At 39.3% G+C, this 143,831-nt stretch overlaps 7 protein-coding genes across 12 annotated transcripts; 2 read left to right on the top strand and 5 right to left on the bottom strand.

Moving 5' to 3' along the window:
* Positions 1-47,097: 47,097 nt before the first annotated feature.
* On the bottom strand, positions 47,098-70,441 carry trip10a (thyroid hormone receptor interactor 10a). 4 transcript variants are annotated; one of them, XM_041817311.1, is made up of 16 exons: positions 70,115-70,441; positions 61,405-61,520; positions 60,834-60,890; positions 60,371-60,518; positions 57,619-57,681; positions 57,216-57,320; positions 56,960-57,088; positions 56,100-56,246; positions 55,815-56,003; positions 52,864-53,028; positions 52,538-52,582; positions 51,866-51,975; positions 51,519-51,651; positions 49,166-49,254; positions 48,944-49,077; positions 47,098-48,596 (listed from the first exon to the last, which is right to left on the bottom strand). In XM_041817311.1, the coding sequence occupies exons 1-16, from the start codon at positions 70,136-70,138 to the stop codon at positions 48,445-48,447; spliced, it is 1,806 nt and encodes a 601-aa protein (XP_041673245.1). In that variant the 5' UTR covers positions 70,139-70,441; the 3' UTR covers positions 47,098-48,444. The 4 variants fall into 4 exon arrangements, with proteins under 4 accessions (XP_041673245.1, XP_041673247.1, XP_041673248.1 ...); XM_041817313.1 differs by lacking the exon at positions 52,538-52,582 and having other exon boundaries at positions 70,115-70,440; XM_041817314.1 differs by lacking the exon at positions 52,864-53,028 and having other exon boundaries at positions 70,115-70,440.
* A 963-nt stretch (positions 70,442-71,404) lies between these two features.
* Positions 71,405-75,964, bottom strand: icam5 (intercellular adhesion molecule 5). Its single transcript, XM_041816938.1, has 8 exons — positions 75,727-75,964; positions 74,761-75,027; positions 74,094-74,411; positions 73,593-73,994; positions 73,254-73,508; positions 72,841-73,167; positions 72,422-72,685; positions 71,405-72,316 (listed from the first exon to the last, which is right to left on the bottom strand). The coding sequence occupies exons 1-8, from the start codon at positions 75,776-75,778 to the stop codon at positions 72,138-72,140; spliced, it is 2,064 nt and encodes a 687-aa protein (XP_041672872.1). The 5' UTR covers positions 75,779-75,964; the 3' UTR covers positions 71,405-72,137.
* A 245-nt stretch (positions 75,965-76,209) lies between these two features.
* angptl6 (angiopoietin-like 6) lies at positions 76,210-81,829 on the bottom strand. The gene is made up of 7 exons (XM_041778034.1): positions 81,551-81,829; positions 80,565-81,061; positions 80,340-80,477; positions 80,053-80,263; positions 78,055-78,248; positions 77,012-77,282; positions 76,210-76,919 (listed from the first exon to the last, which is right to left on the bottom strand). Exons 2-7 carry the CDS (start codon positions 81,033-81,035, stop codon positions 76,735-76,737), a joined length of 1,470 nt encoding a protein of 489 aa, XP_041633968.1. The 5' UTR covers positions 81,036-81,061; positions 81,551-81,829; the 3' UTR covers positions 76,210-76,734.
* A 3,143-nt stretch (positions 81,830-84,972) lies between these two features.
* On the top strand, positions 84,973-93,657 carry ppan (peter pan homolog). The gene is made up of 14 exons (XM_041817545.1): positions 84,973-85,154; positions 85,441-85,611; positions 85,841-85,942; positions 86,051-86,101; positions 86,279-86,449; positions 86,654-86,730; positions 86,995-87,102; positions 87,215-87,338; positions 87,425-87,503; positions 87,695-87,824; positions 87,908-88,062; positions 88,163-88,591; positions 92,222-92,253; positions 92,513-93,657. The coding sequence occupies exons 1-14, from the start codon at positions 85,140-85,142 to the stop codon at positions 93,470-93,472; spliced, it is 2,604 nt and encodes an 867-aa protein (XP_041673479.1). The 5' UTR covers positions 84,973-85,139; the 3' UTR covers positions 93,473-93,657.
* A 946-nt stretch (positions 93,658-94,603) lies between these two features.
* Positions 94,604-97,414, top strand: eif3g (eukaryotic translation initiation factor 3, subunit G). 2 transcript variants are annotated; one of them, XM_041817382.1, is made up of 10 exons: positions 94,604-94,747; positions 94,836-94,882; positions 95,483-95,571; positions 95,941-96,000; positions 96,087-96,191; positions 96,274-96,469; positions 96,592-96,708; positions 96,812-96,948; positions 97,117-97,223; positions 97,307-97,414. In XM_041817382.1, exons 1-10 carry the CDS (start codon positions 94,725-94,727, stop codon positions 97,320-97,322), a joined length of 897 nt encoding a protein of 298 aa, XP_041673316.1. In that variant the 5' UTR covers positions 94,604-94,724; the 3' UTR covers positions 97,323-97,414. The 2 variants fall into 2 exon arrangements, with proteins under 2 accessions (XP_041673316.1, XP_041673317.1); XM_041817383.1 differs by having other exon boundaries at positions 94,605-94,747; positions 96,592-96,702.
* A 998-nt stretch (positions 97,415-98,412) lies between these two features.
* On the bottom strand, positions 98,413-113,063 carry dnmt1 (DNA (cytosine-5-)-methyltransferase 1). Of its 2 annotated transcripts, none has more exons than XM_041817380.1 (34): positions 112,877-113,063; positions 112,385-112,421; positions 111,902-112,009; positions 111,566-111,806; positions 111,417-111,480; positions 111,250-111,334; positions 110,340-110,380; positions 110,204-110,258; positions 109,849-109,932; positions 109,522-109,631; positions 109,328-109,446; positions 109,151-109,243; positions 108,915-109,066; positions 108,283-108,470; positions 106,684-106,867; positions 106,494-106,591; positions 106,199-106,346; positions 105,989-106,104; positions 105,714-105,915; positions 105,494-105,627; positions 104,167-104,346; positions 103,856-104,083; positions 103,566-103,758; positions 103,292-103,382; positions 103,061-103,201; positions 102,670-102,952; positions 102,432-102,573; positions 100,681-100,847; positions 100,416-100,593; positions 100,120-100,315; positions 99,868-100,031; positions 99,495-99,611; positions 98,817-98,910; positions 98,413-98,732 (listed from the first exon to the last, which is right to left on the bottom strand). In XM_041817380.1, exons 1-34 carry the CDS (start codon positions 112,921-112,923, stop codon positions 98,701-98,703), a joined length of 4,512 nt encoding a protein of 1,503 aa, XP_041673314.1. In that variant the 5' UTR covers positions 112,924-113,063; the 3' UTR covers positions 98,413-98,700. The 2 variants fall into 2 exon arrangements, with proteins under 2 accessions (XP_041673314.1, XP_041673315.1); XM_041817381.1 differs by having other exon boundaries at positions 103,856-104,080.
* Positions 113,064-118,995: 5,932 nt separating this feature from the next.
* s1pr2 (sphingosine-1-phosphate receptor 2) lies at positions 118,996-135,212 on the bottom strand. Its single transcript, XM_041778371.1, has 3 exons — positions 135,051-135,212; positions 134,568-134,832; positions 118,996-122,171 (listed from the first exon to the last, which is right to left on the bottom strand). The coding sequence occupies exon 3, from the start codon at positions 122,037-122,039 to the stop codon at positions 120,918-120,920; it is 1,122 nt and encodes a 373-aa protein (XP_041634305.1). The 5' UTR covers positions 122,040-122,171; positions 134,568-134,832; positions 135,051-135,212; the 3' UTR covers positions 118,996-120,917.
* Positions 135,213-143,831: the final 8,619 nt, after the last annotated feature.

Below are 143,831 nucleotides of genomic sequence, written 5' to 3'. Positions count from 1 at the left end.
AACCAACAAAAGGAAAGTTTCAGCTAGTTATTGTTTTAACATCATAATCCTCAGAATGAACACACTAGATGACTGGGCCAGATAAATCACACCCCGGTCACTGTTAGTAACGATTTCACAGTGATTCCGATGACACGATATCTCACAGGTATAAGGTTTGTCTGGTTTTTATTTTTTGGGATGCCAACAATTTTTGCCTAACTTTAACAAAACTACAACAGTTTTGTTCACATTTTATACACAAGTAAGAAAATAGTCTTACATAATACCGTACATAATAAGATCAGGCCTGAAATCAGGGTTAAAATCATCTAGTGTGTAGCCAGCGTTGTGTACTGTGCCTCATTTCAGACATAAAATCCAACCATATGTGGATATCAGAGAATAAAGAGCATCCTTCTTCTCCTAGCACTGAGTGAAAAACTGTAGGATATACAGTACCTTTAAGAAAGTATTCAGACCCCCTTCACTTTTTGCCATTTTCTTTGCAGCCTGATGCTTTTTTCCCCCTCAATCTAAACTCAATACCCCATAAGGACGAAGTGAAAACCTGAAATATCACATTGACATAGATATTTAGTCCCTCTGCAACACCTGAAATTTGCACAGGTTACTCACATTTCTCTCAATCTTTGCTGGGATGTTTCTATACCTTGACTGGACTCCAACTGTGGTAAATTGAACTGATTGGACATCTTTGGAAAGGCACTCACCTCCCAAAAAAAAAGCCATGGGGTCAAAGGAACTGCATGCAGAGCTGCAGGATCCCAAGATCACAGTGGCCTCCATAATTCTCAAATGGAAGAAGTCTGGCACAACCAGGACTCTTCCAAGAGCTGGTTACCTGGCCAAACTATATAATAGCAACTGGAAGAGAGGTGACCAAGAACCCAACAGTAATAGAGACGGGACAGCATTCAAGAAGGACACCCAACACTTCAGCCCTCCACCAATCTGGGCTGGATAGCAGAGTGGCTAGATGGAAGCCTCTCCTCAGTGCATAAAAATGTAAAGGCCGCTTGGATTTTGAAATAAACTCTGCATGAAAGTCAAGCAGGCTTTTTGTATCTCTCCCCTGATCTGTCTGTCAACAATCCTGTCTGTGAGCTCCTTTGACTGCATGGCTAGGTTTTTGCTCTGATAAGCATTGTCAGCTGTGATGCCTTCTATAGAGAGGTTTGTGCCTTTCTAAATCATGTCCAATCAACTGAATCTACCACAGGTGTAGAAACATCTCAGCAACGATCAGGAGAAATGGGAGCAACCTGCGCTAAATTTCAAGTGTTGTTGCTAAAGGTCTTATGTCAGTGTGATATGTCAGGGTTTTTTTTCTTTCTTTTCATAAATCGGTAAAAAAAATCACTTTGTCATCATGGTGTACTGAGTGTAGATCAATGAGAAAACTTCCTGGGTCTGAAAACTTTCTGAATGGACTGTATTTTGCAGTTAGCAGAGCAAAGACTTATTATTATTAGCTTTCAAGGAATACTGTTAGAATTAAAAACACAATCTCTTTTCTAAATTGGGCTCTCTAATTTGTATAATCCTGGGTTTCCATACTCTCCCTGAAACATTTCATGCCAACATCATCTGTGATATCAACAAAGAAAAGTGAGATTAGCAAAAAAAATAAATGTTTGGCAGCTCATGTTGACGTGTAATTTCAAAACTTCTGTTCAATCTCACCTTAATATTTATTGTGTGTGCTTCAAAAGCATCAACAAGATGATTTGGCAGGCACATGCTGTTTGTTGTCGAGCGACTGAGGCTCATTTGAATTTCAATTTGGTGTGAGGGAGGCAATAATATGGAAAGAGGGAGGGAGAAATGTAAGGTAGTGAAGGGCGAGGCAGCAATGAGTCCAATCACTCATAGATGAGAGTCATTTGTCTCAGTCTGAGGGGCACTCATTCAATTATTCTTTAACTGTTTGCTTTGATGCTGAGCAAGTATTGATTTGTTTCTCAGTATACCATATTAAGAGAGCAGACTAGGACAACAAATAAAATGTTCCCTCAAAAGCCTTTAAAGAAAACAAAAACTATCTTTAAGAAGAGGAACATAAAGATTAATGTTGGAGCATTTTTATGCTCTCTGTCACTCTGCTAAATCTTTTGGTGAAAATAAAGCAAACTTACAACATACTGGTGGTAGTTTCACACAAAATTAAGCACCGAAGGAAGACATACTGCTGGGATTCTATCAAATCCCAAATGTAGCTCAGATTGTGTCAGAAAAAAAAATAAAAACCATTTAAGATTTTACAGAGAAGCAGTTAGTTTGATCCTGAAATATCAGCTTGTGTCCTCTCAGTCTGTAGTGAGAATAATGTGAGCAAGTATCAGGTAAACACAGGATGAAAAGCAACAAAAAGGATTTTGGCTCCCTGGAGCTGGCAGAATTGGGCTGCTACAAGGTTTGTCCTCGAGAAGGTGGAGGAAAGGAGGGTGTTTATTCATTTCTCTGCTCAAAGTAAAGCACGCCATTACAGTTGCTAGAGACAAAAGGAGAAACGGTAAATATCTGACTTATGATGTTGTGAGGGTGTGACATGTAAGTTATACATGTGAAACAGACATTTCTGAATGAGTCATGGGAGTATGCAAAAAAATCTGTTCATATATGTGCAGAAAGGAGGAGATAGAGAGTCGGTCAGAGGAGGGGGAGAAAGTGAGAGCCAGCAGAAAAGAGGTGCTGTAAATTGTTAACAGCGAGAGCCAGCTGAATGCTGACTCATGTACGCCACGCTATTACATCCAAAAAATGCCTGGCATGGCCATCGTGATTGAGCTGGGGCTGTTTCGCTGAATTTATTCTTTAATATCTTCAAGGTGTTTTTTTAAAGCCACAAGAGACCCAAATCAATGAGAAAATGTATTGCATCTAAAACTAAAATATATATATTTCCAATTCCTTTTTAAAATTGTTATGTAAGTTTATTTAAACTTAAAACTTAAACTTAAAAAAGATTAAATTGCTATTCAGCCTGCTGCAATTCTCAAATCACAGATGGTGCAATATTTCATGAACCTTCAGTGTGTGTCAAATACCAGTTCTAATACATTTTTTTGCAGCAGAGATGGCATTAACACATGCAAACAATCAAGGGTCTTTTTTAGAATAGTTCACAGAAAATCCTGCTTTTCTTGTTTTTGTACGTGTTTGTCTTTATCACATTAAGAAAAACACAAAAATGACCATTCTCTTCAATACCATTCATATCAAATATGCAAAATGAGTTAAAATAACCACCTTTAGACCTAGTTTGATCAAATATTGTGCTGGATATTATATAGAATGATTTATTGCTCATGTTTTTTCGAAAAATACACAAGCCTAGTTTGAACAGAGGTGGAAAGGAGCAAGTTGCATTTATCTTCTTTGTGCAACTTTGTGTAGTTCAAAAACAAGTTATTTTCTTGCACTTCAGAACATTTTGGTGAAGAGCTGTACACAGGGTCACCCCGGGCAAAGTAAGGCCCTTAGCAGGCTCTGGTATGAGCCCCATCCCTCCAACTACCAGAGCTCCAAACATACTAACCTCCCTCTTCTTATCAAATTATCTTAAAATAACTAAAAATATATTATAACAATAATAGTAAATACAATGTAAAGAAAACAATTAGCAGTGTGTCATTTAGCCTGAGAGAGTTGCATGTTGAATACACAGTTCAAGTTACAATTAAGTTATTATCAAGGATAACATACCAAAAACTACCACAGACCTGTGTCTTTAGGCAAAACTAACTTTTATCTGAAAAAGTCATTGCTTTCAATAATAATATTCCTTAATACGATAACAAAGATAATATCTTTAATTTTTATCCCTCTCTTACTAATATAAATTGGTCATCACTGTGGGTTCATAATCTAATAAATGTCATAAACCCATTTTATTAGCTTTCTGCTATATTTGTGTCTTGACCTCAAATTAAAACAAACATAAACCAGTTGATCTTGACGAGTGAGATCATGAAGGACCAAGCTCAGATCCAGGATTGTAACTTTTTTCGGCACCATAAAGGTTTAACCCTTCCCCTTCCCCTTCTTATGGACACATTAATTCAAGACTTTTAAAAAAATAAAATGCTGGAGATATTCACAACATTTAGCCCATAGCAGGGTCAGTCTTTCATTTATTAACTGGCACTAAAGCATGCAGTTCTAACAGCCCAATCCAAAAATATGACTGTGTTCATTTTCTGCTATCTTGAGACCCATAATCAATCATCACAAGATTGTTCTTTAACTTAAATGTGGGAGAATTCTCAACTTTTGATGATAAATGGGAATTATTGTTTGTTTATTATTCATGGAAAGAGAGGGAGAGGGGGAGAGAGAATTTGCATAGTGCACTTCATTATAAAAAAAATGATTACCAATTAAAAATAGAAACTAAATGGCACTAAAAGTAGGTCTAACCTTTCTATGAACTATATAAAACTGTAAGGTGTTTGGCTAATGCTACCACAGGACAGTCAGGGTGCACATGATGAAAGAATAATTCCACATTACACTGAAAATTTGCTGTTTTATTGTACATTATAATAAAGGTGCACCTTTGTTATTCTGTTTTTGGAAAGATCAGATTTCATTTTCCAGCCCTCTGGCCTTGGCTATCACTGGTGCAGAGGCATGAAATCATGTTTTCTACAGTTGCTCAGATTAATTTCACTCAAAATGTTTGAATTCCTAATAAAATGCTCATCTGACAAATCCAGGAACACAGGGACAAGAATCCAGCCCTGTGAAGTCTAACTTCAAACATTTCAACTCAAGTGCCTGGTTTTCCATTTTAAAAATACTTTCTAACTTTGTGCACTTTCCTGAGTATCAAGTTCCACAAAGACTTCTGCACTTTAAATAAAAAAGGGCATTAATATATAGACCTAATTCAAACCAGGACCAATCTATACACAAAACCTTGAGGGAGTAGACAATCTTCAGGTTTTGTTTCTGAGATGGTACAATAACTGCCAGGGAACAGAAAGTGTGCATGCATGGAAATAAACATAACAATTCTGCCAATGTTTTAAAGAGAAAGTGGCACTTTAAAAAAATCTAATTTAGAAACAGCTTTAAGCAAGACATAAGAGGCTTTGGAAGAGAACAGGAAGTAAAAATAGTGGGATTAAGTGTTGGCAGAATAATAGATTGAGCTGAGGTGTAGCACTGCTGTTTCAAAGTTCAGGGCTGACTGGATGAAAATATAGATTTAATATGGAAGCACTTTTGTCCTGGTGATTTAAACACAACAAACCCCAGCACAAACTCTGAGTACGAGTACAGTGCCAGCACAACAACAATGCATTACAAGTCGGGCTGTAAAATTGGGTGACAGTCTCCACATATTGTCAGAGCGGCTGATAACCAGGCTGAGAGCAGTCACCTAAGATGGAGAGGAATGTAATCTGTTGAATGAGACAAATCTTAAAATAAAACTCATTTCTTCCCTCTTGGCATTGTGCTTTGTCTGCAAAAATGAGGATTTGCGGCTACTTCTCTGACACTCAGGGCCACTGGTGAGCGAATGGAGTTATTATGCACATCACAATGGCCCATACACACATCCACACAGATACACACACTTCCTAGCTCAGAGGCCGCTCTGCTGCACTCTCTCATCCATTGCTATTCAGTGTCCTCTCCCGTCTGGTCCTTTATGAGTCCCTGAACAGCGCTTGGGCTGTGTGGCTAACAGAGGTACAAGTCTGCTTAACAGCCCCTACATATTCAGAAGACCCATAATAAAAAGCAATAGCAGTCAGACAGCGGGTGGGAAAATCTGACATCAACACCTTCATTCGACTCAGTGACTCAAGACAAAGAGCTGGAGGAAGGAAAAACCAACAAAAACAAGATCCAGAAGAAAGAGGTCTGTAATGTTCAGGGTTTCCATTCAGCTAGTCAGATAATAAAGTATAAAGGATTAATACTGTTTTTATATTTTGTTTATCTGCATCAGAAAATAACTGCTGGACACTCAACTTCTAATTTTTCATAAACCTCACATTCAAATATACTGCAAAGATCTGAAAGTTGCCGTAGATCACTCATACAGCAAACGACAGCCATGACTTCAAGTCAGGGGGAGTTCATGGAAATAAAAAATAACTATCATTCAGTTTCATCATTTTTTTTGTTGCAATTGTAAACCAAACACACAGTGATATCATTTCATTTTTGCTAGTGTTATATCAACGTTAAATTTTCTTATCTCCTAAAAACTCCAGTGCTTTACGACACTAGCTCACAGAAGCCTTCAGCTAAAAAGAGGCCAGTTAGCCAGTATTTAATGTTTTATGGTTTATTTTGGGGATTTTATGCCTTTATTAGACAGAATAGTGCATAGAGCTGGAATTTGGAGATTGATTAGGGAATGACATAGATATGGGTGGTGATATGGTAATAAAGTATCCTAGGGTAATCAACATAACCAAGGTGTTGCTCTAATTACCGCTGTGAAGACAGTGCTGAGTAATGAGCAAACATTTTAAATAAATGCCTGAAGAATGTGGGTCTGTTTCTGGCAGCAGCAGCACTGTCTGTGTGTGAAGATGCTATAAAACTGATGACAGAACTCCTGTTAACGTTGTCTGGCTTATTTGTCAAACAAGTCTCCAGAAAAAAAGGACTCACTCATGTATACTGGCATACCACTGCATGGTCTGTGCTACTGCATAGTGCTCTGGTCTTTTTATAAGTCAGACTGTTCAGCACCCACTGCTGGTTGTAATGTGATCCACAACAATGTAGGCTTTAAAACACATCAATTTCTCTTTCTTTGAAATTATCTTGATTTTATCGTTAATAATTTCATGTGAAGTGTGCTGGAACGATTCGAACACCTCTGAAACATTTAAACATACACTCCCCTCAAAAAGTATTGGAACGGTGGGGCCACTGTGAGACAAGACATCCACATTTCAGCTTTTATTTTCAGGTGTTTACATCTGGATCTGATACACAATTCAGAAGAAGAGAAGAAGCTTTGATTTTCCAGGGAGTGCATGGCTAGAAACCCCCACATGGATTGATACATTAATGACAGTGCAATACAATTAAATTTGTTGAAAAGCAATTAAACCACAGTAACATAAATCTCATTATGGTGGCAACAAGTTTTATGCCATAAAGGAGGAGGCTGGGTTGGAGGAGATAAAGCTTTGCCAGCAGCAGCAGCGAGGTGCATCAGCATTAATACAAGCAGTGTTAATTGAGGAGGACGTCATATTAAATACGCTGCTGTGTTGAGAAAAAGAGCTGTGATTGGCTGTGGGAGCTGGGAGGCGATAATTGGAATCAGCTGGATGTCAGCTGATCATGGCTGGCTGTATGTCCTTCATGAACTAACGCTGAGCTTCACTGAGTTGGCAGGAAATTTTTCCAATAGAAATTTCATTTTGTTCAACCAAAAATAGTTTTTCTAACTATTTAAGTTTCACAAGAAAATGTTGGCACATTTAAGATCTTTATGTTCACTTGGTAAATTACGGCACATAATTTAAGAAACTCAATACAGTGTAACTACGGTATAATAAAACTAGTTCAGTTATCAAAAGTGCACCCAGTACTTTATAATTTATTCACTCAACATTAATCAAGTTAGATTTTTTTACAGTGCAGTTACAGGGAAAAAAGTTTCTGTATTTAATGGAAGAAACAATCTATTTTAACAGAAAGAGCAAAGGCCAGCATTTCACTACAGTACTGTTTTTAATGTTTAAAATGTCTAATTACTAAAAGATAGGGGCCCTGATTATCTTTAAATTAGGAACATGATATTTTAAGCACTAAACACTTTTATTTCCTTATTACCTCAGTTTAAAAACTGTCTACAGGTGTGCCAGGGGATTTCAAAATAAAAGCATTGCTTAAACTGACTGACTGACTGTGTAGATCAGTGTTACTCAACCCTGCTCAACCAAAGAGCCAAACTGTTGGAAAATGCCTTTGCAACACCACAATCTGAGTGGTGAAAAATGGCAAAAATGGGTGGCATGTGGCAATGAAAAATAAGTTAAAGTAGTAAAAAAGGTCAAAAAGCATTAAAAAAAAAGGGTGAGAAGTGACAAAAAATGAGTGGAAAGTGACAAAAATGGGCAAAAAGAACCAAAAGTTGAGGAAAGTGGGCAAAAATGAGGAAAAAGTGGCATTTACTGGCAAAAGGCACCATAAATGGGTAAAAGTGGCAAAAATGGCAAAAAAGGGGAAAAACACAAATCGCAAAAGTAGAATAAAAGTTGTAAAAACTGGTTAAAAAAAAAGGGCAAAAACTGCATAAAAGTAGCAAAAAGGGGCAGAAATTTGCAAAATTGATTAAAGTAGCAAAAAATGGAAAAAAAAGGGGCAAAAACTGCAAATAAGGGTAATAGAAATATACCAGCAAAAAAATAAATGTTGACAATAAAAGCCTACTGTACAAGTATGGGAAACAAACTGATTAATGTGACTTGCAATGGATAAGGTTTTTTGGGGAATAACCTTTCAAATTAAGACACTTAAAGAGCCACAAATCATCACAAATGAGCCACGCATTTAGTATCACTGGTGTAGAAAGATATTTTCACTTTCTGTCAATCTAATTGGATGATTGGTTTGTAACTTCTGATAGCAGTCATCATTCATAGTCCTGTTACTGACACTAGTCTGACAGCAGGAGTTTTTGTCCAGCTATTACAGTGATTTATTCAACAATTTCAAAGGTTTTTGGAATTCTACAAACCAAAAATCTAAGGTAATGGAAAGAAGTGCCCAAACAATTGAAAATTTGGACGGATCAGGCATGGTGAAAAACACCAAAAAAAGCCAAAACACATATCAAACATTTGCAGGAGGAAAGACGCCTGAAACCATGGTGTCACAGACATCTGCAGAAATCCAGGAGGATTCATGGTCTAATGACGAGAACAAGTCATTTGTTTTAAATGTCAACAGTCCAGAGCCAAAGAAAAAAAGAAGAAGAACAACCATGGGGAGGAGGACGACGACCCCTTGGCTCAGATCCAGTGCAGCATCGGGTATCCTGCAGGTCTTGAAGATGAAGTCGATTGTTAAGACTTAAAAGACGCTGGATTCAAGTTTACAAGAAGACGTACAGTAATGCTGCAGCTCAGGGAATCTAGTCCCACTCAGCATTTTACCAAAGAAGAGCCCAGAGACAGACCATCAACTGAAGAGACTCCTGCAGAGATTCAGTCTGTGGCTGCAGACGACAGGTTTCAGGAGACCGACCAGACCCCAGTTCAACTTCCTGAGCATGAGCAGCAGCCAGAGGGTCAGGCAACCAAAGTCTCCTCAGACACGCTTCTGCTCCCCGCTGAGGTCCCAAAAACACAGGCCAAAGCATGGGCAAAAGTGGTGAAAGAGGGGACCGAAGACTGCCTTGCCAAGCTCAGAAAAGAGAACCTTAGACTGAAGGGTGGACTGTCCCGGGCTAACATGGCCCTGCAGAGCCAAAGGCAGAGGTGCGAACGTAATAAGACCAGACTGGTGGGAAAAATAGAAGGATTGAAAGCTGCACAACACCAGGCAAATGTCCAGCATGAGGACCTGAAGAAACAGTGGGCAGAGGAAAAGTCTCGCCTTCTGGCTGAGTCCTCTGTGTCTCCACCAAAACAGGACAGCCAAGGGAAGAACACAAACTTGGAAAATGAAAAATTGCCCAACGAGAACTGTGCACTGAAGATTGAACTAAAGCAGACACGTGAAGACCTGTTGAAAATGAAAAGAGAATTTGAGGAGGAGAGGTCCCATCGGATGGAGAAATCTGCAGAAAACTCACAACTGAAGGTGGAACTCAGCCAGGCCAGAGAAGACCTGGTACAAAAAGAAAAATTGCATCTCCTGGCAGGGATCAACACGGCTGCTCCAAAAGAACACCTGAGGGAGGAGGAGGTCTCCAGAGAAATTAACACCCTTAAGGCAGCCCTCAGCCAGGCCAAAGAAGACCTGGCGAAGAAGAGCCACCAACGGGAGGAGGAGACCTCCAAGATTAAGGCCTCCATGGAGCAGGCAAAGGCAGACCAGAAAAAGCAAAGACAGGTGTGGAAAGAAGAAAGATCCCACCTCATCACAAGCCACCAGGAAGCAACCTGCAGGTTAGAGAGGGAACTCAAAGATGCCCAAAATGAGCTCAACAACAGCAACAGCTCATGGGAGAAAGAGCGTCTTCAGTTCCTTGTGTCTCAGATGGATGAAAGGGCCAAAACCAAAGTAGCCACCTGAGAGTACCATCAAGCAGGACCAGCCCATAAGGAGAGATAAAGGGGAGAGCTCTCTGGGGCCCTGCAAAATGGGGGTCCCATGGAGGTAATCAAAATCATGATCCATTATTAAGCAAGCTGTGATAACTGTTTTTCATTTAACTTAAATAATAATCACTCAGAGCAACAACATTAAAATCTATTAATGCTGTAGTACAATGAAGCCATTTTCAAAAAGTAAACCCTTTTACTTAAAACACAATGAGCTTTTTTATTTAATGACAATAATATTGACAGGCACATTGAACTAAACCATTTGGGAAATAATGTGTCAGGATGCCAAAAACAAAGTGAAAGAAATTGTAAAAATTGGTTTAGAATTGCAAAAATCGGCACTACTTTATGTACAATGGCAGAAAGTGGTGAAAATACAGTATCTTAATCATTTGTATGGGATATGTAGATTAAATTAGAAGTAGGATTGTTCCGTCTCTGTTACCACTAGAGGAAATACATCCGATACTGCATAAAATGCAGGTATTGGTGTCAGCAAGTACACAAGTTTATGCACCAATCTGATACCATTTGGTTTAGCCATGCTAAATGTTAGCGCTATAAAATGGAAATCGTTCCTCTTCGCTGCCGGAAAGCACGTCATGCACTGGCTACCGTTTTTAGAGCGGCATAGAAGAACTAGAGGACACACTGCAGCAGAAAAGATTAGTGTCTGTGTGACAGTTTTTTTTAATGTGATCGTTAAAACACCTTCCAGACCGGCGCTGTCATACACGACAAAACAACTGACACAGTTTATCAAAAGTTAAATTACTTTTGAACTATAAATTGTTGCCTCTTACTTGTTTATCATCCTAAAGTTAACAGTTGTGTCGTCCCATTGAATGCTATTGATGCCTTTGAATTTTCTGCAAGCCTGGAACTTGTGTGACTTTTGGAGGACTTTAATGATTAAATCCACACCAGTAAACCCAATATTGAACGTCTTTTTATCCATTTCAATCGAATTATGATCATTTATTACCACTAGCCCAAAAGCTAACCGCCATATTCGTTTGGGTCTGTTAGCCAGTTGTAGGCTGTTCCGAAATCACGTCATGCGACCTGAGTAGAGGGAGAGAGAGCAAGAGAGAGAGAGAGAGAGACTGTGATGCAGCCCCCTGTATCATTATTTTAATATTAAGGACTAAAGCTCAATAACCAGCAGAAAAACAACTTTAGGGTCATGATGCTGTACATTATGAATCGATTTGTTGAGCCATGTTCTGAGTCAAATCTAGGTCTAAAATGATTTTGCTAGTCTGCAGAGTTAGTCCAGAAAGATCATGGTGGTATCGGATCGGTACTTGGTATCGGCCGATACCCAGCACCTTGGTGTCGGTATTGTATCGGGAAGGAAAAAATGGTATCAGAACATCCCTAGTTAAAAGTCACTTGTATGTTATTTTGGCCACTAAAATAGTAGTAAGTGTTACTTTCTGTATTTATTGAACATACTGGATATATGGACTGAATGAAGCACGAGTAGAGGAATACGCTCTAATCACTGGTTGTGCGTGCAGGCCAACTAGTGCTTGTTAGACCTCCATAATAGGGATGGACCGATTTTCGGCCGGGCCAATTATCGGCACCGATATTCAGCATTTTTGCGCATATTGGCATCTGCCTTTTTCCTAATCCGACGGCCGATAAGAGATCAATTTAAAACTGGGTTATTTTGGCTCTGATGCAGCCGCGCCTCTCTGTCTGCAGTCACTACTCTCTCTCCAGCACAGTCTGTGCTGCAGCATTGTCCCACCCACAGCACCATCTGATTGGTTACACGCAGCGCCATGGCACGGGTAACAGCCAATCAGCAGTGAAAGCTGTGCGCATGCACACGGCAGAGATAAGGGGAGGAGAAAAAGTTTTCCCGAGCAGAGATGCTCCGGAGAGCAGTTAGTATATGTTTGGTAAGTTAAGGCAGCAGACACTCCTGAAATTGTAATAAACATCCCAGTCCTCTACAACTCACAACTACTAATAACTTTACTGTGAGCCCAATAACGTTATATAAACATAAGCAGCAGCTCTGCTCACTCATAATCCCTCCAGATGTGTCTGTTAATCACTGGAAACAAGGGTGCTGATAATATCGATATGGAAATAGTCCGTGATAGTAGAAGTATGTCTGTGTGTGTGTGTGTGTGTGTGCGTGTGTGAGTGTGAGAGAGAGAGAGAGAGAGAGAGAGAGAGAGAGAGAGAAAGAGAGAGAGAGTAAAAACCTAATGAACTCAATTCAGTCCAGTTTTATTGCAGGAAAGGACATTCAGGTGAAGGCTAATTAGCTTTTAGCGTGACGTTAGCCCACCGGTCCGCTTTCTCCTCCTCTGGCTCTAGACGCTCAGCAGACCGTAGCAATGGGGAGAATGTCTGTTATGGTAGAGAATAGTGTGTGTTTATGTGGAAGCCACATGAGAAACTCTACAACTCACGACTACTAACGTTACTGTGAGGCCCAATACGTTAGCAGCAGCTGTCTGTTCCTTCTTCTGCGGTTGGCATCCATCACTCTGGTGCATTACCGCCCCCTGTCTGTTCCTATGATAAACACTGATTATTAAAGTGAAGATGCTGTTGGCTATTTAGTGTTTTTAACGGTTTAATCACCTGAAACAAGGTTTCTGATAATATTGATAGGGAAATAATCAGTGATAATAGTAAGAAGTGTGTTTGTGTGAGAGGGCAATAATGGCTGTTTAACTACCAAGCTATTTTACTTTACATTTTTCTGTGTTGATTGAGAGATCCCAAGCAGCAGAAAATGACATATTTTTAGATGAAGTGTGTCCTGAAGCTGTCTTTGATAGTTTCTTGTAGAGAGGAGCACGATATTTCTGTTCAGGACTTAAGACATAATGTAACTGCATCATAAAGCCTACATGAACTGCATGGTGTTCAGGAATGAATAGTCTCTTCTATTGCTATTGGACTATTTTTCAGCTATAGTAACATTAACTGATAGTAATGTAGCAGCCTAGTTTTGACGAAGTTAGGTTTTTGAGTTTGTATTCAAAGTTTTGACGCCAATATTTCCATTTTTACTGCAAATGAATATCGGCTCCAAATATCGGTTATCGGCCTCCTTGACAACTAATAATCGGCATCGATATCAGCCCTGAAAAAACCATATCGGTCTATCTCTACTCCATAATGTGGGTTTTTGGCATTAATACGTATGCTTTTCGGTACAACAAAAATATAAGTAAACGTGTTAATGACGTGTGATTATTCTGACAGTGTTTTAGATTGCTGGTAAATGTATGACTTGTCATAGCCTTTCAGATAGTTGGCGGCTGTTTGCTCTAGCATACAATCTCATACAGTCTCTCTGAAACTACCGCAAAAATGGAAATTTTGCAACATACTTGTGGTACATTTTAGAAAAAGGGGGAGGCATTTTGCAGGCAGGTCAAGTATCACAGAGATTTCAATAGGAATCAATGGACTTACAGTCTGGACCAAAACAGCCCTGACCTGAAAAATAAGGGGCGGGGAGACAATCAATACTAGACAGACCGTTTCAATGATATGGTTTTTTGCTGTATGCTCGTTGCACTTTTTGATTGTAAAGCCTGTCAGTTTGTGTCTTACTGAATTCTAAAACCGACACTAACAGAGTATGACAAGGGCATATACATTTAATCAATTTCTAATAACATTCCTGTTACTTTTCTTTAATAATTCATAGATTTAATATGCCTGTAATAAACTGGTCCTTAAAGAAAAACTGCAGTAGAAGAGATTTGTATCAGCATCTGATACAGTCCAGCTGAATCATTGAAAAATAAAGTAGAGAAGGACGACTGGCTTTCTAAACCAACTGTAAAAGCAGTTAAGAAGCTGAAGGCATGAAGAGATAAATTTGCATATGGGTTTATGGATTAATTTATGTGATAATCAGGAGTTACACCCAGCAGAAGGTTGTTTAATTAATGTCAAGAGGTTTTCATTTGAACTGCAATAATTCACATAATTTCAGTTGCACCATTAAGAAGGCAGTCTTGGCGCCAAGGGCTTCAGCATCATCCCCCCACCCTCTCAACCCCCACTCACTCCTCACTACACTCAGCATTCATTTCTATAGGTTTTTGCATGAGCAGAGACTGTGGCATCACCACAGAGACCAGCAGGGAGGTGAAGGTATTACCATGGGAACAGGAAACAAAAAAAAACAGCAACTGACTAAACATACAAGGAATAGGCATAAAAGCATGACAGTGTTTTGTTGTTTTCTGCTGCTCATTTACCTGCCATGAGATCTGTGAGTCACAATAAACAGTGTGGGGAAATGATTTAAATGCTCAGGAAGGCAAAGATTAATTGCAGCATAGAAGGCAGCAGAATGTGTGTATGTGAGGTCAAGAGCATGGGAGAGACAAGCCCCCTCCCCTTGGTTTGAAATAATATGATGGACCTCATAGGAAACACAAACAGACAGGCGTATTTAATTTCCTCGCAATAACTAAAGATTGAATATAGCAGATAAATACTGACAGGGCTTTTCATCAACAGTTAGTGCTGATGATGAACCATCAGAATCAGCAAAACCATAAACCCATACTGCACGCATACGGCAGAGAAAAAACGTATCTAAATATACAGTCTAATTTTCAGATCATGCAAAAAGCTGACACAACTTTTCTAAATCACCCAGAGATGTCAAGAATTGATTTTAAAGTACACATTTGCAAAGTATCCAGCTTAAAACATTGGCAGAAAAATTATTAATTAATTAATAATTTTGTCACAGAAGGGAGCACATCCTAACAACAAGCTGTTACAGAACTGGTTAAACAAGTCTGCAGGGGTTTACAGGAGTCCCAGATTGAGAGCAATTCATTTCTACTGTAGTAGTTTTATCTTAAAATCATAAAGATAAACTTTATTCATGGTTTTATTTACTTTCTGCATTCGTAGTAGTGAAAATGATTCTAGCATGGAGGTCTGTGGTATAATATGTCAGTTTAGGGTTTATCAAAATAAACTTGTACTAAGGCTGGGTACTGCAACTGGTTGCCTGATCGATTCTAATTCACAAAATCCTGGGCTCTCATTTGTAAATTGTTGCATGTGTACAAAACAGGGAATGAAGTTAGCTTGTGCCACTTTCCATGCAAAGAATGTGATCTTTAAAAAACAGATCTGATGGTGTAATGTGCTCACCTGTAAGTCAATTCTGACCCATGAGTGTGAACATTTTGGAGGGAGATTGGCGACATAGACACTGCAGTGGTGAGTTGGAGCCAGTTGGCATATTTATTCCACTATCTGCATCATCATTAGCAAACAGTTTCATTATTAAGCACACCTAGGGAGACATATTTTTCTTTCCAATGTGAAAATCTTTTATAAGGGCTGTAAAGGGCTGAACAGGAGGCTGACCTACGTGTGCACATTTCTAGGTGGACTGTGATTTACAAAGAGAGAATTGCATGAAGATGTGCATAGGTACAGTTTTATCAATCTGAATAATTTTGGACACACGTAATTTCCGAGGTTTTGGCTCACATACACTTTTAGTCTGGATTTAACTTACTGTTTTGAGTCCCCTGACCTGATTCAGTTCAGTATTGATTCATTTAGGGATATTTTAGTTACAACCCCTATTTTGTTTCAATGTTGAAGAGATTTTCAGAGAACAAACCTGGAACTGCTATAAAGAATATTCCGATCTAGTACATTATTAAAATATCACAGTTTGTATTCTAAATCAACCCCGACAGATAGTATTTTCAAAATATTTAACCTCCATATGGCAAATGTTGCTTATAGCCTTACTTCTGTACAGTTCACCTCTGTCCTCAAATTTTCACTCCAAATTGCTGCCTGATTTCCTCTTACGTTTGGCTGCGTCTTCATTGGAGCCGAACTGCCAGGCATAAATCCCTTATTGCAAAAGTCCTTTTGCCTTTATTAGATTATGGTTAATATCCGATAAAGGCGAAGGACAGGCAAAGAGTGACAGGAAATATGGGGAGAGAGAGTAGGAGAAGGCCTGCACCAAACATGTGCCAAGACCGGGACTCGATCCCGCTTCCTGATCCCATGACTACCAGGACTACAGCCTCAGCATATGGATGTCTGCTCTACCAAATGAGCAAATCCACACCCCAGACACTATTTGACGTAGTGTTTGGTGAAAAAACAAATTACATGGAAGAAGAATAAAAAGAGTAAAAGGCTTTAGAAACAGCAGTACTTCTGCTGACAGGGAACTTAAATAGATTAATACAGAAAAATACAACAGCAATATAAAATACGGTAAAAGGAAACAAAAGAGCAAAGATCCATAAAAAACTAAACAAAATCAGATTGCTTATGATGTATTTTTTACTCCGAAAGAATTTATTATTCTAAAAATAATCTGTATTATTTAGTTGAAATTCTTCTGTGTGGGACACTATGATCACAAAAATATAATCCCTGTCTCTTTCAGAAAATTAAAACAAATTATTCTAATAACGCTTCTTTATTACATTAGAGAATGCATAAATAAACAAATAAAGGAATAAGAAAGTCATTTAACATCTTATTCCAGACTGATCAGTCTCTTAAGACATCAAAATAATGACCTTCCAAAAATTTAACAAATCAAGAAGACTGACAGAGCAGCTACACAGAAGCTTTATAATAATTGTCTTAATTATTTTGGACTCATAATACTTTTTATGGGTCTTATTCTCATTCTTTTATTGGAAAAAAATTACTACAAAAAAAAAATCAAAGAATTTTTTTCTTGTGGAGAACTTTTCTTTTTTTATCCAAAAGATCATCTATCATTAGCAACACTGGCAAAGTCATCATGGTTAAACAAATTAAGATAATGGCCAATTTGGACAAAACTAAGACTGAATTTTTAAGTCGTTATTAGCATTGTCACTCAGATTGAGAGGTTCATGGCCATGAACACCAGTCTATCCATATTTGCGAGGTGTAAGGCTATTTCTGCAGCAAAGAATCAACCCATGCAGCAGTTTCTGGGCTATGTCAGCAACTTTAGCTAACACTTCAGTGAAGCAGCTAGATGTCTCCTTGCATCTCATTATGTCTGAGGTCCCTCTGGCCTTGACCTGTGCTTTGTTTTAGGACAGATCAAGTCTATGTTGAACCTTTGGTCCAGACAATGTCACATGTCATGGGATCTGAGTGGCTTCATCTTGTAAACTGTCATTTCATTGAAGAAACTTACACAGTCTTCTCTTGAATGTGCTTACACAAATCCGGCAGTGATTTGCAAAAGGATTCTAGGATCTAAATATTAAGAGGTTAAGATCGGATTCTTTATCTTCTTGTCCTCAAACAGAATCTGAGGTGCACTCGTATCCTGCCATCTTTCTCAAACCTGAACTTGTTTGGTATTTAGATACAATGGAGAGTGATGGAAGTTTCTTTGTTTTCATAAGAGCACCTGATGCTTTCAAGCTGTGAGAGAAATGACACTTTCATCCCTTTTCACTATATGTTCTATGGAAATTATAAATAAAAACAACATTACAGACATTTAAAATCTGACCAACACAGAGCTTGTGAGGCTTACTTTTTGCAGCTGATTTAATACAAGGTTGTTAAGGCTAAACAAACTGCTTTTGCATGCTTCATTAAATGGTAACTCATTCATCTCATTTTTTACGTATATATTTCATATTTTAGCTAGTGATATTAAGGAGTTTTTGCTGTTCTTAAGAGTAGTTAACTACATAGTAATTGTTCATAATTAGCATTTGTTTATGTGTTTAGGAATTAGTCCTCAGATTAACAACCTCACTGTCTCCTCTAGCCTTTCCTGGCTATTTCTTTACAATATCTCAGTCATTTTGAAGTGAGTCTGTAACAACACATTGCATTTACAACAGACTTAAGAAATGATGAAGCATAAGAAACCAGTTGATGTGTTCATCAAGATAAACAAAAAAGCTATGTATACAGTGCTGTGAAAAGGTATTAACCCCCTTTCTGAATTCTGATGTTTTTTGCATATTTATCATGCTCAAATGTTTTGGATCATCTAAATAATTTTTAATATCTTACAAAGACAACCCAAGTAAACACAAAATGCAGTGTCTGAATGATTATTTAATTTTATTTATTTTTTTTTTTTTGGGGGGGGGGGGGTAAAAGCCTTTCTCGCCCTGTGTGAAAAAGTAAATGCCACCCTTGTTAAATCATGAGTTAACTGTGATTAACCTCAGTTTTTTTGTGCCCATAAGCTCAAGCGCTCTTTGGTTATGCAGCAGGACAACCACTCGAAATATACCAGTAAGTCCACCTCTGAATGGCATAAATGGCTCAAGAAAAACAAGTCCTGAGACCCTGACTGGAGTGGCCCAGTCAGGGTCTAACCTGACACGCCATCTGGGAAAGCTTCAATAGAAAACGTTTGAGAAAAGGCAGAGGCTTTGAAAAAAACTCAGAGTGTGATTGGATGAACGTTCTGTCACATCTCTACAGGCCAATAAGAGCAACAAAACACGTAGCAGCTATCAAGCTGCACATGCACAGCTACGGGGAATAACATGAAACATGGTGACTATAGACATGTTAGTACAAGACTTTTGTCGTTTTTGAAAAGAAAACAACTCACTGCTGTTCTTTGTTCTTCTTTAACAAAGAATTGTTTTCAAGCTCTGATAAAACTTATGCTTTGGCAGCATCCACACTAAGCTCTTCCACCATAATTGTACCCCCTCCTGCTGCTGCTTGTCTACATCACGACTCTGCTGTGCCTTAAAGTACTGCCCCTAGCTGATTGGTCCTGTGACTTTCTAACCGAGCCCAAACGGTTCAGATGGGAGCTTTGCAAGATGGATTTGCCAATGAAAAACAAGGAAATGGGCATATCTATCTGCTTTGCAAGGTTAGTCAGGGTCCAGATTTAAATCCAATTGAGATGCTGTGGTGTGACCCTAAACAGGCAGTTCATGCTGGAAAACCCTCCAATGTGGCTGAGTTAAAACAATTCTTCAAAGATGATCGGGCCAAAATTCCTCCACGGCGTTAAGCACATTACCAGTTATCACAAACACTTGATTTCAGTTACTGCTGCCAAGGGCGGGACAACCAGTTATTAGGTTTAGCGGGCAATTACTTTTTCACACAGGGACAGATGGGTTTGTATTTTTTACCCCCTTAAAAAATTAAATAATTATCCTGATACTGCATTTTGTATTTACTTGGGTTGTCTTTGTGAGATATTAAAATTGGTTTAATGATCCAAAACATTTGAGCATGATAAATATGCAAAAACATCAGGAATCAGAAAGGGGACTGTAGACAGTAGTAACAAAATGTGTGTCCAAAGCACTGCAGCTAAGAGCAGCTGCCATCTCTGTATCATCTACTGATATACAAACCCTGTCTCTCATCTAAACCCTGACTAGTCAGTACTCATTGCACCCCTGCTGCAGTGTTTTCACTACAATGATCCTCTGGGAGAAACACATTAACAAACATCAACCGTTAAGTTGCAAGTCCTTATTTATTAAGTTGGCGGTCAGACTAATTTAGGGCTCTGTTGTTCTGCTTGACCCAATTCCATTGTAGCAGCAAAATACTGCACTTGAGACAGCTCTCAAAAGACTTTTGCTTTGCATTTTTAAGGAATATAAAACACAACATGAATTAACTTTAGACTGTTTAATATTACAATGACAATACAAAGTTTCATTAAAAACACACAAGAGTGCTTAGTGACTAATACTCACAATTTCTATCTGAATTTCTAGAGGTGTTAGAGGTGTAACAGTATTTATGTTTATCCAGAACATCACAGTTCTGTGTATGTACATCACAGTTCTGTGTATGTACTCCAATGGCAAATATGTCTGAAGGCTTTCTCCAGTCTATGGTCTGAATGGAGAAAAATGACAATAGTAGATGGCAGCATTCCCCACCAATGGAGATGGCAGTAATGCTCTTACGTGTTAGCTAACCACTTTCAAACAACCAACGAAGAAGAGGGCAAAGCAGGCAACACAAACCATTGGAAGAAACAAAGTCACCTATAGGTGCAGGAGTGCAGAAGAGTGTCGAGATCCACCAGCTTTTTCCTCGTCTTGCCAAATTCTCTGCGCTGTTTTTTTTTTTTTCAAACAAGATTTAAAGGAGTAAGGTGTGTTCATTGACGATGCTCATATTGAAATAATAAAATTGTGCCCTCTAAGGACTCTAAGAGCATCTTGAGAGGAACAGATCTTTGACATTATTTTATATTGCCTTGGTGTCTGTAAAGTTTCTAAACCCCTCCACTGTAGCTGAACAAGGTGTAAAGTTATGGTAAAGTGTGGCCTGCTGCAGCTGATTTGACTTACGCTAGCACAATAGCTTATAGTCAGAGGGAATGGTCAACTCTGAAAAGATAATAAATCATTGCATGGAGTTGACAGATATAAATGTCTTTATTGCAAAATAAGTTTGAGTACAAAGGGTTTGTGGAACTTTTTCCAGGGGTTAGAGAAGGCTTTCAGATTGAGGTTACATCATTGTGCCCACAAAATGAAAAATAACTTTTTTGATCCATTTTGCATACATCCCTGCACAGCCCTCTCTTTTAATTAACAGTAGACTGTGTTTAACTATGCTACAAATAATAACTACAGCAGAGATGAGCCTATTAAAGTTAATCCTTCAGCCAACACTGTTATGCTGTTCACGACCTGAGAGTGATCTATTTTTTGAAACTGAAAATGTAGATAGATGAAAGTGTTTCAGCTCTTGATGCAGAACACTGAGGAAGATGAATATTTATACAGAGGCACACATGGGAGCACTTCACCACGCAGCCGAAAGCCAAAAAATGCAACCAACCCATTCTCCTCCCTTCTTCTGTCAAACCCAAACAGCCACTCGATCAATTCACAACTAAAACCCAAACACATCACCCCTTCTCTCTCTGCTGTGTGCACATCGTGCGTCCTTGCTCACGCATCAGAAGTAAGAAATCCACTCATATTCACTCTGCCTTGAAAACATTCTTTGAAGAGGCCAAAAAGCCCAATCCATCCATGAGTGTGTGAGTAAAAGCGAGTCCATGTGATCCGTGGAAATTCACAGCTTGCCGTTTATCCTCAGACAAAAGCGCTGGGCAGAATGAAAGGGAAATTGGAGTGCTTACTGAAGCTGCTGAGAGGGCCCCTAGCCGAGCCACAAATTGCTTCCCTCCTCTTCACTACACAGCCCTAACATGGCTGAAGCCATACATCAATTACCAGCCACCTCAATGGAACATCTCTGCCCCTGCAGTACCTACTCTGGTTTGCTGCCAAATGAGCGCTGCGTGCACTTCACATCATCGAAAGTCAAGCAGGCAGCACAGAGAAGGCAGGTGTATTATAAATCTGCTGCCCATCCAGAGGAACTCGGTAGCTGTTGACAGGTGCCGGTGGCATCTCAAGTAGTGAGAGAGCTGACAAAAGTCAGTGAAGCAGAGTGAGCCACAGCGCACTGATTTCACATTGTGCCTTCAGATGGTAATGATCAGATTTTCAGCATTTTCACTGCATTTCTAGTATTGCTCCATGTGTTCATTAGGGAGGAAAAGCCTGCTTTTACTCCAGACCCCCCTGCGTTCCCAGTAACATCTTAGTTCTGGGCAGTCATCCATCAGAGTCTGAGCAGAGAGAGAGAGCCAGTGCAGCCATTTAGTCCAGCTTGCTACATCCAAAGCACTCATCTCTTATCTGGTTGACTGCCAGGCAAACCAGCAATCCCAAGGCACATGCTGGTCTGTCCTCTTCAGCTATTAAAAAAGTCTGATGAGTACGCCCCATTTCTGTTTCAGTGCAACTGTAGGCTACATCTGCATTAGGAAGTGTTCTCAGTGCCGACCCCTTTGATTGAGCCCAAGCTGAGCAAAAGAAAGAGGTTTAGGATATTAAAAAGCTGTTATACGAGGCAGCTGGGAGTGTGTTGGGAGGTAAATGATTGATGGCTCAGTGCTCACACATTTATGCTAAGTTGGTTTCAAAGTTTTTGTGATAGGGAAGTCATGGTTCTTTGAGCCTCGGGGTGACTGCACATCTTGTGCTCTCTGTATGTATCATGCGTCGCTCGCTGCACACCCATGGATGAGCATGATAATGGAAAAGCAGCATGTCTGGGGGTCTGACCAGAGGTGGGAGAGCGCAGTATATATGAACAGAGAAGCCAATTAGTGAATTCAGCAGTTGCTTGTTGAACCAGCACGGTGCAGAGGTCTCTGTTAAATTAAAATACAAATGTGAACTTGCCAGAAGGGGGCCAGAGTGCTTGTAAATCACATCACAGACACTTTAAGCTATCAGACAGGAGACAAGGCACACAGAAATATTACAAAAAGTTTGATAAAAGGAGGAGAGAGACTAAGTTTTCCTCAAGAGGCACCTACTATGCTAGCCTGGGGTTATAAAAACATGGCACGATTAGGTTCTCACGTAGTGGGATTTGTTCTGATTCCTTCACCAGAGACTTTTGTTTAATTGCCGTTCACATGGGAAATCATTCAGCTCTTGGGTGGATGAGCAGGAACAGTGCTCCTAAATTCTGCAGACACACACACAAGTACAGGGATTCACCCACATGTCTCCATACTGGTGAGCTCACTGGCGCTCACTTAACTTTTTGATTTGCTTCAAACATAACCCTGGAGGGAGTCAACCCCTGTAATTTCAAACAGTGTTTAATTTAATTAAACCGTTATTTTTAGACATCCCACCACTGTGCCGCAGATCCTACTAGTCTGAAGACATGCTTCAGATATTATTTAAACAACCTTTTGCATAAACTAGGCTCACCCTGCATCCATCCATCTATTTCCAACATTTGGTGGACATCACTACTTATTAAAGCCTGGTCTACACTGTGTGATTCTGGGCTGTCCCAGATAAAAGATGGCAATATCTTTGGTTATGGCTCTAAAATGGGGGTCCTACACGCAAGTATGCAGGTTGTGTAAACAAAGCCTGAAATACCATAAAATCTAAAGCAGACAAACACCTGCGCAAAAAAAGAATAACTTAAATTGAAAACATGTAGCTAGAAAACAAAGACTTCATAAGTGCCTTCTAAAATTCAAGAAGTCTCACAGGTAAAATTAAGACCTTTTAAGACGTTGATGGCCTTAAATTTCCAGAGCCCAATTTAAGACTTTTTAAGGATCTGCAGCAAACCCTGACGCTGCAGTTGTGTCAATAATGCCAAAAATGTACTGCAGATCACTACCTGGTAGAAGATTCTTGGTTTAGCAAATTCTGGACAATCAATTCCTCTGTCAGCGTGTCCTAACAGCACGATGTAAGCAAGCACCAGCGACAAGATCAGCTTAATTTGATTGTTTCTCATGATAGTGTCCTAACAACATGCAAGCCAAAGCCCAAAGAAGCACAATGAAACACACATGTGAACATATCATTTTTACCCTTTTCTTTCATTTATCTCACTCAGAAGAGCTTGGTTTATAGTTATACAAAGTGGAGGCAGTGGTGTATTAATAGTTTCTATAATTGTATTAAAATATACTCTGACTTCTGTTAACACTCAAGCAAAAATATTCAGCTCACAGTTGTCAAAAGCTTGTCGATAAGACCACACTTCAGTTTCTCCACATTAAAAATAGTAGTGCTAGATGTCTTACTGTTTAAGGACATAACCAACATTTATAGATAGGTTTAAATATTCAGTGTATGCAGTGTCGACAATTAGCTTCCAATAATGCAAGATGTGAAGCAAAATCTGATGCTTGCATGGGGTTAGGACACTGTGTAAGAGTGACTTGAGCATAAAGTTGCATTTAATAGCAGAGGGCAATGATCTGATCAGCTGTTTTCGAGGGTATGGCTTTGCTTTGAACCTGGCTGACAGACAGACTGTGCATTTGAGCACGGTGTTTAGATGACTTTTGTATAGATGAAGTCAAATGCAGAGCCCTGGCCTTCTGAACACATCTGAGAGAAATTACAACACCTGAAAATGAGGTGTGTACCTTCATGCCTGATTTGCTCCTCTGTCACTCAGCCTGTGTGTTATGCATTTTCTCACATGCATAAAGATTATGTGCTGAGTATGAAGCTTAAACCAATTTATCTAACCTGCTCTCATACAAACAGATTCACTGTAGCTCCGGTGAGGGTGAATCTGCTCCAGGCTTGACATTTAATCCATGCCAATTTATCACTACTGCAGCCCACCCCAGTGGATACTACAGGGTGGTAAATTGCCTCAGAGTGGACCTCTGGCACAGACAAAGAGCAAATGACAGGTGTTTTTCCTTTTATTTCTTTTTTCCTGCATTGTCGTGCATGTGTTGCAAAGAGGTGTGAGATGAGCTAACTCATATCTGAATAAAAAATAGAGTGTGGTCATAAAGAAAGCCATTGTTCGCACCTTTTATGGCTGCATGGAGTATGGCCAAGTTTGCAGTTGTGCAGAGATATAGTCATGAATCTCTTCAACAGCCTAGGGAGGAGAAAAGAACATTACAAAGTTTCTTGAGAGATTCATTACCATATTTGCTGCATTGAGAGAATAGTTGATGATCACTTTTGCATAGGGCAATGTGGAGTATTCATTACTTGTATATGGAAAAAAGTTCATGTCAAAAATCTAAGCCTAATAGGAACTGTCTGTGTTCACAGGGCTAAACCTGTCAGACAGGATATTTCCCCGAAATCATCGCCAGCCCTCAGGAGCGACTCCCGCATCCTCTGTGATAATAAAAACACAGATTATATTATTTTCTGTCAGTTTCTCCACGCTCCATGTGCATCATTGTGATTGATTTTCAGTTAATTCACTGCGGGAGGAGGATCAAATATTTGTCCCAGAAAGGTGGCACACCAACAGATTACAAGAGCCGCAGTCTGTCTCCCAAACAAAACCTTGTTTGGTGTGATGTTGACATTCAAGCTGTCATCCACACAGAAATTGAACGTTGACTTTATTCACAGACCAGAAGAGAATGCAAAACACTAAGTGGGGCGGGGAAAGAAAACGAACCAGCATTAAAGCAGTTTTTACAACAATATGTTGACACAATGTTTGATTCTGTCATTTGACAGGTCTAATACTGTAAGCAATATCTTTAAAATGTATTTGTACTGAGTTTTGCCTCCCAGAAATCCCTTTGTCTACATCTGCATCCACTACTCTCCATCAATCAACTTTATAAATGGTAAATGTTAGCACCATGTTAGAGGTTATGTTCAGCAAAGCCTTGTAAAGAGAGAATATTTATAGCTTTGGAAAAAGTTTTTCCATAAAGACTTAACTTTAAAAAATTAACTTAACTGAGAACAACACACAAGCTATTTCTGGCATGTGCAGCTACTGTATGTGGAGCAAATCATAAACAAGCTCACAGTCACACAGCTCACTGTGAAGAGAGTAGAAAGTAGTTTATTTTCTACTTTTTCCAGATAAAAATAAACATACATTTTGCCTTCCCTCGCAAACTCCCACCTCTGTTTCTGCGTTCACATCTTCTCTCCCTGAGCAGTTTCCTTACTCCCTGCTCTGGGCCCTCGGAGGTCCATGACCCATCAGTTCTGCTAAGACCTCTAAGGAGCCATCCATCACCTGGGCCGCGCTGTAACCTGGGGATAGATTTCTTCTCCCCTTGCCCACTCATCAATCACCAGCGGCCACCGTGCATACCCAAGCAGGCTGCAGAAGGTGGGAAAGGCCGAGCAATGTCACTCACTAAGCCAAGCAGCCGTTGCAGAATTGCAAAAGAGCATGTCTACTTTAAACAAGTTGGTGAAGTTGTGATACAGCTTTTGTATCAGCAACCTAGTTAAGAACTCTACTATGAATGAACAAAAAGGCTTTAAACATCTAAATACTAGAGGTGTAAAGGTACGTGTATTCCGGTACGGGCCTCTTGGTACGGTACAGACGTGTACCGAACAAATACATGTGGAGCCAAGCTCACATACAGACAGAAAAGCAGAGCACAACTCACACTGTCCTGGCAACCACACAACCACAGCAAACGATAGCAACAGCCTGAATGTTCCCAGATAAAAGTGTCCTGTTTAGGAGCACTTCATTTCCCAGTAAAATACAGCAGTGGACAAAGACAACAACAATAGTGCTGACATTATTCCGCAGCCGTGGTGCTAAAAGCACGTCATCCAGCGGACCAATCAGAGCATTTGAAAAAGCTCCACTCAAACAAGAACATCACTGTAAAGAGGAGGAACAGCAAAGTCTTACCAGCCGGTTATAAATTTCTTATTCTTTAAAATCGTTTTTTAATAATAAAAATGGTGCTCTGGCTCTGTGAACCAAAAAAATTTTACCTTCATATGTCAGCCTCGAAGGAGGGAGAGATGGACTCTGCAGCTGCGTCCTAGGTAGAGATATCCTCAGATTTCACACAGCTCTAACCTCTTTATCCGCCAAGATGGGCTGTGAAAAGTTCTCCCAAACTTTGTAGTAGGTCTCATGGACTAAAAAAGTAATCCAGTGCTGAAGTCCGACTTGAAATCAGCAGGAAAGATGCTAATTAGTATACTTAACAAACTAGCAGGTAGTATGATGACGGGTTCAAGCTGGCTGGGAAATTTTTGTGTTTCAAGAATGGATATAAATATGTCAATATATCAATGAAAATAACCTAGTAACTCAAAAATGTATTTAAAAATATATTTATTTAATAATATTTTTAATCATTGAAGAACTTTTGGAAGGAGGTTACAGCATTATTAATAATATAAATGTAATGTATTTTGCCTATTTATTTTAATACAATTTAATTTAAAAATTAAAATTACATTTTATTTATTTGTTTCAATTACTGTCCCAAAAATGTACAAAACCATGACTTCAAAACCAAGGTATGTACCGAACCAAAATTTTTCTGTACCGTTACACCCCTACTAAATACACAAGATAAGAATCAGAAAAACAGTTAAATTGATTAAGGAATGGGCCTTTATACTGTTTTCCAAGACTGCTAAGTAACAAATCATTGTTAATGACTGCATAGTTGTAAATAACCTTATTTGTTTCAGTAATGATGAGCAAAGCAGCAAGAGCTCATTCATGAATCAAAGAAGATAGGGTTATGAGGAGACACACTTTGGATAAGGTAAAGAAAAAGTTGTGTGTTGTAGAGCACTGTCATTGAAGTCATCTGTAACAGTTCACCAGAAAACTATTCATGAACATCAACAGTGTGTGAATCAGCAGTCTTTTACTGAGTGATATTGTCAAAGGAGAGACCAAAAAAAAATCCCTGATAAATAGCGTGAATGGAAGTGCCCTGAGTGGGGCCCTAAGTGACGCAAAACAATGTAATAAACAGAATGAGGGACCCAGGAGAGATGGGGAAATAAAGAGAGTTAATCATCTGCGCTATAGAGAGAAGAATAGTGATGCAACAAAGTAGAAAGAACAAAGACGGGATGAAAAGCAAAGTAATTGTTTGAAAGATGGAGCAGGCACCTGCAGCAATGTCAGTGACACAAACACAAATAGGTTGCAGCGACAGTTTAGACTTTTGTCGTGTCAATGTAGTGAAGGCTGAGCACAGTTGTGGGGGGCATTGAGTCAGCCATGCCAGGTGTCCTTTTGACACGGACGCCACTCCCCTTAATGACTGGTGGAGACAAGTGAGAGAGCGGCAGTGGCAGACATCTTTCCAATTAAAACCCCTAATTAATGAGAGCTATTTAAAGAAGCTCATTCATCCCCCATGGCGGGAAACACGCAGGCGAGAGAAACGATAAACCACACATCTCTGCTCTGATTTACCTTTTCTCTGAACTGCCTAGTGGCTTACTGCTCTCTCTCTCCAGCTACGCAGATGTCACAGCCAGAAAACGAGGAATCACTGCCTCTCATCTTTCTATCATAGTTTACTTTAAAATGGAAAGCACCATTGTGGATTATGGTTTTATACATTGAAAGATGAATGTCATTTGGGAGAAGGATTAAAGAAAGACTGGTCAAATTAGAAAGACCCCTCCCTTCTGTGATTTTTCAACAGCTCCACCTCCCAAATGTATTAATGCTCACGCTCATTTATACTGCACTAAACACAGAGCAGCTAGCAGATATATTGCTGTCCATAAAAAGGATCATTATGAGGAAACTATCTATCAACTAACAAGTTTAAGCTCTATTCCAGGACCTGGAAGGTAGACAGAAGCTGTCACAACATGACATGTGCAGATTTTGAATATTATACAGCCAATGCTTCTAATAAAGTTTAAAATAACAACTTAGCTTAGCTTACTTAGCTTAGTTAGCAGTTCTTTTGGTGTAAGACTCCTATGTTAGCATTTTTTTCAATCATGAAAACTAGGGATGTAACGAGATCTTGAGATAAAAACGTCATGAGATTTCTTGTCAAGGTGAAAACTGTCTTGTGAGATCAATATTGCACAGACACCAGGAGCAGCAGCCATCATGATAGAAAACAAGAGGAAACTGGAAATTAGAAAGATCATAAAGGTGCTCCTGACACTTTGAAATCACTGGCGTGGCAGCTAGCGAAGAAACGGTGCTGATCTGTAACCCGTTCTGATCCCCATCCCCTTCTCCTCCTCCTCCATACGCACTACTTGAAGCCACACGTGGTCCGCAAATGCATACTAAGTTCATCATAATATTGTGTTCAGTGTATTTAGTGTTGTCTATGCATGCAGAATCGCTCATAATGTTGTGCTTTGACACTTTTTAACTCTGATTTAATCGCTGCTTCGTCCTGTCTCTTACTCGTCCCACCGTGTCCCAGTAACTTATCGTTCCATTTAACTTGGAAATTTAGAGTTGGCGTCATAAAAAATGCACCCTGAACCTGTAATTCAGACACAGAAAGTCAGAGCAACCCCCATACCCCCACAAGCTCATAGCAAATGGAATGTATTCAACTCTGGTTTGACATCATTCATGAAACGCACCATCTATCAACTATTGGCTGCATGTAAGCCAGTAACTTAACGTGGATGGTGCAATGGGTTGATGTATACTCCAGCGGTAAACTTCACAAAACAAACTGTGTGACCGCTGTAGAGCGCATTGTTCAAAGCCTTTAAAGAACACACCCTTTTTTTGATGTCTGGCATATTTCCACTCAAGGATTTTGTTCCAAAATTCTAAAAATAGTATAATGTCTTGTCCTGTCTTGTCTTGTTGTGGACACATATCTCATCTCATCTTATGAGATAAGAATCTCGTCACAACCCTTGTGAAAACAGATCAGAATTTTGTCCAACAGGTCACTTTTCTGCCCTCTTAAGAATTTCTTACTTAGTTCAACAGCTAGCTTTGAGATGCAAGATCCTGCTTGTAGAAGTCTGATTGATTCATCAGGCAGCAAATACATGGTATTAAGTCCCTTTATCATCTCATTAAAATGTACACATCAGCATTAGTGTCTGTTACAGACAGACAGATTGGAATGGATTTTTGATTGGAATGGAGTTGTGTGGCCCTGACACACTAACGTGTCCATCATAAAGCCAGGGTTCTATAATATTTCGCAACTGCCAACAGAAGATTTGTAGAATTAAGAAGCAAAATTAATGGAAATGACAGGTTGTTGCAGGGGAAAAGGAAAATTAAACAAACATGATTTTGTAAACACATTATTTTCTGTAATTATTGGGATAAAAAGTTTTTTTTCCTTAAATTCAGAATTGAAAATAAAAAACAAGATTGCATCCAAAAATTGAAAACATTTTTTTTTCCAACAGGTCCAGCCAATTGGTGCTAGTAGTCTCACAATCAGAGACATGGGGACACCAGCTACCATTACAACATGAAGACTAAAAAACAGTACTCTTTTGACCCCTGTTGAAGTAGGTCAGTCACTCTACAGGAAGTGAATATTTATGCAGTTAAATAATTTACCTTACATATTTTTGTTAAGTTGATATTAGTTTTTTAGAAATCTGTTCTTGCTTTGAAAATAATTAGGTTTTATGTTTTTGAGGGGTCAAAAAAGCTAAATTATATTGACCATGACTGATTTATAAAATCAACAAATCCATATATCCATATGTAGAACTAGCTGTTGTCATCCAAAACACTGACTCAACATTAGTATTTCTTAGAGTTTAAATGGGCATTTAATCAAAGCACAGACTTTATACAGAGGACAGGATACACATATATCTTAGCAGTCGGCATTTAAATTCTGTGAAAACAGCTCATTAGCTCCTCTTGTCTCCAACAGAGTTTCCCAGACAGCACCTCCCTACACACTGAATATAAATCCCATGTCCTTCAGCAGGATTGGGACAACCCAACCCAAAACAGGGCCACAACCCTGACAATTTCAACCCTTAATCCAAATAACCATTAATTAGCTTAGCATTTGGGTGGCACTGAACTGCACTGCAAGGCCTGGAGTCATTATATCTGAGTAGGTCAAATCAGGACACAAAAAAATTAAATGACTTCCTCTATCTTAGGCAACAAAGCCAGTTATCACCAGAACATATTCCAGTGGGTACATGTACAAAGTTTGTACAATATCCAACGGGTCGGATATTGTATAAGGTTTATATAATATCCCACGGGTCGGATATTCCTGCTGCTCCAGACTTGTATTGAGTCTGCTAACAAACTCAAATAGAGGCAAAGAAACATTGAGAAAGTTTTTTAGGTGTGTCCCACTATTGAGACTGTTACTGCTTTTTGGGTTGTGAGCATTACATTTGCATTCCTCTTGGGATATTTAACCGATCAATGCTAAAAGAAATCTCAAGTCAAACTTTAGAACACAATCCATTCCCGTGTTGAAATGAAAAAGGAAAACAGCAAAAAATGGCCTAAATAATTCTTGAAAGCATGCCTTTCCCCTTCACTTAACTGCTTCTGATCTATTTTACTAATAAATAAGAACAACTGTTTCAGCTTCTGTTCAGACCATGGCAGCCAAATTGCCTCCCTCAGTTAATCACTCCTATTTGCCTGTTAAATCTGAACTTTGCGCACAATTATCCATTAAGAACTGTGCAATTTCACAAAGGAGCAATAAAAACCAAATCCCCTCTATTACTCAAATATGTGAAAGAAATGATCCCTTTGTTAGTCTTCTGACTCAATAAGCCTGGGTCGTACAGCTCAAAAGCTTTTGACTAAAGACAATGAACTCCATTTTTTAGCTAAATATCAATGACATAAATTTGTTTTTAATATGTTGAGCACAAAAGGACTTTAAAAACTAAGTAGAGACCAAAGAAGTCCTATAGGCAGCCTGTTATTAATGATGTGATTGTTTTGATATTGTATAGAAAGAAGTTGTTATGCTTAGGGTGGTGTTCAGGAGCGACGAACGGGTTATACAAATAAGTGCCTTTGAACTGGCAGACAAAGTGTTGACATCAATTTGAACCAAAAAAGTTTTACTTTGTCACATTTTCTAATTTAACAAGTTTATTATGTAACATATATGTTCTGGTAAAAATGCACCATATTCAAGCCAAGATTTTGGCAAGATATGTTCATTTTAAACTACAGAGTTACTAACAGCTTCAATGTTAAGTTCTGCTCAACTCAAACTTCTTTTTAAGTGATGTAACATCCCAGTAAATGTACAGAACTTTAGTAATATATGTCAATGAGACAAAATGGTCTTTAGTTGGGAGGCTGAGAAACAAAATGAGAACAGTACCATTTAAAACATTTCATACCGGCACTGACAAATACCAGAAACAAACTTAGACAGGACATGACATAGTTCCTGCCTTGTCGTATCTTTTATTTTATATCTTTTCTGCCAGGACCAGTTCGCTACTACAGAGCACTCCCTCATCTAAAGGCATCGCTCACTGATGATCTTTCCCTCCCTCCCTCCTCAAGGAATATAAAAAAATATTAATCCATCCAGAGTATCAAAAAGAGGGATTTCTCTGAAACAGAATTGAAAAAAAAAAACGCCACCATAAATACTGGGGTTGTTCAGATTCCGATACCAGTATCTGAAATACGTCTGATACTGCTTAAAATGCAAGTATTGGTATCGGCAAGTACACGAGTTTAGGCACCAATCCGATACCGCTTGGTTTTGCTTTATATTTTTAGCCAGGCTAAATGTTAGCACTATAAACTGGAAATCAATTCTTCTTTGTTGCAACTTACTTGTTTTTCTTCTGGAAGCTAGCCGTTGTACCTTCCAATTGATGCTACTGATGACTTTGAATCTCTTGTGACAGCATTTTCAGCGAACCTAGAACTTGTGACTTTTGGGGACTTAAATGATTAAATCCACACCAGTAAACCTGATATTGAATGTCTTTTTATCCATTTCAATCAAATTATGATCATTTATTACTGCCCCCTGTATTACTATTATTTTAATATTTAGGAGTTAAACGCAGTAATCAGCAGGAAAACAACTTTACAGTCAAGAGATGCTGTACATTATGAATCTATTTGTTGAGACATGTTTTGAGTCAAATATAGGTCTAAAATAATTGGCTAGTCTGCACAGTCAGTCCAGAAAGTTCAAACTGGTATCGGGTCAGTACTCAGTATCTGTCACAATCCGTCCTGACTTCACTGGTAGGCTGCACTCCTGCCTGCAATCGTTTCTCTGATGAAGCACACCTGATGCACATCTTCAATCAAGAAGTTACTTAGGCTGAGGGCTGGCAGCATGCTGCTGCCAGAACGTCTTTGTTCTCCTGGAGTTCACAGCCAGTGAATTGTTTGAGAATTGCAGACAGATTTAGGGTTTTATGTAGCCCTCTAAGTTTTCAGTTTGATTAGATATCAAGAGAGTGATTTTTGTTTGGTTCTGTTTTGAACATCTTCAGTAAAGTTTTTCAACCCTACTCCTGTGTTTGAGTCTGCTTCTGGGTCCTCCACTACAGCGTGTCAGTATCAGCCGATACCCAACACCTTGGTATTGGAATCGTATCGGGAAGAAAAAAAATGGTATCAGAACATCCGAAATAAATACTGTTTCTGCACTATGACCCCCAATTTCCATATACAGCGGTGAATCGTACTGCGGAGCACTTCACATCCTCTCTAGTCTATCAGAGCATTTCTATAGACGGTGCTCCAGACCGGCAGCAGCCGTGTCTGGACCAACACTTCACTCTGCTTCGTTTCAGATACGCTTCAGGTCTATTTTCAGCGCCGGCCGCTGCCAAATCTTGTTAATTCACTGTCGTTCAGAAAACACACTAACCATGGAAGTCACAAACGTAGAATACCCGGGTCTTTCAAAATAAAACACAATGCCCGGACTCCCGATCATAAATCTTCACTATATCAACATTACGTCTCATCCTGCAGCAGCGCAAAGAATTACCGAGAGGTCAGTGGGTCACAGAGCTACAACAGTGCCATTGACGAGGAGAAGTTAACTTTTGGGGATATTTAGCCAAAGAATTTTGCATAAAACCACAGATCCTCTAAGCAAACATTAACCTTTTAACTTCCTAACTACTCACTCAATGGCGTAAGCAATAATATCACGGACTTATACCGGAAAGGATGATAAATGAACCCCAAAAGGTAAAATAGTCCGCTGTTGACATACTATTCCTGAATGAACTAACAGTTCTCCTGTGATCTCTTCCTGCTGATCAGGACTGCGCGCCGCAGCGCTGCGCTCTAGACTCGCTTCCAGTGGGCGAGGTTGCTCTCCTTTGGTCAGAGCAAACCCACAGCATGCACGCTGTATAAGGAAATCGGATGAGAGCAGTATGCTGCAGCTCGCTCACGTAAATCAATTAAAACACTAAAGTCAGCGAGTGAATAAAAGCTGGCTCTGTACCATTATCCTAAATAATTTCAACAAAAATCCTTAAGCGATGTCATTTGGGCACTGGATGAGAAAACTAAAAAGATGTGACTTCTCACAGCAAAGACTTCCCCAATATTCCTCCACTGGCGCTGCGTCTGAGACAACTTATAAGGTAAATAAAGATTCACACAAGGAGAGACATACCCATTAAAATTAATAAAAGCTGTTCTTACTCTGCTGAACTTAAATGAATGTAGGCCTATATGAGTTACATTAGGTCCAAGGCATTTTGTACCTTTCATTTGGACTGGCGAATGATTGCGTTGAAGTTGTACAGCACCAAAATGCGGCACCAAAATCTTTGTTTCGATTTGGTTTGGTAGGTATCAGATGTTTTTTTCCACCAGTGCTGTTTTGTTGCCTCTTGTTTCATACTCATACCTAAATGACTCAAAACTTGATATGCAATTTCAAAGAAAAATAAATCACATAAAATTACTCAAGGAATCATTTCAGCCCTAAAAAGACTGATCATTATTTCATATACAATGCAGTGTAAAAGTATTTGGCCCCCTTCTGATTCCTGAATTTTTTTTGCATATTCATCACACTTAAATGCTTCAGATCATCAAACCAAATTTTTATATTTCACAAAGACAACCCAAGTAAATAGAAAAGGTGTCTGAATGATTATTTAATATTCTAAGGGGGGGGAGGTCCAAACCTATCTGGCCCTGTGTGAAAAAGTAATTGCCCCCCCTTGTTAAATCATTAACTGTGATTAACCACTTGTTTTTGGAAAGCTGAGTTCAATTTCACTGGCCACACCCAGGCCTGATTACTACCAGATTTGCTGAATCAGGAAATCATTTAAATAGAAGGTGTCAGAAAAAGTGAAGTAAGCTACAAAATAACACAGCATTGGATAAAAAGAACATCATGCCAACAGTCAACCATGGTGGTGGCAGTATGATGGTCTGGGGCTGCTTTGTTGCTTCAGGACCTGGACCACTTGCTTTGATTGATGGAACCATGAATTCTGCTGTCTACCTGAAAATCTTGAAGGCAAATGCCTGGTCATCAGTTCATGTCCTCACGATCAAGCGCTCTTGGGTTATGCAGCAGAACAACGACCCGAAACATACCGGCAAGTCCACCTCTGAATGGCTCAAGAAAACAACAAAATTAGGGTTTGGAGTGGCCAAGTCAAAGTCCAGACTTAAATCCAACTGAGATGCCGTGGTGTGACCTTAAACAGGCAGTTCATGCTTGAAAACACTTGTTAAATCAATTCTGGGAAGAAGAGTGGGCCAAAATTCCTCCACAGCGATGCGAAAGACTCATCAACAGTTATCACAAACACTTGATTTCAGCTAGTGCTGCCAAGGGCGGCACAACCAGTTATTAGGTTCAGAGGGGCAATTACTTTTTCACACAGGGCCAGATAGGTTTGGATGTTTTCCCTTTAAATCAATAAAATCATCATCCAAACACTGCATTTTCTATTTACTTGGGTTGTCTTTGTGATATATAAAACTTGGTTTGAGGATCTGAAACATTTAAGTGTGATGAATATGCAAAAAACTAAGGAATCAGAAAGGTGGCAAATACTTTTTCACTGCACTGTATTATTTAGATTAATCATTTCTAAATGATCTGATTAACTACTGGGTCTGTTTCTCCTCTATGAATAGTTTGACAGTGATATTAAAATACTTTCCTAGATGGAGGTTAATGCAGGTTCTTGACATTCATACAACAGAGACCCAGTGATGCTGCAGGAGCAGGCGAAATGCTGAGATGTGTGAAAATAGTAAACATACTGAAAATAAGCCTCAAGCTGTGCCGCAGGAACGAACATGAGGCAGTGATTAATCTGAGGGGTTTGTATTTATAAACCTACAATAAAGTTACATGAAAGCAGTTGCAGGAGTTGATTGTTTATTAATGAATTTCATCACACGTTTCACAGCAGGCACTTCATAGTCTCTGTATCTTAATATCAATTATTCAGAAATCACCCTACTGATCTGGTTAATACTATGGAGAGATCAGGTGCTATAGAAACTTTCGGAACAGCTGAAAGACTGTAAAGGGTTTCCTCAATCTCTGCCTTTTTTCCTTGCAGCAACTGCTGGAGGATCAAGATCTTAAATCTTTAATCACCTGTGGTGCAGTAGGCACTGAAAGAATTGCTCCTTTTGTAACAGCAGCACCTCCCATAATAAATGGGGCATTACACATTGCTTAGAGATACAGACACTGAATCCTTGCCAGGAGATGACTCCATTTGAGTCCAGATAAGAATACTGGCTGAAAGGTTTGTTTATGATCAACATGTTGATGCTCTTAAATATCTCAGCCACAGCGAAGACTTGAAGAGCCTTGAAATTGGGTCAGTAAAGTATTAAATGGTAAGTGGACTGTACCTACTTAGCCCTTTTGTAGTCTTATGCCCACTCAAAGCCCTTTTCCTCTGCATGTCACTTTTATCTATTCACAACACATTCATCCACTGATGGCCAAGGATCCTATGAAACATTCCCAGCATTAACTGATATGATTCATACCCATTTGCATGCCAGTGGAAGCACTTTGGTCCTCAGTGTCTTGCCCAAGGACACATCAATATGTAGAATAAAGAAGCTCATATCAAATTGCCAGCCCTCCATTTGAAAGACAACTAAAACTGCCCTGGCCCACAACCGCCCAGTGGAGGTGAATACAACAAGCTCCCATCAAATTTAATGCAGTCTTTTTTTGCTATTATGTAATTGCAGTAACCTTGCAAAGCCAGTGGATTTGCCAGACTCCCTTTCTGTCATTAGGCAAATTCACCTCAAAAAGGTCTAATCCACAATGTTTGTGCTGCACCTACACCGTTTGGACTAATTAGCATAATTTGAGGAGAACGAGGCGGTAGCTAAGGGCAGGGTTTAGTTACACTAACCAATTGCAATGGCTACTGCAGTTTGTGAGAGTTACATGGGAACGGGTTAGTTGTTATGTGAGTGGTTGTGTACAATAGTTGCTAGTGGAGTGATTACCTCAGACTTAGCAACAGCTGCAGTTTTGTCAGAGCTGGACAACATTTCTTTATTACAACAAGGGCAGAGAGCAACACTGCAAGCTTTTCATTATGGAAAAGATGTTTTCACTCTTCTTCCAGTCTGCTTTGGCATGGCTTTGCGATCGTTACAGGTGAGGTTCGACAGTGCATCCAAAGGCTGCTGCCGTGGTAGATGTTGGCTTGGATGTAGCTCTAGGAAATCAGCCTATTAACCTAAATTGGACCACATTTCTTTTTAAAACAAGCAAAGAGTGACACCGTAGGCTTGTTTAGGCATAGAAGGCATTTTTGCATTTCTCCCAACTGGCCTTGGCATCAATTTTATTCACCAAGAAGCTCCACAATTAACAATCTACAGCAGCTATAACCTGTTAGCTCAAGAGTAGTGCATGCACAATTAGGCCTGGGATGATAATCAATAAATCAATTAATCGCCTGATAAATGAAAATGTTCTCGATAATTCTGCAGGCCTCGATATAATGCCATGTGCATGTGTGATTGTTTACCTCGTCTCTCGCCTCTAAACAGGCTGGGTGACAAGAGGGTTCACTCTGTGGATCGGTCTCAGCACCAGGGTGCGTTTGTTCCATAGCAAAATGAACGGAGGGAACCCTCTTGTCAGTCATCCAGTCTCTTTGGGCGCTTTCACATTAGGCCCAGTTGTTTCGAACCGCGGCGCGGCGCAATATATTTAGGATATGCAAAGGTTCTTGAAATTCCAATTTTAATGGTAAAAAAATACTCATGAGAAATCAAAGTTTATTGCATTTGAAAGGGTGACCTCGCATTATTATGATATAATGTCATTACATTAGTGGTTCATTTGGTCTCAAAATAATGTTGACAATAATATCGTTTATCAGCAATAATTTGTTATCATCACAGGCCTATGCATAATTTCTGTAATTTATTCTAAAATCCACAATCTCCATTCAGCCTCCTCTAGTGCCCTTAAAAATATTTGGGAGATAGATGTGGGAGAGACCATTTCAGATGCTATGGGGGAGAAATTTTAAAAAGGGTGCACAGATCATCAATCTGTGCTAAAATGGTTTTACTCAATGCAGGATTTTACATTGAGCTCACTACACCAAAGCTTGTCTGGCAAAAATATTTGATACAGTGTCCTCTTTATGTGATCGAGGCCAACATGCTACAGCAAATTATGCGCATATGTTTTGGGGTTGCCTGTCTTTAAATAAATACTGGTTCAAAATCTTTTATACTTTATAGAAGGTAACAGGAAAGAAAATTGTTTATAATGTTTTTACTGTTATGTTTGGTGTGGTGCCTTTTCCACTTAATGTTGCTTCTGTTAATAAGGACTTGATAGCATTTACATTTTTACTGGCTGTAAGGCTAATATTGTTAAAGTTGAAATCCTCATCTCCACCAACCTTTTCAAAGTGGATCAAGGAGGTGCTTCCTCAAACTGGAAAAAAAATCAACCAACTTAGGCTGAAGCCTCTAACACATTTGAAAAGACCTGGACTCCTTTTCTGATACAGTTGTGCTCATAAGTTTACATACCCTGGCAAAATTTGTAAAATGTGTATCATTATTTAAAGAAAATATGAATGATCAGGCATAATTAATGTATTTTATTTTGAATAGGATTCAAACTAAACTATGAGGCATCTTTAAAAAAGCGCAATCATTAAATAAAACATAAAAACAGAGAAAAATACTGAGATGGTTCTTGTTCAAAAGTTTACATATCCTTAGTCCTTAATACTTTGTTTTGCCCACTTTAGCATCAATGACAGCTTGTAGTCTTTTGTGATAGTTGTGGATGAGACCCTTTATTTTCTCAGATGGTAAAGACACCCATACTTCTTGGCAAAAAGCTAGGTCCTGTATATTCTTCTCCCAAAGTGACCCAATGATATTGGGGTTAGGAGACTGTGATAGCCACTCCAGAACCTTTTTTTTTTTTTTTTTTGCTGTAGCCAAACACAGGTTTATGTGGCCTTGTCTTTTGGATCACTGTCATGTTGGAGGGTCCAAGTGTGTCTCATGCGCAGCTTCTAGGCTGACAAGTGCAAAATGTCCTCCATTATTTTCTGATAACAAGTTGCGTTTAGGTTGCCATCAATTTTTTCCAAATTCCCCATTCTGCTGTAGCTCACACACCCCAAAAACATTGGAGATCCACCTCCATGCCTCACAGAAGGGATGGTGTACTTTTCATCATAGGCATTGTTATTGCCCTTCCAAACACAACATTTATGGATGTGACCATAAAGTTCAATCTTAGTCTCATCACTCCAAATGATTTTGCTCCAGAAGCTTTGAGGCTTATCCGGGTGCTGTTTTGCAGATATTAAACAGGCTGTTTTGTGGCACTGGTGAAGTAATGGCTCTCTTCTGACAACGCAACCATGACGCCCATTTTTCTTCAAGTTTCTCTTTATTGTGCTTCTTGAAACAGCCGCACCACTTTTCTGTAGCGAAGTCAGTATATCAGCTGAAGTTATTCGTGGGCTTTTCTTTGCATCCCAAACAATTTTCCTGGCAGTTGTGGCTGAAATTTTTGTTGGTCTACCTGGCTGTGACTTGGTATCAAAAGAACCTATTATTTTCCACTTCTTTATCAGAGTTTGAACACTAATTGGCATTCTCAAATGTTTGGATATCTTTTTAGATCCCTTTCCTGTTTTCTAAGGTTCAACTACCTTCTCTTACAGGTCCTTTCACAGCTCTTTTGCCTTCCCCATGGCTCCGAATCCAGCAAAGTCAGTGCAGCACTAGAGGAAATGTGCAGCGGTCTGTCAAGAGCACAGAGAATCACTGACTTTTTATACACAGTATCTACATGCAAAAATGGTGTGGACAGGTGTGGACAGATACTGTTACAAGCCATTTAAACCTGTTTGTATCAACTTGTGTGCATATTATCAGGCCAAAACTTAAAGGGTATGTATACTTTTGATCAGGGCTGTTTGGGTGATTAAACTTCTAATTAGAGATGTTTCGATACCATTTTTTCCCTTCCCGATACCAAGGTGCTGGGTATCGGCCGATACTGAGTACTGATCTGATACAAGCATGAACTTCTGGACTAACTCTGCAGACTAGCAAATTATTTTAGACCTATGTGTGACTCAGAACATGGCTCAACAAATCGAATCATAATGTACAGCACTGAGACCCTAAAGTTGTTTTTCTGCTGATTATTGAGTTTTACTCCTAAATATTAAAATAATAATACAGGGGGCTGCATCACAGGCTCTCTCTCTCTCTCATGCTCTACTCATGCATCATGACGTGTTTAACAGATATGGTGGTTAGCATTCAATTTAGCGGTTATAAATTATCGTAATTCGGTTAAAGTGGATAAAAAGATGTTCAATACTGGGTTTACTGGTGTGGATTTAATCATTAAAGTCCCCCAAAAGTCACACAAGTCCCAGGCTTGCAGAAAATGCTGCCGCAAGGGATTCAAAGGCATCAATAGCATCAATGGGACGACACAACAGCTAGCTTTAGGAGGAAAAACAGGTTAGGGGGCAAAAATTAATGGTTCAAAAGTTATTTAACTTTTGTAAACTGTGTCACTTTTTGTCGTGTATGACAGCACCGGTCTGGAAGGTGTTTTAACGATCACATTCAGAGAAAAACTGTCACGCAGCCACTAATCTTTTCTACAGAACTGTGTCCTCTGGTTCTTCTATGCTGCTCTAAAAACGGTAGCCCATGCATGACGTGCTTTCCGGCAGCGAAGAAGAACGATTTCCGGTTTATAGCACTAACATTTAACATGGCTACACGAAGCAAAATATAAAGCTAAACCAAATGGTATCAGATCGGTGCATGAACTTGTGTACTCGCTGATACCAATACCTGCGATTTTAAGCAGTGTCGGATGTATTTCCGATACTGGTATCAGAATCGGAACAACCCTACTATTATGATTTTAAAAAAGCAAATACAATTGCATGATAATAATTAATGTTGTCTGACCACTAACCTTGAATGAAAGAAAAATTTTCCTATAATCAAACATATTTCCTGGAAAAATGTGCAATATTCCACAAATGTAGTAGGGTATGTAAACTTACAAGCACAACCGTATATGTTAGTGCAATGTGTCATTTTTCTTTGGACTGAGCACTGTATTGTACAGCATCAGTGTGCCTTAGTAATTTTGACTAAGAACTTTATTATTTCTTTATTTATTTTGATCATATTTTTTGGTTCCATTTAATGTGGTAATTTTGTACTTCTATTTTCTATTTACCTAGTTATTTACTTATTTTCCTGTAATCTGCTGGCAATAAGTGTGTAAATTTTTGTTTGTCTATACAGAATGTTAAAAATAAAAAGAGTAGCGCATGCACAGAATGTCAGTTTGTCTTGTCACTCTGATTGGCCCGTCATGCATTCTCACATATTCCTCCAATCACATTCTAAGATTTTTCTGAAAAGTCCTGGCCTTACCCTGGGAGCTTATCCAGATGAATGTGATATATATTCATGCAATAGCTTGTTGAAACAGATGCATTGTGATTGCAATTTTAATCAGATAAATTGTGCAGCATTACTAAAAGGTGAGGTAGCTTGCTTCATCAGCCTCAATCATCAGCATCGATCAGTTACAAAAAGCCTTAAGTGCATCATTCAGTGGACTTCTGAAACAAATGTCTAGTGATACTCTGGTCATATCAGAAGTCTTAATCCATTATTAGCAGCAGGAAGGAGAAAAGGCGATGTTTTGTTCAGTTGAAGTACTTACATCTTATTGCTGAAGCCTCTTCTTGGATTTTCCTGCAGGATGTGCAGATCACTGAAGCAGCTCCAATGTAATCCCTGTCATTAGGTGAGAGATAATAGACTTTGTTTACAAGTAAACTGTGACAACTGAGGTGAAATCACCCCATCTCTTTTTGTCATTTAAAACTGTAAATATTTAATCATCCACAAATGGTTGCTTTTCTTTTCTTTGTGCGTAAACCTCTAAGCATTTTGCTTTTCTACTGACATCCAATCATGGTTCTTACAGTAGGATTTGTCACAGCTGATTGGGATGCATCCACAAGTGCAAAAAGATTAAAGTACAAAACCCACAGTAAACTACAACACCAGCAGTTTTTTTTTCTGTATTAGATGCTATAGAGTGGATTTTCCATTTAGTTTCCCCACCAGGCCTCCCGGAGTAGCCAGGATGCAGCGCTGTCTCCCAGCTGTGGCAGGCGCAGGATGTTGGCTGAGTCCAGTTGCCTTATTGAAAAGCTGACCTTTAACGCATCTTGAGACTAAAGGCTTTGCATACAAATGATGATCTGATTCCTCAGTCATTTGTTCAGTCAGGCTACGATACAGCACAGCACAACACTGCCGAATGCCTTCCTATTTGAACACTGTGTCATCATTTCTCAAAAGACTTTTATCTAACAAAAATCATCAGTTAATGATTCTGTTAAAAAATGTATTCCCATTATTTTACCACCATTGTTTTTCTCTTCACTTGTCCAATGTTATGAATAGGGTAAATAGAAAAGTGGGGCACATGATAATTTGTGGATATTTAATAAGTTATTATAAACAGCATGGTTTTGAAGCCACTGCAATTTAATCAGGTATGCAAATGCATGGCCTATATTGGAAACATAATTATGCAGACAGGAGAGTGAAGGCAGATTAATGCATCTTCCTTAAGAAATTATACAACAGTGCCTCCTACTGAGGATTGGCTGCATGTGCGAGCATCAGTCACAGCTGAATGAATTCTAGGCCCCTTAAGCAGACTGAGTTCTGTCTCTCAAAATGAAAAAAGGTGTTGGGATTTTGCTTTAGCTGTAGGCTTTAGATGCATACATTTATTTTTGCTGTGCAATTTCAAATCATTTCTCCTATGTAAATATAAATAAAATACATCACTGTTGTCAAGCTTACATTGGCTAATTCTCAAGCAACATAAACATATCAAGTAGTTTCTTAAGACTTAAAAATACAATAATTTAGCAATTAGCCAAATAACCCCCAACTCACAAAAGATTAAAAAGTGAAGTTGTAAAAAGTGTCAGCTGAAAACACAGTTTGGATATAACACTGTGATCAACAACAAGAATGGCAATAAGTGGAATGGCTTCCTGTAAGATATAAAGCGTTGTAGCTTCCTGTGTTTTCATTTACGACACCTAAAACTACAGCCAAGTCATCAAGGGGAAGCCTTTTAAAATTTATACCATATCTGAGCACACAACGGTTCAGTCAGCTTTTGTGAGACTGCACCGTTGTGTAATGAAACCATAAACAAGAGAAAACTCCATCAAAACCTAAAAAGTTTCCACTTTCGAAGGCTAAAAGTCACATATGTTCACAAATAAGAATCCATAAAGACATGTCCTTCACGGATGTTTCAGGGGAAAAAACCTTTATACTAGTTTCAGACGAAATTGCGATATTTTAAAATATAGTTGATATACATTTGATACAGTTATTTCTGTACGGTTGAGGTGTCAGCCTCTTCACTGACACTAGGACTGTCAAATGTCAGCAAAGAATTATAAAGAAGGTTTTGTTTCAGGGTGAAAGTGAGTGCAGCCTTTCATCAGCAAATGCTCTGACTGGCTTGGCACAGATCAAGTCACAATGTGGATGTGTTATACTGCTAGAGGAAAAATGTACCTGAACCAGGTTTAAATGATCAAGTGAAGAAGAACAGGATGAAACAGAGAGCGTGGGGATAGTTGGGTTTTTGGAATTGGGGGTTGGGTAGTGGACAAAAAAGACTGAATAAAATAAACAAATAAGATTACTGTTTAAAAAATGCATGCAGTACAAATATTCATTTTTACAAATATAATTAAGAAAGAAATTAAGACAAAAGCATTAGGGTCCGTGCTAACAGCTAAAACTGTATGAAGGTCCTTGACATGGTAGTCTGGGAACCTTTGAGCTACCGCACATGTAGCACAAATGATAATAAGACCCAGTTAAATGAAATACAAACAACCCCTTTAGGTAAAGGCAGGAGTACATATCAAATTCTTTACATTAATGATATTATTTCACTCTGTCATTTAAAAATAATTCAGGCTACAATGTGAAAATGCATGAATATAATGTCCTGTCACTCCTATTCAGTCTGTCCGCCATGTTAGCCACACTGCCTCTCCCGCGCTTTACTAGCTTAATTTTTACCGTAAGCAAAGACAAGTGGTTCACTGTATTGTTTTTTGGACACAAACCAAAACTTTTTTCCTTGACTTTTGGTCTAAAAAACAAGTCTTTTAACATTGTGTTATCCTCCCAGGGACATTTAAGCAAACACTCAGCAGTTTGCCCTGAGGCATATTAGCTAAACATTGCATTTAGCTATTCTTAACAGAAAAATTAATAACAATCATTTTGGGCGCTTTGCCATTATGAAATACATTTTTCCTCACCATTCTGATGCCTTCAAGGACATAATAAGTCTCCAGAGGGGAAAACAGCTTGCCAAGCTCACAATCTAACATGAGGCTAATGTGAGGAAGCAAGGAGGAAGCTGATGGTGCTTGTACCCTGCCAAAATAAAACCTTGAAACTGAAAACAAAAATTACCGCCACAACTCCACAGCTTTTTCGCTGTCAGTAAAAAATGAACAAGATGGTTATTTTACATAGCTACATTTGCTTAGCATGGCAATATTGAAATAAAATGCACATAAAAGTCGCAGTCGTGAAGAAAAACTTATAAACACTTTCCTTCTGTATATAAGTACATCTCAAAAATAAGAAACAAAATGAAAAGTTTTATTTTTTTCATTTGACTTGATTATAGAGGTGAAACTTCCATTTATTCTAGATTCATCATTACAAAATGAAATATTTTATGACTTTTTTGTTTTAACATTGATGATTATGGCTTGCAGCTCACAAAAAGTCCACTATCTTGAAATACTGTAATATCACAAAAATAGTTGGGAAAAGGCCTTTATACAGAAATGTTGACTTCAGCTCTCTGTATTGTTGAGACTGGTGTTTCTAATCTTTCTCTTGACAATACCACAGAGATTCTCTATGGGGTTCAGCTTTCAGGCAAGCTGGTGGGCCAATAAAGCACAATAATACCATGATCATCAAACCAGTTTCTCCTAGATTTGATTTTCTTGTGGGCAGGTGCCAAGTCCTGCTGGGAATGGAAATCAGTATTTCCATAAAGCTACTCAGCAGATGGAAGCATGAAGTGCCCTAAAATCTCCTGGTAGACAGCTGACAGCCTTAACTCTGGACTTGATTAAGCACTGTGGACCAACGTCCACGATGACATGGCACCCCAAACCATCACTGACATCAAGTGCCCTGGGTTCTGTGCCACTCTGATCTTCCTCCAAACTCTGGGCCCTTTATTACCTCCGCGAAGGAGGTTATGTGATTGGCAGGGTTTGTTAGTTAGTTTGTTAGCAACATAACTCAAAAAGTTATGGACAGATTTTGATGAGATTTTCAGGAAATGTCAGAAATGGCATAAGGAAGAACTGATTAGATTTTGGGAGTGATCTGGATCACCGTCTGGATCCAGGAATTTTTTAAAGGATTCTTCACTATTGGGAGATTGAGCTAATGGGTGGCGGGGGTCTGCGCTCTTCGAGTGCTTTTCTAGTTTACAAATAAAATCTAAATTTACTTTCATCTGAAAACAGTTCTTTTCCCCCTTAGTCCAGATGAGATGCTTATAATGCCCTTGGTTCAGGAGTGCCTTGACACTAAGAGCATGACATTTGCAGCCCGTTTCCAGTTGGTGGCTCTTGATCCACTTACTCCATCCTCAGTCCACTCCTTGTGAAGTTCCCCCAATATCCTGAATCTGCCAGTCAACTTTCATGAATTTGCTTTGATACAGAACTCTTCTGTGGCTTATCCTCCCTGTGGGGGGGTGTCGATGTCTTCCGGACATTTGTCCAGTCAGCAGTCCTTCCCGTGATTGTGGTTGTTTGCATCAAACCATTGTAAAAGAATAAAGGCTCAGGAAACCTTTGAAAATGGGACTTCTCCACAGTATTCTAACATTTTGAGATAGTGGATTTTTATTTTCATGAGCTGTAAGCTGTGATCATCAAGATTAAAACAAAAAGTCTTAAAATGTTTACTTTGTATGACATGAATCTAAAAATGTATGGAAATTTGACTTTTTTAAGTAAATCACAGGAAAAAATTAATTTTATATTTCTTTTAGATGCACCTGTATGTCTTGCAGGCTTGATATCTAACAATTATGCAGAGCACACTTCACACCTGCCTTATCAACCTTGGTGAATAAACAATGGCTGATACCAAGATGCACCTATACATAAGCTTTTTTTCGACACACTCCTCCACTGATGCACTCCAGAAAATTTCCCTGCTTGTTCACAGCTCAAGTTTTCCCTGTCAGGTGTGGGTAGGCTACATCCCTACATTTCTGGCCGTTTGCGTTCACACATGCAGTTCACCAGAAAAAAATCTGGAAATTTTCAAGAGTTGAGCACATCTGTGAATAGTGCTGTAAAGAGCATGATTAGTTAACAGGGAAGCACCAGGACACAATGTACACTACCTACCTTACCGATTAGCATGAGCACTGATCTGCAGACCCTTGAAAAGGCTGACAAGTCAGGTGTGGGCAGGTCTGTGAAATTCATAACATTCTATTATATGTAAGACTCCGGTGTTAGGGAGGGCTGCATGACTTTTTCAAGGCACAAGGAAAATGAATTTTCTGTGAAGAGTTTTAAGCAGCTACACTCTCCCACTCAATGCTGGACTCAACAGACTGAGGCAGTAAGTAAAGTCAGCAATGAGTGGGTGGGTTTATGCAGACTTAAAGCTCAAGGACAATTGGCTTTCCAGTCACTCACAAACAAGAACATATTCTTCTCAACTTACTGTGGGAGAGCTAAAGCAAGGAAATTGTTGGGTTACATATTTTCACAGCTCAATTTTACACCCTAGAAAAAACACAATCAGTGTGCACTTTCCTAATAATGTGACTTCTCTAACTTTTACTGCTTTTTGGAGCTTAATTTCACAAGTGTATTAAGAAATAGTGCATACACAATAAGAATAAGAATAGACACATAAGAAAGCATGTTTTTTTCAAATATTTATTAGCCCAGAAATGAAATAACCACTTCTACCTATGAAATGTGTTCTACATTTATTATGTCCTTAAAAAAGAAAACCAATATTTTTGCATGCAAAAATGGTATTTACAAAATGCTTTTAACCAGAAAGGCACCAAAGACACATTGCTCCATAACAACATAAAAACAGGATGTGGAACAACTTGAGTAGATGTGAAATTAGCCCAGAGGAAACATGTTTCAAGTGTTATGTTTTCTCTGACAATTTAACAATCTTTATTTGAATGGTTAAAAAACTAATAAGACAATAGTGGTGATGTGATAGCTAAAATATATATTATTATTACATAAATACAATAGTCTTAAAGTAACACATGTTACGTTTGCAATATTTACTCCCTTTTGTGGCTAAAGACTGTCCACTATGTGTGCAAGGGTAAAAGAGCAACGTGAGAACATCCTTAAAATAAAGTAGAACTTCTCTTAAACTCGAAACTTCTATTTATAGAACATTTACATTTGTAATAAATTATTCTCAGTATGTTATTTGGGTTGTTACTATAAAACTACCATTATGTCCTCTACTGCTGTTTTTAAAAAAAATGAACAGAACTGCTGACATTTCTGTGATTGTCTGAATATTGGACTGCTCCATGAATGTGATTTACCCAGAAGGTAGAGCTGCCTCCACCAAAACTTCACTCATCCCTGGGGGCGCTCAAGATTTTAAGTCTTACTATGAGCAAAGAGATGGTTTGTAAATCTTCCAAAGTGCTAGTAAAACCAGAAAATGGCTTGCTTGAAACAAATAAGAGTTGCAGGTCATAAAGTTTAGATTCAGTGACTTGTGGGTCAGAGAAGGTCAGTTTTGTTAACTGAAAATGATAAACAGGTGAGGTATCTTTACTGGAAGTAGCTGACAGAAACACTCAGTGTCAAGATGTCAGCAGCACCCATCTTACTCCTTCTTATCCTGAACCTCCACTTCTGTGTTTATGTCACATTCAGAAGGTAACGCCTCTTTAGGCTGTGGAAAAAATACTCGTACCGTGATGGGAGAGCAAGACCCATGCACTTTTAACTGAAACCAGAAAGTTATTGTGAATTTGTGTTAAAAAGTAAAACACCCGTGTGCTTTAGGTGGCTCATGTAACAATATTATAATGTAAGCCATAAGGAACACACTGTTAGCAACACTCCATTGCCCACCTGGGGCACCTCTCTCAAAAAAATTGAGGCACCTTATTCAGATCCCCTTCTGGATACACAAGTGGTCCCACCCATAGTGCTGTGGCTTCCTCACAATTGGTCCAATTGGAATAAGCGCATCCAGTTTGGAAAGGCGATCACTTCCTCTTCTCTTGTACCTCTTATGTATATCATTCATTAAGGGTGATGGAGACATAAGATGTCGGTATGTAGCCCTCATCCCCATTGTTCCTTCGGACCCTGGTCCAGCCATCCCCTTTGTCCTCCTCCACCACAGCCAGCACCTCCCCTTCCTGCATAGAGATGGTCCCCTCACTGGCACCTGAAAGAGAGGAACGGAAAACCAATCTCAGTATTTTTGTGCTTATGTGTTTATGACTAAAATGATCCCGAAAAAACTTTAAAACTTGTCATTTTACTCCAACTCTAGGAAGTCAAAAGTCCATTTCTTAGAAAACAGCATCAGCACACCAGGAAGACTTTATAATTTTATTACAAGTCAAATTCATAGCAGGCCATTGATTTTCAATCTGTTATGTTTGGGAAACTGATCTTCTTTAATCAAGACACTTGAGAAGTCATAATTTTTCACATGTGCTGGTCTATACAGTTCACTTGCTCTTCAAGAAGAAATAGGAAGACAAGAATCTAAAACAGCCTGTGACATACCAGGGAAGTTGTACATGGCTGTACATTTCCCAATAGGAGCTGTTAGTTCCTCGTCCTCAAAGTCATCATCAAACTCGGCGTAGATGGCCTGGGAGGGATCAGGAGTGCTTTCATCCGAGTGTGCCCCATCAGGGCTGGAGAAAAAAGAAAACTTAGGTTTCAGAATAGACAACACATCATATGACTAATCACTGACTTTCATCAGGATGTCCTGTTACGCACCTGTGCACATCATGAGCTCCATTATTGTTGAATGTGTGAGTTTTATATCGCAGTGTTTCCCCTCGACCTCCTGCCTCTGCCAGCCATGTCTGAAAAAGGGAGGCAGGGAAAAGAAACATCTTTTTTAATGGCCGAGATTTCATTTGGGAACAAAATATGACATAATGTTTAATTCTTTAGCCCAATGTGACACGACACATTAATGGGTTTTAGGACAACATCTGGAACAGTTCCCCAGACAAGTCCACACTTTATCAGTCACACTTTAGAGTATAAGAAAAAAAACCCAGAAAATAAACATAATTATAAGCCAAACATGTACAATGTAGACACTCATTTTTTTTTTACCAATTTACTAACTAATATTAACATCATTAATATCATTACCTCACACTGCTCAAGTAAAGACGCTATCAGTGATTTTCCACTGGCACTAGCTTTCCTCATCTCAATTCTATCCTTTATCCTCACATCTGGTACCTGGTATGTTTTGGTATCACCTCTAGCAAGATTCTAGGCAAGCTCAGCCATTTCTAAAATGTTACGTAAAGATGCCACCAACCCCTGGGTGGTCAAAAAGGAGCGTCACTAGGGCGTTGGGATATCCAACATGAGGCTCAAACCCTTCTCGCTGTCAGCTTCATACTGCTGTATAACGTCCCAGATCCTCCTGTACTTTTAGTAGTATGTTGTCGCACTGATTGAAACCATCTCTGGAACAAAACTTGACAGTTTATAGCGGCAAAAGCCAGATAAAGACCCAGGACCCAATCGTTAACCATTGCTGTTGTGTTGGCCATCAAAGTAAGTTCATGCAGCAATGCTATGACAATCTTGTCTAAGTCAAATAGGTACTAAGTATATACTATAGTGGAAACCAAAGTGTCTGGTGCCAAAACCAAGTAGAGCTGAGTAAGGGGAAATCACATTTATACCCCTTGGGCCTTATTTTAGCCCTTCCCCTTGGTTTTGCGCGTTCACATTTTGAATCAAAGGCTAAGGCTGAGTGCTAAGGGCTACATAGCCCTTGAAACAAAGATTTTTCAGGACCACACTTGAAACTGAAGAGTATGATGAATTTCCCACCATGCTGCGTTCACTTGTGAAATGGCACAACTGAGGAAAGAGGAATCTAAATGTAAGTATTTTCGGCATTTATAAATGATTAAAGAAAATACAACAGTTGTGTTTTCTCATATATTTATATACATGGGAGTTTATTGCATTTTCAGTACGTACACATGTAAATCAGGGCTATTAACTCTATAAATACATGGAGAAGATCAACATGGAGATCCACAGTATGAACGAGATGGTCAAAACTGTCACCTCTGATGACGCAGCTATTTATTGGCAATGTTGGATGATGAACAGCCATCAAGTGGCGTCTCATTCCTTAAAGGGGACATATTGTACCCTTTTAAGACAAGTTTATATTGGTCTCAGAGGTTCCCAAAACATGCCTGTGAAGTGTGTTGCTTAAAAAACACTCTAGTATAGGATTTTTGCATGTCTAAAAGGCCCTTTGTTTCAGCCCTTCTCAGAATGAGCTGTTTCTCTGTCTGTGGCTTTAAATGTTACTGAGCTGTCTGACTCTGCCCCTGACCACACCCCTCTCAGGAAATAGATGTGGTCTCCTGATGTTCTAATGTTACAGACACTTTAATCCAAAGTTAAGGACCTGACTGGGATTCGAACCACCAATCTCCCAGTCAAAAGTGAGCAGGGTGAGCTATCCAGCATCTCAGCTGGCAGTTTGGAGGAAGATCAGGAGAGGAGGATGGAACTTTCTTCCAAGTGGGGAGGGCCAACAAACCTGGGGGCGGGTGCTTACTTCCCACGTGAGGTCATGAGGGTAAAATCTGAGAACAGCTTGTTTCAGCACACATTTTCTGCAAGGTGGAGAAAGAGAGGGTGGAAGGGAATGGATTTTTCTGGTATTTGAGGGGATTGTGGACAGGCCAGGGGCACATATTTTTGTTAGAAAAGCCTGAAAAAGTGATTTTTGCACAATATGTCCCCTTTAAGAGAAGGTTTTCACCCCTACCCCTTACCACTCTGTTTCAAGGGGCAAGGGAAGGGGTAGACGAAGGGGAAGGGTTAAGGGGAAGAAATGGGATTGGCCCTAAAGTCAAGTCCATGGAATATGGGAAAGAACAATTTGATGATTTCCTTTAAAGACCACCAAGGAATCTGTCTACTTTAATCTTACTTTGATGACTTGATAACTTCCTAACTACTTTATAGGTTAGGATAAAACTCTTTTAAACTCAAAGTTATGAAACTAAATAAAAAAATTACAACAGTAATTAATTGCCACAAAAGATCTATTAAAAACCAAAGCTGGGATTACCTCATATTTGTTGAGTTCTCCTCTGAGCCTGTCTATATTTTGTGATGTCTGGTTGATCTGGGATGCCAGACTAGCAGGGTCTCCCATCTGAGGATTTTTCTCATAAACATCTTTCATCTTCCCCAGGGCCTCGCTGAACACAGGAGGGAGGAACAAGGGAGGAAGGGGGAAAGTGACTTTCAGTTGAAATTGGTTCCCTGCAGAGCTCAGGGCTGTGTAAACAATTCAAACACTCACACAGACACCACCAGGGTTATCCACAGAGTAATATACATGGCAGGAATATTATACCCACACTTCTCATAGATCTGCCTATTAATGCACAAAATGTACTCATAAACACACACCTCTGATCTACTTCCTTTTGCAACTCTTTGCTGATTTCCTCTAGTCTCTGTTGCAATCTCTTCCTGCGCTGCTCTGGAGGAAGATGGGTGAAGTCTTCTGTCACCGTAGGCTGCAAAAGTTTACAGGATGGGTGGGTTAACACTGAAGTCAGTATCACATACAACCACAGTGACCACAGTGGTGGGAAACACACACACCAGGAAGAACACCAGCCCTGCTGTTTGAGTTCAGCTCAAAGGACAATATTTAACTGGCAAAGAGTTACTTTTAAATCTCCTGGTTACACATTCTGAAAATTAATTTAAAGTGTCTCAGTTATGTCACTGAGCTGAACCCAAATCCATCAACCAAACCCACAAATACAGTTAAATCAATTAACAATCAATCAACAAGATTATAAAAACCCAGTATGAAAATGTGACCCAAGAAAGAGCAGATCATTTTCTTTTCAAATGGAACTGTTCAGATTCCTTTTGTGCTCTTGAACAGTCATCCCTTGCTCCACCACCAGGTGGCCACCTCTTCAATACAAACTCAAAGGAGGAGGCCGGAGTCCACGTGGTTCTAAAAGTTGCACATTCATTTCCGTCAACAGTTATTCAAATAAGATGAGCTGAAGATGTACTGAAGAGGTGGTCACTTTTGTGTCAAAAAACTAAGGATGCCCACACCAGTTTTGTTGTCCGTATTTCCATGATTCTCTCTGGAGTAAACTTCTGAGGGAATAAGAAACAGGATGTGTACTGAAACATCTCATAACACTCCTAATTAAGGTTCTTGTTTATACAAAAAAATATAATCTGTCATTTTTGTAGCAATATAATTATGAAAACAAAGAGCCATTGCTGGGGATGTCATCAATGCTACGTCTTATTGATATGTCCTTATTCTTCAAAGAATTATTAATCTATTTTTGGAGGGGGAACATAAGATTATGAGCAGGTCCTGATTTTATGGAAGTCTACAGGAACCCAAACCTATTCCTCATATGACTCACCGATCTTCTTAGTGTCCGGAAGGAAGAGATTCTGGGTTTGACTGTCTTATTGATCTCCTTCAAACAGTACGACAGAGGGTCCCGGCCAAACTTGGGGGAAGGGGGTCCGTTAGCGGGCGAGGGGGCAGGGGGTGTGGTGAAAGGTGGGAGCATAGAGGGGGAGAGCTGGGGTGGGGCGACACCAAAGCACCAGCACCCGAGCATGAGGTATGCAGAGCGGTGGGGGCGGATGGGACATGGGGAGAGAGGGGTGGAAGGAAAATAAAATAAAGGGGAAGATGGGGAGGACAACAAGGTGAAAGGGAAAGAAAAAAAAACACCATCAACACCTTAAAGCACCCCACAAAGCCAGGAAAAAACACTGGAACAAACACAAGCCCTGAGCACGAAGCACAAACACGCTTATGTGTATGGCTCCCATTAACAAACAGGTAAAAAGGAAAAAAACACAAAGACAGGAAGCAACAAACCACAGCTCCACTATCAGTACCACAGCAGCCCAACACCTGCTGCAGCCAGGTTGAAGACTTTAGGAGGGGGCTGGTGCAGCCAGCTGGACAAAACAGAATTCACTTTGATTGATCAGTTTTTAAACTTTTTAGCGTGACCTCCTTAATTTAAATCTTTTACTACACTTTTATTGTAGAGAAATGTAACAATCAAAAGAAACTTCAGCAAAGCTCCTGTGTTTTCTTTTTCTTAGCTGTTTATGACATAGACCTTATTAAAACAGAGGCCTCTGTTTGACCTACAAACACAAATGAGACCATTAGAATGTAGACTAATTATTCTGTAGGGTTTTTCTCTATCTCTCAAAGGTTAGCTGTCAGATGTAGTGGAAAAAAAGCCTGTGAAAACAGCCTTTTATACACTTCCTACAATGGTATGCAATACAACGACAGTTAGAATAAAACTTCAGGAAATTATTTCTATCTAAAAATGCTACTTACTCATTAAAAGGACAATATCAATATAGAGATAAGATGTACAACTTTGTCCACAGGGTTGCCAAAATAAACAAAAACCAAAAGATCTTCATAGGACCTTAATATTATTGGCATAAGATCGCAATCTAATTACGTAAGATGCACATTGGAATGAAAACAAGCAGCTGAAAGTTTTCTCTAAACTGTAAATGGTAATATATAATGATATATAATATATAATATATACAATATACAAAAGAGTTGCTTATTGTTTCTGAAGGCATGAAAATGCTTTAAAGCTAGCTTTCTTTAAGGGATAAAATTAGTCTTATGTAGACACTGCTTTCCATCTCTTGGGTTTGTTATACAGTAAAGGACTGGCTTGTGAGGACAAACATTTGTCATCTTTTACTATGAGAAAAAGACACATGCTATGCAAAGCCGTCTGGTTCAGTAGCAGCATTCCTACATGTCTAGACTGAACTTTATCAGGAAAATATGAATCATAAAACGACAAGGATAATGATAAAATCTTTAAAAATAAGAGCATGTTTAAAAGGAAAAAACATTGCTTGAGCTGAATTAGCTGCTCAGTAGGCTTAAACCTATGCTATGCCAAGTTTGACCTAAATAGATAAAATACCAAGGCATATAGGGTGCAGTTAATATAAATAGCACTGTTCATTACCAGAGAGTCAGTTGTGCATATAGTTGGGGCGACTTGAAAAATGCCCTCAATGACCCCTTAAAAAAGAGGTTAAGTTGAACTCATGCCTGAAGTGAACTTCAGTAAAGTATCAGTGTCATTGTGTGTCTGTGGTGAACATGGGGGTGGGCTCAATTAGCTTAATTACACAGTAGGCTGAAGCCCTCTAGTCTTCAATAGTGAGGGTCTAAAACAGCCCTACAACAGGGTCCCTTGTGTAAATAGTAAGAGCTAGAAGTTCAGCACTATCATTATGTGAGCACACACAGGCTGGGTGCTACTTTTCTTGAGAGTTATGGGAACCTAAAGTGCAGGAGGGCAGTTAAGAACGCAAACGTTTAAGAGGCTAGACATAAACCAAAAGCTCAAACAGGCCAGTATAGCCAGCCTCCTATTCATACTGTTACAGGCCTAATGGGGAGAGCATGACTGATGACACAGAGCAGTGTGCCACACGCATACACAGAACAGGAGGGGCGCAGAGCCGAGCACAGCCAGTAAGACATGCAGAGAGGAGAGAGGCGCTGAACAAGCAAACACTGCGAGGAAAGAAAGAAGGATCATTCAGAGTTGGGGCAGGAGGGGGGGTGTTAGCTGCTTAGTGGTCAGCAACTCATATCACCAGTTACATTTTGGACCTCAGAGAGATACAATCCATGACTTTTGATGCAGTAAAGCGCTTTGGACCCAAATAACATACATGTGTGGTTAAACCTGATCCAGTTTTTCGGACTTCGTAAACCCTATTATACCCTGATTGCTGATACAAAGATGTTATTGTGAATTGAGACATAATGCTAGTTTCTGGGTGGTATAATGGCAGCAGTGTGTTTGTGAATGCCTGTATAGGAAAATTCAATGTTGTTAGGGCTCTGTGCTGATGAAAGCACCAGCACAGCAGAATGCTGACTGCCAGTTGACCTATTGGGAGCCACACTGCAGAGGGGGGGCAGAGTCATGCAAGGACCTGTTCTAGAAGTGCTAGGGAGCATTCGAGGTCATGTACAATACAATGAGGGAGCTTCATGCATAAAAAGGTTGTGTATATATGTGTGTGACGCCTCTATTGCAGCTCTATCATGATCACCCTCTGTAGAGAGAATTTTCTGGCACTGCCTACTATACTACCTCTACAGCTCACACACAGTCACCTACTGCCCACCTGAAGACTGTAAAACCTGCTACTGATGATTGGGGGGGGGGGGGGGGGGGGTCTGGTACATTCTCTCAATAATTATCACATTGTGAGAAGTCATTCAACTAAGTATGAGGTTATGTCATATCAGCCTGATGTTTTCTGTCCCTGTGGATTTCCCTACCTTACTCCTTTTGCTAAAAAGCCAGAAGTTTTTGCTCCTGTTCTTTGACAGAAGCTCCATTGGGCCTTTGGGTGTGCCCAGGCTGCTGTCTGATGAGGCTCTGTTGATGCCTTGACTGTAGTCTTCAAACTCCAAATCTCCAGGACGTTCAAATCCAGACTTGTTCTGCTCTATTACAACCATGGAGTCCTTAATTATAAACACAGAGAGAGTGAATCAATAAATCAAGAGTTGTCATCAAGACTCAATGAAACTGAATTTCTACATCCTTTGTGATCGACTTACATTCCTCTCATTAACGTTAGTGCCTGCTTTAGTGATGCCTTCCAGGCACTTGCCAATGATAGGCATCACATGCTTCTCCGTATCTGAAAACAAGACGTAGCCTTGTGCCAACTTCCGTACTCGCCTTTCATCCAGATCCTGCAATTTCTAGGAATCACACGACAGCAGTTGTTCAGATGCGGGCATTATTATGGTTGACAAAGAACATAATTCATAACCCAAAACACAATGTCAATCTCCATTTTAAGCTAGAAGTTTAGTATCTGTGGTGATGAAAATATTTTATTTTGCTCTGTCATACACTTCAAAGCCAGTTCTTGAGCATGCAAGTAGGACATGCAAAATACACAGAAAAAACCAAAGACTTCCTCCTCTAGACTTTAAGTCATTAGAGTACTCAATCTGGTACATGGTTTTCTCTTTTACAATTCAAAACATCATGTTGAGAGGTTAATGCCAATGCCAATAGCTAATTTATCATAAAAGCTGTTGTTCATTTAAGTCAGTGTTTCTCAACTGGTCTGGAGTCTGCACCCACTACCACCTCCTTGATGATGAATTGCTGCCCAAATTACTGACTATTTTTAATTCTACCCACTCTTTTAGTTAAAGATGTGATAGTTTGGAAAATGAGCAAAATATGTGACAAAACAAAAAGCTGGAGACATATTGTAAAATTTTTGCCACGTATGTTTTTTTCTCAAGCATGCATCTGCGATCCACTGACACTGATCTCACAACCCACTTTGTGGTCTCGACCCACCAGTTGAGAACTAAGGATTTAAAGTATTTAAGAAAAGGCTTAAGAATGTCTTTCAAAGTTAACCCAATTAGAAACTAACAACATATTTTTCACTTACATTAAAAATGAGTGGCATATCATTAAAGTAGAACTGGTTCTGCTCCTTGTTGAACTTCTGAAGCTGAGCAGCGTAGTCGTTCTTACACTCCTCAGCTATGTGTGCTCTCATGTGAGCCTGCTGTTTGGCCTGAACCCACACACAAAGAGGACAGGTTAATTAGATCCATCAGACTCTTTTGGAAATCTTAAATGACTGATTTTTGATCATGGTGACTATCTTTAAATTGTAAATTTTACTTTTCTTCCTCTCTTACTTTTTCAACATCTGCCTTTGTTGCATTGATGTCTTGATCAGTCTTCTCTGCGTACAGTGCTGCTCGCTCTGCTTCTCTCCATTCCCTCTCAAAGCGCTTTTTACTCTGATGTGCGGGAAGAAAACGAGAGGGAACAAGTTCAGTTCATTCAGTTAAGTGAGGTCATTGCATGAATGAAATATGAGGAGGTTCTTCTATTTTGAGCCCAGATTTTTTTCACTGTCTTTCTATAGAGACAGATTACGGAGGTCGGGAATGTTCGGCTTGCTACATTTCCAATCATAACTAAATAGCTCTTGGATTAATGTCAGGAGTTTAAAATAAGAAACTGCCTTCTACTCTGCCCATCTGTTTTTACTTTAGTTAAATATAGCCACCTGACCAACCACATTCAATGACTTACACTGTCGAGCTGCTTGTAGGTGCTCTCCAGACTCTGCTGGGCCTTCTTGGCCTCCATCAGATACTGCAGACATTCATAAAAATAGACTGAGTTAGGAGAGGGGGGGGGTGGGTCAGATGACAGAGAGAGAGAGCCAAGTGCAGGGGCAGACACAGAATAAACAATGACCTCCAAAAGCCACACAACATAACAGGCAAGAAAACAAATACCAGTGTGTCTGGTTGAGACATCACGTCTGCAGTGAGAGTCTGTGCTCGGCTGCAGTGTTCTTCAATCCAATGGGAGGAAAGCCAATTCATTCCTCATACAGAAATGGCACACCACGTTCAGACCATGCTTCCCCCTGGAGATACTAAGTAGGGCTTCCTTCCTCCTGCAATAGTGAGATCGCCACTCCTCCTTTAGGTCTCACTCTGTTCTTCTCTCACCCCTAACACTACAACTAAGTCATGACTCTATACTATAAACAGAGGGGCCATTTCCATGCATGAAAATGTGTGAAAGCACAGAAGTGGCATTTTTTCAATCTGCCGGCATAAAAGTAAACAGTAAATTAACATATAAGCTGCAATAACTAGTCCTTTCATAGTCAGCACTGCAAAAAATCATATCGCCGAGTGCACTCGTCTGATTTCGTCAAAAATATCTACCAAGTTTTTAAAAGCCCCATTCAACTGGTAAGTCGGGATAAAGATGTGATTTCAGTATCAGAAACATGAAAAATGATTCCTGCTTTACTTGTAAAAACATCTTCTGATGAGGCACGAGGTTTTTATTTGATAAGTGTCTGGAAATGATTTTTTTCTTTTTTATGATCTATTTTTAAGCTTTTGTGCCTGTATTGAGAGAGGAGTGGATAGAATCTTAGAATCTGAAAGGGAGCCAGAGGTCAGATATGAGCCCAGGGTGCCAGCTTCAAAGCCACTTTAAAAAGAGTGCATGGATACAACCACTAGGTCATCATTGCTCCTTAAAAAGATGAAAGATAAGGTTCCTATCTGGACATGTTAAGTTAATGTTGCTTAAAGTAAATGTAATTAGATTACTTTGACACCAGGCAGCGTGTACCCTGTCTCTTGCCCAATGACAGCCCCTCGCAACCCTGTACGGGAGAAGCAATGTAGAAAATGGATGGATAGATTATTTAGACTAGCAATAGGCATAGGTATGTGCTCAGATCTGAGTTTCTGTTGTGCTGGCCAGAAACAGAATATTAATATGAAACAAAATTAAAAATGAAATAATTGTTTTTTGGATGTGGGAAAGGCCCCTAATCAATAGCTACATTAATCACTTAAAATCCGGTTCAAAGTGGTCAAATCTTTCAGCACCACAGAACCTTATTTACTGGTCCAGTGAATAGCCCATGATACAAGTTTCCCTCCTATAGGCTTGATGTAAACTTTACAAAATGGCAAGGGCTAGGTGTGAACACCTATCTGGACATATATGGGAACTTCACTCTAAGAAGTTTGAAGAGGTTTAAAAGGATTTATTTTATTTACTTTTTAAGATTTATTTTTGGGCCTTTATTAGACAGAGGAGGACAGTGGATAGACTCGGACACAGGGAAGAGAGTGGTGAGAGACATGCGGGAAATGGTGCCACAGGCCAGATTTGAACCCGGGCTGTCTGCGGTCATGGTGCGTGCCTTAACCACTCGACAACCGGCCCACCCCCAAGGATTTATTTCAATAAATAAAAGAAAAGTGGGAAAAGGAGGGTAGCATGTCAAGAGAGGAGTGGGAGAGTGTAAATGAAAAACAACTCATTAGTCTGGAGAGAGTTTAACTGGCAAAACCTCGCAAAATTTTTTATAACACCAGCACTGAAGCATACGGAGGCACAGATAGCCTGTTGGAGAGGCTGTGGGACAATGAGTGAAAGCCATTATCATGTACTTTAGGATTGTTCTGTGATTGAAAATTACTGGAATGCAATCAGAGGCCGTTCTAAATATTAATGTTAATTTTTTGTTTGCCCCCTCAAATCCAGGGTTTCCCACAACTTATATATACAGTTTTTTTGGTTGCCAGTAAGAAAGCTGAAAAGTAGCAATGTTGGAGACCACCCACATTACTGGTTTATGGTTATAAATAAAATCTTAGTAATGGAAAAGTTGACATTTACTTTGAGATTTAAGAGTGATGTATTTGAGGTTGAATTACATTTATCAAACCCCTTAAAATGAAGGTAAGGAAGACAATTTTAGCTATAATGTAACTCCCCTAGATCACTGCTGCACATGAATCTTGCTTTTATGTCTGTAGGATCGTCATTATTTTATTTAGAGTATTTTTTATTGTTAGGTTTGATTTAAAATGATGTACACTGTAAAATGATGTTCAATATTTGAAATCTAATTAAAAAAAATAACTTTAAAAAGAAAGAATAATTTTGGTATTTTTCATTCAAATAGACCCCCTGTAAAGTAAAGGCAAGACCTGGTTTTCAGATAAGAGAAAAATGCTTATTTTCTTGGTGTCAGTCGGGGTAGAGTGGGTATCTTAGGGTGTTTTGTTTGATGGTGAAGAAAACAATAGGCTTTTTGTTCAAAACACAGTTGAAGGACCACATTTTGATTGAAAACAACCAGGCTGTTGGACATTGTTAACAGGATGTATTAAATTGAGCCTCAAATAAAGGACGTTTTATATGAAACTGCTAAATATTGTTTTTAATATTATTTGGTATTCTGGCTTTAAACATGCCCTGGCAGCCAGTAACCATGCGGTCCACCTATTAAGCTCACCGTCTTTCTCTCCTGCTTGACCTCTTGCAGGTACTTTGTGAGATCGATGCAGATGTTCATCATCATGTTCTCGGCGATTAGCTCTCGCTGCCCCGCGTAGTCGTTAGTCTCATTTAAGATGTCCAAAAAGGACTGGTAGCTGGAAAACCTACCATTTAGGAAGAGGAGGAGAGAGGAAAGGGTGGAGAAATCAGAGCACAGTGATTGGACTGTTGATAAGATGATTAAAAAACAGGCTCAAAGAGGTGGCAGTAGCGGGCCAAGTTATAATAAGGGGCTTATGACTTTCTTATTTATGCTTCCTTTTCAGAGCTAAACTAAAGCTTAAACAACCAAAGAATTTTAACCTTATTTGTATCTCATTATAACCTGACATTGTTGTGAATCTAAATTTAAACGAAATCAGAAAAATACTTAAGTTGCTTTGAAGAAAGGCTTTACAGTAAAACCCACAAAGGCTCACCTGCACTCTGGTTCATCTTTACTGCTTCGTTTTAGGTTATATTTCTTTGAAAGGTTCCTGTGAACAGAGAAAGGGTGTTGAACAAATGGGAAGGATAAATACAAGGTAAAGATGGATGACAGCTAAAGAGAGCTTGCAAAATTAAACATAACCACAGGTTGTTTTACACAACAGGATTGAAACTGAAAGCCTGCTATGAACATATTCAAATAGCTGTTCTTCGTTCTTTCCCTCTGCTTCTGACCACTTCCTGTCTATCATGTGCCAGTCTGCTCCCACTTCCTCTACTCTCCAGCAAAGCTCAGCAGCTCTACACCAGATGTGGGCTTGCACACTGGGACACAACTGGGAGAGAGAGCATCGTCAATGGGGGGAGAGGAAAAGAGAGAGAGCATACCACAGCTGGAGAATGAGGCCAGTGTTTCTGAGACAAGTTTGATTCTGTCCCAGAGTTGTCATAAGACTCGACAAACATTTCATAACCAGGCTTTTAACATGGACGCAAACAAAAGCACACGCACGCAGTTTGAACACCACACAAGCATTTTGAGGCAACAAGAGCTCGGCCTACCTCAGTTGTTTGGCATAATTTTGCTCTATCTCCGTCCTCTCCTTCACAAATTTCACATATTTCTCAACCAGCTCCAGGCCGGACTGTGTGTGCTTCTCAATGATGTCATGTTGATCCTGGAGAAAGGAGCATGAGAGACAAATATGGAGAAACTGTCAAGCCAACACACTGATTCAGAAATGGAGTAACTTCTGGATCATAACTAGGGTGTTCTGGTTGAGCATGAGGCCATCTAAATTTATACCAAAAGGAGGATAAAAATAAAGTCATCCATCTTAATTTCTGCATGTTGGATTGCCTGAATGCTCTCCACATGTGTTAAAATCTTGAGAGCACTGCAGGGACAGGACAGTCAAAGGACACAGGGTTTACAGGCAGGAAAAGGAGGAGCTGCATTGTGGTGAAAGACAATGTTTATTATTAGTAATCATGAGAGCAATATTTCATACTGTTAGGTGCATTACATGAGCTTCACACAATCCTGTTTGATACAGATTTTTGACTTACTTCTGTTGTAGTTTGTGACCCTTCACAAATCTAAAGCTACATTTGCTGACTTTTCCTTTCAATATGATAAAGTATGGAGAAGGAGGGATAGGGTGTTCCTCATTCTTCTTGGTTCCCGATTCTGAACAGCACTTTATGACCCTTCAAGCTCAGACAAGTCTGTTCGAAGTGAGAAATATCCAAGCAAATCTTCTCTTGCTCTACAATCAAAACAATTCCCCTGAGCTTTCTGTGCTGCTGATTGGAGTTTTGAGGAGGGGGACATAATGAAAGGGGATTCCTGACAAGTTTGGTCTTGTTCTGATGAACGCTTCCTGGCCTTCAGGTAAAACAAAAGAGACAAAGAAATGCTGATAAATGGAACAAAATTTAACTTCCATCTTCAAAAACAATCCAAAGAAAGAGGCCTGCAACACATCAGCAAAACATCACCAATAGCAAGCATGAAAGAGTTAATTTAACATTATTTATAACACAAGTAACAGTGGTCAGTACAATCTAGATACAGTTTTTTTTGTGTCTGGCATGCATGTAAAAATGATGCACGTAAAATTTTCAGTTAGCAGGATTTTGGGTGCAAATCTGACCATATCAAGTGTCTAACAGAGGTGGAAAAAGTACCTGACTATTGTACTCAAGTAAAAGTACAGTTGCTCTGGACAAAATTTAATCAAGTAAAAGTAAAAGTAAAAGTACTGGTCTTACTTCATAAAGTTTACTTGAAGTCCTGAGTAGCTACGGTGCTGTACAGTAAAATGCCTTTCCTTCTGGTAAAAACAACAGAAGAATAGATCTCCAACCAGGTTGTTCATATAAAGCCACAACTTTATTTTAAAGTAATATACACAGCAAATTTGATAGTGTTACTTAAATCATAGAGAGTTAAATGTAACACAGTGAAAGTGTCTATATTGGTCCACATTACAGACAAATAAGCTACACTTTGAAAGTGTTAAATATTTTACAACACGAAAGAGCTGCAGTAACTCTTGAAAACCTTTGGCAAGGTGGGTCTCCTCTGGCAAGAATGAAACAGAGTCACCCTCATAGCCAGGCAATGCATACTAATGAAGAACATACACCATGTGTCCTTTACCTATTATTTTATTCTGTTTCACCGTGAAATTTGATAAATTTTAATGTTTATGTTTAATCAATGTTTCAACTAATTTATCTCCTCTTCTTGCAATAAATGGCTACTTTTCCCATGATAATAATTAAATAATGAAATAATTTCACAAGTTCTCTGAAAAAATGGCAACAATTGACACATAATGGTGGGGAAAGAGGGTATGAAATTTGTTGGTTTTGTCCGTTTTCTTTTTTACATCAGGTGTTTTGGACCAATCATGTTCCAAACTGCAACATATTTAATTAACTATACATGCGTTGTTGAAAATTGCTTGGAAACCTTTGGAGACCAGTTAAAAACCACTGCTTTAGAAGCACAGGTGGGACCTCTAACTCAATGGATAATTGCACTCATGGTGCAAATGTGGCTTACAGCAAAAACAACAATCAAACTGAAACAAAAGCAGAAAAATCCCAGCAGGAATCACCAAACAACAGGCAAAATCCAAACAAAACTTATTACATATAAAATAATCTAAAAACACAGCCCAAGGGCATGATGGGAAACTCCGCCCACCCAGATTTGAAATTGCAGTGGGCAGAGCTTAGATCAGAGTTGAACTAACACTGGTAGGCTTCATCACTGAAGACCACTTCACTCTCAATGGAGTTAAAATTACACTTTAAGAGATAAAAATAAACTCTGAAATGTTTAACCATGAGATATCAACACTCTAGTTTTTACTGTGTACAACATGGAGATGTGATGTGGAATCATTCTCTCTATGTGCTACTGTCTAGTCAACAGAGGTGGAGAAAGTACAAGAGTAACGTACTCAAGCAAAAGTACTGTTACTCTGGTTAAAACTTACTTAAGTAGAAATAAAAGGACTGATTTCAGTACCCAAAAAACATTTTTTACAGTAGTGTGAGTAAGTGTAATAAGTAGTTACTTTCCTACCCTGTATAATACCATACTTCATAATATGATACGGGCAAAATGATACGAAACGATGCACATTACATGGCTCATGCTAATGATAATGTTCAACACAACAGTTATGTTGTGATAAATACAGCTTTCAAAACAATCTATTTGACACAAAGAATAAGAATACAAAATGTCAGAACTTTTCATCTATTCACTACAATTTGGTGTCAGTTTACCCCCTTTGTTATGCTTTTCCTTCTGTACTCTTCTTTTATCCTTCTTTTGCAAGTTAACTCCCATTTAAGTTGTTCTCATTAATGTTCGGATAAGACTACAACAATTTTTTGTCTTTTAAGATGGCGTCATGTCAGAATGCACAACCAAAATCCTTGTTTGTCTTGGCTAATGAACTGGCAACACAACAAATGTGATCCTTGCCAATAATGGTCTGTATTGTCACGACTTATCTGACTTTTTCTTCTTTGTCTGTCAAGGAGTGTCAGCCAAGTGTACAACATGTCATGTCTAGGGATCAGTACCGGCAGATATTGACTTATAAAGTGAATTATCAGTAACAATGGGTAAGAAAATTGTTATTGATGTTTTAACTGATATTTTGGCTACACAATTGTGCCTATATCAGCTGTAAATATTGGCAGTATGAACAAATAGGTTGTGGAGTTCTGGGCTACTTCAGCTGATGTCTTTTTCTTTGTTTATCATCACTCTTTGCACAATAAAGTTTGTTTCAAAGACTGAAATGTGTTAATTAATTCATCCTCAAACTTTAAATTGTGTGTTTTAAAGACAGAACTTTTAGACCTGAACTACATATATCATATGGGATGAAATTATATTGTGGATATCAGTGTAGCAAATACTGGTATCAAATATGAATCCCTAGTCTTATCTACAACTGAATCACTGTGTGTAATGCTAAAGGTCTTCCACTCTGAGAAGAAAAAAACAAACAATTATGGACCGTCTGTCCCCGCGTATCATGAGAAGGACAATATTGACTGGCAACCCTTCAAATAGTACTTGAGGTATGAATGTGATAAAATGTCAAGGAAATTATCCCCATTAGCTAGCAATGATAGCTTTGCTGTGAGTAAACAGAAGTTTAAAAGACTGGGGTGGGGAACTGAATGTTACTCTGGTCTGCTGTTTTGAGAGCAAATGCTATCCTATTGGTCAGCAACAGGATAGGTCATTCACATCAGGTCAGGGTGTCAAACTAGACAGAATATGCAAAAAAAGTTCTGATGCATCGTTGATAACATCATACATATGAGTCTTTTGTTTTTCCTGATGTTATGATTTGGGGCTAACGTCTGACAATCTGCTGTGATGATGACCAGCCTTAAGGTGAGTCAGTTGACAGGGAAAATTCAGAAGAAAGCACCATTTTAAATCAAAATTATCAACAATATAACCACTAATTTTATAATTGCTTCACAAAATTAGGATGAAGCTATAATGCCTTATCAATATTTTGCCCTACACCTTGTGTGTACTTTTATCTTTTACTCTGAAGAAAACATTTACTTCCATTAAAATATTTACAAAGTCCGATCAGGAGGGTATGGCTGCAACTGTTAGTAATTGATATAAAACAAACAGAAAATCTACAATCAGTTTTAAGCTGTTGTAATTTTTATGAACAACAAAGGTTACTTAGTTTCAGCCATTATAAATATTCAAAGACATAAATAAATCAATCAGAGACAAAAGGAAAAACATAGGAACAAGTTAAACTAACCATTATGTGCCGATAAAGAAGGCCTGCAGATAACATACAGTGCCTGTTGGTTAGTCCTTGTGTGCTCTTGTTGTCAAAAATCAGAGGAGCTTTTAAGCAACTTGCTGCAACATGTCAAGATGTGTCATATGTCCAAAGAAATAGAAGGAACTCCAGATGCATTAAATTGGCCAAACCGTACAACTTGTTCCAGATAAACACTTCTGGATTGGAGGTCAAAACTTGCATTAGAGTGACTGAAACATCTGATTTTTTAAGGTCCTTTTTTTAGATTGACTATGTCACACTATATAACGGCCATGAGAATAGAAATGGAAATCTATATCCTGCAGGCACTTCTTTTTCTCCTAGCTAGAAGTCTCAGTCAGTAAGAAGTCCCATTTTAATGAGTATCACACCTCCACACAGCAAACTTTTATCAGGATAATTTCTTATTTGGACATAATGTGACATAAATGGAGATTCTAGGACTTTTTTGAGGAGTTTTTATTTTACTGGTCAGTGATTGCACATGTTCTCATTTTTTATTTTATTCTTTTGTTTTTCACTTTCTAGTCAAACACTCTGATAACTTCCCTTTAGAAAAAATTGCTATTCAAGTATTGTTTTAAAATATCAAAGGTGTTATTCTGCAATGTTCATGCTTTTGTGCAAGGAATATTGTAAGGAAATTGTGTCACAGTGTGGGGCCAAAAAATAGGTTTTCACCCACTGCAGAGTCTACAATTGTCACACCAGGGAGCAACAACACATTTTTATGGATTGTTTTCCTGTGGCTTCTTTTCTACAAGTATAAAACAGCTTTTCAAAACATGTTACGGGACTGTGAAGGGTCGATGAAGGGAACAGAATAATGGTCCCAACTCTTTATCCCATTAATAAATTCTTTCTGTGTGCTTGTGACAACTATATAACTATATGGAGACACCGAGTATATATTACAGCTACAGTTGGGGAAACTTAATCTTCAATGGATTAATAAAGCCCATGTGGTTTAACCTACTTTTCAAAACTTAGATTTTTTTTTCTTACTCTTATTATTTTCAAGTAATTTGTAAGATAACTGTTCTCTATCTATATGCAAGAGCAGTGAGCCTTCAATGAACTATGGACTCGAGAAATGTCCGTCACATTAAAGCCATCAAATTAGCATGCCACATCAAAATAAAAACAATATGCTCCTTATTCAGAAACGTCCTGGTGTTTATTTTAAGTTTGAACATTAAAGTCACTTTATTTTCTCAAAATGCCACCACTGGGACATGATAACTTTTCAACTTTTATACATTCTAACTGGCTTCAGGTGTGATTTCTATATTGCCAGGACCTATGACTTGCCACAGGTGAGTTTAAATTAGCATCACATGCTTGAAAAAAAATGATTTACCCACAGTTTTAAAAGGGTGCCAATAATTTTGTCGGGCCCATTTTTGAGTTCTGTGTAAAATTATGTCAATTTTTGCTTTTTTCTTCCGTTTTTTGTTTGTTTGTTTGTTTGTTTTTTTTGTTGTTGTTGTTCCAGTGCACATAAAGGAAATAAACTTGTGTATACCAAAAACATTTGTAATTGCAACAACTTCTGGCAGAAATTGTGTATTTTCTGGAAAAAATCCAGGGGTGCCAATACTTTCGTCCATGACTGTAAGTTGGAATAATTTTGCTGTAAACATGTGAAAACGCTGAGATCTATGTGTCACTGAATTTTGGATTGAGACCGTTAAGAGAATTGTCCACCTTTTTCCTAGATTGGTTTAATTTGAGCAGGGCAAATATATGAGCCCATGACATCACTGGTCTTGATGGGGAAATACCCCGTCCCCTAAGGCTACAAAAATACAAAATCAGTGCAGTTCATCTCAGTAAAGTCTGTTGCTATCTGTCACTGCCTTTATTGAAAGTTAACAGCCAGCTACATCAAGCTACATTTCCTAAATCTATCATCCACTGTGGCCTACGGGTCATTAAACATATCAGAGAGATTTGTGCCAGAAAACAGTAAATTTAATCCCCAACTTCTTCCTCTACTCTGGCACAGAGCCCGGCAGCTGTGCTCTGATCAGAAGCATTTTTTTAATCTGAAAGGATTGTTTTTCTCCTGAGTGGGTGTGGCTTAAACTCATTCAACAGACACGCCCACACATCGTAGAGCAGATATTACATCCTCATTTTTCATGATTCTGAAGCTGAATTTTAGAAAATTAGAGATGGTGTGCGTGACTGAAATTTGGCCTGGTGATTCATAACATAGTAGCCTGTCATACAACAAACCTAGAATGAAGATTTTTTTATCACTTTACAGGGACTTTAAAAAAAGATCTTAATAAGTCTGATTAAAAATCTGGACTCCAAAAAGTCAAAAAGCCCAAAGAAAAAAAAAAGTTTCAAATCCATACTAGTTTGTGCAGTTTCATATTCAGTTATTTTGGCCCCCATTCTCATGAAAACAAGAGAATCAAGAATAAACAATTACTATGCAGTTTTGCACTTTTTTCCATAGGTTTGGCAATTTTTACAAACATGTCAGTGTTTGTTGTTATATTTTGGCCACAAGAACACATTATCATTATCTCTAAAAACAGAGCTTATTTTTTTAATTCATATATTTTCATTTTTCACCTACTTTCACTTATTGCTTGTTTTTCAGTTTTTAAAAATGGTAGTCTTGAAAGTGTAAGTTAGATAAACAGGTCTATAGTCAATGTTGAAAAATTAGAGGGAATTATGTTTAATAATCATGATGTCTACATGAATCTATAATCCTGGTTATGATTATTGCCATAGTTGAAAAGCCCTACTTCCAGTAATCCGAGAAAGAATACTGGCATCTAGTGAATGTGGCATAACTTCTGAAGGAGTCACCCTGAAAGTCACCGACCTATAAGGCTTGTGTGGATGTTTCAGGCCTGAGTCACCCCATCTTCTAGAGAGAGAGAGCGGCCCGGCCCTGTTAGACCTGCCTAATTGTAGTTCTCAGGTCTGTCCTGGTAACAGTCACTATCACTGTTAATGCCCAGACACTGCCTTTGCACTCTGTAAACTTGTGTCTTAAAATAGCCTCTGGATTAACGACAATCAGGGGACAGATGCCATAGGGCTGACTTGGCCTCAGGAATGACTCCCAAGCCAAACATTACCCAAACCAATTATGCCTTTAAGGCTTTGTCTAAACCCGACAGGTGAGGCTACAGGTAAACACAACTATGGTACAAGAACTTTTTGTAGCAATGAATTGAATCATTTATGTCCCAAAGTGGCTGACAGCAGAGAAGTACTTCTGTGTGGACGTTTTGTCTCTGAAGAGTGAAACAGCATCATGAGATGAACCGGAGAGACTACTGTTCAGAGACAGAGCATCTGATTAATAATGGGGTGCAGATTTTTCCTCTAACTCATCAAAGTAGGGCAAAACTAATTAGGCTGTTGCATGTAGGATTGAAAAGGGATGGAGGAAGAGGCCTAGGGGGACACTCTGAAATGAGGTCACAACCTCCCTATCCTCACTTTTGCAATGCTCCATTTTACACATCCAGGTTTCCTGGGAATGTGCGTGTGTGTGGGTGTACATTAGGAATTATGTGGCTTTATTGTGATGGTAAACTGTATCAGTCATTAAGTTCATACATAACATGTTGGGAAGTTAGTTTTTGGTAACTAATAACTTCTGAACTTCTCCTGAAATGCGTTTGTTAACAAATAATCTCTTAGCCTTTATTAATGAATCATGTTTTATTGTAAATGGCAGCATCTAATTTAATCTCTATGGTAGCAAGGAGTGCCTGACTGTAAACAGTGAAACATCCCACAGGGTACAACCCACTCCAACATAATTAACACACTTTTGAAGCCTACAGTATCAAGACCACATAGGCTAGTATTCCGATCTTTAAACATTTAAACCTGGCGTTATTTTTTAAAGTAAACTGTTGGTTATAATTGCTAAGAACACGTACATCTAGGTTATGATGGTTAAACACTCGCTAGAAATACTTGGCATCCGTTTTTCTGAGTTTCACATGATAAATGCAGGTGATTAAAATCAGGTTATAATTTAGGAGTTTTTTTTTTTTTGCACCGCTCTCTTCCTAATCTTGCTGCGTGACGTAAAGCTACAAATCTCGAGTAAAACCTAAGATCCAAACAAAACCCCAAGCACTCAGTCACAGTGCAAATACGGATTCAAGGCTAACAGACCTTCGTTAATCTTAAAAGCAACATGCAAGCAATGAGTTTCAGCGAGCCAACTCATTGTTAAATTCCCTAAACGTGAAAGAAAACGGACCTTGATCCTAAATGCACCGTCTTGCAGCTGAAGAGTCAGCGCTCGTGCACAGTTCTCCCTCACAAACAGGACGTTCAACCCTATCTTTGTCTAAGTAATCGCATTAATGCCACCCTGGAGGTAGTTATGATTTTCAAAGCGAGCCACATGACAGACTCACCCAAAGCTCTGTGCCCCAGTCCATGTTCAGCTTGTTGGTCAAGCTGTGTGACTCCTCCGAATACAAAGAACTTCTCCAAAGTTATCCCTGCAGCAGCTCGTCGGAGGAGGAGGAGGAGGACGGCCCTGCCAACTACAACAATCCCCGAGATGATAAATCAGTCCAAACCACTTCGTACTCCGCTCTGGAGTCTTAACGAATAACATAAACCAGCATCTTAATTTGCGAATTATTTTGAGCCGACAGTCGTTAGTCGAGTTTGTCTAAACATTTTTCATAGCGGAGGAAAGAGGGATAACCTAGCTTTCATATCCGCGTCACTCCCAAATCCTAAATCTTAAAGGGCCAGCGCACTGGGCCACAGGCGGCGCTGGCCATTGCACCGTGCTGGTACAGTCACACACTTCGCGTTGTTTTAAATGATCATTTTTAGTTCAAACTGTGTCCTGCTTTTTTAAAAGTCTTTGACCAATACACACAAGCTGTGTGCTAAAGAGACACGGCCCACAGCAGGTCTATTCAATTGGAGGCCCGGGGGCCACATGCGGCCAAAAACCAACCCCCAAGTGGCCCAGCCTGGGGTCATGCCAGAGATGCACAGGGCAACCTGTTTCACAAGTTTTCATAAATTCCCACACTATTTCAGATCGACAGAAGTGGCCCCAAAGTACCGGGTATAAAACATGTCCTTTTCAACGGTAGTTGTAGCTTCAACTGTGCAAATTGAGTTTTTATGCAGGTTATGCCTAAGTAAGATGTGACCAAAATTATTTTTTACAGAATTTCATTTTACGTTTTCATTCTATTTATGTTATTTGTATTCAAGTGAAAAAAATTCTACTACCCCAGGTTACGTTCAAGTACAGCTCTGTTGTTCTTCTTTTAGGCACTTTTTAATGTGCTTTTGTCATGTTGCCAAATTTAAAAGGGACACTATGTATAAAAAGTGAATATTTTTCATCAAATTGATCTGAATTGGTTCCAAATTTGACATAATCAGCTGCTTACTGAGCACTGAACATGTCCGTGCCCAGCTATGTTTCTTGATTTGAAAATTTGGCCCAAATGAATTTATAATTAAATAGCCCTGGCCTACAGGATCAATATAGTTCAGAGCTGATGATACAACATGACTGCTGCTGCTGAAATAAAGTCATGAATGAATCAATATGCAGTCTAAGATTGACCTTTCTCCTTACTTAAGATCCATTTTAAATTAGTTCATTCACCCTGAAGGACTGTCTAATATAAGTACAAGAAAAGACATCAGCCAGTAAAGTCACAACTGTCCTTTTTCACTTTATTAAGCATAAGCAAGATTGTTTTTGTTGGCATACATATTAGGGATGCGCAATATTTGATTTTTTTTTTTTTTGGGGGGGGGGTCAAATTTACAGATTAATTTTAGGCGATAAGGATATAGATACTGATATTTAAATTGGATTTCAGACCTAAAACTTCAGTTTTTTGAACAAACTTTATACAGATGAACAAAGAAAACATACTTGAGTCATTAAAGCCCACCTTTAAGTTTAAAGACTGAGGATGAACAAAGAAATGTACATATTAGAAAGTTAGTACTTATTTACATTAGTATCTATGGCCAAAATTTAGAGGTGAGTAACATTGTGCATACCTGAATTATATTAATACACAAACTCAGAAAAAGACAAATGGAGTACATAATATGTTGAACCACGGCTGATCAGTGAAGACTTTTTAGACAGACAAAGCATAACATGTTGAAAGTTCTTATTCATTAAAAAAAAACATAAAAAATGTATATATTACACCTCAGAGAACGACAAATAAATTGTTACAATTCACCTGTACTGCTGGTGCTTCTTTTAGATGGATAACTCTCCTCCTTGAGCTTATTTTAAAAAATCAAAATATGTACTCATCAGTGTAAACAATGTCAAAAAATGACAAAATATACAGGCAGTTCTTGCCATGCTGATAACACAACATGATTTCTTAAGATATGAACTCCCAGACTGATATCCCGAGGGTAATAAATATCCTAAGCTTCAGGCTTATTGGTCATTGGGATATTGTCTGTTCCTTGGCTTGAAACAAAACTATATTGTCCATTTTTTTTTTGTTGTTTGCGGAAAATAATGATGATGATGATGAGGGTGAGGACCACAAGGGGAATGAGCAAAACCCATATGAACAATGGGAAGCCTGCAGCTGTTTTACCTAAGAGACAGAAAAATAAATCTTGAATTCAGTGTTCTTATTACATCTAGATGTTATGTATGGAGCCTATGCATGACAGCTTGAAAATAAGTGTTCTGTACTTACTTCTCATTGTCACTGTGACAGATCTTGTCACAGTCCCAGCATCATTCGTGGCATTACAGATGTAAACACCAGCATTGGTAGACGTGGCTTCTGTGATGATGATATCCCTCTGGCGCCCTCTAGTGATCTCCTTCACATTTGCTGCACGAGGGTACTTCCAATGGATCTTAGGTGATGGATTACCCTTAGCACTGCAGTTAAGGGTCACACTTTCACCTGATGTCACCTCCACATGGTCACTTTCCTCCTTGAAAAGTGGAGGATCTGTAGAGAAGATGGTTTGACACTTTCAGTATTTAAAACCCTACATCATTTATTCCTGCATGGAGATGCATATCTACCATTTTTAAAAGCATTATGATGAAAACCAATCGTATAAGTAAAATAGAAAAAACTTTAAAGATATGGCAACAACTCACAAAGCACATCAGCTATGTATGGTGATGAGGTCACAGTAGGAACTGCCTCTGGACCACTTGGCCCTAGATGAAGCTCAGCCTGGCATATGAAAGCCACTCCATTATATTCTCTCTTTGGGATGATTTTCAGGTCGGAGGACACATTGACTGGGGTCACACCGGTGTTGTTAAATGTTTGCATGTGCACAGCTTTATTGCCTTGGTACCACATCAGTTTGAGGTTACGCACAGGAGCCACATTGATGACATGACAAGTCAGCAGGAAGTTTTTCCCTTCTACCATTGGGCCTGGACCCATTTCAGAGACTGACACAAAGTCTGGAGTTTCTGTATTCAAAGCAAAAAAGGAACATATGAAAAGTATGCATTGATGAAGACAAGACAAAGACAGATTTAAGTATAGGAGTACTCACTGTAAAGAGTAACGACTGGCATCACAATGCACTGTTCATTGTTTTGTTTGGTAAGAAAGCACTTAGGTTCAATGTCCCACTGATCCAACTTTTTAGCCATCCAGGTGACTGCAGGAGGCTTCTGAACTCCTGTGCCTCCAATTGCAGACTCCCAGCCAATTAAGAAAGCATCTGGAGCTGATGTGCTGCAGTTTACTGATGCTGGGTCTCCAAATTTCACCACAATTTCAGAAGGTGTCAGCATAAGAGGACAACCTGCAATTTGAAAGGAAGCATGATCAATCAGTACTTTATTTTACTGTACATTCTCAGTCATGCATAAATGCCACACAGATTTACCTTCTTGTGTTGAAACATCCACGCTGGTCGGTGCTGCTGTCTCAGAAAAAGTTGGTGCTGATGTCTGAGGAATGTCTGAAGTTAATGCTTTCTGGTACGTTGGTGTTGATGCCTCAGGTGTGGTCATGCCTACAAGAGCGTCAATCTTAGCAATTTTGAACACTTGAACACTGGTTTGCTTAGTTATGTTTCCCAGTTGATTGGAGGCTGTGCAGTTGTAGATTGCGCTGTCTTCTAGGGTGAGGTTCAGATGACTTGTCTTCTCAAGTAAATTCACCCCATCACGAGTCCAGCTGAAGACAGGAGGAGGGTTCCCCTCAGCTTCACAGCTCAGGCTGACATTTGAACCCTCTTCCAAATAGTAGTTATCAATTACTTTGTTGCTCTTGAATTTTGGGGCATCTGTGGGTGGTGGGAGTATGCTTATTAAAAGTATATATTAAAATATCAGCATGATTAAAATAAAAACTGTTTATTCAGAAAATGTAATAGTTTACTTACACAGAACAGAAACACGATGCACTTTTGAGTTAACAGGATTTGTTACTCCTTGTAGCCCAAAGTCTAGCTGAGCCTCACACCAGAACTCAGCCCCATGGTCCCCTCTGCTGAGGTTGAACATCAGCATAGAAGATACCTCTACCGGTCTTTTGGTTGCGTCGGTGAAGGTTTCTGTCTTGATGATTTGTTTGCCTTTGTACCATCTCACAGTGAGGTTTTGAACTGGAGCAACCTCAATGATATCACACTGTAGCTCGTACTGCATCCCCTCCTCCAAATCAGTGTAGCTTGTAGGAAAAATGTACAAGTCTGGGTTCTCTATAAAAAAGACAAATTAAAAAAAAAAAAGATGTGAGGGATGCATACAAAAAAAATTATTTTACTGTAAATGATGGTTAATGTATTTTAACTATAAATCATCTGGCTGTTTGATCAATATAATGTCACAAGAAGTAGAAAAATTACTTTCCTAATGTGTAAGACAACAGCTTTCAATGTGTAAAAAATGTTGAGTTTAATGTCATAAAAGAAGACATCAAAAAAGACTTTTCACAGCTTTCCTTTAAATGATTTCAAAGTGATTAACCCATTGACTAAGTTGTTTGGGATTAATTAATAAATAAGTAATCAATTAGTCAATGCATCTGTCAATTGGAAATTCACTTACTGTACACAATGATTTCCAGGTCTTTGCTGCACTCTGCAGTCTTAGTCAGCTTTATTTTGCACTCAGCTGTCATATTCCAGTCTGCAAGTTCCAACGACTCAGAGATGACATTCTCGTCCTCTTCTAAGTCTGAGACTATGTTTCTTATTTTCCAGTACAGCCCCTCATGATCCAACAGCGTGCTGCTGCAGTTTACCATCACTGATTCTCCATGCTCTCCTATAACCACAGGAGGTGTCAGGGTGAGAGGGCATGTACCATCTGCATCTGTGGAAAGACAAAGAAAATATCTTCATTAGCTGTAAAAGGACAATTAACTGCCCTCTTGTGGCTTGGATCACTAATACATGACACTTGAGTTAAAACTGTTCATGCTGAATCCTTATCAGCTGCCTTAATGAGTGAAACATTGAATATTAAAAAAAATAAACATGATCTTTCTATATGAGAGCCATTCCATAATTCACAACTGTTTTTTCTATTTTGTGAATCATCTATGGGGATTTTTGATCATTATAAAAATTGTTATTCTAAAATCATGGCATACACCAACAACACCTTCTTTTAGCAAAGATGTCATCAAAGCAGCAGGCGTTTACACATTAGTCAGCAACGAGGAAGTTTCCAGCACTTGCATTTAACGCATACCACACCCACCTCCACCCCAGATCTCAATGTGATACCTTTACATAAGGAATGTAATCTTTTTAAGAAATGTTCACCATATTCTTTAAAAAGGCAGACTTCTAACACAATGGATTTCACTGTCCCGTTTTCAATCTTTATTTCTAACAGCACCTCACTAAAAGTAAAAGCATCCTTAAAAATGTAGATTGTAAAATTACACTTTCACGTGCTTTGCATCATTATTCATGTGTGGATCTGTTCGAACCATGAGCAAGGCAGAAACATTAATGTGTGAAATCATAATCCCGCACAGAGGTCCTGTAAAGCATCATTACTCACCACACAAGTATATCATGAGAATGAGAGAGCCCAGTGTCCTGAGAGGCTGCATGCTGAAACAGCACGCGTTAGGAAGGAGGTAGATTGAAAAGGTAAGGTGTGTTTCAGGACCGTCCAGCAGATGTCCAGATTAAGTAGTGGGATGGGATTAATCCAGGTTCAGACCTGATGATAATGACCTGCTGCTGACAGTTAAACAAGCTCAGACAGAGTAAAAAATATACACAAGGGGAAAGTCGACGCCCTGATGTACAGGAAACCGCCTAAAACGGAACTATGACACCACAACAGTTGCCCCGTTATTGAGCAACGGTTCATGATATACTCCTCCCATTTTTTGTGACAGAAGTTTTCCAAAGTATTCTAAAAATCTACCATAAAAGAGCTTACTTGACATTATTTATTGAGATTTACTTTGCAGAAATATGAACAATCAGCATTTACATTTTGTAGGAAAACAGCAATAGAAGAAAGACACGTCAACTCAGTATATGAAACTGTTTTCACTGACGCTTAAACACAGTAGCTAAACACTGTACAGCAAAGCTTCTCAATATGCAGCCTGTGGACCAAATGCAGCTCCTTAACAACCTTAATCTAAAATTTGAATCATACAAACAAAAAAAAAATGTCTTAATCATAATCATCAGTCTTAATCATGATATGTTGTATGTCATGCAGTTTAGGCAGCCTTATGTATCATCAGATCAAGTTTATTACAGCCTAGGCTAACGACAGAACTTTGTAACCATTACCTGCAGAAATTGAAAGAAAGACAGAATTTTCTCATTCATTATCTGGCCTTTTTCAGTACAGATTTCTTTTTTCCTTTTTTAAGGCAACAACCCACATCCAAGATTAAAATGTTGAATTGATCACTTTTGATTCCTTGAAATGTAAATGTCCTGCCCCCTTGCACTGCTGTACAGGGTTTACACTGAATATACTTGATTAATATGTCTACTTCAGTTCATAATGTTTTTTTTCCTTACATGTCCATTAAAAAAATTATGTGGGCTTGATCATCAAGTAAACTCGTTTGAGAGAGTAGGACCCTCCATGGAATTCTGCCCAGTAGACCCCATCCTGATAGCGGCTACGATAGTGTCCACCTCGATACCATACTCCATTCAAATTAGAGTGGGCACACATGTGGTACCACCAGCCTCCCTTTTGGTAATGAGCACAGTTACCTGGGGACACAATGAAAGGAGCAGACTGGTCAACACAAGTGCCTTAAATCTAGCTGAGCATGTACACAAAGAGAACCAGGAAAGGTGCAGACCTGTGTAGCTGTCTTTGTCTCGATCCAGGGTGGTGAAAGCCTTGTTGTTGTGCCACGAGAGGGAGTCCCCTGCATTGCCGTGGTATTGTCCTAACCGCAGTCGGTACCAGTCACTCTCCGGTTCCAAGTGGAAGCTGTCATACTCAGCAAACACCTGCCGGCCCTGCCAGTCCTCTAGAGCCACTCGCAGCTTATACTGGGCCTGTTTAGTTAGCCAGTAGAGGTGTTCCAGGCCGAGCCAGTACTCCCCATCTAGGTTCCCAAAGCCTTGCTGTAATACAAAAACAATTTATAAGAGGATAAGTAATCTGTATCAGTTGTTTACTTCCATGAAGTCTAGACTTTTTAGCTTTACTCACAACTTAACTAGGTATGTTGCTTTGTTAACTGCTTCATCCAGTCAGAATTACCTGAAAATGAATGAGGCCAATCTCCAAAAATTGTTTTTTAACACACAATCATTCTTCCTAGAGGATGAATCCAACTCATTTTTGCTGATCTCCAACTTACCCGGAAATATAACAAGTCTTTTTTTTTTTTTTGGCGAACCATTACAACATTAACTGGACAAACTAACTCTGACATTATAAACACTTCTTTCAGTTTCCTCTGAAGATACACCATACATGTTTTTGTCCAACATTTGTTCATACTTAAAGTGAAAAGTTTCCAATACAACTCTGAGAAAATTGCATTCTACATTCAAGTCATTTACCAGTCATGTCTCTCCCAGGAATATTCATATAAAATTGGTGATCCTCTGACCTAATTATCAAGCACCGTCACCTGGTCAGAATTTTAACAAGTCTGATACTTTGATTTATAACTAAAAAACTACAAATCTGACATTCCCAGCAGCCTTAACCATGTTATCATGCCAACACATTAAATGACATGGTCAACAGAGTTAGCATTGTACCTGCTATCAACACGTCAGCATGCCAACATCAGTTGCAAGGAGTTTGTTTTGCAAAATCTCTTCTTCATAAAATGAACACAGCACCCTAGGGGTGTAACGCAGACCTGCAAGAGTATGTGATCACCTTATACTGCTCCCAGGTTCTGAAGAAGTTGACCGAGCCATCCTGTCTCCTCTGGATGACCGTCCAGCCTCCCTGAGCTTGACTCTGCTCACACCACGCCTGCACAAGGCGGTTGGCATTCTGTAAGTGGAGCAAGTAGATCCCACTGGTGGTCTCGCCTGATTCTAAAACATGCTGGCAGTCCCGCCACGGGCCTAAAACAGAAGAAACACATATAATAGTTAGGGTGAGCTATATTACCAGTGCTTCATAAAGCTATTTCTCATTCCCACCCTTTGCATAGCACAGAAACGACACTGCTTACTCAGCTACAGGATACTTTTACATAGTATGTGAAGAAGAAATGCCACAAATCCTTCCTGTCTGCTTGCAGTCACACTTTTCAACCAAACCTGTATCCAGTGGAGCATAAAGGAGTTTCTAGCAATCAAAATGAAAGTACACTCACTTCTAACACATACAGTATGAAAAACTATGCAAAAAAGAAAGAAAAACTCTAATACTGATGTGTGTAATACTTTTAATGTGCATCAGCATATCCCCAAGCAGGAAAAAAGGGGACAGATTTTATGGGTCTCAGTCTCATTGAGTACCCATAGAGGCCCATCCTGTATTCAAGCAGTGATGAACCAACATTAGATCAGACCAAATACTCCCCATTAATTATTAAATCCCCCAAAACACTAATTTTATTTATGGTTGCTTAGTAAAAAGGAGCCTGTTTCAAAATGTACACCCCATTCCTCAAAAATGGTATGAGCTTTTCTAATAACAGAGGCCAGTTGAATTTAACTTTCTGTATGGCCTTTCTTGAAACTTCACAAAAGTTGGGATGGCAGAAAAGAAAGGAGAAAAAAAGAGGCAGGGCATTTGACCCCAGCAACAATCAATTAAACTCTAAAAGCTGATCAAAGCCATGCAAAGGAGATGAATCTAAGTCTGATTCAGCATATAGGGTTCTTATATGCACATGAGGAGGACACCTTTCTGTGGGTGGGCCGGCATTTCCTCTTTTTGTTCCGCGTAAAACTGTATTTTGAAACAGTTTCTGTAACTGATTTCTTACATGTGCAACTGATTTCTTACATGTGCACTGAAAGAACTGTATGTTCTTTTTAATTCTTTGTTGCTGCTGACACAAAAATCCCCATCGTAGGTTGAAAAAAATTATCTTCATATAACTAAGGCCCTTTACCCCTTATGATTAAAACTGATTAATGTCTGTGCAAATAGCTTTGTGAGTTTAATCTGGACCAGATAGATTTTAAATAATAACTCATAATTATTCATGGCAAATTTCTGAATTGAGCATCTAGCATCAAAAGAGCTATTTTATGTCTAACCCACTGCTATTATAAAGAACTGTACATATCATTGTTAATTTACAAAAAGGAGCGCTGTTTACAGGGATAACTGTAACTTTCAGGCTGATCACACACAGCTTCCTTTATCTTTTTAGACCTAAAGCTTTTTTCCCCAGCCTGTACTAGTATGTTCAGTGCCTCGTGCCATGGTGGTAAGATGAATGAAGAAACCTGTGCAGAAAAAATGTATACATGAACAAAGATCTCCCACACAAATAGTCTTCCCTGACAAGCATTTGTGGTCCATAATCAGTCCTATTCACACAAACAAAAAGAGACAATGCACAGTCTTTCAACAGACCTATCAGGAAGTGACACCCATGGTGGTGTTACTGTGGTTCTGCTGAGTTGTAAGAGCTCAAATCCACTGCTTTATCATTTAAACATTCCCCTTGAGCAAGTTTACAGCAGCATGATCAGTCAAAGTGCTGTGCTCTCTGTTCTGATAAGAGCTGTGAGCTGTTTCTGACATTGTTTAAGAGTTCCCAGAGAGATAGAGCTCCCATCAGCAGGTCAATGGCTCCTTCAGCTTCTGCTTATCAGAGAGGCTAAATAACTCTGACAGAAGATGGATGCATTTATACACACAGGTTCAAGTCTGATCAAGTATTCCTGCTGCTTTAAAGTGTTGTACCTGGAGTCTTTGTGACTGGAAAGCTAATGAACGGGGGGTCAGTAGGAGTGTTGGCTGTTGTGCTGGGGAGGGAATAAGTGGTTTTTTCCTTCTGTGGTGGAGGAGCACTTTGGTCCCTTTGAACATCGTTGGTCATTTTGTTGGCGCCGGAGCTGTAATTTGGATGCATATTGGACTGACTTTGTGGTGGTTCAGTTGTTACCTGTACAGACTGAAACAAAACAACATAGCATTATTGGCTGCTGTGGAAATTGGTAATGCATTTTATCTTGCTGTTTGATCTCTACCAGAGAGGCCTGGGTTAAGTCTCTGCACTGACACTGCTTCTCAAGACGAGCGATTAATTGGTTCTGTGAGCTCATCATGGAGGTGAGGGCGCCATATTTCTTCTCCAGTTCCCTGTAATTACTGGAAACCTGCAGAGCCTGACATCAGAAGATATTTGGACAAGTTGGATGATGATTTGGATACAATTACTTCACAGGAATCAAATATAAAAATCCTCTGCTCACCTGTGTTGTAGCATTTAACAGGAGGTTCTCCACCCTTCGCTGCTCCAAAGCTTGATCCTTCTTTTGCATGACTTCATGCAGCAGCTGGGCATAAAGCTGCGTAATACGAGAATTCATGTTGCTACTCTCTTTGCGCAAGGCTCTCACTTCTACAGCAAGGGACCCCTCCTGTTCCAGCTGGCTTCGAAGCTTCTCCATCTGCTCCTGCTGGCGTTTGAGCTCCGCCCGCAGTGTTGCCACCTCTGAATGGTTGGTGGAGGCAGACTGTGTATTCAAACACAGGGCTCCTGTGAGTTTTTGCTGTGGGACAATGAAGGTGTAGGAGCAACGGCCTCCTTTTGTATCTGAAGATCGTGATGAACGTTTCTGAGTGTCCTCGCCATGAGTGGCCTCCCTCCGTCCTCCAGCTTCTGGGATGTTCAGACAGAGTGTTAAAAAAAGAGTCAGGCCTATTGTTAGTGTCTTCTCCATGAATCTGTTCAACTTCTGTGGACGTCCTGGTGATAAAAACACATAAATATCAGCAGACTGAAATGTAAAGATAAAATACAAAAGAACATGTGTGGCACAAAGACAGAGTTTATGCTCATAGGAAGTGCTTGTTCTGGGTCACCAGATGTTTCCATTCAAAGTAAAAGTACACAGTTTCTCCTTTATCGGAATTTATTAGCAGGTCAACACTTAAGGGACAACAGTCAACATCAGCCCGCCAGAATCAACACAAACCGACTCACAGTCAATAGAAGAGCAATTACTGAATCCAGTCACAACAACCACAGTCAACACCATAAATACATGGAGCCAAAAAGTCAATATTTACATCTGAAACGTAAGTCTTCTCCAACTCTTATAAATGAAAAATGTTTTCTTTAATTTAACAAAAAAAAAAATCTTACTTTCATAAGGCCACCACACCAAAATAGACACCATAAACAGTGTAATCCAACTGGACTACATTGACATTTCCATATCATCTCAGAACTTACCCCAGAAGATGAAAGGTGTTCAGGATGTTTTGTCTTGCTCCAATGTGTAGCTGCAGCCCACTGCAGGACGCACTGATTTAAAATAAAAGTCTAATGCATTTTAAAAACTGCATATTTGGAAATCACAAAGAGTTACAGAGAGATAGTTCTTCCCAATTTAAAGTCATTTATGGTCCTCTGTTGATGATATAGAAAGGAAAGCAGAGAGGTTTTTGGCCATAGACATGAAAAATGGAAAGACATTCAAGTTTTAACAGCAACCAGGCAGCCTCTTCTTCTCCCAAGGGTCTATCCTACTATCTCTGCAGAAGACAACTAATTACAAACTGTCCAAATGCACCGCCTCCCTGTAGTTGTTGTTTAGCTGGCTGCTCAGTGCAAGAATCCCAGGAGGTCTCCTCCCTCTGCCATCACCCTGCACTCCAGCCACAGACGGAATCTCATTAGGAGCTGAACTAGAGTTGTCTTCAAATGCATTGTATAACATTAGGGCTGCAACCTACATTGGTTTTTGTTAGCAGCTGTATGATGGAAGAAGCATCAGATTCACACACTGGAAAAGTGAAGATTTGGTCTTTTGTGCTTGTTAAAGCATAAAAGGCCATGCTTGCTTGTTCAAATAGTTGTTATTCAGAACTGTGAAAACTCTCAGCTCTTAGTCATACTTTTCTTTTGTTACAGAATTATTTGCAGTTTGATTTATTTCCTTTATATTCGAATGTGCAGCTGGCTTACTCTTTCAGCCAATGATTTCCACCCAAAACGTTATCAAAGTTTAAATAGGTAGCTATAGGTTTTGCAAATCAGGGATATTAAAAACTGTGTATCTAGGCTATAGGCCTGATGAAGGAATAATTACAAAGATGCAAGAAGTTTGCAGAATGTGAACTCATCAAAATGTGTGCAATTTGTATTAAAATGCGCTGTCAACAAATGTTACATCAAAATAAGGCAGTGAACAGTTTTAACACTTTACCACTTTATAGTAGAAGAGTTTACTTCAACCTTATAATGAAGTCACAAGAGTTTGTAAAAAATTAATTTGATACTGGAGAACCATTGTATTTCTGATGTAAATATCATCTTGTGTCATCATGCTTCTTATACTTATTCACTCTTCAACATCAGAGAGGTCAGTGATTCACTGCTAAGATCATGCACTTATAATGTACATGAAGTCTGCTCTGTGGATAAAGATTTTGATGTTGTAAGGCACACTTTATGAAACAGCAGTGTTATTAAGTGGATTTTATATTGCACCAGTTGGCCTTCAGTAATACCTTACTGACTGGTTGAGGATCCTTGAATTAGGGGGTGGAAGTGCAGCTTTTCAAATAGTTCCACGCCTAAAATGTAGTTCTTTCAGGCATTGCATTGCCAGCACATACCTGAACACGTGAATTCATACCTTTTATAAATTCCGACGATTTATCTTTTTCCTGTTACCCATATGTTCTCTGTTGACGGAACTGACTGTTTATGGAAACTACGACAATGATACGTTTTTCTGTCGACTTGGCTAAATGCTTGTCTCTTTTGTCAAACAGCAGTGAAACATTGCAGTCCTTAACACGTCTTTAACAAAATTATTCTGACTTTTCTATGATACAAATATCGGTCCTTTGGGCTGCAGGCAAAACAAAAAAAAAGCGGGATGTCTTGAACATGATAAGTACACGAAAGCCCCCCACACACACACACACACATTTATTAGGCCTACATGCTTAAGTTTAAATCCAGAAATATAAATCCTAGCTGACATACTTAAGGTTAACGTTCCTTTAAAATCAATTTATACTAGGACAAAATAAAAAGTTAAATACCAACACTCACATTAATTCTTCTTTCTCCATTTATATCGTTATTTCTAGTAAACTACGGGCTACCTTAAGAAAGTAACACTGTTCCTCCTTTAATTTTAGCCGAGGATGAAGGTGTCCAGGGGCTAAACAGCTATGTGTGTTTGCTGCTTCCTGTCGGCCATATGTAAAAACTACAATACAACATTTATCTTCGGAGATAATTTTTTGAAAATAAAGTGGCTACATCAGGCCATGAGCCATTGTCCAGAAATTTAGTGTGGTTATATGATTTTTCTCGGTCAGCACATTTAAGGGTGCGTATTGCAGTTTGTCCTTGTCTACGGTGGCCTGGAAGTGCAATACAAAACTGCAAAGACTGAAACACTTTAGCAAAGCTTTATAAAAAATTACATAAATCAAAATTTTTTTACATTTCATAAAACAATGCAAAACACTTTTACAAATTTGGAAAAAAGCAAGTTTACATTGTACAAAACAAATGTACAAAAATGACAAAGTCTGAAATGCATTTGCAATAACTTTTTAACATTTCATGAAACAAATATAACATGTTACTACACTTAAAATTTTAGATTTACATTTTACAAAACAATTTTACATGAGCTAGGTCAAATTTATAAGCTGCAGAACACTTTTAGAACTTGAGAAAAAATGACCAAAATAAATTAATAAATAAATAAAAACAACAACAGTACCTTACAAAGAGGAAATGTATTAAATACCAGAAGTGACCCAAGTTTCAAGTTTTGTTAAAATTTTTAGGACTATAAGGTTTTGTATGAGACTTATAGATATGTTTTAAGTTCTGCAAAAGTGTTTCAGACTTTGTAATTTTGTATTACACTTTATAAATTTGTTTCAACTTATGTAAATCGGTTTCAGACTTTGTAATTTTGAATTAGACTTTGCAAACCTGTTTCAAGTTTTGCAAAAATGTTCGAGACTTTTTAAATTTGTATCAGGCTTCTTTAAATTGTTTCAAGTTTTTAAAAAGTGGTTCAGACTTTGTAAATTTATATCGGACTTTGTAAATTTCTTGCGAGTTTTGTAAAACAATTCAGACTTTGTAATTTCGTATCAGACTTTTTCTAAACTTGTTTTATAAACTGTAAACTTCTTTCCTCATTTGCATTTTTTTTTGTGTGTTACTGTCTTCATTTGTTGTATGACATATAAAAATGTTTTTGGTTGAAGTAAATTTGTTTAAAGCTTTGTAAAAATGTTTCAGACTGTAATTTTGAATTGCATTTCCAGGCTACAAAGCTAACCAGAAAAATTTGAAGCATTTATTTTATATGGGTTAATATGGGTTACTTTACTACCAGAACCTCCGGTTTTAATAATAATAATATAAACCAAGTTGTTTATGCACCGTTTCGCATGATAAAACCAAACGGGCAACACATTCTGGCAGCCTTCTTGGTGTTTGTTTTTTTTGTTTTGTTTTGTTTTGTTTTTTTTTGTTTTTTTTGTTTTTTGTTTATTTCAATTTGAATAGCATGTTTTTGCAATTAGAAAATACGGTAAAGCCTGCTTCTAGGAACCATTACCATTTCTGGTACATATTCAACCCGGATATATTAGTGTGACACACAAAGCGTAAGGTCGGGGAGCCATGTGGAAGCTGCTGTGCTGTCGTCTTGGTGGAGTTGTTCCATGTGTTGCGATTTTATGAGATGCTTTCTAATTGTCAGCATAATTAAAATGTCGTGAAGGTAAAACTGACCTTGTTGATTTAACTCACCCGCTCTTCGTTTCGTTGAATAATGGGGAAATCAAAGGTAAGTACCACCTCATGCTAGCACATTAGCTTCGCCAAAGAGTTAGTCTGAGGAGAACTTAGCACGATTTTAAACAGATTAACCAGTCGTTGTTTGTGGTTGTGGTAGAGCAACATATTTAAAGACAAATTTGTGGTTAAAAAAATGTTCTTGTGAGAGGGTGACATCAGTAAATCTTTTCAACTCTGAAGTCACATGTAACTGCGATTTCAAGCTAAATCACGACATAGATATCATTGTAGCTTATTTTGCACGATGATTTGATATGTATGGCTTGTGCTTTCAGACCAAGAACCAGAAGAAATCAAGAGCACAAGCTAACCATGTGGCCGAGGAAACATACGGAGCTGTCCCCCACTCTTTCGTATTTCACCGGGGTCAGATTGGAAAAAACGTGGGCCAGCTCATCCTGGATGTGCGGAGAGTTATGGAGCCATACACTGCCGAGTCTCTAAAGGTTTGTTATTATAGCTAGACTAGAAGTCTTTGACGTAAAGGTTTACAAGACTGGCCGACATTGCTGTTGGTCGTTTCACTTTGTTTAAAAGATGGATGTATTGAATTTTGATCTGGACTATTTCTCACAAAGTCAGCTTTCCTGAGGTGGCTGTAATTCAAAACATTTTAGGCTTGCTGTACTGTTTCCTACAAAAAATGACCGACCTGTTTGTGCTGTTTTACATCAGATTAGGAAGAAGAATGTGCTGAAAGACTTTGTGGCCATAGCAGGACCTCTTGGAGTGACACATTTTATGATCTTCAGCAAGACTCCCAGCAGTGTTAACATGGTAGGTTTAACATGGGAACTTCAAACCCCCAAGCTTCGGAAAAAAGTTGTTTAAGATCTGTTACTTTTCCCAGGGTGCATCCTCACATACTGCATGTTGTTCTTTCAGAGACTTGCTCGACTTCCCAAAGGTCCCATGCTCCATTTCAGAGTGCTCAAGGTAAATAAAAAACGTAAGAGTATCAGAATTTTTTTAGCTGGGTTCAGGTGATGACAGTATAATATTTGACTGTAAGTGATGTTTTCAAAGTAAACGCACTGATGTTCCCACATTACCAAAGCAGTTGCTTCCAGAACTCTTAGGCACTTTTAAAACGCATCTTCCTTTTTGTTGCAGTACTCTCTTATCAAAGACGTGGTTTCATCCCTGAAGAGGCACAGAATGCATGAACAACAGTTCACACATCATCCTTTACTCATCCTCAACAATTTTGGATCTGATGGCATGCAAGTCAAACTGATGGCTACCATGTTTCAAAACATGTTTCCCTCCATCAATGTGCACAAGGTATGCTTTCATGCAAAAAAGTGCATTGTTTGCTTTGTACCTTTAGAAATAAGGCTTTATGGCATGATGAAAGTATAGTCTTCTGAGATTTCCTTTGAAGATTTTAGAAAAGTAAACGCTTTCTGACCTCTTTATTTCTTGAGCCATGTCGAATCTTTGATTCTGGTGCTGTTTGTTCAAACTGAGGATATTGTTGTTTTCCAGGTGAGCCTTAATAATATCAAGAGGTGTGTGCTGCTGAATTACAACCCAGAGTCCCAAGAAATTGAATTTCGGCATTAGTAAGTAAAAATGTACTTTTCTAAACAAAATAAAAATTTAAAAGTTGAATTGTCTATAATATGTAAGAAATATTTTTAATGTAAGGGTAAAATCCCCCACTCTACACACGTGTTTCTGGGCTCAGATGATGACGGATTGAAACTTGACTGTTCAGTGATGTTTGTTCAAAGTAAACGCACTGATGGGCCCTTACACAATTATGTTTCCTCTATGTTTTGATGAAATATCACACTGACCCATGTGATCATTTCTTCAACCTGCAGTAGTCTGAAGGTTGTTCCTGTGGGCATGAGTCGCGGAGTCAAGAAGCTCATGCAGGAGAAGTTCCCCAACATGAGCAAGTTTGACGACATCAGTGAGCTGCTGATAAAGTAAGATTTTTTTAAGGTACAATTTTAAAAAGGGGCACTTGACTCTGAGGGGTGGCAGCCACAGACTGAACATGTGTGAGTTGTTTTATCATGTTTTATGGTTATCTTTCAGAGGGGCAAACCTTTCAGAGAGTGAAGCAGAACAGGATGGGGATTATAACATAACTGAACTGCCACAGGTCTATTCAGGACGAGGAAACATGGCATCCCAGCAGAGTGCTGTCCGTCTGACTGAGGTGAGTCTGCAAAAGGGAATGCAACTGTAAACAAAGTAACAACAAGGCAAAGATTAATCCTAATTGTCGTAATGATTTTACCTCAGATTGGTCCTCGCATGACTCTGCAGCTCATGAAGATACAAGATGGCATGGGAGAGGGCAATATTCTGTATCACGCTGTCAGTAAGTTGTCTCTCTTTATTTCTCTTTCAACTTAGTATAATCCAGGTGTACATGATGAAAAAATCAGTATGAATTCTATGATTTTTCTCTAAAAGTAAACGCTTACTGATGCATCTGAAGATAACATGGTTAATTGTAGATTTGCTACAGATTTTTTTTGATGGAAAATTGTTGTGTGCTTTGTTTGCCAGTCTCTAAGACAGAAGATGAAATACAGGCGATCCTGGACCGGAAGGAGGCACAGCTGAGAGAGAAACAGGAGCGCCGGAAAAAGCAGGAACAGAATGTTGCTTTGAAAAAAGAGAAGAAAGAAGAGAACAAGTAATTAGATCTTTTAGATCATGATTCCTCTGCAGCATCAGTTTTAAGAGGTTTAAATGTTAAGCAGTTTCTCTTCTTATCAGGAAAAGAAGCCTGGCAGGCATTAAGAGGAAACATGCTGAGTCTGATGAGGACAGCGAGGTGGAGAATCCTGGCATGCAGGAAGATCAGGCAGCTGCTGAGTCTGATGATGAGGTGGAGTATTACAGACAGGCTGTGGGAGAGGAGCCAGATGAAGGTGAGTGTAAGGTATTCTTTAGGGCATGCCAACCAGCTCCTGGGTGTTACTTTAAATACAGTTATTGACCAAAATCTCTTTTTTTCCCCTGCCTGTACAGACATGTTTCCCAGTGCCAGGAAGAGGCCACACTCAGAGAAAACTCGTGGACCTGCCAAGAAGCGGAAGATGTCCCCTGGTAAATCAAGAAGAAAAGATGGAGATGCCAAGTCATCAGATGGCAAAAGTCCAGCCGGAATTCAGAGAGACAAAGGAAAGGGATGGAAGAAATCCAGAGATGGGGAGAAAGCATTTGGAAAGAAAATGAAGCCTGGAGGAAAGGCATTCAGAGGAAAGACATTTGCAGCAAAGAAAGCTGCTGATTATGAGATAAAATTTAGTGGCAAGAAGAAATTTGAAGGCAACAAAACATTTGGGGGGAAGAAAAACAAGGACAGGCCATTTAAAACTAAAGGTCAAAAAGGTACGCCAGGCTTCAAGAAGAAAGGCGTAGGACCTAACCAAGGCTTCAAACAGAGGAAGGGAAAGGGCTGAGCTCTAACTCTTCTTTTTGGACCCAAATGTTGAATGTGTTCATATGCTGGAGCAGCAGAGGGCAGCAAGCATCCATCTGCTGAAAAGGTCTCAGATTGTGATGTCTGAATGGATCATCTGTGACTGACAGCTGCTTGTCAGACCGTTGATGGCTGAAAGCAACAGAGGTTAACAATAGTGCTTTATTTTCACATTGTCTGAGTTAATATTAAAATGTAATTGTCTAATAAATATTCAGAAAATATGAGTGTAGTGGATGATTGCATAGTTTTCAGCACTTGTGCACCCAGCACATTTGGGAATTTTAAATATAACTGGTGGATTTTATTTTCATCCCACCACCTTCAAAGAAAAAACTGTACCTCCAAGGCATACAAGGGAAGTTTATTTTGATAAATGGCTTGACAAAGTTGGTGTTAATTGTGGGAACCGACATGTTTTTTTTTTCTTTTGCAGAAATGTTTTTCATTAAACCAATATCTTCATATTTGAAGGCCATTTCAAGGTTAAAATATTCAGATGTGGAACCAGTTCTGTCAAACAATGGCTGTAAGGGCGACTATTTTAGACATGTTTTCAAGAATTTAAAGAATGCATTTCACAGGTTTGAGTTTGACTTGGGAGTTGTGGTCATACAGACTGGATCTTTGAGCTTGGAGTTCAGTGTAGGAAAGAATCCAACCACGCCTGTGCTGTTTTGTTAGGTGCTGATGTTTTTGAACAATTCTTCACAAGATGACTGAGGTGAGTAGAGATAAAAATGGACTAGATACGTGCCTTGTTGACAATTTCAATGTCTTGCTTTTTCATGTGAAGGATATCCGTTTCTGGGATCTATGTGGTTAGAAATTAAGGTGACATTGAAAATGCTTTGAAGAATTTCCTTCAAGTCATTTACTTAAACATGGCTGAAGAGTTCATACAAATAACCGCTAGCATAAAACCATAATGAAAGAGTTTCTAGCGCTGTGTAATTCACATTGATTAAAAAAAAAAAAGTCCCTATTAGTGTAACCTCAGATCTGGTTTTCACCCGGCTGGGCGCTCCGTTGTCTGTATTTTTTTAAAGGAATGTGTTTTTTAAGGTCCAGAGGTGGTAGCATTGTACAGCCAGGTTATACCTTAGAATAAGTGTCTGTGCACTAGACAGTTGTGAATGGAATAGTGGAAACTATCATGAGTAATGTATAACAAAAGGGTAACATGAAAAAAACCTGAAATGGTAGAAACAGTTTGAAAGTGCCCAGCAGTACTGGTGATTATTGTGGACTTCTACTAAGGTGGATAGACAGGCACCTTATATTAGCTGCTTCTAATTTAAGCTGGTACATGTCCAAACTTCCCCTTGTTTGCAGTCAGATTAATGTCTTATGGTTTACTCTAACAAAGATCTTAAAACATTTTTATTTCTTTTCATACTTAATCCTGTAAAGGTTGTCTCTACCCAAAAGAAGGTGAATAGTTGTGTGCCAAAGTGTGAGTTCTTCACATAAGTAAAGCTTGTATGTTAACCACTCTTTGTTCTAGGGCTTTTTTTCATATCCATGGCTAGTTTTGAATGTTTGCTGTACAGTTTTGAGGTTGGGTTTACCAGAAAACAATCTTATTTACATTTTTGATAAAGCGTCCCAAAACTCTATAGACATTTCTATTGGGTTTCCATTTTTCTGGACAGTGTTTGGTTTAATTAGACAGTCTGATTGGCCCACAGTCAGGACTGGAACCATTACTAAATATGATTTATTAAAGTGCTCTCAGGTTCTTTTTCTAACAAACACATCTCAGGATATGTACACATTGGCACTCATACACACTTTATCACATGTCAGTGCTTATAAAGTTTTTCCACTTTACTAGCCAAATAGTTAACATCATATATGAACTGTAAACAATGCAATTCTGATATTTTTCCACTTAAAAAAACACAACACAATTTTGAAAGAGGGATTCTAGATAAAAGAACCCACCCCCTGTTACTCAATCAACACTTAATAGAATAAAAAAAAGATCTTATTGTCAGTAATGATGAGTGTTTGAGTTCAAATAATGATATATATTTTGCACTTACATTTAGAATCAACAAGGTTATAGATGGCTACCTGTGAAAAAGGAAAGTTTTCTCCCTTTGCCTTGCCACAACCTGTGTATTGTCCCATGTCACAAATAAATAAATTATATATATTCAGTTGTAACGTACTATTATTCTATGTTTTATATGCAAAGCTGGAAAAGTAAAAAAGTATTTAATTAGAAACTTAAGTACCGAGTACTGAGTCGATACTGAAGAGTTGTACAGTAAAATATGGACTCAAAATAGGTTGTTCAGGCAAAGTCACACCTCTTCAATAGAGTAAAATAAACAGAAAAATTTAGTGTTAACTGAACTCATTTAGAATTAAAAAAGTACAAAAGTATTGTACTCAAGTAAAGTTACTCTGGTTAAAACTTAAGTAGAAGTAAAAGTGCTGGTATCAAAATCCACGTCAAAAAGTACAAGTAAACAAAAAACTGCTCAGTTAAGGTAATTTTAGTAAATGTTATTCACTACTCTCCATCCCTAGTTATATGTGGCTAGTTTTTCAGATCTTGTTCCATTTGTATATCTGAGAGCAGTTCCTGTACCTGTGCTATTTATCAAAAATATATTTTTAATCAGACAGGTTGTTGGATTGAAGGAGAAATGTAGACATTTGGAACAAATGGTTACATAAACTCTGTGCATGGAATTTAGCTAACTTGTTGCATACCAAATAAGAAAGAAACTGCTTGTCTGGTATTTGCTGACCAATCACATAAAGTCAAAAGTAAGAATAGATGCATTAAATCAGTGAGTAAGTACAGCAGTTAAACCTTAATAGTTGTGCATTATAAATTTTGAGGCAAGCCATTTTCCAATCACACTTTTAATAATGAGAGGAAGGTAATGATTTCAATTCAGACCTAGCTTCTGCTATCCAAACCCATGTGACAGGTATAGCATTAGACTTCTGACAGAAAGTAAGGCAGAAACATTCCTATTTGCCTTATGGCTCTAGTTGTCTCTCTGTCTCCTTCACACAACCAAATACAAAACAGGATTTTATTTGTCACTAATGGAATGTTTTCAAAAACCTATCTGAGATTTCTGTCTTAAAAAAATAAAAGTATTTTTATTTTTATTTTTTTTAAATCCCTTTTAAATGAACTATATGGACAAGAATGATACCAGACCTAAGCTTCAGTCCAATTTAGGAATGAGAAATGTAATGCAGATGAGTATTAGTGACAACCAACTCCAGTCACCCCTACTTTAAATTATACCCTGTGTGCTTTAGTCTATAGTGGTATCTTTATGATAAGCTGCAGTTGCACACAATACTGATGTAAAAAAAATATGAAGAACCTTGGCACAAGAACATTTTATCAGTTCCATGATGTAAACTTTGATTGAACTGGTTTTAATATTGCTGACCTGATTTCCCAACACTTGCTGTGCCATGACCTGTTGTGTCGTCAGTGCTTCTTCGAATTGTGAAAACAGACAGTTAAGAGGAAGTGGCATTTGGTTTGAAAAGTCCTTCTTACACACTTCTCCCACATTTTGAAAAAGGCATATGAGATGCTTTATGCCACAATTTATTTACAGATATCACAAGGGGGAATGAAGTTGACTCTCAGGTTAGAATTCACAGCACAGTAACCTGCAAGCCTGCCTTTTGGTAAGTCAAACTTCTGTTTTCCTGTTTTTTACATTATGTTTTTTTAAAATCCTGCCCTCTGTCACTGGCTTTTCTAATTTCCCATACTCAATTATAGATATCATTTATGATCTGCAGCTAAAATTAATGTAATGTTTATCTTTAAAAAAGAGACATGAAACCATACTTCTTTTTTTATTTGTTTTTACAGATATCAGACCCTTGAACTGTGAAAGCAGCACCCTTCTGCTAAAAACAAGATGGTGCACAATTTCTCTGCCTGTGAAAAGTTTCAGATTACGTTGCTACCCTCAGTGTATGGCATCGAGTTTATTGTTGCCCTGGCAGGAAACCTGTTTGCTCTTTGGCTGCTGGTGGTCAGAGAAAGAAAGAACTGGCACACTGGGGTGGTCCTGTCTTGCAACCTGGCGATCAGTGACCTGTTGTACGTCCTGACCCTGCCTCTGCTGATTGTCTACTACTCCCTCGAGAAACACTGGCTGTTTGGTGACTCTGTTTGTAAGATTGAGAGGTTTCTCTTCAACTGCAATCTGTATGCGAGCATCTTCTTCATCATGGCGATAAGTGTCAACCGATGTGTGGCCCTTGTGTGGCCCTTTTTCACTCGATCTCATGTTGGGCCCGCCCACGCCAAAGCTGTCAGCATCATCATCTGGATCCTTGTAGGAGTCATTTCCTTCCCTGTGTTGAAATTTTCCTCTGTTTGCCCCAACGAATACAACAACAGCTCTTTGTGTGTGTCCTTCTGTAACCACACACAGGGGGATGAAAGCCCTCATGTCACTTACAGACTCTTTCTTGCAGTGTTTGGATGTCTGGTTCCCTTCTTGGTTACTTTCACTTCTTATTGTGTGGTTATTTGGGTGGTGTGGAAAAATGTTAATATAACCACACTGGAGAAACGCAAAGTAGCCCTATTGGTCAGTTCAGTTCTTGTGCTATATGCTGTTTCCTTTGGGCCTTACCATGTCTTTCAAATTTATCACTTACACCTGAAAATCAAGAACCCAAACAACTCAAACTGTTGGGTCTATGACATGTACCAAGTGTCAAAAGGGCTGGCAACTTTGAATATGTGTATTCACCCGATCCTGTACATGGCTCTGTTTGACAGCATAAGAGTAGCTTGTTGTGGAAGGAGCCAAGAAGACAAATACAGGGGAGGAATGAGGAAATAAAGCAGCTTTTTAGCAGATCAAATAATGTTATGTCCTAATACTTGAGCAAATGTATATTCTGTACAATTTTTTCCTTTTTTTTTTTTACAGAGGATAATTTGGTCAACTTTCTTGATAGATTTTGTTTCTTTTTTTATTGTTGAAAGTTACAAATGTCCTAAACTGTATACATAAACACATCTCTATTGACTCATTTTGCTGTAGTCGTTCTTATTTATAATTACTTTGGGGAACTTTTGTCTTGACTTTTATAACTCTTGTAAACCAAGACACTACTGATCTCTGTTTTTGTTCATTTTTTCCCCTTAAAAGTCTAAATAGTTGGCTGTCAATAGGATTTTTCATTCCTCAACAATTATAGTGAAATTAAGCAGACATTGAAATTATTGAGGAATTAAAAATCTCTTACAATTATATTGTAATCTGGATCTTATTAGACAAAATTACCAATGATGCATATGGCATGTTTCTTGCAAAATAACTTAAAATGCAGTGTTCCAAATTATTATGCAAAACAGAGTTTCAAAACAATCAATAGTTTCTAACAGATTTCTAACAGATAAAACAGAAATCCGTTTTAATTTTTTTTTTTTTTTTTTTTTTTTTTTTTTGCCTTAGTTGGTTATTTTTCTCAAACCAGAACTATTTCAATCAACATCTTTCTAGATCAAGTTACAAGATTGAACATAGGAGCTCTTCTTGATATCACCTTAATAACTCTTTTACCCATTGAAGTTGTATATAAATCGGTGTAATGAATTCAAAACGAGGCAAGGGGTTTGTTTTCGAGGAAGTGGTTTCCAATATTTTCAATGGAGGCAATAAACCATTTAAAATAAAAATACAAAAGTAAAACATATATTTTCTTCACTTCAATATTTCTTCAGAATGATAAGGAAGACGGTTATCCAAGCTCGTGTTTACCTCTGACACACTTTCTCCAACTTTGGAAATATTTCTAGCACAACATAACGTGAAAATCTTCTCTCAAGAACTGTATTCAACCAGATGAAGACCCATAAATAGCTTTTTTACAAGCCGCATAAGAGCATACATTTTTTCTGCTGTTCTTCTAATTAGGTTAGAGTAACGTTTACAACAAAAATCCTGAATTTTACTTTGAAGTTTAGTGTTAAAAAAACATTCTACTTTTAATGTGAAATTAAAATCCCGGAAGTATTTGCGGTGGCGCTCTGACTCTAACTCGCGCTGTTACGTATGGTGCGGTCCTGAAGCTAAGCTAGCTGAGAGGATGCCGTCGATTGAATACGACGAGTGAGTGCTGTTACGGATATTAAATGTATTAGACTGTTTTGTTAACGTTTTATTGATCTAATACTGTGTATAAATCTCCCCTCTCCAGCTCCAAGCCCAGCTGGGCAGATCAAGTCGAAGAAGAAGGAGATGAAGGTAAAGAGCCAACTGCTAGTTTGAGCTGATGCTACAGCTAGCATATATGCTGTCCGGTGCAGGAGGCCAGTTAGGCGGCTTCCACTTCCACGTGGTTTCCCAGCGTAACACTTAGTTAAAGTTCATTTTAATGTGATCTTACGGTCAACATTATTTTTATAGTGGGACTTACCAATCAATGGTTCATACTTTAACAATCACCTTAAAACTGAAAGATCTTAGATGGATATGCAGTGGCCTGTTAGCAGTGACGTCAGTAGTGTCGTTCAGTGAAGAGTAGCTAATGGTGAGCTAGCTCAGCGACAGCCAAGTAACTGTCGATGTGACAGGCTTTAGTGTATGTCGGTCCCACTTAGCAATGAAACGTTATGTTCTCTGCTAAATCCCACTGCGTTAACAAGGTATAAATGTTATTGAGATGTGGGGCGAATTCTGGAGTGAGTAAAAAGTAGAGATGCATTCGTAAGAGAAGAGGATAATGTACTAGGATTCATTGATAGTGTTAACAGCATAGAACAATTGTGATGAACATCAAATAAAGTCTTTTTTCCCCCTTTGACTTCCTTCTCAATCTAACTTGTGTTAATATTGTTTTGTCAGGAACACTACCACCTCCAAAGGAAACCATCAAAGGAAACATTAAAACTATAACAGAATATAAAATTGATGATGACGGAAAGAAATTCAAGGTAATATGACTGATGTTTTCTTTGTATGCATTAAGACTGTTAACCGTGATACTTTGTTTAGTATTGTGTGGTGACTGATTCTGTGTTAATACACAGGCTAGGAAATTATCAGTGATTATAATAATGCGGTGCAGATGCAGCTTTTGGTAAACTCTGAGACCATTAAAACTTAAGCTGTGGCTATTCAACTTGAAATACTTTCAAAGCAATAGAGAAAGTATCAATTTATCCTTATATCATACATTTATTGGCATTTTAAGTGTTGATATTCATGGATGACATTACCCACTATTTAACTAGTTTTTTGTCATATTTTATATATATGTGAAATTAAGATTTTATAACAGACTTGCTGGTTGACTCCTCTAGATTGTGCGGACCTTCAAGATTGAGACGAGGAAAGCTTCAAAGGCAGTTGCCAGGAGAAAGGTCTGCTTTTAAATGTAGAAAACAAAATCAGATTCACTCTGAAAGGAAAGTCAAATGTGTGTCATTGCATTTTCCTCTCATTTCAGAACTGGAAGAAATTTGGAAACTCTGAGTTTGATGCACCAGGTCCTAATGTTGCCACCACCACAGTGAGCGATGACGTCTTCATGACTTTTATTTCAAGCAAAGAGGTGAGTATTCATAATGAATGTAAATATTTTGTGTTAATGCTTACTGTTGAGATGTCTAAGTAACCAAAGTCTCTCTCTGCAGGACTTAAATGCCCAAGACCAGGATGAGGACCCCATGAACAAACTGAAAGGACAGAAGATTGTGTCTTGTCGTATTTGCAAAGGTGACCATTGGACCACCCGCTGTCCATACAAGGACACGTTGGGCCCCATGCAAAAAGAGCTGGCTGAGCAGCTTGGACTTTCCACTGCAGACAAGGAGAAGCCTGCTGGCTCTGGTATTAACAACACACCTTTTATGTCATCAGATTTAGATTTGTATTTTGTGGCCCAGTGTGAGACAGTGGTTTATTGTTCCTAAAACAATGTCTGATGTTGCCTTCTTTTCCTCTCTGACTAGTTGAACCAGAGCCTGCACAGCCTGCGCAGAGCAAGACTGGGAAGTATGTTCCCCCAAGTCTGAGAGACGGAGGCACGCGAAGAGGGGAGTCGATGCAGCCAAACCGCAGAGGTGGGTGTAAGTTTGTGCACCTGCTTCCTTTTCTCATCTATACTCAAGATTATTTTTGTAGCTGCCGGAGCATTTCCTCATATGAATGGCTTCTGTTTGCACCTTACAGCTGATGACAATGCTACCATTCGTGTGACCAATCTGTCTGAGGACACCCGGGAGACTGACTTGCAGGAACTCTTTAGGCCATTTGGCTCCATCTCAAGGATCTATTTGGCCAAAGACAAGAACACTGGGCAGTCTAAGGTTTGTGCCCCGTTTGACCATACAAATATTACACACCTTTTTAGTGTTTTTCCAAGTTCAGTACCTCGATGGAGTACATTGCATTCCAAAAAACTGTTGCATATAAAAACAGGCCAAAACCAGCATAGTCCTGCTGCTTCATTCAAGGACTCCTCTTTGTTTCTGCAGGGATTTGCCTTCATCAGCTTTCATCGCCGCGAAGATGCAGCCAGAGCCATTGCTGGAGTGTCAGGATTTGGATATGATCATCTTATTCTCAATGTTGAATGGGCCAAGTAAGTCAGAGTCACGTGAAAGATTCCATGATGTTAGCTTGCTCACATTTCTAGCAGTAATGTGCATTTTATTCTCTTTGCAGACCTTCAAACAACTGAGGAATCTATCAGAGTAAATTCCAGGATGCTGCCAGATTTTATCGTGATAAAATATGGCTGTTCACTTAATAAAGAAAACCAATGTTGTTACACTTCAGTTGTCAATGATTTTATTTTACTGTTGATTTAACCCCCAGTACCTCCATTAATTTCATCAAACAAAACTGACAAAAAATTGTTAAATCCCTTGTTTCCATGAGAAAGATGAAACTAAGATAGCTAAGAATGATCTTTGACTTAAACTGACAAGGCAAGTTAAGTTTTTGTCAGGGAGAATAAAATGTAATTTAGTTTTGACATTTTAAATCCGTATTTCTCTACTGTGGCTAAATATGTCAGCACAATACATCTGTAGCTCCTCTGCCTCTCAGCTGTAAAAATCAGGGATCCCAAGTTTGGCAGAGTGCATAGAACACACCAAGGTGGTTTGACACCAGATTGAGGCAGAAAAGAATGTGACCAAAGGCAAAGACTGACTTTTGTCTACTAAAACTAGACAAAATGTAAACGGTAGAAATGACTAAAACTAACAGTATGATTTAGTAACAGACAAAATTGAAAAATACTTGTGAAATTAACACTGATATAAAGTACAATGAGGTTCAAGTATTCACTCAGTAAAACAGAGCAGTATAGTGTTAATAACAAAAGAAATATTCTGATGCCACACAGATAAAGGCAGATATCAGAATCATCAGTAGCATTTGCCATGTTCAGGATTCAAATATCGTCTAAGACTGGAGGGGTGTATCACTACATAATTTTAACTTCATTTCCAACTGCTGTTGCAAAACCTAGGTGTCCTACAAAAAACATAAAAGAAACAATATTATGACTGTTAATATTATATTGGAATGGCTTGTGATAAGTGTTTATTCACATTTGGATCAGTAATTCTAAAATTAAGAATGAGGTTGGAGATAATGAAGTAATGATGTAAGAGTCCCCTCTCTTCAGCAGCTTCACCCATCCACATGTTTTGTAACCACTTCAGAGTGACAAGTCAGATTTAAACAATCTGGACATGAGATTGAGTTTCAATGATTTTTTTTTTTTTATCCTACATCACTAACTTCCAAAACATCTCAACTGCCCAATGTTCATTTTAATATATTCAATTCACATTTCATAAGAGCTTTATTTGAAACATTAAAAACTTCATACAATTTACTCCACATTTTGGTGATAATGTCCCAACAACAGATGAAAAGCACATTAAAAACAGATTTTAAATAAACGTGGAATGGCACTGCACAGAATATCCATGGTGGACACTTGGTGACAGTTAAAAGCCAGCTTATTTTATAGTATAGAAATGATTGCCCTACACATTTACATCAGGCTTTGTGGAATTCAGTCTTGTTGGGAATGGGATTACTCAGACTTCCATCTTCTCCTGTTTGACGTTTTCTGTGAAGATGGTTACAAAAATATTAGCGTTGATAAATTATTCCTGCACATCAAGATATTCAAATAAATACTACAGTGACTAACCTGCTGCTTGATCTTCCTTAATTCTCATCAAAATGCACTTTTTGATCTCAAGGCCAATAGCTCTGGAGAGAGGAGGGGGCACAGCATTCCCAACCTGGCAAAAACAAAAGAAAATACAACATCAGTAAATTAAAAATGTGTAAGGAACTTAAATGTCAGTCAAAAGTAGTTATGTTAGAAATATGCATTAACAAACCTCAATTTTGCAAATGATGCAAAAACTAAAACAAGCACATTCTATTAGCCTTTCATTTACACTGTAGGCAGGTTTAATGACATTTATTTTATGTGACCAGCATACCAGACTTTCTAGCACCAGGCCAGAACAATTTCCGATTCTCCATGCACATAATGAAAGTGCTTCATTATGCTTTATATTTGCCAGTATGTTCTTTGCTAGTTCATAGAGTGATTGTGTCATAGTACACATAGCCCTGATAAAGGCACAAAAAAACAAAAACTAAATCTTATAGTGTCATACTGCAGACTTTGCTGTTATGTCCACCACCTCATTTTCATCACCATGTACTGTCTCATCAAACCACCCATCCTTCTCCCGCTGTGATGTTCATATGCTCAAAACCAACTCTGATATTAGAGGCCGTCCTTCTGCACTCTTGAAAAGAAGAAGTTACAAAGTTGAAGCATAGCGAAAAAAATGCAGGACCAGGATTTTACCTGTCTGTGTTTGTCCAGGATGTTTCCAAAGAAGCGATAAGTGTCTGGAAATCCCTGAGAGCGTGCACACTCCCTCACACTGACCACTCTGTGCTGCTCAGGATGCAGAACACGGCCCTGAAAACACATAATCATGATTAAGTTTCAAATGTTTTGATGAATTTTAAAATCCCCGAAAAATGACTGTCCTATATTCAATTGAGTCAAATCACATTCAGCTAATTTTGGTTATGTAGTTCCACCCTGTCCAGAAAACTTGGTCTGCAGCAGAACAGATCTAAATGGCGGCTGGAGTTGGGCCTGAGATCATTCTTGCCACAGGGAACCGGTAATGTTTATATTATAGCAAGACTATAAGAAGCTAATACAGTACCTGCTTGCCCATAGGTTCAGGGTTAGTGACGGTTGTGCTGAAGAAGCCGTCCCATTCCAGTCTGCCATAGAGTCCAGCCCAGTGATTGTGGCGGTTCCCGGTGTGGGGCAGACACCAAGGAATCAGAGTGTTAAACTGCCTGTCTGCAGGGTCACATGGTTTCCCTGAAACATCAAACACAATCAGTGTTTCCTCCTCATTAGACATGGTGGCTCTGTTCTTGTCAGTACTTCACTGGAAAGCTCAAACTACCTCCTGCACAAGTGCAAACACCCCTGAGTGCACCAGTGCTACTGCGTCCATTCTTTTTATCCGAGTGTGTGTATCTCAGTTTCTTGGTCATGGTACCATCTCTCAGTCGAACCTCCATGTTGGGCAGATCCCTCCAATCAGAGCCTGGGGCCAAGGGGATGTGACGCATTCGACCTTCAACTAGAGCACTCATGTCCTGAGGAGACAAAGATCTATTGTTAAAAATTGTGTTTTTGCCCCCATCAATAAGAGGAGTATAGATTATGTACAGCCCTACAGAGGTGTGACTAGCTCACCTTGCAGATATGATCTCTGAGGATCGGCTGATACTGGGTACCTCTGATCTGCCTCTGGAACCAGGACTGAGGCTCCCCATTGTAGGAGATCTCTAGAGCAGCAGCACCATTGCGAATCTCTGGCAGGTCAGACATGGTGTCCCGGACAGTGATGGTTCTGTAGATTCCTCCATTTCCTCTGTTAAAGACAAAGCAGTGTTTAACGTTAAGTCACAAGATCAATATCCAATGCTGGTAAAAAGTGCAGAAGAGATGTTTGGGTTACCGTGTGACATTGCTGACGTATTTCTTTTCATCCACCACAACATTCAGAGAACAAGCTCTGGGAGCAAACACGTGCAGAGGCTCAGGATAGCGAGGCAGCTCCTCTCCAGGTGCAGCAGCCAGGATGATGGCCCTGCGTCGCGTCTGAGCAACGCCATACTGACCAGCCTAATGAGGAGGGGAATATTGACCCTTAGGGGTAGTTGTGCACATTTTACGCTCTTTTTATTCTTCATTTTGGCTGTGTTCATGTATATGACATGAATTTTGCCAAGATTGTGTATTTTTTATTTCATCTCATCATTTTTTAGCTCAGCTACAGTAGGTCTAAAATACTCTGTTTACAAGCAAGAGTTACACTCAAGCTGTTTAGCATATTTGGACGAATGTTCTGTCTGTCACATCTTACGGGCCGATCAGAGCAACAAAACACAAGACGTAGCCGCTACCGAGGAGTAAACACCATAGAAAACTACATAACATGAACCATGGCGACTGTAAACATGTCAGTACACAACTCGTTGTCTTTGAAAAGAAAACAACTCACTGCTGTTCTTTGTTCTTCTTTTAATGAAGAAATGTCATCAAGTTCTGATAAAATTGGAGCTTTAGCAGCATCCACGCTATGCTCTTCCGCCATATTTGCACCGGCCTCTTGCTGCTGCTTGTTTACGTCACGACTCTGCTGTGCCTGAAACTACTGCCTCTCATCGCTGATTGGTCCTGTCACTTTCTAACTGGGCCTTTGCAAGATGGATTTGCCAGTGAGAAACAAGGAAATGGGCGTATCCATCTGCTTTGCAAGGCTAGTCAATCTGGGCTTTTGTCTTGAAAATGATCATTTTTATTTCTCTCAATCAGATGGCAACATTTTGACCATATCTGGCATATGGAGAAAAAACATGCCAAACATGCATGAAAAATAATAATGCATTAAAATCAATGTTTCTGCTAATCATTGACATATCCCAAGCTTTAAACATAAAAATGTAACTTTGTTGCATACTTTGAGGCAAGCCTTAGCAATACTAACTGATGACATCGGCACTACAGAAGAGGAGCAGTTCATTGATGTTGCCTCAAATTCAACAATGTGGTTCTAGTTGAAGTCCAAGACACTGTATGGAGCGGAAAAGGAATACCCACTACTCAGGCCCCGGCAATACTCTGTCTATTGTAACAACCTACCTGTGTGAGATAGGTTTTTAGCAGTTGCCCCAATAAAGACAAAATACAGATAAAAGCTGGACACTGAAAATGAACCGAGTGTCGTTCTCACAGCTTAACCCAAGACTTCAGAATACCCGTAACACCAAATAAGCCCAATGTCGTCACTGAAGTCATTGCAGGACTGGGATTCAAGATTTTAACGATGTTCATTTGCTTTTGTTTTGAGGGAATTTTTCACCTTTAGAGAGTTAGATTTTTAAAAATTTGAGGTGACGGCTGTCGTTTCTACAACATCTTTAAGGTTTTATGTCATATCTTGACATGCTGACAATATGCAGTGGGGGTAGGGTGGGCCTGAAAATAATTTCATCTGCCTAGGGGGGGCCTGACAGAAAAAGTTTGGGAACTGCTGTACTAGTGGATCTGGGTATGGTATACTTTTAAATCAATGAATCTGACCTTTTTTCCCCGGTACAAATATAGAAGAGATTACACCTAACACACAACGCTTTAACCCTGGATCCTGTGCAATAAGACAGTTTTTTGAATAAATATTATCTGGAGAGAGTGATGCACACCCACCTGAAGGACACCGAAAGTACACTGGTAGCCCATGCGCACAAGACAACGTAGAGTCAACTTTAGGACCATGGAGCTTTTGAATGAGACGAAGTTCCTCACATTCTCAAGGAGGAAGAACTTTGGTCTGTAGTAATCACAGTAACTGTAACAAAAAATATTTTAGATGTGAATTGTGGGGGCCATACCGCATAAAATTTCATACCATGTATTACAAAATTCTGTTTTTGTGCACACTGACCTGAGATAAGAGACCACAAGCGAGTTTTTGAAAGCAGAGTAAGTGCGAGAGTTGAAGCGGTTCATCCCGCTGAAGCCTTGGCAGGGAGGTCCTCCACACAGCATCTCCACGTCGCCCTTCTGAGGCAGCTTCTGACCCAAAGAATTCGTCTTCTCTCCAGACATGACCAACTTGAGCAGTATGTTGCAGTCCTCAGTGAAGACTGTTGTGCCAGGGTTGTTGAGCCTGAAGGCTTGAGCTGCAGGTTCCCACATCTCAATGGCCCACAAAGTCTCAGAGATGCCTGAGCACACAGAATTCAGATTTAAACTTAAAATAAACATTGCTAAATGGCAGTCCAAACATGTCTACATCTGTGAGTTACATTCTGAATTATAAGAAAGGCACTTACCAGCCTGATGGAAGCCTTCAGAGAGCCCACCGCAGCCAGAGAACACATCCAGTGTGCGATATTTGGGCACTTTAAGTGTCTGTGGTTCAGTCTGAGAGTCCTGTGGTTCCGGTGCAGCTGATGCCTTTCCTTTGCCTTTACCTGAGGATAAATGCATAAACATTAGGTAAGAGCTGAGTCAGCTCCAAAGCATTTTTAAATCATGAAAATATTGTGGATATGCATGTTCACCTTTTCCTTTGCCCTTTCCTTTCCCTTTGTGAACAGCAGAGCGAGCATGATTTGGAGGGTCTTCAAAGCTTTTAGTTTTTGCATTATAGGCCTGAGAGGGTAAAGTGTGTGAGGAAAAAATGGGCATTCAGATATACAATAACCAGTAAAATGTTAACAAGGTGGATTTTTAAAGACCAATGTGCTAGCAGTAATGTAGCTATTTGACGGTGGTAAGCCATTTTTGAAAATGATCCGTAATGACTGCCCATATGAACAGTTTTTCTGGAAGTACCTCAAGGAAATAGAAGCGGTCTGGTCCACCACTGGAATACTCTGTTACGGACTCATTCAGGTCTTCTCCGTATTCTACCTGACAACGGCCGAGCACCTCAGTCATGCTGACTGTCACTTCTTCATCGCTCCAGTAAAGCTGATTGATGTCTGTGTGGTAACTGGCCTTAACACCTTTGTGAGTATTCTCAGGCCTGGCAAACAAACAAAAATTGGTTGGGCTCTAATTAAAATAATGTTCTTTCTGAAATAGAGCAGCATATAAAGCATTTTCAAACTTGTATCTTTTACCTGTAGAGCTTGTAGAGTCTCAGCTTGACCTCTGACAAATCAGCTTTTCCGTTGCTACGCCTGTGGCAGAAAATCTCTTTGATGCGCCCGATACGGAATGGCTCTGGAGCATCCAGGTTTGACCCTTTGATGTAGTCTGAGGACTTCCTGTAATATTCTGGATACAAGTCCTCGTCCACATCATCTTTCCTGTGAGAGCGCTTCACTGGACTGGCTGGTTTCACACTGCTTGTAAGGAACATGAGTGGTCAGTTTAGATTATTTACCTCCATGCATAGGTTGAGGAAAAATGTCTTTTCTAAATTTCTCACCTGAAGCTAAATGCCTCAGGAGGCAGGTAGACACTGTCTCCAACCTTGAACTGTTCCCCCTTAAAACAGGCAAAAGCATACAGAGCCTTAGAGTCGCTGTCTTGATCCCCCATGGGTTCAAATGCACGAGGTGTCTCCTGCTCTTCTCTCCCTTTATTTCTAACACAGCTGCCACAGAACCTGAAACAGGGAGCATAGCAAAAACATCTAATCAAAAGGAAAGTTTATATGTGTAGTATAAACACATTTCATTATTATTCAGGGTTGTTATACTATTTAAGACAACTTAATCCTTTAAAGCCTATTGTAAAGCCAATTTTATGAGACCTCTATCTAATCAACATGATCAATAAATTACTTTAAAACCTTTTGAATCTCCGCGTTAAATTGTAAATTCTCTTTTTATAGATCAATTCCGTAATTCCATCAGCAATTCCATTATAATACATTTTAAGACCTTTAAAAAATCGTATTTAAGACATTTGAGATTTTAAGAGAATTTCAGACATTTTAAGGCCTTAAATTCAAATGATTAGATTTTAGACTTTTTAAGACCCCGTAGATACCCTGAAAAGATGACTTAATACACATTTTTACTGATCTACCTTCAGTGTGAAATCCCTAGAAACTCTGGCTGCAGCACGGTAGCTTGGGTTCTCTCTTCCCTCACCAGTGACTGGTTTTATATTTTTCAGATGATCTGTCATCTTTTTGCTGTAACGTTACTGATATAGTGCGTTTAATGCGTATGGTGATGCATTTTGTGGTTTGTCACAGTAAAATGCTGATTTGTATTTTTTATTTACCAATTTTTTAAAAATGTAACAAATCCTGGTGCTAAATAACAATTTATTGGTTATCAAGGCGCACTGGCCAAAAGAGAGAGGAAGAGATGCTTACATGTATGAACACATGGGTAGAACTTTTAACAGTCACTGTAGAGCCGTCGCATTTTCTGGAGCAGCCTTTGCTAACAACGAGTGTCTGTGTGGTTGAGGATATTGCTTCTTCTTTTCCTAAATATCTTACCAACATCTCTAAACTTAGGGCTTCTCACTGACTCTGCTCACACTGAGGGCCGGGGCTGACACACAGACAGGCTGCCATTATGTAAATCCTATCAATTCCAATGTGGACAAACTATGAACAAAAAGAATGGTTTAAATCAACAACTTAGCTAGAAAACACAGACTTGATGTAAACAACTCTCAGGCAATGAGCCTTTTAAATTTCAGACCTATCACAGGTAAAACTTACTTTTTATGACCTTAAAATTAAAAGATCCAATGCAAGACTTAAGGATCCGCACCCATTCTGTTATTCTTACTTGAACTTGCAGTCTTCTGATTGTTTGGTCTTGGGAGGCGTCTCAAAGCGGGCAAACTCTGTGTCGTACCAGAACTGATAGAAGAAACTCTTCCCATCATCCTCAATCACTTTAAGGTCTTCCTCCATACCACCCTGAAGTAAAAAAAAAACGTAGCAATGGGACCAAGAAAATGTATGATTAAAAAAAACACACTTCACATGTTGTACAGTTAGCTTACCTCCATAAACCAGTTGTTGGACGGGGCTTTGTATGTGACATTCACTTTGCCTTGTACATAACTGAGCAGCATGTCTTCACAATCATCCACAAGGACGAGCTCCAGTGGATCAGAACACTCTCCAAGTACTGTGTGAATCCCACGCATGAACCAGTGAGCATGGAACATTTTTCCATTGTTGTCTTCCCACAGAGATGTGATCCTATAAAGAAATTCATCATTAGATTCATACAATCCATACTGACATGAAGTTATCAGTCTAAAATGGTCGTTACCTTGCTAGATACAGAGGGATGCTTGGATCCTCTGATGAAACAGAGACACAGTCGCCCACTTCCAGCTCTTCATCATTCACACAGACCTTTTTGTAGTACTGCTTCTTTGCCTCAGTCTAAAATAAAGATGCTTTATAAATACACACATCCAGCTGGGTTTTTATGCATAAAGTCTTTGCAGTGATAACTGAGTAGAAAGACAAAAATTACCTGAATGGGCTCTCCAATCCATGTCAGTTTGCACTGGCTCTGCTTCTTCCTCTTAGCATGAGAAACCTTTTTGGTCTTCTCCACTGGAACATCTTCCTCTTCAACAATCTCATCATCTTCAGCCTCCTTTACAGCAAGGTTTGGGCATCTAAAAAGAGAGTTGTAGTTTTACAAGGTTAAATAATCCTATTTCTTCCTATTTTCTTCTTATGAAAAGATAAAAATATTCACTTAAAACTTAAAAATAAGAAGGTTGTTGACATCATAAATCTGATCCACTCAGACACAAACTCACCGTCTCTGCTTACAAGCCTGCTTGCTTTTTCCACTTCCTCCAAATTTGATCATATCCTTACAGGCTGTACACTTGCCACAATCAGGAGATTGACAAACCTTAAGACAGAAGAAATTGTTTCATTTTTGGCACATCGGACCGTGTTGACTTAGTGCTGCATTAGTGAGTCATCTCTTTAACAACCCCTCACCTCACAGACACCACAGCGCTGTCTTTTGGTCACACCGCTCTCTTTACCGTTCTGCTCAATCTGATCAGAGAAGAAGGTATCAAAGATCTGGTACACCAGCTTGGTCGTTGTTGCTTTAGTTGGTCCTTTACTGTCCTTCTCAATCTTTGTGGGATGTCGAATGGCCTGTCTTCTGGCAGCCCGCCTGGAAACAGAATGAAGTTTAGATTTAGAAAACAGGTCTGTTTGGACAAACACCTGATATGTGGAGCGATGGCATTATGAAGCCCCAGGCCCTCGACACACCACAGCATCAGGCCATGCAACGAAAGAAACAAGCAAACATAACCAAACAGACACAGTAAAGATGGTCAATGCAGAGCTCCTGTTTCATACAACCGGCCAGTGAAGCTCGTAATAACTTTTGGTCTGACTAACAATAAGATTTCCTTTAATCCTTATCGTTCATCCAGTCTATTTTTTTTTCACAATGTTTAAACCCTCACCCCTATACTCTTTGACTTGAGTGTGTCTCACTGTAACACAAGCAGGGGAAGCTCAGGCTACAGAAAGAAGGTAAATAAATCAGACATTAAGGAATAACTATGCAAGCTTTAGCTTGAAACTACTGTCAGGTGCATGTTGTAGCATCGACTAAATGCAGTAAAAGAACATTAAACTGTTTAAGTTCAAGGTTACCACTGATTTAATTTGAAGGGCCATTAAGGATAAAAAGGAAAATATTTGAAAATAACTTCCCCATTACTTCAGATTTTGTTTTGGAGGGTCTCTAATCGGTTTAACTTTAAAGGCTCTGTGACACATAAACAGAGATTACACGGCTGCAATGAAGAACAAAAAGGAAAAGTAATCTGCATATTTGAAAATAAACCTTAACAACAGTATCATGTTTTCAATGTCAAGATGTTTCATTAGTGTAACCAATATAAATTCAGACACTTCAAAATCAACTTTTTAAAATTTAATTTGAATTGCTTTTAGTATTATTTGGCCAGAATTCAAATATGCCAGAGAACTAAAGCAAACCATGACATGAAGACCCACCCCAAATACAAAATAAATAAAATTTTAACAATCATTTCAGCATGAACTGTGGTATAATGCTTTTTAGACCATATAATATCTATATGTTTCACACTTACACCACCATACGAGCTAATGATGCATTCACAGCAAGGCCTACCTACCAGTACAGCAGCATGCTGCGTTAGGAAATGTCAAAGGAGTGTTAGACACCAGGGAGACAAGGAGCAGGAGCAGAATAAAAAAAAAAAAAATCATAAATTTTAAGGAATAAAGTATAACTCCATTCCTGAAACATAAAATATAAAATAAAATATGGAGCATAGTCACTGCTCCAGTTTCTTTATCTATCTCTAGAAAGCCTCCTCAAAGGTCTTTGAACAGAGTAACAAAAGGGTCAAAAGTCCAGTTAAACCTTTAGAAAAAAGGTTTGATGCTTGTATGGGTATAAATGTTTTATATTTCCTTGAAGACCCTGAATGGAAGCCAGTGCTAAACGGATATTTATCTATTTCTAGCAAAAAGTGCTCAAGAGTTAGAACGAATCTTAGAATACAAATGCTGTTCAAAATGTACCTCTTTCCAAGGGTGACTCCTGCTAGCTTGATCAGATCTCTCATGCAGGGAGTAACAATGATGGGCTGCTCGTCTGAGTCTCCAGCCTCATCGTAGCTCTCCACCTGCTCCACCACAAACTGGGCATGGCGCAGCAGTGTGTCTTCAGTGAAACAGTTGAAGTTCAAACCTGCAGGAGGCACAGTGGTCTAATGGAGAAGAAAATAGGACATATTTTATCAGCTACCCAGCACTGTGTTGAGAGGTTCATGCACCTGTGCCCAGGGATGATATGTCTCTTTCGTGACAGAGAAGTGTGCCCACATCATGTTTTATGCAATTTCCTAGCTCCCTCTATGGTCCCTTTTCCCACAGTATTGAGATATTTATGTAAATGTTAAAGATACTGTAAAGGGTCCTTGACAAAGTAGATGCGCTTCTATTAAATGGTTTAACCACTCTAGGGCAATAAAGAGCTTTTTTTTTAAATTTACTTTAGTAACTGAAAGAAAATGTAAGGTAGCACAACAACTAAAAATCCCCATAATTTCTTCACCACTTTCTGTAAAACGACTGGCTTAGTAATTTCCATATAAAAACCACAAAGGTAAAAATAAAGAATTTTAGTCCATTCCATCCAGACCAGTCATCACCTCGATCTTGTTGAGTAAGTCCTCATAAGTTGCGTCACGGTTCTTCTGAAGAAATTCCACCACAATTTTGCTCATGTAAATCTTCTCCTGCATCAGTGCAAAGATGGGCGCGTACTCTTCACTTGGATGCATCAGGATGTAATCAGCAAAAGCTAAGAGAGAGATAAGAACCAGCCGTATTATAATAAACGGTGTAAAGAAAGCAAAACAAGATAAAAGTCTGGAACATCAAGTACCTGTAGTGAAACCAATCAAAGCTTTTTCACCACCATCAAAGCCAGTGATCCACCAGGCATTGATAGGTCCAAGCTTCTTGGCAGGAACACCACCTGAAGGAGGTTCACAAACCCAGATGAGCATTTGCTAGTGATGAGCTAGAAATACATTTCTAAATGTTTTTTCTCTCTCTGTACCATCCAAGCAGGGGTTGTCATCATAGATTGGTTTAACAACACAGCTGAAGTAGAGCTCCACATTCTTCTCGATCAATCCAGAGTCAAATGGACAGAGGTGGCCACGCTTGTCATACACACTACAAGACAAGAGTTCATATTTTAACTCAAAGCAAAAAATCTAGCTTGACACAAACAAATGGATGTTCACTTACCTGAAGTTAGTGATCTTGTGCTGTGGCAGATCCTCATAGCTCTCAAATCCATCCTCATTAGCATCAAACAGGGAAAGGCGCTCATCTGTTAACATTTCAGGCTCATCCAGCTGAAAAAGAAAGATCTAAACTGTTACAGGTCTCGCACTATTTAAATGAAATCAAAGGAGGATATTTTTTTAAAAATCAAACACAGAATTTTACAACAAATTATTCCTTAAGTTTGTCACATAACACCAAGTTATATAAATAAGTTACCAGGGAGGAAGTAAATGTGCAATAAGAAAGAAAAACACATGATTACGATATGATTAGTGACAAACTCACCGCATTATCAGGGTCCCCTTGAAAAAATTTTAGATCCGAGTCGTCCAAGTACTGTCTGCAGTCAACACACTTGGGAGGTGGGGTCTAAACATATACACACAAAAGAAATATGGTACAGAACATGTCAACAGAAAGGAATTCTAACAAAAACATTTCCTTTTTAATAGACCAAAAAATAATTTCCTGATCAACTTCACTGTTCATCTCAATTGGAATTTCATATTTTGCTTTTCCCATGTAAATGGACCCTTAACTCTCATAACACTCAAACCCCATAAAGAGCAAGTCCAATTTAACTAAATTGATCTGATCTATGAGGATATCTTCAAACTTGGAGCTCAGTGGCATTTATTACCTTTGCAGCAGTAACTGGCTTCGTGACCTCACTCTTTGATTCTTTTGGGGAAGCACTGCAAAAAGAAATGGATGGGCATGTTTAGAAATGTGAACTCAATCAAAAATATTTAAGGTTCAGGGTGCAAAACACTTACTTTTCGTCAGGATCCACTTTGAGGCGCTTCTCCTCCCGAGACTAGAAACAAATATGATTGTATGAAAAGTGTATCAGAGCCAACAGAATATAAACAATACTTGTTTAAGGCTGGAGATATACCTGCAGTTTCACTTTGATAGATAAGTTACTGGAGGTGTGAAGAACGTGAAAAATGTAAATTACAGATGTGTAGACACTCAAGAAGATTACGATAATGTTGACACTGAGAGTAGAAGTCCCTTTACAGTAACATTAAAAATCAACAGTAACATCAGATCAACTCAGAGGATGACCAAGTGCAGGTGGTTTGTTCTGACCACCAGTTTCACCAGCATTTCTCTCCGTACATTGAAGAAGCGGTCATGATGTTTTGGTATAATAAGCAACTGTGCTAATAGGAGACTGTCAGATGACTGTTTGTAGAAGTCATCTTTACAGCAGCTGTTGAAAACAGGTCTCATACGTCTCATTTTATGTCAAAAATAAAGTCAGATGTTTTTTAATGAAAACATTCAACACAGCAAAAGATGCATTCAGCTGAAAGTCAACAGTTTGCACAGTCACTGGTCGATCTGTGACACAGATTTTCATTATTTCCAACTGCCATTAACAATAACATATTGTTTGTACACAGCTAATTGTGGACTTTGTTTATGAGTTTGTAAAACGTTCACCCTCTGACATCTCTGCTACTGTGTTGATTGTCACACTTCCTCCAGCTCTACTCTACAGTGCCCTGCGAGTCATGAAAACTGCATCTAGTATCCATCCCGCATTAACTTTTGAGAGACTGCAAAGCTGACACATCAAACAGACGCTGGACGTTTGGCAGGCATGATATGTATACAAACACATAACAGCAAGTATATCTCCAGGCTAATAATCGCTGGATCATAAAAATGCCTTACCTCCTCAGTATCATCTTCCTCCTTCTTCACTTCAGTTTTTCCATTAGTGGCTTCCCCATTTAGATCTTCAGATTTGCGCTTCTGACTGATTAAAAAAATTCTCCTGTGAAACAAAATTTACCTTTCACTCTACTAGCTAAACATTTAAATTGTGCTCTATTACTCACACTTTGGAGAACATTGACATGATGGTGGGTTGTTTACTGGCATTTCTTGTAACCCTGGTACTGGCTGGAGTGAGAGAAAGAAAGAAAACATTTTCCCTTAACTGCTGCTTTAAAACATTTATTTTGAACATTTGAGATCCAACACTTACATTTGGAGTCAGAATTTGACTTGCTCCTGGGTCCACCTTTCCCTTTGGAAGCAGTTGGTGATTTTAGGGTCTCCTCTTCCTCCTGAACCTCCATTGTTACATCCCCCCCTCCCTCGCCTTTGTGGGAACCATTTATGAAGCCATTCGTTTTACCATTTTGTTCAATACCGTCAGTATGTGAACCATTTTCAGGTGGAAGCTCTTTTCCCAGCAAGGCCTTTACTTTAGAGATGTAGGCCTCCTGTGGATAGAACATGACAAACATAAGAAGTCACAGGTGAATGAGCCGCATAACACCAGGATCAATAATGACTAATATCTTTGAATGTCACATACCATGGAGATCTCAGAACTTTTCATTTTTTCCTCAAGACTGTTCAATTGTTCCTGAGCATCGGCATGGAGGAAGTCCTGAACCAGTTTTAGCTTTTCTTGCACATTATCCTAGAAAAGCATTAGGAGAGAAAAACAATCGAAGTCAAAATGAGTAATTCCAAGACAATCCAGAGTAAGATTAGAAATCAGCAACAGCTGTGTCAAGTTTCATCTTTAACGGCTCATAGCAAATGGTTTTAGCCTTAAAACTCGGAGGTGGGGACTAGCCTTAAGATTATATCTTCTCAAAACTTTGAAGAGTAAACGTGTTAAGATGATAACTCTTGATTATTTTCAAATGCATAACTCCTTGTGAGTTCACCTAAAGGGGATTAGGGTTCTATAAACCTTGAAACCTAATAATGGCCTCTTATTTCAACTTCACTGTGATCTGCAAATGTTAGAGGTAGTTCGCAGGCGCAGGAGTGCAGTAGTAGAACCCACCTCGTCTGCAGATCCATCTGTGTCCAACACCTGCAGCCTGTTTACAAGGCATAACAACATTAAGAACAATATGTTAAGTTAACGTATTTCCACCGTACACACATCGTCCACAAACCAAATTTCTGACAACACTGCATCAATAAAGTCATGATAGAGGCAGGCTGACAAAAAACACAGGCAACAAAACTTCCTAAGTGGCGCCAAATCTCACACGCTGCTCCATCCATTGACAAGCTAGAAGCTAAAGGGCTAATGATAACTGTGTGCTAGTGCAGCCTTGACTGTCAAGTGGTAACATGCTAACGCTAGCCACAGCTGCCAGTAAAACAAAGGGTAAAGTAGTGGTCCCTCTCGACAAACCGGGTGAGTACAGAGCAAAAGCTCCATCGGGCGTCACTTTAGTTGTCCTGGCTTTTGAACGATGGCAGCAGGAGGCTTGCACACAACAATATATGAACATTATTAGCACTCACTTTACTAACGTTACCCTACCTTTTCCTGACATCCTCTGGCAACAACAGGGAAGTCCTGGATGGCATGATAAACAGCTAGCTAAACGTACAACAAAACAGATAAAATAGTGTTAAAATCCTTTAAACAATGGTAAAACCCGCCGTTTGCAAAGACAGCGCAGCTGCAGTGACTGTGTGTGTTGTGAGCTGATTCCTGCAATGGATGCTATAAGCAATTCAGGCGCGCGGGCCGTCTTTTCGCGCGGAAACCCTGGTGTTGTGGACTGTACCACTACCATGATCCGTGGGTAAAACATTCTCATTGTTATACTTAATATTTACTCTGTAAATTAAATGTTTTCCTTAAAAATACATTTTCGTTTCTTATGTTGTCTAAAAAGCAAGGCAGTGATTGTGATATAGCTGTATTTTGAAAAAACTTATTTTCACAAGTCAACAACCAACTGAACATCCCCTGGAATTTTCCAGATGTTGTAGTCAGCTGACCAAGCGGAAGCAATCTGAACGTTATTTACTAGCAAGCAATGAAATCTATCTCAGATTTAACCTCAAAGCGCAAACGCTGAAATCCATCATTTTAGTAAACGTATTACAGGGACTGGACGTAATTTATGCAGAGAGGGCAAAAGGACCTTTTATACGCTCTCAAAGTAAATGGTTGGGGGAAGGGGAAAAGAATAGCAATTATTTCTTTAACTTAGAAGAAAGACAGAAAGCAACGTGATATAAGATTGAAACTGTAAATGATATTTGAGGGGGTGGGGTAGTAATGATATATTTAAATACCGTCAACTTGTATCAGCATAGGGATTCTCATGACAACTCTACTTTTCTGCAATCAATTAAAGATGCGAGAACAGCTAGTGATCGGATAGTTTTAGCGCAGATTGCGACTACAACGTTAATAGACATGCATTCAGCAAATAAATAACTAAAAAAAATCACCGGGTAATGATGGTCTCTCCTGATTTTTATGAAGCATTTACCAACCCTTCTTGATGTTCATAATCAGTCAATAAACAAAACTCCTACCATCATCAAGGACAGGACCCCTGACTCTAATTCCCAAAATGGAGAAGGAAAAATATATAAAGTATTCTTTAAAAATTGTTTAAATACAAACAAATATGGAATGCTTGTCCCCAATACATTGACTGAAAAAGCGATACAGAAGCAAGAAAAAGTGTGTAAACCTGTTGAAATTATCTCATTTTCTTCATTAATTGGTCATCAATTATGATCTGATCTGCACAAATATATATATATATACATATTCAGTGCTTAACAAATTTATGAGACCACCTGTCATATTTGTCTCAAAGACCATCCAGCATCATTAAGTGCTTTAATGCGGACTCTTTCATTTTCAGTGAGCTCTCCACATTTTACCATTTTGAACAGGAATGAGGAATTTCAAACTGAATTCACCCAAATTTGAGCTGGCTCACTGGGCTTCTCTGAGAAGTCAGAACTCAATCAAGCATAACATTTAACCACTAAAACTATTTTTTTTTTGTTGTTGTTCAGTTTCGTTCAGTTTTTTGTAAATCAGTAAATTTGAAAATTCATGGATAACAATAATAATTATATTTTAGCATTAAAAAGATCATTTGGGTTAAAGTGCTTCAACATATTGGTGTATTAACCATTGCTGAAACATAAAAAATGATTTTGGTAATTACCAATTCTGTTAACTTAGGGCAGCTGTGGCATAAACCCTACTTTGGTTAGGGTGAGGGTGGTCTATTAAATTTGTTAACCACTGTATACTGTATACAATGTGCTTAACCTAACACCACACAAATATAACAATATTACAATGTTCAATATTTAAAGTCTTTATTGATGACAGCCATTAAATATTCACAGTGTTTTTGCAGCAATAATAACCTCAACCAAGTGTTTCCGTCAGCTGCTGATCAGACCTGCACAATGTTTAGAAGGAATTCTGTAAAATTCTTCTTTAAAACTGCTTCAGCTTACCACAAATCTCCTTTAATTGATTGAACTTCAGGTGTGCTAAATCCTGACTCCAATTAACTCTTGGAGTCATTAGCCTAAGGGTTCACTTACTTTTCCGGCAGCACTGTGAATTTTTAATGGGTGTGTTCAATAAAGACATGAAATATTATTATTGTTTGTATGGTATAAGGGTTCAGATCAGATCAGATCACATTTGATGACCAATTAATGCAGAAAATGAGGTAATTTCAATGGGTTCACATACTCTTTATTGCCACTGTATGTGTTATCCCAGTTAAAGATACTGTAAAATGTTTGGAAATTAAAATTACCAGGGATGATAAGCAATTGTGATATATTAGAGCTCAAGAGCCCCTTATGTCTTTCCTTGTTAGTGTCACCAAACATAAAACTTCATGCTTAGACAGGCTTCTTTTTGGATTCATTTGGAAAATAAACCTCATAGGGTAAAATATAAAATTATGTTTATGTCCTTAACAGAGGGAGGTCTTAACGTCCTTGACTTTTCCTTATTTAACTAGATAACCAAAATCACCTTGATCAAAAACCTCTGAAAGATTCAGACAGAAAGATGATCCCAAACTATCCTTTAAAAATATCTTAATTTCCATTTTCACTGTGCTCTTATCCTATTGGTAAACTACCAGTTAAAGTCTTAAACTTTCAAATGTAAGCTGTATTTGTTTGGTTTCTTTCTAAGCATAACCAATATCCCACAGATGTCACACGAGGAAACAAAAGTCTTTTTTAAAGGTTTAACAATAGCATTTCTTGTCAAACACCAATTTAATTATAAAGGCCGTCTATTTTCATAAAAAGACTATATGGAGAAATACATTGTCTCTACAAATATATACACAACAAAATACCTGCTAAAGGAGCTGCTTATTATTATATGCATAATTTTTTTAAATAAAGTTTTATCAGCCTTATCTAACTTCTCTGTCAATTAATTACCAAAGGTAGAAGATATTTAAGACCACAGAAGGCAAGAACAAGGTTGGTTGTCACACACCAGAGGGCACTGTCTCCCAAAATGTAGTATGCAAATGTCCAGAATTGTGATCAGAGCTCACCTACATAGTCTTCTATGAAGGAGGACTGCTGAACTTGAGGTGAGAGGACTTTTAGTGTTGTAAATAAATATTCAGCTCCTCAGTATTTTTCTTGTAGATTTTTATACAATGGGTTTATATCAAAACAATTGTTACCCTTAAAAAGTGTGAAGGGAAAGCTATAGTATAGTTGAGTAGGCGATTATATTTTAGGCTATTTGATTTGTTCTTCATGTTGCTATAGGCCAAGAGGTTTGCCCAAAGATGTTCCTGTTTATGTTCCTTGCGCTTTTTGTGTTTAGATGCATTAATTTATGTATGTCATCTGTCAACTTGTCAATGCAATTAAAGTTTAAAATTTAGTTCTACCTTCTTGCCTTCTTTTAAAGATTTTTTTCCCCCAGTAAAACAATGTTGTGACAAACAACCCCACAGTGTGTGACAACCATCCTGTGATGGGGTTGGCTGTCACAATGCATCAGAATGTCTTTGATAGTTAATTATCTCTTTGTTTAGATAAGTCAGGAAATTAGAGGGATACACATTTCAAGTCAACACTTTAACCTTCAATTTAATGCAGGAATGACTATTGAAGGATGTATTGATGATGGCAAGTAAAAAGTGTGACAACCAATCCTGTTTTCCCTTACCCAAGTAGGAGTTACTTTGGTTAAAATGTACTTAAGTAGAGGTGAAAGTGCCGGTCTTCTACTCAAGTAAAAGGTTAGTTAAAGTAAAAGTATTTTATTGTAACTGACTCCAAGTAGAGTTATTTTTGATAGCCAGAGGGCTTTTACAGTAAAATATGATCTTTCCCTAATGTGCATTAACACCAAGAGCATATGAATCTCCAACCAGGTTGTTTATCATTGGGTGTGTTTTAACCTAAAGTGAAATGCAACAGCTGTTTTGGGATGAAAAATGGAATCATTCTCTGTTTAATATGCTTCTGCCTGTCAGCTGTTGTCAAAGCCAAATTACTGGCCAGTCTCATACTGTTGACAGAAAGCTTGAACCTCCTCCTTTTGGCTTGTAGTGCTCAATTTTTTACTCTGTAATTGTTGCTTTTAAAAATGTAATGAAGTGCAGTACTTCCCCTGAATAAGTTTAAGTACAACTAAAATCTCTGATTTTAAAAAGTACACTTAGTAGTACTCAGTATATTCATAGGCTATAATCATAGCCAAACTCTACATTCACAACATGACATTTTTAAAGGATTACCTTCCTATGTGATGATTAGACAAACTAACTGAAGCATATATCTCCAGACTCTCTCAAAAACCAAGTCCTCTTACAGAAAATGAAATAAAACAATAAAGTCATGCATGCATCAATATTTTACCTGATTAATACCTCCTCTGATGCTTTGTTTTATTCTTACATATTTCGTTTTTCTCTTTTTCTTTTGGCTTTATTTTGTTTGTCTTTGCAGAACTTTGTCACGGACTAACTTGTTTTTTTGTGTTTAGTAGCGATACAAGCTATACAGCCATAACTGTTTGAAAAGCCTTGTTATAGCCTATAATCTGTGTGTACCAAAAATAGGGTAATTATTTTTCCCCCTGAGAAACAAAAAATTAAGTGTAAAGAACAACAGTAGCAATGCATTGAATTTTAGATGCTATGTAGCTGTACTTTTGAATGAAGAAAGCTTTATTAATATAAGCATATAATTAACAACAGACTATGTAAGCACAGTTAATAGTTGTAGATGACTACCACCTTTACTTTACTTTTTCTGATTTTTTATTTAAAAACATTTAATTCCATTTCATGCTGGCATTCTCATTCTTTCTTTCATTATCATTTCGGTATAAATTAGATTATTTTATGTCTTGGACTAATATGTTATAAACCAGTGGTTCTCAACTGGTGGGTTGAGACCCAAAAGTGGGTCGTGAAGCCCTTTTCAGTGGGTCACGGATGTGTGCCTGAAAAAAAAGGTGCCATATTGTCTATGAGATTCTATAAAATGTACATGCTTTGTCCTGTTTCATTGTTTGTTTGTTTGTTTTTTTACACATTTTGTTCTGTTTTAGGCCCAAGCTCTATTATTTTTTTTATCACATCTGATTGAAATCTCCAAAGTTTGGGTCGCACTTCTCCTTTAGGTGTTGATGGTGGGTCCTGTGATCAACCAGTTGAGAGCTACTGTTATAAACAGCCTTCAAATATGGCTGTGTGTCTATTTTACCACAAGGTGGCACTGTGTCATTGAACATAGGGGCTTGGTCTTTGAGTTTGTTATGCTGTGACAGTTAATTATTCACAGTCATATAAAAACAAAAAAAAAAGTCCCCCTGCTAGTTCACTATTTTCACTCAGTCCACAGACTGATATTCAAACCAACTCTGTTGCTTTTTGGTGTTTCTCTGCATTATGTGCTCTTTGTATACACAGGCAAACATCTATTTTTTAATCTGTGTAATTTGTTAAGCAGTCAAACGGGCCTGATTCATGGCGGAAACCAGCTTCAGTCTTGTGTGCAGACTTAAATGTTATTTGTGTATACAGCTTCACCTACAGGTTTTTGAGTCTGATGTCATATCCTGCAGGGCACTGGAAAGACCTGGCAGACTTCCCAGCAGCCTCCTGGGGCTGATTCAGCCAGTGTTCCCACCCAGGAATCCTGGACGTCTGACAGGAAACAGGCCCAACTCTCTCAAGGCCACTATAAGTCAGCTCCTCCTCTCGTCCCAAGTCTCCCCCTTGGCTGAAAAAAACATCTCCTGGGACTTTTCTTTATGCTTTTCTCAGACAAACTATCTTACAAAAAGACATATTTCTCACTACACCCCATTTTCACCCTCCCTGTCCTCTGCCCAGCTTCCCATCATAGCCATGTCTTTCTTCAGCCTTCAAGCAAGTTCCCAGTTTTTATTAGGTAAGAGAGCATTGATTAATAGCCAAGTATTTGCATGTACAACTTCAGGCTTTCATGTTGAAGCTAGTGTATTTGACCTTGTCAGAGCATGTTTGGATTAAACTACTGTTTTTTTTTTTTTTATCCTTCTCAGATGTAGGCATGAAAGGAAGACACACTAGAGGTAAAGTTAAATTAATTTACAGCTTAGTATTAAACACGGACACACACAAATCATTCTGTATTTCATTTATTTTATAAAAAGGGAATGCAATTAACAAAATGTCTATGTACCTACATTAGTGTTTCAAAATGTACCGATTTAACACAGGCAGCGTGCTACTGGACACATAAGGCTATTGCACACGAGACATTTCACACAAATCATACATACTTTACAAAATTACACACATACATACTTACAAACATACATAGTTATTCATGTATTTATTATAAAAAACATCACAGAGTCAGGCAACACAATGAAGAAATAGGTACACAGATTAAAAATGTTTCTCCATCTGAAAAATATTGAGGGAAAACAAAAATCACTGAAGCTGCCAAAGTGCTTTTCACCATTTCTACTTGGCCATCTAAATATGAGAAAAAAACACTGTAGGGGAGAGGAGTTTTTAAATGTTTGTCTACAGGAAGAAGGTTAGTCTGATCCCGAACAACAGGAACCGGACAATGAAAAACAGGACTTCCTGTGGCTGAAGGAAGTTGCATGTTGAACGATGTGAGAGACTGAGGATGAAGCTAACCTCCCAGGAGGGAAGAAACCGGACCCTCTCCTATTTTGAAGGGAGGGCGGGGGGTCTTTGGAAAGATGAGACGTGTTTATGTCTGTAGTTGCACGAGGCATATGGCCAGCAAATTAAACCAAGATGTTCACAAATAATTGTTCATGTTGCTATTTAAGACTTCACAGTGAAAGTGTCCTGATCTGTTCATCTCTGCTTGTCACTGATTTGGTGATTCAAAATGATGACCACTAATACTGTCAACAATGGAGCGCCCGCTCCAAACACTTCATACATACATTCAGCCGTAATCCAAAGAGGAAGGTTCACACAGAGACTGCACATTTCTGCTACGTTGCTACAACACTGTCAGGACATTAGTCCCATTTATCAAAGCTGCTGTGCAGTTGTCACTGAGTAAAATTCATCAGTGCCAACTCATTTCAGGAAATGTGCTTTCTGATTAGGCCTTCCTCAGCGGAAAATATTAAGATACAAAGACAACAGTAAAAGCAAGAGGGACAGATTGTGACAACAAATGTGGGAAGGGTGTTAGTGATGAAAGCTGGAGCTGTTACATATCATACACATCAGTGTTTACGAATAAGTTAGAATTCATGCATTACATGTATGCAGATTATGTAAGTTTTTCATAGTTAATATTTTAAGCAAGGTTATATAGGGACTATATAGCCCTCATTATGTTAAGGGAGCACTCTTGCTATTTTGACTTCTTTGGAGTGAGTAAAGATGATCACTACCTCCAGCTCTATGCAAAATAAGAGGCCTAATTTATACACATATCAGTAAAGGAGAGTTATGTGGTTTAAACCTTAAAAAAAACAACAATCTCTCAAGTAAATCTACAAAGTGCAACTTTGTGAGCTTTGCATTGATGGAGTTCTTGAAAGGTCCAAAACAACTCACCATAACTTTGATAATATGCATTTTATGTTTTTTTTTGGCTTTTAATACAGATTTATGTATTTAGAAAGGAAAAGAAGATGAGAAGAATATACACAGAAATGGCTTGCAGCTCCATATTTATCAATGAGCGTACCTATGAAAAAGCTATTTTCACATTTCTAAAGTTCTCACATGTGGATCTGGTCTCCACTTGAAACATTGAATTTTTACACCTGCTGTTTGGGTGAATTGATAGAAGTCTGATTGTGAATTCACACAGTTTTGATTGCAATAAGAAATGTCGAGATTGTTGAATGCATCTTGACGGACAGCTGTGTTACAGCCTTTGACACAGGTCAGTCTCGCTTGTGTGCTTGCTTGGTTTGTCACATTTGGCTGTCTCATCACAGTCTCTCTGCTCTCTTCTCGGGCTCATTTACACGCAGACATTCTGTCCGATCACACTCGCACACTCACACACACGTGCTCTGATTATTATGCACCATATCAGACACAGGTGGTACAATCTTGCATGATAGGTGTGGTCTGGTGTTCATGTTTGTGAGTGCAGTGTTCCAGAGAGCTGGAGCTCTTAAGAGGGACCAGGCAACGGTCAGCGGGCCGCCCGCTCTGCAGCACACCCCAGCAGCACAACACACGCAGAAACTCCTTTCTCATGTCTTTGCTGCGCAGTGTATAGATCACTGGGTTAAGCGCTGAGTTTAGAGTGGCGAAGCCAAAAAATATGTGTGCTTTGGAGAGAATTGAGCAGGACTGTATGCTGCAGGATGAATCTAGAAGGAGGATGGTAAATGTAGGCAGCCAGCACATGATGAAGACTCCCAGCACTATGGTGACAGTTTTTAAAAGGGCATAGGCCGGGGAGTTGGTTGCTTCCTGGTGGCTGGAGCGTACAATTAAATAGATCCTCACATAGAGGATGACAATAGAAAGTAGTATGAGGCTGAAAATGGACACAACAAAGAGGATGTATTTCTTTGAGTAGAGTGGCAAAACAGCAGAGCACTCAGGAAGGTCACTGATGCAGTTCCAGCCAATGATGGGAAGTCCTCCAAGCAGGATTGAGGTGACCCAACAAGCTCCTATTAAAAGAAACATGCGACATGTTTTGGTGGAGCCATACACCTTGACCTTGGTGATTGCAGTGTAGCGCTCTATTGCTATCGCCAACAAGCTGAAGACTGAAGCTGCCAGAGCAATAAACGCCGTGCCCTCTCGAATGAACCACTGGACAGGCACCAGCTCAAAGGTCCTATATCCTGACAGAAAAATGTTGGCTATGTAGGCCGACCCTGCCAGCAGGTCAGAGAATGCTAGATTGCCAATGAAGAAAAACATGGCGGAGTGGAACTTCTTATTACGGCAGACGGCAGCCAGGACCAGCAGGTTCTCCAGGATGATGATGGCGCAGATGACCACGAAAACAATGTTGAGGGTGGTGAGCTGTTGCTGTTTTTTAACATCTATATACCTATCCAGCTCCTGGGGGGTCATATTCTTTGCATAGGCATAGTGGTAGTGGATCAGACTCTTGTTGTAGTACTGGGAATATCTGCTCCTCATGATGACAGGGTGGCAGAGCACAGCGGCTTTACGGCAAAGATTCATTCACACAGTGGAGATGTGCAGAGTGTTGACGCTGATAATCATCGCCTTTAAGAAAAGGACAGCAAAAGGGCCCAGACTAGGAGGGAGGCCACCTGCCTAGCAGTCTCTTCTGCAGAGCTGAATGTGGGTCACCTGCACAGAAACACAGGAAGAAGAGAAGGACGGTTATGACAAGGTACAACAACGCAAATGTGCATTTAAAAAAATCTCAGCATAACAAACCAGGCAGCAAACCTAGTTTTAAGTTTTTGTAGAGGAAAAACCTGACCGTTTTACCTCTCAAAAGTTTACTTTTGGACTCCTATGCCTTTAATTAAGAGGACAACGGCTACCACAGGCTAACTGCTTGGAGGAGTAAAGCATCAATACATAAGGGCCTAAGCCAAATGCTTCCTTAAGGAAACCTGGTTAAAATTCCTTCTACTTTGATCTGTTGTAAAATGTGCAAAGCTTCAGATGGACCTTTGCTATCGATATCTTAAGCTGACATAACATAAAATCACAGTCTGATAAAGACTAATAATCTCATGACATAAATAAGTCACCACACAGTGAGTAAGCTCACTACATTCACACCACACAGACAGCAGTTACAGCATGTTGAAATAGAAATAAGTAATCTGTAGGCTCACAAGAGAATTTATCTTTCAAAAAAAGAAAGCTTTTCAGTCGTGAGCCTGTGCAGGCAGCAATCATCTTCAGGTAGAAGAATAAGTTCTCTGTTCAGCAGCGAGCCTGTGCTTACACAATGGACTGCATGCGCTCGGAGTCTGTAGAGGACATTCCTCTAACCCCATCCGAGCACTCTGTTGTCAACACACGGCATTGTTGTGGGGAGCAAACCATTCCACTCCACTGGGTCACCTCTTGAAACTTCAGCATAGCTTGTGGATCAAGCAGCCTTCTTCATCCTGACTCTGCCCCCCTCTGACCACTGGATCAACTGCTAATCAAACAGATATCCGCAGCGTGTGGAAGCTAACCTAGTCTAAGAAAAGCCATAAGACTCAACTGCGATGCAATGTAAGCGCAAGGATGAAGGTTTTCCATATTGCTTGTGTTATAGTGAGGCCTTGTTAGAATAATATCTGTAATGACATTATGGGACTTTGGGGGCATATGTTAAAATACCTGATGTATCTGATGACAGAAGCTTACCAGTGTAAAAACACTGCAGAAAACTGTAGGAATAATATGGTGTAAGGTTTTACAATTAGCAAAAAACTTTATGAACCACTAATGTGGCTTCAAATTACTCAGAGGATTCATTTCATGGAGAACCCTATAAACAAACCAAAACCAAATAAATGGGCTGCAGCTGAGGGGCTAAAAAACAAAGGAAAGTTGGAGGCTCTGGAAATCTAATTAGAGGTGGTGCTGGTGTCTTAAACCTGTCAAAAGTAACAGGATCCCTCTGCAGGCCTGCTCCAGAGGTAATGGAACACTGATGCTTCAACTGCTTGTCTTCACTGCCACTATGAACTCCAAAGCATCAGTGGAAACTGGGGCTGAAGCTCTGCTCTGTCGGAGAACTTTTTGACTCAAAACCTGGGAGACTGAAGATGGAGAGTGAATGAGACAAAGGCAGACAGAGAGCATGCATGTGGAACGGCATCTGGACACAAAGGCAGGAATCTGAGACCCCGCAGTGACGTGTAAACACGACGAAATTCATCCATGTGATGTGTTGCATTGCACAAAACTTGGCTGTGCTCGTGCATTGATATCTATCTTCACACACAAATAACTGTTATAGTCATAGAGTAAAGCAGACTTCACACACAGCTCTTATTGGCTGCCAGCAACAACCTGTGCACTGTTTCCTTAAGCAGGAACAAAGAACAATAGTCTCCTTCAGTTTGGAGAGCAATGCCCTTCAGCCTTAATAATGGGAGAGCACACTTCCATTTGGCTGCTGCAACTGTATCATAGCAGAAATTTATTTACAGCAGAGCACTCTCTTATCAGAACCTCTGCCACAGGACGGCTTGCCCCCTCAAGTCATCTAATCTTTTTTAGCTCCATTAATGGGCACAAATGGGAGGCTTGAGGTTAAGCACATGTGCCAGCTGCACTGGGGTAATTACATTACGTTACATTATTGCATCCTATAATGATGTTATTATTGGAAAAGTCAGACGAAAGTTAGCAGCAGTGTATTTCCACATCCTGTAGTCTGCTAAGAGGAAAGTAAACTACTTTTTTGTTATGGTCAGTCTTTTGGCTCTACATGGTTTTCTTGGAAAAGTGTTCCCAAGTGTTGCGTGCTCTTGAGGTCCTACTGTCACCTGCAGTCCTTGGCGTCTGTCATCAAGGGATTTCTGTGCGTGGGAAACCTGACAGGCTGGTTTGCCTACAGCACCGTCTCGTCACAGCCCTGCCCTGCACCTCTACCTGCCGTGTGCCATTCAGAGGTTTCCATGGCAATTGGCCAACAGGAGACTTCCTGCTTTGAAACCCCTCCTTCTCGAAGCATTGTCAAATTGTGCCCCATGTTCGACCCAGACAACACTGTCACACTTCCACCAAAGACAAAACACATTGTCAAAAATATTAAGCTATGTATGACTCCTTTCCTCACTGACACAATTGTAGAGCAACAGCAGCACAAACTCAGAGAAGTGTGGAGGTCATGACACAAGGCTTACTTAGTTTACTCAGTTACTTAGTTTAAATCTATAGAATATAGATTTGTGTGCATTAGATGTAGTTTGCTATAGCCATTACATAGCTACTGTGTATACTTTTGCAACGGATGCATGTGTGCATCATATTTTTATTTAAAGATATATTTCTGGGAGGAGGGAAGTGGATAGAGTCTGAAACAGGGATGAAAGAGTGAGGGAGAGTCATGTGGGAAAGGGGCCACAGGCTGGACTTGAACACAGGTTGACTGCGTACATGGGGTGCAACCTAACCACTGCGCCCCCAAATATTCAAATGTAGATCTTAGTACAGGGGACTAACTTCAAAAGTTCTAATTGCAAATATTAAAATGCTTTAATGCTACCTAGATAGTTTGATTCAAAATGCACTTAATGGTGCTAATTTGTGTTAAAGGTAGCAGATTTATATTTAATTTTCACTGTACATTAAGTTTAGGAGGGTAGAGTTGATAGTAAAGGCCATCTGGCTTTGGTTTCATGAAAAAATGTTAAAGATCTGTGCTGCAGGAAACAGTGTGGAGAAGTTACGTTCACACAAATAACCAAATATCCTCCCCAGATTTCACAGTGAGGCTCAGACACAGTTTAAAAAGGTGATGAAAGAAACAACTGTTGACAGGAGAGTTTAAATAAGCTCCAAAGAGACAAAAGGCAGACAAACAAGAGACAGACACCTGAGACAGGATATCCTATCAGAAAGCTCTTGTGAGCCCCAAACTGCTATTTCACACCATTTGACTGATGATGCAGATGCTCTTGTGGCATAGTTAACACATGCTACCGGTCTGATTTCCACAGCCTTACGCACACAAACCAATGAAACCATGAAAGCCATCAGCAGTGAACCCACAGTTGCAAACAGATGCATATAGAAATTCTTCAACATCTAAACGATGAGGTGAGACTGTGCTGAAAACTGACTCTTGTTTCCTCCTAATCCTTACAACAGACAGAGCTCCTCTCTCCATCAGGGGTCTGACGGCTGCACAAAAGCCTCAGGTGTTTTTCTCAGAAACACCTGATAAGCCCCAATTAGCAGAGCGTCTGCTCACCAAAAACCAAGGCAACGCCTCCCAATGACACCACCTGCCACCTGTGACACTCCACTTAAACCTGGATCCACTTTCTCTAGAGGAAAGCACTTAAAACAAAAAACAGAGCTCTGTGATGACAAGGCGCCCGTGCTCATGTTTGCGTGTACACATTTCCCACTGATGCATCATCCTGTTCAAACATTTTAGCCAAGAAAAGAGTAGTGACTAATGTTGTGTATGAACAGTTTACATTTGACATTGATCATGTTTGCAGTGAAATGTGTTTCCTATTTGTTTACTGCTAAGAATCACTTAGCACATTTAACCGCTGAGCAGTTTGTGGTCTCAGACATCCTGTAACGCATCTTTCACCATGTGCTCTTCTCTGTTACTGTTAAAAGCCGTTATAATGGCAACATAGCATGATGTCAGCGCCAGCAGGCTGAGAGGATGGATCATTTTTGTTAGGACTTTTATCTGATCAAGTAAATAATTTTCCATTTTAAGCTGATTTAATGACTTCCTTTGAGACATCTGGGCTGTCCAGCCTCAAGGAAATCTATCACTGATGCTCTGAGAGTAACTTCTTCGTTCTTTGTAATTGTCACACAGTAGATAGTGTTAGCAGTGTATCACATATCAGAGAGGGCCTATGCTAGAATTGAAAGAGGAATCAGGTGCCAGCTTTCTAACCAGACTACAAATGGAAAGAGGAAAGTGAGTGCAACCTCTATCACGAACAACTGGAGTGATTCAGATATTAAAGTTTTCCAGCTGCGTGGGAGGCACTTCTTGTACTCATTTTCCAAAAGAAAGAGTCAAAACCATACCACTTTTTTGGGGGGTATTTTGTCTACAGGAACCCAAAAGGTGTGAATGTGACAACACAATGGGCAAGTACAGCACAAAAACTATGTTTCTCAAGAGGAAAATCCCATATAAACAGCAAAATGCAGTCAGATTGTCTCATCGGTCAAGTGCTGACATGCCAAGACACCAGGAGAGAACAGAACTAACTATTAGCACCACAAAGGATCGCTACCACTACAGCGGAAGCTTCGACTCCAAATAAACATCTTAGACTATTCCTTTTTTGCAGTTCTTCCTCTTTTACTTCATCAGCGATAAACCACACATCCTTCTCTGTACACCCACAGGGCCGGTAGCAGCAAGCCTTGTTGCATGGAGCAGCTTCATGCTGTGCAGTCATCGTGCAAAAAATTCAACATAAGCTAGAGTATTTGTGTAGTGTCTTTTATCTCAAGTCAGTGTAAAATATATATTCAAAGAAATGAGAAATGAAAATTAAAGCCTGCATTGCTAGTCATGAGCAAAAAAAATTTGACAGTGGCCTAAGCAGAATTTACTTTTTGAGTGTCTTAAAATGAGCTCTATTTATTTATCTATTTGCTTTTTATACCTTCAAATAATATAATCATTTGACTTGTCAGGTAGATGTGACCTAAAATGAGTGTTAAGAGGTAAAAGTTGGACAAATACTCGTACTTAGAGTTCAACTTTTGCAGTGCAAAGGAAACACAGTCATGGTCATTGTGTGCTAGCAGGTGGCCGCAGTATCACCCTAATGCCCTATCCATCACTGAGCCTGAGGGCACTGTGTCTGAAATCTTTTCACATTAGCATAGCAGTGTTATTGATCGTCTGCAGTCAATGTTTCCGGTATCAATGCACCAGGGGAGGGGATGATTCATGCTGGTGCTGTGACATAACTTGTCTTCTACCTGGGCCTTCCAGTGACCTTGTACGGACCAAAAGCCCACAGTGACTCTTGTCTGGCAGTCTTGTCTGTAAGGTCAAAACAGAGGTTTTAAAATCACGACTACCTGAGCTTATCTTCAGCTGTCACTGTTATCTCTGTTCCTGCCATGCTTCTGATATGCTCACTGATAAAACTGTTGCCCAAAACAGTGACGAAGACTAAAAAAAAACAAAATTTTTTGAGGTCAAACTTGGTAACAGAGCATAGGCAACCTCAACCTCCTTTTAAAGCAAAAGCTCTGTTAACAAACAAAGATATGCATTAACTGCAAGAGCATCTGACTTTACAATACATTTGGACACAAGTAAGCAGGGAGTTAAGTTTTCTTAGCAACTCTTTAGCAGTCATTATTTATACATTGAGTGTGCAGCATCCTGTATGTTTAGTTCTTTTTTCATTTAACTCCATGTGTCTAGATGTTTACTGATATTTCAACGAGAACCAAAACTGTTAGTTCTGAAGAGACAGAAAGTCTGACACATCCTGGCAGTCTTGTCACGCTTTACCCTTGTACTCAAGGGACAAATGCGTGGGCTGATTATAAGAGTGAAATAGATGAAACTAACTGCAGGATCAATTGTTTTGCAACACTGGCAGCTCATTAATTCGCTTGAAGAATGAAAACATGGGGTTTTACAGGGAAGTGAGTGAGCAAAAAGGAAAAAAACAGAGCCTCACTGAGTGTCACGCTGTAACTTGCATGCTCCACATGCAGAACAGACTGAGAGATATGAGATAGCGGCCTGCAATATCACAGTCTCCGTCTTGGAGAGGAACTTCACTGCAGGAACAACTGAAAAAAATATTGGCAGATAAACGTGCATTTAGCCAAACTGTGTCACAGACAAATCACATCAGTTTTTTGCGTAGATAAAATAAAGAAGTATCAGTTTCATGACTCTACCTACATCCCAGCAGTGGATGATAGACTACCAGTTCCCTTTACTGATGGATCAGGCAGCTTCCTCTTTTTTCACTATGTTTGAGCTTAAACTGCTGCTCTTAACCTTCTCTAATTTTTGTCCGTTATTATGCTAACACAGTCATGCTTCATTAAAACCGCTTATAAGCTGCTGGATATTAGTGGAGTGGGTGTCCCCAATACATGGGGTTTCATCATATAATTAGGGATTACCCTTTCGCTCGTCAAGCACTTTGACAGTTTGGGTTCAGCCTCTTCTGAGGGGTCCTGTCTGCCGCTACAGATCACAGTTCTTTATTTGCTCTGCATGTTTCATTGTGATGTCTAAAAGCGTCCTGTTTTGTTTTCTGTTCCTCTCACAAGTCAGCATATCTGCAATGCTTTTTGTGAGCTATTGTTGTTTTGCTGTGGCTCTAAGGCTGGTGGTGAGAGGAGCTGTAGACAAAGAGCTGCGTAAAGAAGGGCATCACACAGCCTCAGGAGCCGCAACCCGCATGACTGGCAGACACCCCCCCACCCACTCACCCCAATCCCTGTCTGCCCTTTAAGGGGGGTGGGGGAGCTCTGAGGGTGGCGCCGGAGAGGCAATTACTGTAATACCTTCACCCTCAGACCATTTCTGTCAACTTAAGTTATTCCAAATTATTCATGTTTTTATATTGCTCTATTTTGCATATTTCCCTTTCATGCTGCTCTCTGATTTGCAGAGCCACAGCATCCTCACTCTTAAACCCCCTCCTCTGCTCGTATATTTTAAACTTTACCACAGAGATCAAAAGACAAGGCCACAAAGAGGTGATTAAATACACATCAAGAAGGATTTATTTAGCACACATCTGGGGCAGACATGTTCTTATAGTCGCCTATTAAAGACTTCATTAAAGCACATAGTGTGCACTCAGCTCCCCATTCAAGAAGCTTTGAGTATTCTTACTCAGAACTGTTTTGAGTGGCCTTTCATGCAGCATCACCACTATTATCTTCATACTACTAGCCTAGCATGCATGTGCAAACCAACCTGAGATTTGCTCAGTTTGAAAAGTCAGAAACTATTCTCAGAATTTATGTTTAATAAGGAACAGCGGTAAACCGCAGGTATAAATGTTCAGCTGTGAGTTTGTATGTGCTCAGCTATGATGGTGTTAACCACATGACGCCCTAAAGACAGATGCAGGGCACGTGTATATATGCTGCTGTGATGCAGGAGTTAGATAAAGCTCACCAGCATTAGAAACCACAGGTCTGTATGCTTGATTCAAGTTTCATCCAATCTGCCCCTCACACCTCCCTGTGTTCTTGCCTTTACAATGAGCTCTCCCTTAATGAAAGGCTTTGAACCCTCCTTTAGAGCTCTATTGTCCCTGCTCCTATTCTACTCTGCTGATAGACCTTGAACTCCACCCCTTCTCATGTTCAGCTCCTCCACTGGGAAACCATGCAGTTGCTGTGAGAGAGCTTGTGGTTATTTGTTGCTTGGTGTGCCAAGAAACTTGAGACATGACAACATTTATGTCTGCAATTTGTGTACGTTGGTAGCGCAGAGGATTGCTATGACTATGGCATGTCTGCTCCCCTGATGCTGCTGATTCTCAGTGCAATAAGAGATGGAAAATGATACCACCTACACAGGTGTGCACACAAACTGCCCTGATTGCTTCTGCTTGGTGCCCCTTGATAAGGTGATAAATTGATGGTGGCCCTCCATCTTTCCACATGGTCCAGCATTATAAAACAGCTCCAGTCTCCTCTGGCAAACATAGATCCATTAAATACGGCTCTGTTGTTGGAGAAAAACATGGTTGCCTAGAGAGGGAACACTGTTGTGTCCACAAAGTCTGCTGCTGCTTCTCAGTATTTTATACAATTTCAGATTTTCCTGCTTTGAAGAGAAAATTAATATCTTGAAGAAATTCTAGTGATGCCAACATCAATTTGGCTCTGCAGCCCGGGGATGTTGTATCTTTAACCATAAAAATATTCTTGCAGGGTCTTCAGAGTTACAACCTGCATTTAAAGAGTAGTGCATGGAATGAGACCCAAGAGGATTTAATGTCACAGATTTTTGGAGGGATACTACATCTGTTTTACTTCCTGGCATCTCGAAGCAAGTTAAACTTTTTAAAAACAAAGGGCCCCACAGCAAACTCCTTGGCTTTTTATGCAGCTGTATTAAGTCTTATGCAAGCTTTTGGAAGAGCTGTTTGCCAAGGGACATTTTGCAGAAATAAACAGGTCAGAAAGTGACTATTGCTTTCATGCAGCTTCTCAGATGGTAACACCTACTTGACTTTGACTGAGACAATGCTCATCTGAAATTATGTTAAGTGGTTGTCATATTAGTTTTAAGTAAACACAATCCATTTAAGTGCAATCTGTCTGTTGCAATGGAGCAGTCTGGCCTCTATCATGACCTGGCTTGTGTTTGGCTGAAGGTTAATTCCATCCTGGAGAGACTGAAGCTGGGGCCTTTACTGGATAAACAATCCTAATAGTTTCTTTGTCCTAACAAAACAGGCAATCACAGCTATTCGGCCTTATTTTGAAAGTCTGTCACTCATTAGAGAATCTGAAAAAGCTCGTTAGGAGGGGAGACAGAGCTGCTGAATGGATTCAACAGGCTCTTTTGCTGGCTGCATGGGGGCAGTACAAAATCCAAGTAAACTGTCTCCAGCTTACTTCTGGATCTGGAGGTGGGGTGCTGAAGTAATCCTGCAGAGTTTTCCAGCTGCCCAAACAAAGCTGCCTGGATAACAAAGCTTCCAGAAGAGATGAGGAGGAGTAGGTCACCAGAACTGCGGCATCTTCATGTGTACCTGCTCCAAGAGAGCAAGCACTGAGAATGACCAGAAATCAGGAAACCACAACATGACCACACTTATTAAGACTGCCGCTGGAACTGACAGCAAAACGCTTCATAAATCATGCTGTGTGACCTAAAGAGAGGTCTAAAAAGTGTTGCCGATCCCATTTAAAGCCACAGAAACCATAAGCCTTGCAGTCAATCTACTTGTCACTGTCTGAGAGAGATATCTTGCACAATGAAAAATGCCAGTAAGAGCTATGAAACACATTTGCAGCTTTATTTCCAACTTTGGAACAGGAGCTGGTCGGAGGTTGTCAGAATGTGATCAATGTTATCCCCTCTCCAGAAAGCACCAGGAAATCCTGGCATGCTGCTACAAGCATCACTGCTTGGTCATGGGGGGTCTTATAGTTTGTCCAAGTCCCTCAAGTGGAAAAGGAATGTAACAGGAGAACTTAAAGCTAATGGATTCTTTCATTGCTCTAAACCTCTGCCCTCTCTTTTCTTCACAAAATATCAGCTCCTGTAAATATTTACACAATCATCATTACAGCACTGACAGCATCTTCTTGCAACCCACAAGCCTGTTTGGAAAAGAAGAGAAAGATATGGCAGATAAATATGCACGTGTGATTCTCTGCCTGCCAACTAAGAGCAAACAAAGTCTTTAGTGACATCCCAGTCTCAATTAGGTGTAGAAAATGGGTTAAAGCAGAGGACGGTGTATTTATTTCTCTGATCTCAGGCACTCCCAGATCTTGGCTGTGAATCATAAAGCTACATGCTGTCAGCTGTGTGTTGTGACTTGCGCCTCGGCAGCTTGCGAACAGAAGGCGTTTATTTTGCTCCAGCTGCCACACCCAAGGAAAAGTGTTTTTCAGCACCAACTAGAACTGAGAGCCTGAAGAACCCAGATGGCCGTCTACAGGACACTAATATGACAGAGAAAAGCCCAGGAGCAAAGTATAAACACATACATTGTCTCTTGTTATCCTATTCTTTTTTGAAAACTGTGTATACACAACTGACTGGTTTCATTTAACCAGGTAAAAGCAAGGTAGCCTCTGGCAAGTTGCTTCTCCTCTGATGTTTTAGAGTTGTTACCCCTCCGATCTGACTGAATAAAGTGGTGAGAATAAACAACAAAAGAGAAGTCTGTCTCCCAAAGGAAAAGCCTTCTCGCTTCTTCCTATTAGCTGGCCGCTCTCAGGCCTGAGCTGAAACCCGAGCATCCTTGTGGGATCTGCACCACCCACCCACCACCCATCTCTGCCTTCAACCCCTTAGTGACCTACTCCATAAAAAAAGACCAGTTCCCACCACTGAATTACCATTAATTTATTTATCTGTCCATGCACTTATACATCTATTTATTTATCCAACTCATCTATTTGTCTTCACTTCTCACGCAACCCCCGGCAGCCCCCATTCAGAGGGGTCTGATTACAAGCGTCATCATGTGGAGGAAAACGGAGCCATTCAGCACAGTGACCTGGGTCAGCAACATACAAATCCTGAACTCATGATGTCATGGCCTGCTGGACTGAACCAGTCTGATTCAGCTATAATGTTAAAAACAGGTTTGAAGTTACATTAAAGACTTACATCATGTGTATTCTATGAAAGTCTCCGTGTGCTAAGAGCTGCATAGTGGCAGGCCAATAAGTCAACTCTGTTCGCAGCACCCTGGGGTTAACCTTGCCCAGGCCAATGATGGCAAAGTGTGAGAGGAAAGCTGGCAGCGTTCTAGCTTGGTCGGGTGGCGGGTGTTGTTCTGGTGCAATGAGCCATGTGCACACACAGGCCTAACACAGACGGCCAGCCGGCTGTATCATGCCCTGTCTTCGTCCAGTCCAAGGCATGCTGGGAGAAGCACCTGAGTCCATAAGCGCCCGTGCATGCTGCAAACAAAGCAAGCTCGTCTCGCACAACAGCAACATCAATGAAGCTGCTGACAGGGCCTTCAACACTTGATAGTCCTCTCACTAATGCTGCTGAGTGTGCTTCCTCTTCACCCCTGCTCCTGATGTTATCACAATAAGATGTTTGCTCGCCTTAATGCAACAGGCTTTGTAGCATCCGTGTGCACTGGAGGGCTCAGTTTCTCACCCTGTAACCTGGACTGGGAACTGAGATAATGCTTCACTTTGCTGTTTCAGGCAGCCTGCTAATGAGCCGCAGCACTGTGCAGACTGAACCAGACCAACCACAGGATGGAGGGTGATGGATGGGGGGGCTAATCTGGGCAATAAACATTAGTTTCTCCACCTTATCATCTTATCTCACTGTGATTTGAGGATTCTCTCGCAACAGGATGCTGCATGACTGGACTCCTGACACCTCTGTATCCTTCTCTGCTGGGTTTATACTTTTCGCAAACAACACACTTGTTTTGTCTGCCCATCTTTATGGCAGTGATAAGGAAAAGCAGGACCAGATTGATAAGAGTGCATTTATCCAAAGTTGCAATCAGTTTAAACCTATCACTACAAATGCATGCTATTGTTTAAGTTGATTAATATCATGCTTTGCTCATCTAAATCCAACTATGTGAAGACTTTGCTGGCAAAAGCTCTGCTGCCTTTCTCTGGAGAGCACATCTCCAACCCACGAGATTAACTCCGGTACATGGGGGGATAATGGGGGCTTTTGTCTTATTAATACATCCTTTCAATACAATGCCTTCTTTAGAGTGACGGATGAACAAGCCCCGACAACATCGGAGGGGTCAGCTCGGGGGGGGCACAGCAGGCTGTGCAACGGCTCCAAGGAAGAGAGCGTGCATGTGGAGGCCCCTGCGAGGACGCACGTAGCTCATCTCTTGGCCCCCAACAACAACTCTGGACTCAACATATGATGCAGCAAAGTGCACTAACCCCTGCTGTATGATCGACAGCTCTAGTCCCGGGTGTTAATATTTAACGCCACGCAGTGTTATTCATTAAAACACACAGAGTGTGTTCAACAAACGCAGCTGCCCCACGTTGTCCAAATAGTCACTGTGTGCAGAAGTGTTAGGAGTAAAAGTGCAGAAGTGGCGTGTTGCTTCATGTGGGTAACGTTATTGTCATGTAAGGTTATTTCATGTTAAAGGAGCATTTCGACATTTACGCATGAAAGGCCACTTTCAGTTGGCGCTGAATCATTAATATAACAAAGAAAGTTTACAAGTGAGGGAGTTTTTAGCCACAAAATTGATTTACATTTTTGGTAAGTTGTAAATCATATTCAGTAGTTCAGGAGAGACATGTTACCTCTTTGTTAGTTGCTGCTGCACATGCAGACTGTCAGTGAAAACATTTTGAGAAGGTGCCATTACTTACCCCATGAGAGATGTAGTAGAGAGCAGCGAAAAGACGCTCCGGCAAATATTTGTCTCCAAATGTGCTCACATGTGGCCACCAGCTTTCCACAGCTGCTTTAGCAAAGTTCGGCGCTTTCTTCTGATCCGGGGTCGAGAGGTAACGATGACAATCAAAAGTTTGGTGCAGGGCTTCGCGGCGTGTCTTGTCTCGTCATGGGTAAATCCATACCGGTCCGTGCGCCACCGCGGAAAGCCTACACAGATAACCCGATAGCACGACGACTCTAGAGGAAAAGGAGCGAGGAGACACAAAGAAGACTCCTTTTAAAAACAGAATTCTCACTTTCTCTTTTGTCAGTCTAATCCAACAGTCCGTCTGCTTGTCCTGCTGTTCTCTGGGAACAACAGCTCCACGGGGCTGTGGAGCGTCAGGGAGGCGCGCGCACAATACGCGGCCACAGACACTCACACACAAACACACACCCACACACACGAGACTCACGGTGTATGCAGACGTCATATACCCATAGAGAGTCGCGTCGACATGTAACAATGATGCGGGTACGTGGACGACAATTAATATGGAAAATAGTTTTAAAGCCTATTTTTGGAGCTTTTGCCCACTCTGAGCACACAAATGAGCTCCAGATGTTCCACCTCTTCACTTCCTCTCTCCTTTTAGATCCCAGAAGCAGAATCCACACTTTTCAACTCATTCTGGCTCATTTTCTCTTGAGAACAGTGGCCAGCTGCAAACCAAAAAAGTCTCAGAAGAAATACATCCAAAGAGCTAGACAGTTCAAATTTGAGCTTTGATTTTTCCCCTTAACTCCACTTCTTTATCAGTGATAGTGTTCAGTTACAATAATGACATGTTTACTCTTAGGTCAGTATGTGTAATGAGGAGAGTGAGGTGAAGGTTAGTCACCAGGGCTGGGGCGAGACACTCTAAGGGGCAGGTGCTAAAGCTGCACTAAAAGAACCTCTATCCAACCCAGAGGAGGTAATAATGTCTTCACAGCCATTACTCTGAGAGCCAAAGTCATCCCAAGTGGCTATGATGTCATATGTCTGAGACAGGGAGAGGGAGCTGAGTAATGTTGTTGTAGAATTTCAAAGTTATCTCACAAAACATCAAGGAGATCCCAGCTTCTCTGACAGAGAAATCCTAGGAACTGTGGGAATCAGGGGTTTCTGGGATGTCCCACATTTATCATACTTCTTGACTTGAGATGAAGGATGGAGGTGTTAGGGACCAGGAAGCAGTACTTCAGACATAACACGTATATTTGCGTGCATTCGGCTGAATGATGTCTCAACACGTCACACAGGGAAAGCACCTCACTGCTCGTCATGCTGTGTACCTGTGAGGTGAATGGAAGATCCCTCATAGGGTCTTGATCTCTAGCAAACAGTTTCAACAACTTTGACTCATGCCATGTCTGCTGCACAGGGGGAGAAAGGATCAAGATTGTGCAACCCGCTCTCACTACACTCATCCCTGCCGCCCCCGCAGCAGCAGCAGCTGGTATGTGGAAAGAACTCCAAAGAAGAACTTGTGTAAAAAGAAAAAAAACAACTCTGCAATATTTCTTATGATGTTGCCTAAATCTTTCTCAGGAGATGGAGAGAGCGTTAACGGCTCCAGGGACTGTTGTTCCCTTTCTGTGAAGTGCTAGAGGGCTGGACGAGCAGAGTGTAATGAGTGTGTAGTAGACAAACTTTATGGACTGACTCCTCAGTGTTGTATAGGTTTATGATGGGACTCTTTCAGGAGCTGCTCCACCAAAGCTGCCCCACTGCTGTGTCTCTCACTAAGCTTTAAGGGGAGGGATCAAGAGCCCTGACCTCACTTCCTGTTGGGGCTCCTCACAGGCATTCCATTGTCTGTGAGAATGTGCATGGGCCCGAGGGACTCTGCACATCTGGCAGCTGTTATTAGCAGGAAGATTACTATATGTGCCCTCACACAATGCACTTCATGTGTAACTGCTATTGTGTCTTAACTGTCTTTATTAGAATGAATGAGGTTGGAAGTTTGGCTTCATTATCATGTGAGAGCATTGGTATTCTATCATGCATGTCTTTAAATAATCATTTTAAAACGTTTCTAATATATCAAGAAGCAATATCAAAGCAACACTTACAGATTTTTGAAGAGTGCTACAGTTTGTTGTGGTTGTCGGCATGACATGATGCATAAATCTCTTCTGTCAGTGGGCGGTTGGTTAGGCTAGCATAGCATAATCTGAAAGCAAATGAAGCTAGCCATAGCCAACAGTAAAATATCCTCTACCATCACCTCTAAACTTACACATTATAGGTTTTTTTTTAATTGCATGGTGGAAAGTGAAAAAATGGACATGGTCAGTGATGTCACCTATTGGTTTCTAAAGCAGAGTTTTAAAGCACATTGATGGTGGTAGCCATGTTGGAAATGCTCTCACAAACTAAACTGTATTCAACTTAGAACTACTTTCACACTGACAAAGGTTGCATCACCACATCATACAACAGCTCAGAAACAGAAAACCACTAAAACTGCTGTGGCACATTTTAAAGGCAGTATCTGGAGATCACAGGGGCTTTCTTTTATTAACTCAAGAGAACTTGTTATCTCAGGATGAAGTACCAAGTGTCCAAAAAAGGTTGTCGCCTCCTTTACTTGTAAGGTTTGTAATATATTAAAAGTAGTGGCAGACCCAGCACTTCAATATTTTCTCTACAATTAGACGTGTGCCATGGAAGATCGTTTCTGTCCATTTAGAGAAGGGATTCTCAACCTTCTCAGCCTGTGACCCCCAGAGTAAGGTGCCAGTGAGCGGGGATCCCCAGTGTACCTGAGGGTGGCTGAGCACAGCCATGCACATTCAAGAACAGTCATGTGCAGACAAGGCCACCCATAAGGGGGAAAAAATGGAAGAGCTTTTTGGGGCACAGCCAAACTGGGGCCCAGCAAAATCATGGTCCATTGTAAAGCTATGCTGGGGTATTTTATAATTAACCTGAAAAATAACCCCTCTCATCAAAGAAACAAATTTTAATTCATTTGTGTAGTAAGTAGCCCTCTTAAAAATGTAAATCCTTTTGTTAAAACAGAATTAAAATATGTTAAAAATAGCTAAAATGGGTTAATAATGGCACAAAATGGTGGGGAAGATGGCGATATTAGATTTTAAAAGTAGCAGAAATGGGTGAGAAATGCCAAAAACTAGATAAACATGGCATGAAATAACCAAAAAATGGCAAAAATTGGTGCGTGGCAACATGGGCATGTTAAGTGGTAAAAGTGTCCAAAAATGGTGTTGAAGTGGCAAAAATAGGTGGAAATTTGGTGAAATTGGATGAAAATTGATAAAAACTGAGGCAGAAATAATCAGAAACTGGCAAAAATCTGCCTTTCCAATTGTGAAATGTGACTTAAAAAGCGGTAAAAGGGGTTTATAGTGGCAATAATGTGTCAACAGAGCCAACAATAGGCAGAGAGTTGCAAGATTTGGTTTAGAAGTGGCAAAAACAGAAAAAAGGTGGTGGAAAGGATTTGAAATTGACAAAAAAATGGGTTTTAAGTTGCAAAAAAGTTGCAAAACTGGTGGGAAAAAGTGATAAAAATAGGCTACAATTAGGCAAAATTGGTGTAAAGTGACAACAGTGTAATTCAAAAGATGTTCTTAGTTTTTTAAGGCATCTGGAGACCCCCTCCCAGTGTCGTGCAAGAACGTTGAGAACCCCTTGTTAAGAGGACATCAGAAAAGACAGATCTTTTTTTTTCATTTAAAGGGCACCAAAGGGCATATTATCAAGTTTTTTTACCATTAAGGTGACGCCAAAAAGGCCAGATGTCAAATTTGTCCATTTAGAGGGCACAAAAGAGGAAAAATAATCAGATTTTGTCCAGAGAGGGCAGATTGTCTAATTTTGTCTGTTTAGATGACACCAACTGATGCCCAAAGAGGGCACCAAAGAAGGCAAGTGGTAATTTTTTTTTCCATTTACAGGACACCAAGGATCGCAGATCATCCTTTTTTTTTCATCAAGAGGTCACCAGAGAGGGCAAACATCAAATTTGATCAATTTAAAGGGCACCATAGAAAGCATTTTGTCAATTTTTGAATATAATGAGCTCAGAAAAAAACATCCAGAAGGACACTTTTTTTCATGTTTTTTCAAACATTATTGGATCAAATGGGTGACTTCCCCTCTTGTCCCCCTCTAAATCCGCCACTGATCAGAAGCTTAATGCCAGATTTTATATGGCACAGTGTTTCATAGATGACAACTTGGTCAACTTATTTAAAATGGATTGATCAAATCTATGACCAGCCATTTTTGAAAGATTTGTTTTTGGGCTTTTTAGTGTCTTTATTAGACGGAGGAGGACAGAGGATAGGGTCGGAAATGGGATGAGAGTGTGCCCTATGACCAGCCATTTTTGATCACAACATCAGACCATACATCATTCATTGTTGATAATCTTCTCAAATATTCTTAAAGAAATATTCTGAGCTGAATTAACACAATCTGATCTCTGGTTATCATACGGGAATGCTTTGTCACTGTCATGCTCACTACTGCCCCCTTTGTTAAGATAATTTTTCTCTCTAGCTCATGTTTTCTGCCTTTCTTTTGAAATGATTTTGTCTCTCCATTTTGGAGAACAGGCAAATAGAGGAAGAAATCATGGGGTAGAGAGAGGGGAATGATCAACAATCTCACATGAATCACAGTGTTATTATTGCAGTGTAAACTTGCACAATCACCACATCATGAATGTCTGAAATGATCACAGTAAATAAGAAAAACATTTTATGTAGAGCTTTCACACAATTTTCCTGCAGCCAGAAGAAACTCAGGTTAGCTAACTGCTTCCCTCAGATTAAAATATGCAAATTTATTTTTAAAAAGTTTGATTTAATTTGGACATTGAATACATGTAGAAAATAGCTCTAAAACTATGAAGATTCTTTAGTATTAGTTTATGTATCACATGTCTTATTGTCTAAAATAGAAAGTTGATGATTGTATGCTTCAAATGTTAATATATAAAACTATAGAAACTCACATTTGTTTGGATTGGCTTCTATATTTTTTCAGATTCATCTAGTATATAGTTGAAAGAAAAGATGTTGCAATGTTGCTATTTTCTGAAACGATATGTCAAAGTCAAACCCAGGCTGCTCACTCTGAGTGACCAGTGACTCTCATAATCTGCCTTTGTCTAGTAAAATAATCTGTTTGGTTTCACTGAGGCATAAAAGAACAAGGAAGGGTCTGGGCTAAAAAATGTTACGTTTAAGGAAAAACATCAGGGTGTGGGTACAAATAATGACTCCAGGTTTCACCTGGAACCTGAAAGTCCAGTCCTCTGGGTGAAAGTCGTTCATTCTCTGACCATCCACCACCCTGACTGCCACCTAAAGGGGGCTTTGATTGTCCTCTAGCCAATGTTGTTGCAGATGAGTTGACACTGGACTACTAATCAAAGCCTTAAGCCTCGTGCAGTTACTTCAAAACTGTCAAGAGTTTCCTGGGGTGTAAAACAAAGCAAGTATTTGATAACTTGGGAATGAAAATTACACAATCTGATAAACATGACACTCTTTTTTATGTTCTCCATTATAATCCCTTGATATTGATAAAATGTAATTTTATAGCCACAACTGCCAAGTTATATTATTGAATCTGCCTTTCCCCCCTAAATAACTCAATCAAACAATGAATCATTTTATAGAGAGAAATTCAGCAAACTATTTCTTGGTCATTAGAGTTAACTCTGGGGTCTTTGCTGGTTGCCTGTGTACAGATCCCAGTCAAGGAATAATCCCTAGACCAAGCCATAAATGACTATGTTTACCCTTAATTTCCATCTGGATCATATAAACTAGATATACAGTAATACTGATCAATGACACTTAAATGTGCTTCAGAGGTTCTATAGGTGGACTTTGTTGTAATTTCTTTCTGTTGCCACTGTTTGCAGAAGCTTTGTTCACTGACTGCTTACAGCAGAATAACATTTATAGAAAACAAAAGTGAACTCAATCTTCAAGTGATAATCAAAGGTCTGACTTTTCCCCTTAGTGTTACTTTTTATCAGCCACACTGCAAAACTACCTCGTTAACTCAGAGCATTTAGACAGGCTGTGGTCTCCCGACCTGGGTTTGAACTTACAAAAGCGGGACAGTAGGCTGGTTTTCAATCAGAGACTGAGGTAAAGACAGCGAAAGAAAGTAGACAATTACTCAGAACTACAAAAAGCAGACGTTGTATTATTTAGATTACTCACCGCCTCTATAGACCTTTTTACAGAACTCAAATCCAAAAAAGGCAAAGGGGTCTTAGAGGAACAGCCATATTTTCTGTGTTCCTACTTTTAGACACAAGATCACTCTTGGGATGACATTAACAGTAAACTCAAGCTGTTCTCAGGCTCTGTGTTGTGTGAGATGGGGGACTTTCCATTCTTTGTTTCTCTAAATGTCTATAGAATAAAGAGCTGAGCTGCTGATGCAGCTGTCCGTAGGTCATGTTTGAAACACGGGGAACCAACTCATCGTTGCATGTAATGAGTCATTTATGTTCTTCTGTGTAATTCTCAAGAATAAACATCAGCATTAAGGAATGCTGCTTCAGCTTCAAGCACAAAGTACCATAAGAAAGTGATAAAGAGGGAAAGATTTCCCATCACTTCCTCATCCACATAAAAAGCCTCAGAGACACAAAGAAAGTACGTCTCTCAGAAAACAATCTTCCTCTTTTTTGCACAGATGCTTTAACCAAAGTTAAACATGTATTCATAGCGCTGTGCATGTTCTTCATGGACGGTCATGTGGATCAAAGTTGTGCGAGTCAGCCAGGACTGATGTGAGCCTGATGACATGATCCTCGGAGGACTGTGGTCTCATGTCAAAGACGGAAATGTGCACATTTGAATCTGAGACGCGTTTATGTCACCACTAATCTGTACAACGTGACTAGATGCATGCTCCTTCACGCTTTGGTTCAACTTGTTAACACCAAACACCGCTGTTCTCATGTATGTGTTACCTCAGCTATAAAGTAAAGCAGGACCACATATGATGAAAACAAGTCTTTGGTTAATGAAGGCTTACTACAGGAATACTGTCAAACCAAAGCTTTGCTGCCCTTTAAAAATCATTAAATGGGCTAATGTAGGGCACTGTGTATACATTGAATTGAAACAGACAGGGTTTGTGGCAGTGGAGATTTGGTTTCCACACTCACTACCCAGAGCACAATTGGTGCCTGGAGTCAGGCTGGCTTATCTCCCTGTGCTCTCCAAACAGTGGACTTAAGTGCAGGCTGTGCCACATGTCTCTGCTGTTCACAGGTTTAGAAGAAATCTCTCCACCCTGCATTCACTCCCCAAGACCTGCAGTGTTAACTTACTGCTTATCTCTGAAGCATCTAGCTGCTTTTTTCTCTGCACAAAAGAACTCAAATTCTTGTATATTCAGTCCGTTAGTTATGCAGGAAAACACGTCTATATTACTGTATCTCTGCATTACAGTATTACTGAAATTTAGACCTCATGTGACAGCCATTGTTTGTGTTGTTTTGTTACCAACTGTGTATGAAAAGAAAGAACTTTTTTTGTTACAAATTTCTGCTTTTATTTTATATTGGAGGACTCTCTCATGATAGTGTTGAGTTACCTTTTTCAGATAGGCCTGAAAAGACTGCTCTCATAATTCACTTCTGCACAGGCCTGTGCACTAGTTACCACGCTCTAGTTTTTGTACACATGCACTCTTGAAATGTCATTAAACCTTGTATAAGGCAGACATAATTTTTGATTACTCTGCATGACTGCAACTTGTAATTATTTTTATTCTTCAGGAAGCTCTTGTGTAATGAACAAAGGGTAACTCAAACTTATTATATCATGCATCATGTAATATCTTTTATTGCCTAGTTTGTGTAACTCTCAGAGAGAGTACACTGCCAAGTGTAAAACTTGCTTTTGTTTGTCACACTGTATATAAGCTCATGTCATCCTGCAATAAACTGAGGAGAATCATGAGAGCATGCACTTGTTTGATGGTCATCTTTACCTTCCCTCTGAATCAGACACGTTGGCATGGCCAACATTCACATGCAAAATCTCACATAGGCATGGCCTATACTTGATAGTTATCTAGCTAGTTTTCAGTTAAAGCAAAACTTTCAGGAAAGGCTCCTCTTTTTCTTGACAAGCGTGCCTGCCCCCCATCCCCAGTAATCACATTGATCTAAGTCAGGGGTGTCAAACTCTAGCTCATGGGACAGTTATACCCGGCCCGCAAGATCATTCCACATTTTTATCACTCCTGGCCCAAACGTAATGAGGTCTGCAGATTTCCATCCATCCATCCATTTTCTATACCCCTTATTCCATTCCAGGTCGGGGGTGGGCTGGAGCCTATCCCAGCTGTCATTGGGTGAGAGGCGGGGTACGCCATGGACTGGTCACCAGTCAATTGCAGGGATGACATATAGAGACAGACAACACATAGAGACAGACAATCAGGCACACTCACCTACGGCCAGTTTAGAGTGATCAATCAACCTAATGAACATGTTTTTGGTGGTGGGAGGAAGCCAGAGTACCCGGAGAGAACCCACGCGTGCACGGGGAGAACATGCAAACTCCGCTGCCACACTCCCTGTTCGGGAAGCGAACCAGCAACCTTCTTGCTGTGAGGCAACAGTGCTAACCACTGCGCTGCCGTGCTGCCCATCTGCAGATTTCCTCCAGTATAAAAAAGTAAATTTAACCATGATGATATAAAATTTCCTTGTTTATTTCATAACAATCTGAGAAAGTAAAGATAAAAAAAAAACTAGATTAAAAGTCAGGAATGTAAGAAAAGAGATAATGTGTGTTTTAATTTCCTATTTTCAATTTTGCATCTCACAATTATGGCTTAAACTTGTGATTTTGACTTTTTAGTTAAAATTTTCACCTTTTAGGTTCACAACTTCATATTTTAATTTATATTTTGACATTTCCACTCACTATTTTGAACTTAAGCTCATGTTTTGACCTTTTCAACTCCTTACTTTGACTTTTAATTCCATATCTTGACCTTTGAGGCTCACAATTTCAGTTCATATTTTGAACATTTAGACTTGTGATTTCAAATTAAATCTCATATTTTGACCTTCAAAACATTATTGTGACTTTATATTTCATATAGTTGACCTTTTGAACTAATAAATTTGACACTTTATCTCAGCTTATTAGCCTTTAAAAATGTATCATTTTGACTTTTTTTTAAA

Source organism: Cheilinus undulatus, linkage group 21 (genome assembly GCF_018320785.1).
Source record: "Cheilinus undulatus linkage group 21, ASM1832078v1, whole genome shotgun sequence".
Classification (NCBI taxonomy): Eukaryota; Metazoa; Chordata; class Actinopteri; order Labriformes; family Labridae; genus Cheilinus; species Cheilinus undulatus.
Note: the sequence above shows the minus strand (reverse complement) of the source record. Positions and strands in the feature narration are given on the sequence as shown.

Coding starts and splice junctions, on each gene's coding strand:
- ppan (XM_041817545.1), top strand. Junction 87,825..87,907: donor GAGAAGAAAGAAGAGAACAA/GTAATTAGATCT, acceptor TCTTCTTATCAG/GAAAAGAAGCCTGGCAGGCA. Junction 92,254..92,512: donor GGAATGAAGTTGACTCTCAG/GTTAGAATTCAC, acceptor CTGTGAAAGCAG/CACCCTTCTGCTAAAAACAA.
- dnmt1 (XM_041817380.1), bottom strand. CDS start 112,923: ATGCCATCCAGGACTTCCCTGTTGTTGCCAGAGGATGTCAGGAAAAG. Junction 108,471..108,914: donor ACTTACTCAACAAGATCGAG/GTGATGACTGGT, acceptor CTTCTCCATTAG/ACCACTGTGCCTCCTGCAGG. Junction 106,592..106,683: donor AGCGCTGTGGTGTCTGTGAG/GTGAGGGGTTGT, acceptor TTCTGTCTTAAG/GTTTGTCAATCTCCTGATTG.
- angptl6 (XM_041778034.1), bottom strand. CDS start 81,035: ATGGAGAAGACACTAACAATAGGCCTGACTCTTTTTTTAACACTCTGT. Junction 78,249..80,052: donor TCCAGTCACAAAGACTCCAG/GTACAACACTTT, acceptor CTTCTGTTTTAG/GCCCGTGGCGGGACTGCCAG. Junction 76,920..77,011: donor AGACAAAGACAGCTACACAG/GTCTGCACCTTT, acceptor TTGTGTCCCCAG/GTAACTGTGCTCATTACCAA.
- eif3g (XM_041817382.1), top strand. CDS start 94,725: ATGCCGTCGATTGAATACGACGA. Junction 96,192..96,273: donor CTTTTATTTCAAGCAAAGAG/GTGAGTATTCAT, acceptor CTCTCTCTGCAG/GACTTAAATGCCCAAGACCA. Junction 96,709..96,811: donor GCCAAACCGCAGAGGTGGGT/GTAAGTTTGTGC, acceptor TGCACCTTACAG/CTGATGACAATGCTACCATT.
- icam5 (XM_041816938.1), bottom strand. CDS start 75,778: ATGCAGCCTCTCAGGACACTGGGCTCTCTCATTCTCATGATATACTTG. Junction 75,028..75,726: donor TCTCATGATATACTTGTGTG/GTGAGTAATGAT, acceptor GTCTTTCCACAG/ATGCAGATGGTACATGCCCT. Junction 73,995..74,093: donor GCATCGTGTTTCTGTTCTGT/GTAAGTAAACTA, acceptor CACCACCCACAG/ATGCCCCAAAATTCAAGAGC.
- trip10a (XM_041817311.1), bottom strand. CDS start 70,138: ATGGACTGGGGCACAGAGCTTTGG. Junction 57,682..60,370: donor TCAAGCAGGAGAGAAAGACG/GTGAGCTTAATA, acceptor GAATGTCTGCAG/TATCTGATGGAGGCCAAGAA. Junction 48,597..48,943: donor AGCCATGTACAACTTCCCTG/GTATGTCACAGG, acceptor CCTCTCTTTCAG/GTGCCAGTGAGGGGACCATC.
- s1pr2 (XM_041778371.1), bottom strand. CDS start 122,039: ATGAATCTTTGCCGTAAAGCCGCTGTGCTCTGCCACCCTGTCATCATG.